Source organism: Leptodactylus fuscus, unplaced genomic scaffold, assembly GCF_031893055.1.
Source record: "Leptodactylus fuscus isolate aLepFus1 unplaced genomic scaffold, aLepFus1.hap2 HAP2_SCAFFOLD_104, whole genome shotgun sequence".
Classification (NCBI taxonomy): Eukaryota; Metazoa; Chordata; class Amphibia; order Anura; family Leptodactylidae; genus Leptodactylus; species Leptodactylus fuscus.
This window is the reverse complement of record NW_027439858.1, coordinates 59,908-163,770: the sequence shown is the minus strand read 5'-3', so window position 1 is coordinate 163,770 and position 103,863 is coordinate 59,908. Positions and strand designations below refer to the sequence as shown.

Sequence of the window (103,863 nt, the reverse complement as noted above, 5' to 3'; positions counted from 1 at the left end):
AATACTGCCCCAAGGTAATACTGCCACACTGCTCCATGGTAATACCGCCACGCCGCCCCAAGGTAATACTGCCACACTGCCCCAAGGTAATACCGCAATACTGACACAAGGTAATACTGCCACACCACTCCATGGTAATACCGCCACGCCGCCCCAAGGTAATACCGCAATACTGTCCTAAAGTAATACCGCCACACCACTCCATGGTAATATGGGCACGCCGCCCCATTGTAATATGGCCACACCGCCCCATGGTAATACGGCCACACCACCCCATGGTAATACGGCCACACCGCCCCATGGTAATACGGCCACACCGCCCCATGGTAATACGGCCACACCGCCCCATGGTAATACGGCCACACTGCTCCATGGTAATACCGCCACACTGCCCCAAAGGTAATACCGCAATACTGACCCAAGGTAATACTGCCACGCCGCCCCAAGGTAATACCGCCACACTGCTCCATGGTAATACCGCCACACCGCTCCATGGTAATACCGAAACACTGCTCCATGGTAATACCGCCACACTGCTTCATGGTAATACCGCAATACTGCCCCAAGGTAATACCGCCACACCGCTCCATGGTAATACCGCCACACCGCTCCATGGTAATACCGCAATACTGCCCCAAGGTAATACTGCCACACTGCTCCATGGTAATACCGCCACGCCGCCCCAAGGTAATACTGCCACACTGCCCCAAGGTAATACCGCAATACTGACACAAGGTAATACTGCCACACCACTCCATGGTAATACCGCCACGCCGCCCCAAGGTAATACCGCAATACTGTCCTAAAGTAATACCGCCACACCACTCCATGGTAATATGGGCACGCCGCCCCATTGTAATATGGCCACACCGCCCCATGGTAATACGGCCACACCGCCCCATGGTAATACGGCCACACCGCCCCATGGTAATACGGCCACACCGCCCCATGGTAATACGGCCACACTGCTCCATGGTAATACCGCCACACTGCCCCAAAGGTAATACCGCAATACTGACCCAAGGTAATACTGCCACGCCGCCCCAAGGTAATACCGCCACACTGCTCCATGGTAATACCGCCACACCGCTCCATGGTAATACCGAAACACTGCTCCATGGTAATACCGCCACGCCGCCCCAAGGTAATACCGCCACACTGCTCCATGGTAATACCGCCACACTGCTCCATGGTTATACCGCCACACCGCCCCAAGGTAATACCGCCACACTGCTCCATGGTAGTACCGCCACACTGCTCCATGGTAATACCGCCACACTTCCCCAAGGTAATACCACAATACTGCCCCAAGGTAATACCGCCACACTGCTCCATGGTAATACCGCCACACTGCTCCATGGTTATACCGCCACACCGCCCCAAGGTAATACCGCCACACTGCTCCATGGTAGTACCGCCACACTGCTCCATGGTAATACCGCCACACTTCCCCAAGGTAATACCGCAATACTGCCCCAAGGTAATACCGCCACGCCGCCCCAAGGTAATACGGCCACACCGCCCCAAGGTAATACCGCCACACCGCCCCAAGACAATACCGCCACACCGCCCCAAGGTAATGCCACCACACCGCCCCATAGTAATTCTACCACACTGCTTCATGGTAATACCGTAACACCACCCCAAGGTAATGCTGCCAAATGACTACAAGGTAATATCACAACACTGGCCGAAGGTAATACTGCCACAACGCCCCAAAGTAATACTGCCACACCGCTCCAAGGTAATACCACAACACTGCTCTAAGGTAATACTGCAACACCACCCCAAGGTAATATCACCACACTGTTATGAGCAAATACAGCCACACCACTACAGTACAAAGTAATTTCGCCACACCATTCTGAGGTAATACCACAAGACTGTTCTCAGGTAATACTGCAATACCGCTCTATGGTAATACAGCAACACTTCTCTAAACAACACCATTACACTATTCAAGACAATACCGCAACACTGCTACAAAATAATATGACTGAAACGAGTCCAGAAGGGGTAGTCTGCTGGGGAACGGGTGGAGCAGCCAGGGAAGGTATACAAGGTCAATATGGAGCTGAGCTACTTACTACATGAGTCACAGGTATCTGTATTTATTATATGGCACATATACTCTCTTACTATATACTATATATACTCTCTTTTCTCACTCTGGACCAACACAAACAACAGAGAAAAAAAGACAAAGTGGACAGAACTTCACAGAAAACTGGAAAAAATTGGCTGGACAAAATTGTTGGGACCTTTTCACAATTGTGGGTAAATAACTTTGTTTATAGCCTGTGGTGCTGGTTCAGACTCCCCTGTGGCAAATAACAGGTGTGGACAATATAAGAATCCCCCTGACACCATATATATATAAAGGATACAAGTAACAGGTGTGGGAGATATAAGAATCCCCCCCTGACACCAGATATAAATAATACAAGTAACAGGTGTGGGCAGTATAAGAATCCCCCTTACACCAGATACAAAGGATACAAGTAACAGGTGTGGGCAATATAAGAATCCCCCCTGACACCAGCTAGAAAGGATACAAGTATCGGGTGTGGGCAGTATAAGAATCCCACTGACATCAGATACATAGGATACAAGTAACATATGTGGGCAGTATAAGAATCCCCCTGACACCAGATACAAAGGATACAAGTAACAGGTGTGGGCAGTATAAGAATCCCCCTGAAACCAGATATAAAGGATACAGGTAACAGGTGTGGGCAGTATAAGAATCCCCCTGAAACCAGATACAAAGGATACAAGTAACAGGTGTGAGCAGTATAAGAATCCCCCTGACACCAGATACATAGGATACAAGTAACAGGTGTAGACAGTATAAGAATCCCCCTGACACCAAATACAAAAGATACAAGTAACAGGTGTGGTCAGTATAAGAATCTCCCCTGACACCAGATACAAAGGATACATGTAACATATGTGGGCAGTATAAGAATCCCCCTGTTACCAGATACAAAGGATACAAGTAACAGGTGTGAGCAGTATAAGAATCCCCCTGACACCAGATACATAGGATACAAGTAACAGGTGTAGACAGTATAAGAATCCCCCTGACACCAGATACAAAAGATGCAAGTAACAGGTGTGGGCAGTATAAGAATCTCCCCTGACACCAGATTCAAAGCATACAAGTAACAGGTGTGGGCTGTATAACAATAACCCCTGACACCAGATACAAGTAACAGGTGTGAGCAGAATAAGAATCCCCCCGACACCAATTACAAAAGATACAAGTAACAGGTTTAGACAGTATAAGAATCCCCTGACACCAGATACAAAGGATACAGGTAACAGGTGTGGGCAGTATAAGAATCCCCCCTGACACCAGATACAAGTAACAGGTGTAGAAAGTAAAATAATCCCCTGACACCATATATAAAGGATACAAGTAACAGCTGTGGGCAGTATAAGAATCCCCCTGAAACCAGATATAAAGGATACAGGTAACAGGTGTGGGCAGTATAAGAATCCCCCTGTTACCAGATACAAGTAACAGGTGTGGGCAGTATAAGAATCCCCCTGACACCAGATACATAGGATACAAGTAACAGGTGTAGACAGTATAAGAATCCCCCTGACACCAAATACAAAAGATACAAGTAACAGGTTTAGACAGTATAAGAATCCCCTGACACCAGATACAAAAGATACAAGTAACAGGTGTGGTCAGTATAAGAATCTCCCCTGACACCAGATACAAAGGATGCAAGTAACAGGTGTGGGCAGTATAAGAATCTCCCCTGACACCAGATTCAAAGCATACAAGTAACAGGTGTGGGCTGTATAACAATAACCCCTGACACCAGATACAAGTAACAGGTGTGAGCAGAATAAGAATCCCCCCGACACCAATTACAAAAGATACAAGTAACAGGTTTAGACAGTATAAGAATCCCCTGACACCAGATACAAAGGATACAGGTAACAGGTGTGGGCAGTATAAGAATCCCCCCTGACACCAGATACAAGTAACAGGTGTAGAAAGTAAAATAATCCCCTGACACCATATATAAAGGATACAAGTAACAGCTGTGGGCAGTATAAGAATCCCCCTGAAACCAGATATAAAGGATACAGGTAACAGGTGTGGGCAGTATAAGAATCCCCCCCTGACACCAGATACAAAGGATATAAGTAACAGGTGTGAGCAGTATAAGAATCCCGCCTGACACCAGATACATAGGATACAAGTAACAGGTATGGGCAGTATAAGAATTCCCCTGACACCAGATACATAGGATACAAGTAACAGGTGTGGGCAGTATAAGAATCCCCGCTAATAGCAGATACAAAGGATAGAGGTAACAGGTGTGAGCAGTATACAAATCCCCCTGACACCAGATACAAAACATACAAGTAACAAGTGTGGGCAGTATAAGAATACCACTGACACCAGATACAAAGGATACAAGTAACAGGTGTGGGCAGTATAAGAATCCCACTGACACCAGATACAAAGGATACAAGTAACAGGTGTGGGCAGTATAAGAATCCCACTGACACCAGATACAAAGGATACAAGTAACAGGTGTGGGCAGTATAAGAATACCACTGACACCAGATACAAAGGATAGAGGTAACAGGTGTGGGCAGTTTAAGAATCCCACTGACACCAGATACAAAGGATACAAGTAACAGGTGTGGGCAGTATAAGAATCCCCCTGACACCAGATACCAAAGATACAACTAACAGGTGTGGGTAGTATAAGCACTAAGCATGGAAGACAAAAAGAGGAGAATTTTACACCCCATGATCCTGTAACGAATCGCACTAGATGTGGTCGGAAAAGAAGAGCTGATAAGAGGTGAAGGATAGTCCGGATGGTGGAGGAGCAGCCCCAACCAAGTGCCAGAGACATGCAAGTGTCCTGTAGGCTCAGGGGGCATCAGTGTCAGGAGACCCCACTCCGGGCAGACAGAAAAAAGGCAAATTCCATCTGGGACAACGTCTTGTGGACAGAGGAGACCAAGACAGAGTGTTTTACCAAAGACCATCAATCTAGTGATTACTGAGACCAACAATAAGAAGAGCGCCGGATCAGCAGTAACATATAGGGGAGGGAGTATCTCACACTGTATATACTGTATATATCACATAGGGGGTATATTCCCCCTCACACTGTATATACTCCCTCTATATACTGTATATACTCCCTCTATATACTGTATATATTACATAGGGTATAAATTCCCTCTCACACTGTATATACTCCCTCTATATACTGTATATATTCCCTCTCACACTGTATATACTGTATATATCACATAGGGGGTATATTCCCTCTCACACTGTATATACTCCCTCTATATACTGTATATATTCCCTCTCACAAAGTATATACTCCCTCTATATAATGTATATATTCCCCTTCACATTGTATATACTGTATATATCACATAGGGGGTATATTCCCTCTCACACTGTATATACTCCCTCTATATACTGTATATATTCCCTCTCACACTGTATATACTCCCTCTATATACTCTTAATATTCCCACTCACACTGTATATACTCCCTCTATATAATGTATATATCCCCCTTCACACTGTATATACTGTATATATCACATAGGGGGTATATTCCCTCTCACACTGTATATACTCCCTCTATATAATGTATATATTCCCTCTCACACTGTATATACTCCCTCTATATAATGTATATATTCCCACTCACACTGTATATACTCCCTCTATATAATGTATATATTCCCCTTCACACTGTATATACTGTATATATCACATAGGGGGTATATTCCCTCTCACACTGTATATACTCCCTCTATATACTGTATATATTCCCTCTCACACTGTATATACTCCCTCTATATAATGTATATATTCCCTCTCACACTGTATATACTGTATATATCACATAGGGGGTATATTCCCCCTCACACTGTATATACTCCCTCTATATACTGTATATATTCCCTCTCACACTGTATATACTGTATATATTCCCCCTCACACTGTATATACTCCCCCTCACACTGTATATACTGTATATACTCCCTCTCACACTGTATATATTCTCTCTATACTCCGCCTCACACTGTATATACTCCCTCTATATACTGTATATACTCCCCCTCACACTGTATATATTCCCTCTCACACTGTATATACTCCCCCTCACACTGTATATACTCCCCCTCACACTGTATATACTCCCTCTATATACTGTATATATTCCCTCTCACACTGTATATACTCCCCCTATATACTGTATATATTCCCCCTCACACTGTATATACTCCCTCTCACACTGTATATATTCTCTCTATACTCTGCCTCACACTGTATATACTCCCTCTATATACTGTATATACTCCCCCTCAAACTGTATATACTCCCTCTATATACTGTATATATTCCCTCTCACACTGTATATACTGTATATATTCCCCCTCACACTGTATATACTCCCCCTCACACTGTATATACTGTATATACTCCCTCTCACACTGTATATATTCTCTCTATACTCCGCCTCACACTGTATATACTCCCTCTATATACTGTATATATTCCCTCTCACACTGTATATACTCCCTCTATATACTGTATATACTCCCCCTCACACTGTATATACTCCCCCTCACACTGTATATACTCCGCCTCACACTGTATATACTCCCTCTATATACTGTATATACTCCGCCTCACACTGTATATACTCCCCCTCACACTGTATATACTCCCTCTCACACTGTATATACTCCCTCTCACACTGTATATATTCTCTCTATATACTGTATATACTCCCTCTCACACTGTATATATTCTCTCTATATACTGTATATACTCCGCCTCACACTGTATATACTGTATATACTCCCTCTCACACTGTATATACTCCCTCTCACACTGTATATACTCCCTCTCACACTGTATATATTCTCTCTATATACTGTATATACTCCCTCTCACACTGTATATATTCTCTCTATATACTGTATATACTCCGCCTCACACTGTATATACTGTATATACTCCCTCTCACACTGTATATACTCCCCCTCACACTGTATATACTCCCTCTATATACTGTATATACTCCCCCTCACACTGTATATATTCCCTCTCACACTGTATATATTCCCCCTCACACTGTATATACTCCCTCTCACACTGTATATATTCTCTCTATATACTGTATATATTCCCTCTCACACTGTATATACTCCCCCTCACACTGTATATACTCCCTCTATATACTGTATATATTCCCTCTCACACTGTATATACTGTATATATTCCCCCTCACACTGTATATACTCCCCCTCACACTGTATATACTGTATATACTCCCTCTCACACTGTATATATTCTCTCTATACTCCGCCTCACACTGTATATATTCCCTCTCACACTGTATATACTCCCTCTATATACTGTATATACTCCCCCTCACACTGTATATACTCCCTCTATATACTGTATATACTCCCTCTCACACTGTATATATTCTCTCTATACTCCGCCTCACACTGTATATACTCCCTCTATATACTGTATATATTCCCTCTCACACTGTATATACTCCCTCTATATACTGTATATACTCCCCCTCACACTGTATATACTCCCCCTCACACTGTATATACTCCGCCTCACACTGTATATACTCCCTCTATATACTGTATATACTCCCCCTCACACTGTATATACTCCCCCTCACACTGTATATACTCCCTCTCACACTGTATATACTCCCTCTCACACTGTATATATTCTCTCTATATACTGTATATACTCCCTCTCACACTGTATATATTCTCTCTATATACTGTATATACTCCGCCTCACACTGTATATACTGTATATACTCCCTCTCACACTGTATATACTCCCCCTCACACTGTATATACTCCCTCTATATACTGTATATACTCCCCCTCACACTGTATATATTCCCTCTCACACTGTATATATTCCCCCTCACACTGTATATACTCCCTCTCACACTGTATATATTCTCTCTATATACTGTATATATTCCCTCTCACACTGTATATACTCCCCCTCACACTGTATATACTCCCTCTATATACTGTATATATTCCCTCTCACACTGTATATACTGTATATATTCCCCCTCACACTGTATATACTCCCCCTCACACTGTATATACTGTATATACTCCCTCTCACACTGTATATATTCTCTCTATACTCCGCCTCACACTGTATATATTCCCTCTCACACTGTATATACTCCCTCTATATACTGTATATACTCCCCCTCACACTGTATATACTCCCCCTCACACTGTATATACTCCGCCACACACTGTATATACTCCCTCTATATACTGTATATACTCCCCCTCACACTGTATATACTCCCCCTCACACTGTATATACTCCCTCTCACACTGTATATACTCCCCCTCACACTGTATATATTCCCTCTCACACTGTATATATTCCGCCTCACACTGTATATACTCCCCCTCACACTGTATATACTCCCTCTCACACTGTATATATTCTCTCTATATACTGTATATACTCCCCCTCACACTGTATATACTCCCTCTATATACTGTATATATTCCCTCTCACACTGTATATACTGTATATACTCCCCCTCACACTGTATATACTCCCCCTCACACTGTATATACTCCCTCTCACACTGTATATATTCTCTCTATACTCCGCCTCACACTGTATATACTCCCTCTATATACTGTATATATTCCCCCTCACACTGTATATACTCCGCCTCACACTGTATATACTCCCCCTCACACTGTATATACTCCGCCTCACACTGTATATACTCCCCCTCACACTGTATATACTCCGCCTCACACTGTATATACTCCCCCTCACACTGTATATACTCCCCCTATATACTGTATATACTCCCCCTCACACTGTATATACTCCCCCTCACACTGTATATACTCCCCCTATATACTGTATATACTCCCCCTCACACTGTATATACTCCCCCTCACACTGTATATACTCCCCCTATATACTGTATATACTCCCCCTCACACTGTATATACTCCCTCTATATACTGTATATATTCCCCCTCACACTGTATATACTCCGCCTCACACTGTATATACTCCCCTCACAATGTATATACTCCCCCTATATACTGTATATACTCCCCCTCACACTGTATATATTCCCCCTCACACTGTATATACTCCCCCTATATACTGTATATACTCCCCCTCACACTGTATATACTCCCCCTCACACTGTATATACTCCCCCTCACACTGTATATACTGTATATACTCCCCCTCACACTGTATATACTCCCCCTCACACTGTATATACTGTATATACTCCCTCTCACACTGTATATATTCTCTCTATACTCCGCCTCACACTGTATATACTCCCTCTATATACTGTATATATTCCCCCTCACACTGTATATACTCCCCCTCACACTGTATATACTCCGCCTCACACTGTATATACTCCCTCTCACACTGTATATACTCCCCCTCACACTGTATATACTCCCCCTCACACTGTATATACTCCCCCTCACACTGTATATACTCCCTCTATATACTGTATATACTCCCCCTCACACTGTATATACTCCCTCTATTTACTGTATATACTCCGCCTCACACTGTATATACTCCCCCTCACACTGTATATACTCCCCCTCACACTGTATATACTCCCCCTCACACTGTATATACTCCCCCTCACACTGTAAATACTCCCTCTATATACTGTATATACTCCCCCTCACACTGTATATACTGTATATATTCCCCCTCACACTGTATATACTGTATATACTCCCCCTCACACTGTATATACTGTATATACTCCGCCTCACACTGTATATACTCCCCCTCACACTGTATATACTCCCCCTCACACTGTATATACTCCCTCTATATACTCCCCCTCACACTGTAAATACTCCCTCTATATACTGTATATACTCCCCCTCACACTGTATATACTGTATATATTCCCCCTCACACTGTATATACTGTATATACTCCCCCTCACACTGTATATACTGTATATACTCCCCCTCACACTGTATATACTCCCCCTCACACTGTATATACTGTATATACTCCCTCTCACACTGTATATACTCCCCCTCACACTGTATATACTCCCTCTCACACTGTATATACTCCCCCTCACACTGTATATACTCCCCCTCACACTGTATATATTCCCCCTCACACTGTATATACTCCCCCTATATACTGTATATACTCCCTCTCACACTGTATATACTCCCCCTCACACTGTATATATTCCCCCTCACACTGTATATACTCCCCCTCACACTGTATATACTCCCTCTCACACTGTATATATTCCCTCTCACACTGTATATACTCCCCCTCACACTGTATATATTCCCCCTCACACTGTATATACTCCCCCTCACACTGTATATATTCTCTCTATACTCCGCCTCACACTGTATATACTCCCCCTATATACTGTATATACTCCCTCTCACACTGTATATACTCCCCCTCACACTGTATATATTCCCCCTCACACTGTATATACTCCCCCTCACACTGTATATACTCCCCCTATATACTGTATATATTCCCCCTCACACTGTATATACTCCCCCTCACACTGTATATACTCGCCCTATATACTGTATATATTCCCCCTCACACTGTATATACTCCCCCTATATACTGTATATATTCCCCCTCACACTGTATATACTCCCCCTCACACTGTATATACTCCCCCTATATACTGTATATATTCCCCCTCACACTGTATATACTCCCCCTCACACTGTATATACTCCCCCTCACACTGTATATACTGTATATACTCCCCCTCACACTGTATATACTCCCTCTCACACTGTATATACTCCCCCTCACACTGTATATACTCCCCCTCACACTGTATATACTGTATATACTCCCCCTCACACTGTATATACTCCCCCTCACACTGTATATACTCCCCCTCACACTGTATATACTCCCCCTCACACTGTATATACTCCCCCTCACACTGTATATACTCCCCCTCACACTGTATATACTCCCCCTCACACTGTATATATTCTCTCTCTGTCGCCTCACACTGGTCCCGCCCCCACAATCCTTTGCGCGCAGTAGTCAGTCACGTGGTGCCGGAAGTGAGGTGACCTTGTCCTGCTGACAACATGACGGCTGTCTTACCGGTTTCCGTGTCCCGGGGAATTCTTCGTTGTATATCCCGGGGGTAAGTTACTTGTAGATGTATACATAGCCATATATAGGGGGGGGGGGGGGGGGGGAGCGTCGTGTCCCAGAATTATTTTTAAAACTTGCATTGGTAATTGCATTGGTACAGCCATATCAACCTGTCTGTCGGCACAATGGTTCAGTCCGGATAGTGTTTATTATATGAAGTGGACTGATCCATTGTTGTCTGAGGGAGGATGAAGTGAATGAGAGGAAAGTTACACGTTACTGTATAAGGGGGAAGGGGGGAGAGCGTCTATATAGGAGCGAGGAAAGCTATAGGTGTGTGCGCAAATATGTGTATATATATATATAATGTGTGTGTGAATAGTCAGGTGGTTAGAGGAGGGGTCTCGCTGTTACTGGCTCTGTCCCTATAGCTGTGGTTAGAGGGGGGGTCTCGCTGTTACTGGTCCTGTCCCTATAGCTGCGGTTAGAGGAGGGGTCTCGCTGTTACTGGTCCTGTCCCTATAGCTGTGGTTAGAGGAGGGGTCTCGCTGTTACTGGTCCTGTCCCTATAGCTGTGGTTAGAGGAGGGGTCTCGCTGTTACTGGTCCTGTCCCTATAGCTGTGGTTAGAGGGGGGGGTCTCGCTGTTACTGGTCCTGTCCCTATAGCTGTGGTTAGAGGAGGGGTCTCGCTGTTACTGGTCCTGTCCCTATAGCTGTGGTTAGAGGAGGGGTCTCGCTGTTACTGGTCCTGTCCCTATAGCTGTGGTTAGAGGAGGGGTCTCGCTGTTACTGGTCCTGTCCCTATAGCTGTGGTTAGAGGAGGGGTCTCGCTGTTACTGGTCATGTCCCTATAGCTGTGGTTAGAGGAGGGGTCTCGCTGTTACTGGTCATGTCCCTATAGCTGTGGTTAGAGGAGGGGTCTCGCTGTTACTGGTCCTGTCCCTATAGCTGTGGTTAGAGGAGGGGTCTCGCTGTTACTGGTCCTGTCCCTATAGCTGTGGTTAGAGGAGGGGTCTCGCTGTTACTGGTCCTGTCCCTATAGCTGTGGTTAGAGGAGGGGTCTCGCTGTTACTGGTCCTGTCCCTATAGCTGTGGTTAGAGGAGGGGTCCCGCTGTTACTGGTCCTGTCCCTATAGCTGTGGTTAGAGGAGGGGTCTCGCTGTTACTGGTCATGTCCCTATAGCTGGGGTTAGAGGGGGGGTCTCGCTGTTACTGGTCCTGTCCCTATAGCTGTGGTTAGAGGAGGGGTCTCGCTGTTACTGGTCCTGTCCCTATAGCTGTGGTTAGAGGAGGGGTCTCGCTGTTACTGGTCCTGTCCCTATAGCTGCGGTTAGAGGGGGGGTCTCGCTGTTACTGGTCCTGTCCCTATAGCTGTGGTTAGAGGAGGGGTCTCGCTGTTACTGGTCCTGTCCCTATAGCTGTGGTTAGAGGAGGGGTCTCGCTGTTACTGGTCCTGTCCCTATAGCTGTGGTTAGAGGAGGGGTCTCGCTGTTACTGGCTCTGTCCCTATAGCTGTGGTTAGAGGAGGGGTCTCGCTGTTACTGGCTCTGTCCCTATAGCTGCGGTTAGAGGAGGGGTCTCGCTGTTACTGGTCCTGTCCCTATAGCTGCGGTTAGAGGAGGGGTCTCGCTGTTACTGGTCCTGTCCCTATAGCTGTGGTTAGAGGAGGGGTCTCGCTGTTACTGGTCCTGTCCCTATAGCTGTGGTTAGAGGAGGGGTCTCGCTGTTACTGGTCCTGTCCCTATAGCTGCGGTTAGAGGAGGGGTCTCGCTGTTACTGGTCCTGTCCCTATAGCTGCGGTTAGAGGAGGGGTCTCGCTGTTACTGGTCCTGTCTCTATAGCTGTGGTTAGAGGGGGGGTCTCGCTGTTACTGGTCCTGTCCCTATAGCTGTGGTTAGAGGAGGGGTCTCGCTGTTACTGGTCCTGTCCCTATAGCTGTGGTTAGAGGAGGGGTCTCGCTGTTACTGGTCCTGTCCCTATAGCTGTGGTTAGAGGAGGGGTCTCGCTGTTACTGGTCCTGTCCCTATAGCTGTGGTTAGAGGAGGGGTCTCGCTGTTACTGGTCATGTCCCTATAGCTGTGGTTAGAGGAGGGGTCTCGCTGTTACTGGTCCTGTCCCTATAGCTGTGGTTAGAGGAGGGGTCTCGCTGTTACTGGTCCTGTCCCTATAGCTGCGGATAGAGGAGGGGTCTCGCTGTTACTGGTCCTGTCCCTATAGCTGTGGTTAGAGGAGGGGTCTCGCTGTTACTGGTCCTGTCCCTATAGCTGTGGTTAGAGGAGGGGTCTCGCTGTTACTGGTCCTGTCCCTATAGCTGCGGATAGAGGAGGGGTCTCGCTGTTTCTGGTCCTGTCCCTATAGCTGTGGTTAGAGGAGGGGTCTCGCTGTTACTGGTCCTGTCCCTATAGCTGCGGTTAGAGGAGGGGTCTCGCTGTTACTGGTCCTGTCCCTATAGCTGCGGTTAGAGGAGGGGTCTCGCTGTTACTGGTCCTGTCCCTATAGCTGTGGTTAGAGGAGGGGTCTCGCTGTTACTGGTCATGTCCCTATAGCTGGGGTTAGAGGGGGGGGTCTCGCTGTTACTGGTCCTGTCCCTATAGCTGCGGTTAGAGGAGGGGTCTCGCTGTTACTGGTCCTGTCCCTATAGCTGTGGTTAGAGGAGGGGTCTCGCTGTTACTGGTCCTGTCCCTATAGCTGCGGATAGAGGAGGGGTCTCGCTGTTACTGGTCATGTCCCTATAGCTGTGGTTAGAGGAGGGGTCTCGCTGTTACTGGTCCTGTCCCTATAGCTGCGGTTAGAGGAGGGGTCTCGCTGTTACTGGTCATGTCCCTATAGCTGTGGTTAGAGGAGGGGTCTCGCTGTTACTGGTCCTGTCCCTATAGCTGTGGTTAGAGGAGGGGTCTCGCTGTTACTGGTCCTGTCCCTATAGCTGCGGTTAGAGGAGGGGTCTCGCTGTTACTGGTCATGTCCCTATAGCTGTGGTTAGAGGAGGGGTCTCGCTGTTACTGGTCCTGTCCCTATAGCTGCGGTTAGAGGAGGGGTCTCGCTGTTACTGGTCCTGTCCCTATAGCTGCGGTTAGAGGAGGGGTCTCGCTGTTACTGGTCATGTCCCTATAGCTGGGGTTAGAGGAGGGGTCTCGCTGTTACTGGTCCTGTCCCTATAGCTGTGGTTAGAGGAGGGGTCTCGCTGTTACTGGTCCTGTCCCTATAGCTGTGGTTAGAGGAGGGGTCTCGCTGTTACTGGTCCTGTCCCTATAGCTGTGGTTAGAGGAGGGGTCTCGCTGTTACTGGCTCTGTCCCTATAGCTGTGGTTAGAGGAGGGGTCTCGCTGTCCCTATAGCTGCGGTTAGAGGAGGGGTCTCGCTGTTACTGGTCATGTCCCTATAGCTGTGGTTAGAGGAGGGGTCTCGCTGTTACTGGTCCTGTCCCTATAGCTGTGGTTAGAGGAGGGGTCTCGCTGTTACTGGTCCTGTCCCTATAGCTGTGGTTAGAGGAGGGGTCTCGCTGTTACTGGTCCTGTCCCTATAGCTGTGGTTAGAGGAGGGGTCTCGCTGTTACTGGTCCTGTCCCTATAGCTGCGGTTAGAGGAGGGGTCTCGCTGTTACTGGTCCTGTCCCTATAGCTGTGGTTAGAGGAGGGGTCTCGCTGTTACTGGTCCTGTCCCTATAGCTGTGGTTAGAGGAGGGGTCTCGCTGTTACTGGTCCTGTCCCTATAGCTGTGGTTAGAGGAGGGGTCTCGCTGTTACTGGTCCTGTCCCTATAGCTGCGGTTAGAGGAGGGGTCTCGCTGTTACTGGTCCTGTCCCTATAGCTGTGGTTAGAGGAGGGGTCTCGCTGTTACTGGTCCTGTCCCTATAGCTGCGGTTAGAGGAGGGGTCTCGCTGTTACTGGTCCTGTCCCTATAGCTGTGGTTAGAGGGGGGGTCTCGCTGTTACTGGTCCTGTCCCTATAGCTGCGGTTAGAGGAGGGGTCTCGCTGTTACTGGTCCTGTCCCTATAGCTGTGGTTAGAGGAGGGGTCTCGCTGTTACTGGTCCTGTCCCTATAGCTGTGGTTAGAGGAGGGGTCTCGCTGTTACTGGTCCTGTCCCTATAGCTGTGGTTAGAGGAGGGGTCTCGCTGTCCCTATAGCTGTGGTTAGAGGAGGGGTCTCGCTGTTACTGGTCCTGTCCCTATAGCTGTGGTTAGAGGGGGGGGTCTCGCTGTTACTGGTCCTGTCCCTATAGCTGGGGTTAGAGGAGGGGTCTCGCTATTACTGGTCCTGTCCCTATAGCTGTGGTTAGAGGAGGGGTCTCGCTGTTACTGGTCCTGTCCCTATAGCTGTGGTTAGAGGAGGGGTCTCGCTGTTACTGGTCCTGTCCCTATAGCTGTGGTTAGAGGAGGGGTCTCGCTGTTACTGGTCCTGTCCCTATAGCTGTGGTTAGAGGAGGGGTCTCGCTGTTACTGGCTCTGTCCCTATAGCTGTGGTTAGAGGAGGGGTCTCGCTGTTACTGGCTCTGTCCCTATAGCTGTGGTTAGAGGAGGGGTCTCGCTGTTACTGGTCCTGTCCCTATAGCTGCGGTTAGAGGAGGGGTCTCGCTGTTACTGGTCCTGTCCCTATAGCTGTGGTTAGAGGAGGGGTCTCGCTGTTACTGGTCCTGTCCCTATAGCTGTGGTTAGAGGAGGGGTCTCGCTGTTACTGGTCCTGTCCCTATAGCTGTGGTTAGAGGAGGGGTCTCGCTGTTACTGGTCCTGTCCCTATAGCTGCGGTTAGAGGAGGGGTCTCGCTGTTACTGGTCCTGTCCCTATAGCTGTGGTTAGAGGAGGGGTCTCGCTGTTACTGGTCCTGTCCCTATAGCTGCGGTTAGAGGAGGGGTCTCGCTGTTACTGGTCCTGTCCCTATAGCTGTGGTTAGAGGGGGGGTCTCGCTGTTACTGGTCCTGTCCCTATAGCTGCGGTTAGAGGAGGGGTCTCGCTGTTACTGGTCCTGTCCCTATAGCTGTGGTTAGAGGAGGGGTCTCGCTGTTACTGGTCCTGTCCCTATAGCTGTGGTTAGAGGAGGGGTCTCGCTGTTACTGGTCCTGTCCCTATAGCTGTGGTTAGAGGAGGGGTCTCGCTGTCCCTATAGCTGTGGTTAGAGGAGGGGTCTCGCTGTTACTGGTCCTGTCCCTATAGCTGTGGTTAGAGGGGGGGGTCTCGCTGTTACTGGTCCTGTCCCTATAGCTGGGGTTAGAGGAGGGGTCTCGCTATTACTGGTCCTGTCCCTATAGCTGTGGTTAGAGGAGGGGTCTCGCTGTTACTGGTCCTGTCCCTATAGCTGTGGTTAGAGAAGGGGTCTCGCTGTTACTGGTCATGTCCCTATAGCTGGGGTTAGAGGGGGGTCTCGCTGTTACTGGTCCTGTCCCTATAGCTGTGGTTAGAGGAGGGGTCTCGCTGTTACTGGTCATGTCCCTATAGCTGCGGATAGAGGAGGGGTCTCGCTGTTACTGGTCCTGTCCCTATAGCTGCGGATAGAGGAGGGGTCTCGCTGTTACTGGTCCTGTCCCTATAGCTGTGGTTAGAGGAGGGGTCTCGCTGTTACTGGTCCTGTCCCTATAGCTGTGGTTAGAGGAGGGGTCTCGCTGTTACTGGTCCTGTCCCTATAGCTGTGGTTAGAGGAGGGGTCTCGCTGTTACTGGTCCTGTCCCTATAGCTGTGGTTAGAGGAGGGGTCTCGCTGTTACTGGTCCTGTCCCTATAGCTGTGGTTAGAGGAGGGGTCTCGCTGTTACTGGTCATGTCCCTATAGCTGTGGTTAGAGGAGGGGTCTCGCTGTTACTGGTCCTGTCCCTATAGCTGTGGTTAGAGGAGGGGTCTCGCTGTTACTGGTCCTGTCCCTATAGCTGCGGATAGAGGAGGGGTCTCGCTGTTACTGGTCCTGTCCCTATAGCTGTGGTTAGAGGAGGGGTCTCGCTGTTACTGGTCCTGTCCCTATAGCTGTGGTTAGAGGAGGGGTCTCGCTGTTACTGGTCCTGTCCCTATAGCTGCGGTTAGAGGAGGGGTCTCGCTGTTACTGGTCCTGTCCCTATAGCTGTGGTTAGAGGAGGGGTCTCGCTGTTACTGGTCCTGTCCCTATAGCTGCGGTTAGAGGAGGGGTCTCGCTGTTACTGGTCCTGTCCCTATAGCTGCGGTTAGAGGAGGGGTCTCGCTGTTACTGGTCCTGTCCCTATAGCTGTGGTTAGAGGAGGGGTCTCGCTGTTACTGGTCCTGTCCCTATAGCTGTGGTTAGAGGAGGGGTCTCGCTGTTACTGGTCATGTCCCTATAGCTGTGGTTAGAGGAGGGGTCTCGCTGTTACTGGTCCTGTCCCTATAGCTGTGGTTAGAGGAGGGGTCTCGCTGTTACTGGTCCTGTCCCTATAGCTGCGGTTAGAGGAGGGGTCTCGCTGTTACTGGTCCTGTCCCTATAGCTGTGGTTAGAGGAGGGGTCTCGCTGTTACTGGTCCTGTCCCTATAGCTGTGGTTAGAGGAGGGGTCTCGCTGTTACTGGTCATGTCCCTATAGCTGTGGTTAGAGGAGGGGGTCTCGCTGTTACTGACCATGTCCCTATAGCTGTGGTTAGAGGAGGGGTCTCGCTGTTACTGGTCCTGTCCCTATAGCTGTGGTTAGAGGAGGGGTCTCGCTGTTACTGGTCCTGTCCCTATAGCTGTGGTTAGAGGAGGGGTCTCGCTGTTACTGGTCCTGTCCCTATAGCTGCGGTTAGAGGGGGGGTCTCGCTGTTACTGGTCCTGTCCCTATAGCTGCGGTTAGAGGAGGGGTCTCGCTGTTACTGGTCCTGTCCCTATAGCTGTGGTTAGAGGAGGGGTCTCGCTGTTACTGGTCCTGTCCCTATAGCTGTGGTTAGAGGAGGGGTCTCGCTGTTACTGGTCATGTCCCTATAGCTGTGGTTAGAGGAGGGGTCTCGCTGTTACTGGTCCTGTCCCTATAGCTGTGGTTAGAGGGGGGGTCTCGCTGTTACTGGTCATGTCCCTATAGCTGCGGTTAGAGGAGGGGTCTCGCTGTTACTGGTCCTGTCCCTATAGCTGCGGTTAGAGGAGGGGTCTCGCTGTTACTGGTCCTGTCCCTATAGCTGTGGTTAGAGGAGGGGTCTCGCTGTTACTGGCTCTGTCCCTATAGCTGTGGTTAGAGGAGGGGTCTCGCTGTTACTGGTCCTGTCCCTATAGCTGTGGTTAGAGGGGGGGGTCTCGCTGTTACTGGTCCTGTCCCTATAGCTGGGGTTAGAGGAGGGGTCTCGCTATTACTGGTCCTGTCCCTATAGCTGTGGTTAGAGGAGGGGTCTCGCTGTTACTGGTCCTGTCCCTATAGCTGTGGTTAGAGGAGGGGTCTCGCTGTTACTGGTCCTGTCCCTATAGCTGTGGTTAGAGGAGGGGTCTCGCTGTTACTGGTCATGTCCCTATAGCTGTGGTTAGAGGAGGGGTCTCGCTGTTACTGGTCCTGTCCCTATAGCTGTGGTTAGAGGGGGGGGTCTCGCTGTTACTGGTCCTGTCCCTATAGCTGTGGTTAGAGGAGGGGTCTCGCTGTTACTGGTCCTGTCCCTATAGCTGTGGTTAGAGGGGGGGGTCTCGCTGTTACTGGTCCTGTCCCTATAGCTGTGGTTAGAGGAGGGGTCTCGCTGTTACTGGTCCTGTCCCTATAGCTGCGGTTAGAGGAGGGGTCTCGCTGTTACTGGTCATGTCCCTATAGCTGTGGTTAGAGGAGGGGTCTCGCTGTTACTGGTCCTGTCCCTATAGCTGTGGTTAGAGGAGGGGTCTCGCTGTTACTGGTCCTGTCCCTATAGCTGCGGATAGAGGAGGGGTCTCGCTGTTACTGGTCATGTCCCTATAGCTGTGGTTAGAGGAGGGGTCTCGCTGTTACTGGTCATGTCCCTATAGCTGTGGTTAGAGGAGGGGTCTCGCTGTTACTGGTCCTGTCCCTATAGCTGCGGTTAGAGGAGGGGTCTCGCTGTTACTGGTCATGTCCCTATAGCTGTGGTTAGAGGAGGGGTCTCGCTGTTACTGGTCATGTCCCTATAGCTGTGGTTAGAGGAGGGGTCTCGCTGTTACTGGTCCTGTCCCTATAGCTGCGGTTAGAGGAGGGGTCTCGCTGTTACTGACCATGTCCCTATAGCTGTGGTTAGAGGAGGGGTCTCGCTGTTACTGGTCCTGTCCCTATAGCTGTGGTTAGAGGAGGGGTCTCGCTGTTACTGGTCATGTCCCTATAGCTGTGGTTAGAGGAGGGGTCTCGCTGTTACTGGTCCTGTCCCTATAGCTGTGGTTAGAGGAGGGGTCTCGCTGTTACTGGTCCTGTCCCTATAGCTGTGGTTAGAGGAGGGGTCTCGCTGTTACTGGTCATGTCCCTATAGCTGCGGTTAGAGGAGGGGTCTCGCTGTTACTGGTCCTGTCCCTATAGCTGTGGTTAGAGGAGGGGTCTCGCTGTTACTGGTCCTGTCCCTATAGCTGCGGTTAGAGGAGGGGTCTCGCTGTTACTGACCATGTCCCTATAGCTGTGGTTAGAGGAGGGGTCTCGCTGTTACTGGTCCTGTCCCTATAGCTGTGGTTAGAGGGGGGGTCTCGCTGTTACTGGTCCTGTCCCTATAGCTGGGGTTAGAGGAGGGGTCTCGCTATTACTGGTCCTGTCCCTATAGCTGTGGTTAGAGGAGGGGTCTCGCTGTTACTGGTCCTGTCCCTATAGCTGTGGTTAGAGAAGGGGTCTCGCTGTTACTGGTCATGTCCCTATAGCTGGGGTTAGAGGGGGGGTCTCGCTGTTACTGGTCCTGTCCCTATAGCTGTGGTTAGAGGAGGGGTCTCGCTGTTACTGGTCATGTCCCTATAGCTGCGGATAGAGGAGGGGTCTCGCTGTTACTGGTCCTGTCCCTATAGCTGCGGATAGAGGAGGGGTCTCGCTGTTACTGGTCCTGTCCCTATAGCTGTGGTTAGAGGAGGGGTCTCGCTGTTACTGGTCCTGTCCCTATAGCTGTGGTTAGAGGAGGGGTCTCGCTGTTACTGGTCCTGTCCCTATAGCTGTGGTTAGAGGAGGGGTCTCGCTGTTACTGGTCCTGTCCCTATAGCTGTGGTTAGAGGAGGGGTCTCGCTGTTACTGGTCCTGTCCCTATAGCTGTGGTTAGAGGAGGGGTCTCGCTGTTACTGGTCATGTCCCTATAGCTGTGGTTAGAGGAGGGGTCTCGCTGTTACTGGTCCTGTCCCTATAGCTGTGGTTAGAGGAGGGGTCTCGCTGTTACTGGTCCTGTCCCTATAGCTGCGGATAGAGGAGGGGTCTCGCTGTTACTGGTCCTGTCCCTATAGCTGTGGTTAGAGGAGGGGTCTCGCTGTTACTGGTCCTGTCCCTATAGCTGTGGTTAGAGGAGGGGTCTCGCTGTTACTGGTCCTGTCCCTATAGCTGCGGTTAGAGGAGGGGTCTCGCTGTTACTGGTCCTGTCCCTATAGCTGTGGTTAGAGGAGGGGTCTCGCTGTTACTGGTCCTGTCCCTATAGCTGCGGTTAGAGGAGGGGTCTCGCTGTTACTGGTCCTGTCCCTATAGCTGCGGTTAGAGGAGGGGTCTCGCTGTTACTGGTCCTGTCCCTATAGCTGTGGTTAGAGGAGGGGTCTCGCTGTTACTGGTCCTGTCCCTATAGCTGTGGTTAGAGGAGGGGTCTCGCTGTTACTGGTCATGTCCCTATAGCTGTGGTTAGAGGAGGGGTCTCGCTGTTACTGGTCCTGTCCCTATAGCTGTGGTTAGAGGAGGGGTCTCGCTGTTACTGGTCATGTCCCTATAGCTGTGGTTAGAGGAGGGGTCTCGCTGTTACTGGTCCTGTCCCTATAGCTGTGGTTAGAGGAGGGGTCTCGCTGTTACTGGTCCTGTCCCTATAGCTGTGGTTAGAGGAGGGGTCTCGCTGTTACTGGTCCTGTCCCTATAGCTGCGGTTAGAGGGGGGGTCTCGCTGTTACTGGTCCTGTCCCTATAGCTGCGGTTAGAGGAGGGGTCTCGCTGTTACTGGTCCTGTCCCTATAGCTGTGGTTAGAGGAGGGGTCTCGCTGTTACTGGTCCTGTCCCTATAGCTGTGGTTAGAGGAGGGGTCTCGCTGTTACTGGTCATGTCCCTATAGCTGTGGTTAGAGGAGGGGTCTCGCTGTTACTGGTCCTGTCCCTATAGCTGTGGTTAGAGGGGGGGTCTCGCTGTTACTGGTCATGTCCCTATAGCTGCGGTTAGAGGAGGGGTCTCGCTGTTACTGGTCCTGTCCCTATAGCTGCGGTTAGAGGAGGGGTCTCGCTGTTTCTGGTCCTGTCCCTATAGCTGTGGTTAGAGGAGGGGTCTCGCTGTTACTGGTCCTGTCCCTATAGCTGTGGTTAGAGGGGGGGGTCTCGCTGTTACTGGTCCTGTCCCTATAGCTGTGGTTAGAGGAGGGGTCTCGCTGTTACTGGTCCTGTCCCTATAGCTGTGGTTAGAGGAGGGGTCTCGCTGTTACTGGTCCTGTCCCTATAGCTGTGGTTAGAGGAGGGGTCTCGCTGTTACTGGTCCTGTCCCTATAGCTGCGGATAGAGGAGGGGTCTCGCTGTTACTGGTCATGTCCCTATAGCTGTGGTTAGAGGAGGGGTCTCGCTGTTACTGGTCCTGTCCCTATAGCTGTGGTTAGAGGAGGGGTCTCGCTGTTACTGGTCCTGTCCCTATAGCTGTGGTTAGAGGAGGGGTCTCGCTGTTACTGGTCCTGTCCCTATAGCTGTGGTTAGAGGAGGGGTCTCGCTGTTACTGGTCCTGTCCCTATAGCTGTGGTTAGAGGAGGGGTCTCGCTGTTACTGGTCCTGTCCCTATAGCTGTGGTTAGAGGAGGGGTCTCGCTGTTACTGGTCCTGTCCCTATAGCTGTGGTTAGAGGGGGGGGTCTCGCTGTTACTGGTCCTGTCCCTATAGCTGTGGTTAGAGGAGGGGTCTCGCTGTTACTGGTCCTGTCCCTATAGCTGTGGTTAGAGGGGGGGGTCTCGCTGTTACTGGTCCTGTCCCTATAGCTGCGGTTAGAGGAGGGGTCTCGCTGTTACTGGTCCTGTCCCTATAGCTGCGGTTAGAGGAGGGGTCTCGCTGTTACTGGTCATGTCCCTATAGCTGTGGTTAGAGGAGGGGTCTCGCTGTTACTGGTCCTGTCCCTATAGCTGTGGTTAGAGGAGGGGTCTCGCTGTTACTGGTCCTGTCCCTATAGCTGCGGATAGAGGAGGGGTCTCGCTGTTACTGGTCATGTCCCTATAGCTGTGGTTAGAGGAGGGGTCTCGCTGTTACTGGTCATGTCCCTATAGCTGTGGTTAGAGGAGGGGTCTCGCTGTTACTGGTCCTGTCCCTATAGCTGCGGTTAGAGGAGGGGTCTCGCTGTTACTGGTCATGTCCCTATAGCTGTGGTTAGAGGAGGGGTCTCGCTGTTACTGGTCATGTCCCTATAGCTGTGGTTAGAGGAGGGGTCTCGCTGTTACTGGTCCTGTCCCTATAGCTGCGGTTAGAGGAGGGGTCTCGCTGTTACTGACCATGTCCCTATAGCTGTGGTTAGAGGAGGGGTCTCGCTGTTACTGGTCCTGTCCCTATAGCTGTGGTTAGAGGAGGGGTCTCGCTGTTACTGGTCATGTCCCTATAGCTGCGGTTAGAGGAGGGGTCTCGCTGTTACTGGTCATGTCCCTATAGCTGCGGTTAGAGGAGGGGTCTCGCTGTTACTGGTCATGTCCCTATAGCTGTGGTTAGAGGAGGGGTCTCGCTGTTACTGGTCATGTCCCTATAGCTGTGGTTAGAGGAGGGGTCTCGCTGTTACTGGTCCTGTCCCTATAGCTGTGGTTAGAGGGGGGGTCTCGCTGTTACTGGTCCTGTCCCTATAGCTGTGGTTAGAGGAGGGGTCTCGCTGTTACTGGTCCTGTCCCTATAGCTGTGGTTAGAGGAGGGGTCTCGCTGTTACTGGTCCTGTCCCTATAGCTGTGGTTAGAGGAGGGGTCTCGCTGTTACTGACCATGTCCCTATAGCTGTGGTTAGAGGGGGGGGTCTCGCTGTTACTGGTCCTGTCCCTATAGCTGCGGTTAGAGGAGGGGTCTCGCTGTTACTGGTCCTGTCCCTATAGCTGTGGTTAGAGGAGGGGTCTCGCTGTTACTGGCTCTGTCCCTATAGCTGTGGTTAGAGGAGGGGTCTCGCTGTCCCTATAGCTGCGGTTAGAGGAGGGGTCTCGCTGTTACTGGTCATGTCCCTATAGCTGTGGTTAGAGGAGGGGTCTCGCTGTTACTGGTCCTGTCCCTATAGCTGTGGTTAGAGGAGGGGTCTCGCTGTTACTGGTCCTGTCCCTATAGCTGTGGTTAGAGGAGGGGTCTCGCTGTTACTGGTCCTGTCCCTATAGCTGTGGTTAGAGGAGGGGTCTCGCTGTTACTGGTCCTGTCCCTATAGCTGTGGTTAGAGGAGGGGTCTCGCTGTTACTGGTCCTGTCCCTATAGCTGTGGTTAGAGGAGGGGTCTCGCTGTTACTGGTCCTGTCCCTATAGCTGTGGTTAGAGGAGGGGTCTCGCTGTTACTGGTCATGTCCCTATAGCTGCGGTTAGAGGGGGGGTCTCGCTGTTACTGGCTCTGTCCCTATAGCTGTGGTTAGAGGAGGGGTCTCGCTGTTACTGGTCCTGTCCCTATAGCTGCGGTTAGAGGAGGGGTCTCGCTGTTACTGGTCCTGTCCCTATAGCTGTGGTTAGAGGAGGGGTCTCGCTGTTACTGGTCCTGTCCCTATAGCTGCGGTTAGAGGAGGGGTCTCGCTGTTACTGGTCCTGTCCCTATAGCTGTGGTTAGAGGGGGGGTCTCGCTGTTACTGGTCCTGTCCCTATAGCTGCGGTTAGAGGAGGGGTCTCGCTGTTACTGGTCCTGTCCCTATAGCTGTGGTTAGAGGAGGGGTCTCGCTGTTACTGGTCCTGTCCCTATAGCTGTGGTTAGAGGAGGGGTCTCGCTGTTACTGGTCCTGTCCCTATAGCTGTGGTTAGAGGAGGGGTCTCGCTGTTACTGGTCCTGTCCCTATAGCTGTGGTTAGAGGAGGGGTCTCGCTGTTACTGGTCCTGTCCCTATAGCTGTGGTTAGAGGGGGGGTCTCGCTGTTACTGGTCCTGTCCCTATAGCTGGGGTTAGAGGAGGGGTCTCGCTATTACTGGTCCTGTCCCTATAGCTGTGGTTAGAGGAGGGGTCTCGCTGTTACTGGTCCTGTCCCTATAGCTGGGGTTAGAGGGGGGGTCTCGCTGTTACTGGTCCTGTCCCTATAGCTGTGGTTAGAGGAGGGGTCTCGCTGTTACTGGTCATGTCCCTATAGCTGTGGTTAGAGGAGGGGTCTCGCTGTTACTGGTCCTGTCCCTATAGCTGTGGTTAGAGAAGGGGTCTCGCTGTTACTGGTCATGTCCCTATAGCTGGGGTTAGAGGGGGGGGTCTCGCTGTTACTGGTCCTGTCCCTATAGCTGTGGTTAGAGGAGGGGTCTCGCTGTTACTGGTCATGTCCCTATAGCTGCGGATAGAGGAGGGGTCTCGCTGTTACTGGTCCTGTCCCTATAGCTGCGGATAGAGGAGGGGTCTCGCTGTTACTGGTCCTGTCCCTATAGCTGCGGTTAGAGGAGGGGTCTCGCTGTTACTGGTCATGTCCCTATAGCTGCGGATAGAGGAGGGGTCTCGCTGTTACTGGTCATGTCCCTATAGCTGCGGTTAGAGGAGGGGTCTCGCTGTTACTGGTCCTGTCCCTATAGCTGTGGTTAGAGGAGGGGTCTCGCTGTTACTGGTCCTGTCCCTATAGCTGTGGTTAGAGGAGGGGTCTCGCTGTTACTGGTCCTGTCCCTATAGCTGTGGTTAGAGGAGGGGTCTCGCTGTTACTGGTCCTGTCCCTATAGCTGTGGTTAGAGGGGGGGTCTCGCTGTTACTGGTCCTGTCCCTATAGCTGTGGTTAGAGGAGGGGTCTCGCTGTTACTGGTCATGTCCCTATAGCTGTGGTTAGAGGAGGGGTCTCGCTGTTACTGGTCCTGTCCCTATAGCTGTGGTTAGAGGAGGGGTCTCGCTGTTACTGGTCCTGTCCCTATAGCTGTGGTTAGAGGAGGGGTCTCGCTGTTACTGGTCCTGTCCCTATAGCTGTGGTTAGAGGAGGGGTCTCGCTGTTACTGGTCCTGTCCCTATAGCTGTGGTTAGAGGAGGGGTCTCGCTGTTACTGGTCCTGTCCCTATAGCTGTGGTTAGAGGAGGGGTCTCGCTGTTACTGGTCCTGTCCCTATAGCTGTGGTTAGAGGAGGGGTCTCGCTGTTACTGGTCATGTCCCTATAGCTGTGGTTAGAGGAGGGGTCTCGCTGTTACTGGTCCTGTCCCTATAGCTGTGGTTAGAGGAGGGGTCTCGCTGTTACTGGTCCTGTCCCTATAGCTGTGGTTAGAGGAGGGGTCTCGCTGTTACTGGTCCTGTCCCTATAGCTGTGGTTAGAGGAGGGGTCTCGCTGTTACTGGTCCTGTCCCTATAGCTGTGGTTAGAGGAGGGGTCTCGCTGTTACTGGTCCTGTCCCTATAGCTGTGGTTAGAGGAGGGGTCTCGCTGTTACTGGTCCTGTCCCTATAGCTGTGGTTAGAGGAGGGGTCTCGCTGTCCCTATAGCTGTGGTTAGAGGAGGGGTCTCGCTGTTACTGGTCATGTCCCTATAGCTGTGGTTAGAGGAGGGGGTCTCGCTGTTACTGACCATGTCCCTATAGCTGTGGTTAGAGGAGGGGTCTCGCTGTTACTGGTCCTGTCCCTATAGCTGTGGTTAGAGGAGGGGTCTCGCTGTTACTGGTCCTGTCCCTATAGCTGCGGTTAGAGGAGGGGTCTCGCTGTTACTGGTCCTGTCCCTATAGCTGTGGTTAGAGGAGGGGTCTCGCTGTTACTGGTCATGTCCCTATAGCTGTGGTTAGAGGGGGGGTCTCGCTGTTACTGACCATGTCCCTATAGCTGTGGTTAGAGGAGGGGGTCTCGCTGTTACTGGTCCTGTCCCTATAGCTGTGGTTAGAGGAGGGGTCTCGCTGTTACTGGTCCTGTCCCTATAGCTGTGGTTAGAGGGGGGGTCTCGCTGTTACTGGTCCTGTCCCTATAGCTGCGGTTAGAGGGGGGGTCTCGCTGTTACTGGTCATGTCCCTATAGCTGTGGTTAGAGGAGGGGTCTCGCTGTTACTGGTCATGTCCCTATAGCTGTGGTTAGAGGAGGGGTCTCGCTGTTACTGGTCCTGTCCCTATAGCTGTGGTTAGAGGAGGGGTCTCGCTGTTACTGGTCCTGTCCCTATAGCTGTGGTTAGAGGGGGGGTCTCGCTGTTACTGGTTCTGTCCCTATAGCTGCGGTTAGAGGGGGGGTCTCGCTGTTACTGGTCATGTCCCTATAGCTGTGGTTAGAGGAGGGGTCTCGCTGTTACTGGTCCTGTCCCTATAGCTGTGGTTAGAGGAGGGGTCTCGCTGTTACTGGTCCTGTCCCTATAGCTGCGGTTAGAGGAGGGGTCTCGCTGTTACTGGTCCTGTCCCTATAGCTGTGGTTAGAGGGGGGGTCTCGCTGTTACTGGTCCTGTCCCTATAGCTGCGTTTAGAGGGGGGGTCTCGCTGTTACTGGTCATGTCCCTATAGCTGTGGTTAGAGGAGGGGTCTCGCTGTTACTGGTCCTGTCCCTATAGCTGTGGTTAGAGGAGGGGTCTCGCTGTTACTGGTCCTGTCCCTATAGCTGTGGTTAGAGGAGGGGTCTCGCTGTTACTGGTCCTGTCCCTATAGCTGCGGTTAGAGGGGGGGTCTCGCTGTTACTGGTCCTGTCCCTATAGCTGTGGTTAGAGGGGGGGTCTCGCTGTTACTGGTCCTGTCCCTATAGCTGTGGTTAGAGGAGGGGTCTCGCTGTTACTGGTCCTGTCCCTATAGCTGTGGTTAGAGGAGGGGTCTCGCTGTTACTGGTCCTGTCCCTATAGCTGTGGTTAGAGGAGGGGTCTCGCTGTTACTGGTCCTGTCCCTATAGCTGTGGTTAGAGGAGGGGTCTCGCTGTTACTGGTCCTGTCCCTATAGCTGTGGTTAGAGGAGGGGTCTCGCTGTTACTGGTCCTGTCCCTATAGCTGTGGTTAGAGGAGGGGTCTCGCTGTTACTGGTCCTGTCCCTATAGCTGTGGTTAGAGGAGGGGTCTCGCTGTTACTGGTCCTGTCCCTATAGCTGCGGTTAGAGGAGGGGTCTCGCTGTTACTGGTCATGTCCCTATAGCTGTGGTTAGAGGAGGGGTCTCGCTGTTACTGGTCCTGTCCCTATAGCTGCGGATAGAGGAGGGGTCTCGCTGTTACTGGTCCTGTCCCTATAGCTGCGGATAGAGGAGGGGTCTCGCTGTTACTGGTCCTGTCCCTATAGCTGTGGTTAGAGGAGGGGTCTCGCTGTTACTGGTCATGTCCCTATAGCTGTGGTTAGAGGAGGGGTCTCGCTGTTACTGGTCATGTCCCTATAGCTGTGGTTAGAGGAGGGGTCTCGCTGTTACTGGTCCTGTCCCTATAGCTGTGGTTAGAGGAGGGGTCTCGCTGTTACTGGTCCTGTCCCTATAGCTGTGGTTAGAGGAGGGGTCTCGCTGTTACTGGTCCTGTCCCTATAGCTGCGGTTAGAGGAGGGGTCTCGCTGTTACTGGTCCTGTCCCTATAGCTGTGGTTAGAGGAGGGGTCTCGCTGTTACTGGTCCTGTCCCTATAGCTGCGGTTAGAGGAGGGGTCTCGCTGTTACTGGTCCTGTCCCTATAGCTGTGGTTAGAGGAGGGGTCTCGCTGTTACTGGTCCTGTCCCTATAGCTGTGGTTAGAGGAGGGGTCTCGCTGTTACTGGTCCTGTCCCTATAGCTGTGGTTAGAGGGGGGGTCTCGCTGTTACTGGTTCTGTCCCTATAGCTGTGGTTAGAGGAGGGGTCTCGCTGTTACTGGTCATGTCCCTATAGCTGTGGTTAGAGGAGGGGTCTCGCTGTTACTGACCATGTCCCTATAGCTGCGGATAGAGGAGGGGTCTCGCTGTTACTGGTCCTGTCCCTATAGCTGTGGTTAGAGGAGGGGTCTCGCTGTTACTGGCTCTGTCCCTATAGCTGTGGTTAGAGGAGGGGTCTCGCTGTTACTGGCTCTGTCCCTATAGCTGTGGTTAGAGGGGGGGTCTCGCTGTTACTGGTCCTGTCCCTATAGCTGTGGTTAGAGGAGGGGTCTCGCTGTTACTGGTCATGTCCCTATAGCTGTGGTTAGAGGAGGGGTCTCGCTGTTACTGACCATGTCCCTATAGCTGCGGATAGAGGAGGGGTCTCGCTGTTACTGGTCCTGTCCCTATAGCTGTGGTTAGAGGAGGGGTCTCGCTGTTACTGGTCATGTCCCTATAGCTGTGGTTAGAGGAGGGGTCTCGCTGTTACTGGTCATGTCCCTATAGCTGCGGATAGAGGAGGGGTCTCGCTGTTACTGGTCCTGTCCCTATAGCTGTGGTTAGAGGAGGGGTCTCGCTGTTACTGGTTCTGTCCCTATAGCTGTGGTTAGAGGAGGGGTCTCGCTGTTACTGGTCCTGTCCCTATAGCTGCGGTTAGAGGAGGGGTCTCGCTGTTACTGGTCATGTCCCTATAGCTGTGGTTAGAGGAGGGGTCTCGCTGTTACTGGTCCTGTCCCTATAGCTGTGGTTAGAGGAGGGGTCTCGCTGTTACTGGTCATGTCCCTATAGCTGTGGTTAGAGGAGGGGTCTCGCTGTTACTGACCATGTCCCTATAGCTGTGGTTAGAGGAGGGGTCTCGCTGTTACTGGTCCTGTCCCTATAGCTGTGGTTAGAGGGGGGGGGTCTCGCTGTTACTGGTCCTGTCCCTATAGCTGTGGTTAGAGGAGGGGTCTCGCTGTTACTGGTCCTGTCCCTATAGCTGTGGTTAGAGGGGGGGGTCTCGCTGTTACTGGTCCTGTCCCTATAGCTGTGGTTAGAGGAGGGGTCTCGCTGTTACTGGTCCTGTCCCTATAGCTGTGGTTAGAGGAGGGGTCTCGCTGTTACTGGTCATGTCCCTATAGCTGTGGTTAGAGGAGGGGTCTCGCTGTTACTGGTCCTGTCCCTATAGCTGTGGTTAGAGGAGGGGTCTCGCTGTTACTGGTCCTGTCCCTATAGCTGTGGTTAGAGGAGGGGTCTCGCTGTTACTGGTCCTGTCCCTATAGCTGTGGTTAGAGGAGGGGTCTCGCTGTTACTGGTCATGTCCCTATAGCTGTGGTTAGAGGAGGGGTCTCGCTGTTACTGGTCCTGTCCCTATAGCTTTGGTTAGAGGAGGGGTCTCGCTGTTACTGGTCCTGTCCCTATAGCTGCGGATAGAGGAGGGGTCTCGCTGTTACTGGTCATGTCCCTATAGCTGTGGTTAGAGGAGGGGTCTCGCTGTTACTGGTCCTGTCCCTATAGCTGTGGTTAGAGGAGGGGTCTCGCTGTTACTGGTCCTGTCCCTATAGCTGCGGTTAGAGGGGGGGTCTCGCTGTTACTGGTCCTGTCCCTATAGCTGTGGTTAGAGGAGGGGTCTCGCTGTTACTGGTCCTGTCCCTATAGCTGTGGTTAGAGGAGGGGTCTCGCTGTTACTGGTCCTGTCCCTATAGCTGTGGTTAGAGGAGGGGTCTCGCTGTTACTGGTCATGTCCCTATAGCTGCGGTTAGAGGAGGGGTCTCGCTGTTACTGGTCCTGTCCCTATAGCTGTGGTTAGAGAGGGGGTCTCGCTGTTACTGGTCATGTCCCTATAGCTGCGGTTAGAGGAGGGGTCTCGCTGTTACTGGTCCTGTCCCTATAGCTGTGGTTAGAGGAGGGGTCTCGCTGTTACTGGTCCTGTCCCTATAGCTGTGGTTAGAGGAGGGGTCTCGCTGTTACTGGTCCTGTCCCTATAGCTGTGGTTAGAGGAGGGGTCTCGCTGTTACTGGTCCTGTCCCTATAGCTGTGGTTAGAGGGGGGGTCTCGCTGTTACTGGTCATGTCCCTATAGCTGTGGTTAGAGGAGGGGTCTCGCTGTTACTGGTCCTGTCCCTATAGCTGTGGTTAGAGGAGGGGTCTCGCTGTTACTGGTCCTGTCCCTATAGCTGTGGTTAGAGGGGGGGTCTCGCTGTTACTGGTCATGTCCCTATAGCTGTGGTTAGAGGAGGGGGTCTCGCTGTTACTGGTCCTGTCCCTATAGCTGTGGTTAGAGGAGGGGTCTCGCTGTTACTGGTCCTGTCCCTATAGCTGTGGTTAGAGGGGGGGGTCTCGCTGTTACTGGTCCTGTCCCTATAGCTGTGGTTAGAGGAGGGGTCTCGCTGTTACTGGTCCTGTCCCTATAGCTGTGGTTAGAGGAGGGGTCTCGCTGTTACTGGTCATGTCCCTATAGCTGTGGTTAGAGGAGGGGTCTCGCTGTTACTGGTCCTGTCCCTATAGCTGTGGTTAGAGGAGGGGTCTCGCTGTTACTGGTCATGTCCCTATAGCTGTGGTTTAGAGGAGGGGTCTCGCTGTAACTGGTCCTGTCCCTATAGCTGTGGTTAGAGGGGGGGTCTCGCTGTTACTGGTCATGTCCCTATAGCTGTGGTTAGAGGAGGGGTCTCGCTGTTACTGGTCCTGTCCCTATAGCTGTGGTTAGAGGAGGGGTCTCGCTGTTACTGGTCATGTCCCTATAGCTGTGGTTAGAGGAGGGGTCTCGCTGTTACTGGTCATGTCCCTATAGCTGCGGTTAGAGGAGGGGTCTCGCTGTTACTGGTCCTGTCCCTATAGCTGTGGTTAGAGGAGGGGTCTCGCTGTTACTGGTCCTGTCCCTATAGCTGTGGTTAGAGGGGGGGGTCTCGCTGTTACTGGCTCTGTCCCTATAGCTGTGGTTAGAGGAGGGGTCTCGCTGTTACTGGTCCTGTCCCTATAGCTGCGGTTAGAGGAGGGGTCTCGCTGTTACTGGTCCTGTCCCTATAGCTGTGGTTAGAGGAGGGGTCTCGCTGTTACTGGTCATGTCCCTATAGCTGCGGTTAGAGGAGGGGTCTCGCTGTTACTGGTCCTGTCCCTATAGCTGCGGTTAGAGGGGGGGTCTCGCTGTTACTGGTCCTGTCCCTATAGCTGCGGTTAGAGGAGGGGTCTCGCTGTTACTGGTCCTGTCCCTATAGCTGCGGTTAGAGGAGGGGTCTCGCTGTTACTGGTCATGTCCCTATAGCTGTGGTTAGAGGAGGGGTCTCGCTGTTACTGGTCCTGTCCCTATAGCTGTGGTTAGAGGAGGGGTCTCGCTGTTACTGGTCATGTCCCTATAGCTGGGGTTAGAGGAGGGGTCTCGCTGTTACTGGTCCTGTCCCTATAGCTGTGGTTAGAGGGGGGGTCTCGCTGTTACTGGTCCTGTCCCTATAGCTGTGGTTAGAGGAGGGGTCTCGCTGTTACTGGTCATGTCCCTATAGCTGTGGTTAGAGGAGGGGTCTCGCTGTTACTGACCATTTCCCTATAGCTGTGGTTAGAGGAGGGGTCTCGCTGTTACTGGTGATGTCCCTATAGCTGTGGTTAGAGGAGGGGTCTCGCTGTTACTGGTCCTGTCCCTATAGCTGTGGTTAGAGGAGGGGTCTCGCTGTTACTGGTCCTGTCCCTATAGCTGTGGTTAGAGGAGGGGTCTCGCTGTTACTGGTCCTGTCCCTATAGCTGTGGTTAGAGGAGGGGTCTCGCTGTTACTGGTCCTGTCCCTATAGCTTTGGTTAGAGGAGGGGTCTCGCTGTTACTGGTCCTGTCCCTATAGCTGTGGTTAGAGGAGGGGTCTCGCTGTTACTGGTCCTGTCCCTATAGCTGCGGATAGAGGAGGGGTCTCGCTGTTACTGGTCATGTCCCTATAGCTGTGGTTAGAGGAGGGGTCTCGCTGTTACTGGTCCTGTCCCTATAGCTGCGGTTAGAGGAGGGGTCTCGCTGTTACTGGTCCTGTCCCTATAGCTGCGGTTAGAGGGGGGGTCTCGCTGTTACTGGTCCTGTCCCTATAGCTGTGGTTAGAGGAGGGGTCTCGCTGTTACTGGTCCTGTCCCTATAGCTGTGGTTAGAGGAGGGGTCTCGCTGTTACTGGTCCTGTCCCTATAGCTGCGGTTAGAGGAGGGGTCTCGCTGTTACTGGTCCTGTCCCTATAGCTGCGGTTAGAGGAGGGGTCTCGCTGTTACTGGTCATGTCCCTATAGCTGCGGTTAGAGGAGGGGTCTCGCTGTTACTGGTCCTGTCCCTATAGCTGCGGTTAGAGGGGGGGTCTCGCTGTTACTGGTCATGTCCCTATAGCTGCGGTTAGAGGAGGGGTCTCGCTGTTACTGGTCCTGTCCCTATAGCTGTGGTTAGAGGAGGGGTCTCGCTGTTACTGGTCCTGTCCCTATAGCTGTGGTTAGAGGAGGGGTCTCGCTGTTACTGGTCCTGTCCCTATAGCTGTGGTTAGAGGGGGGGTCTCGCTGTTACTGGTCCTGTCCCTATAGCTGTGGTTAGAGGAGGGGTCTCGCTGTTACTGGTCCTGTCCCTATAGCTGTGGTTAGAGGGGGGGTCTCGCTGTTACTGGCTCTGTCCCTATAGCTGTGGTTAGAGGAGGGGTCTCGCTGTTACTGGTCCTGTCCCTATAGCTGTGGTTAGAGGGGGGGTCTCGCTGTTACTGGTCATGTCCCTATAGCTGCGGTTAGAGGAGGGGTCTCGCTGTTACTGGTCCTGTCCCTATAGCTGTGGTTAGAGGAGGGGTCTCGCTGTTACTGGTCATGTCCCTATAGCTGTGGTTTAGAGGAGGGGTCTCGCTGTAACTGGTCCTGTCCGTATAGCTGTGGTTAGAGGAGGGGTCTCGCTGTAACTGGTCCTGTCCGTATAGCTGTGGTTAGAGGAGGGGTCTCGCTGTAACTGGTCCTGTCCGTATAGCTGTGGTTAGAGGAGGGGTCTCGCTGTAACTGGTCCTGTCCGTATAGCTGTGGTTAGAGGGGGGGTCTCGCTGTTACTGGTCCTGTCCCTATAGCTGTGGTTAGAGGAGGGGTCTCGCTGTTACTGGTCATGTCCCTATAGCTGTGGTTTAGAGGAGGGGTCTCGCTGTTACTGGTCCTGTCCCTATAGCTGGGGTTAGAGGAGGGGTCTCGCTGTTACTGGTCCTGTCCCTATAGCTGTGGTTAGAGGGGGGGTCTCGCTGTTACTGACCATTTCCCTATAGCTGTGGTTAGAGGAGGGGTCTCGCTGTTACTGGTCATGTCCCTATAGCTGGGGTTAGAGGAGGGGTCTCGCTGTTACTGGTCCTGTCCCTATAGCTGTGGTTAGAGGGGGGGTCTCGCTGTTACTGACCATTTCCCTATAGCTGTGGTTAGAGGAGGGGTCTCGCTGTCCCTATAGCTGTGGTTAGAGGAGGGGTCTCGCTGTTACTGGTCCTGTCCCTATAGCTGTGGTTAGAGGAGGGGTCTCGCTGTTACTGGTCCTGTCCCTATAGCTGTGGTTAGAGGAGGGGTCTCGCTGTTACTGGTCCTGTCCCTATAGCTGTGGTTAGAGGAGGGGTCTCGCTGTTACTGGTCCTGTCCCTATAGCTTTGGTTAGAGGAGGGGTCTCGCTGTTACTGGTCCTGTCCCTATAGCTGTGGTTAGAGGAGGGGTCTCGCTGTTACTGGTCCTGTCCCTATAGCTGCGGATAGAGGAGGGGTCTCGCTGTTACTGGTCATGTCCCTATAGCTGTGGTTAGAGGAGGGGTCTCGCTGTTACTGGTCCTGTCCCTATAGCTGTGGTTAGAGGAGGGGTCTCGCTGTTACTGGTCCTGTCCCTATAGCTGCGGTTAGAGGGGGGGTCTCGCTGTTACTGGTCCTGTCCCTATAGCTGTGGTTAGAGGAGGGGTCTCGCTGTTACTGGTCCTGTCCCTATAGCTGCGGTTAGAGGAGGGGTCTCGCTGTTACTGGTCCTGTCCCTATAGCTGCGGTTAGAGGAGGGGTCTCGCTGTTACTGGTCATGTCCCTATAGCTGCGGATAGAGGAGGGGTCTCGCTGTTACTGGTCCTGTCCCTATAGCTGCGGATAGAGGAGGGGTCTCGCTGTTACTGGTCCTGTCCCTATAGCTGCGGTTAGAGGAGGGGTCTCGCTGTTACTGGTCATGTCCCTATAGCTGCGGTTAGAGGAGGGGTCTCGCTGTTACTGGTCCTGTCCCTATAGCTGTGGTTAGAGGAGGGGTCTCGCTGTTACTGGTCCTGTCCCTATAGCTGTGGTTAGAGGAGGGGTCTCGCTGTTACTGGTCCTGTCCCTATAGCTGTGGTTAGAGGAGGGGTCTCGCTGTTACTGGTCCTGTCCCTATAGCTGTGGTTAGAGGGGGGGTCTCGCTGTTACTGGTCCTGTCCCTATAGCTGTGGTTAGAGGAGGGGTCTCGCTGTTACTGGTCATGTCCCTATAGCTGTGGTTAGAGGAGGGGTCTCGCTGTTACTGGTCCTGTCCCTATAGCTGTGGTTAGAGGAGGGGTCTCGCTGTTACTGGTCCTGTCCCTATAGCTGTGGTTAGAGGAGGGGTCTCGCTGTTACTGGTCATGTCCCTATAGCTGTGGTTAGAGGAGGGGTCTCGCTGTTACTGGTCCTGTCCCTATAGCTGTGGTTAGAGGAGGGGTCTCGCTGTTACTGGTCCTGTCCCTATAGCTGTGGTTAGAGGAGGGGTCTCGCTGTTACTGGTCCTGTCCCTATAGCTGCGGATAGAGGAGGGGTCTCGCTGTTACTGGTCCTGTCCCTATAGCTGCGGTTAGAGGAGGGGTCTCGCTGTTACTGGTCATGTCCCTATAGCTGTGGTTAGAGGAGGGGTCTCGCTGTTACTGGTCCTGTCCCTATAGCTGTGGTTAGAGGAGGGGTCTCGCTGTTACTGGTCCTGTCCCTATAGCTGTGGTTAGAGGAGGGGTCTCGCTGTTACTGGTCCTGTCCCTATAGCTGTGGTTAGAGGAGGGGTCTCGCTGTTACTGGTCCTGTCCCTATAGCTGTGGTTAGAGGAGGGGTCTCGCTGTTACTGGTCCTGTCCCTATAGCTGTGGTTAGAGGAGGGGTCTCGCTGTTACTGGTCCTGTCCCTATAGCTGTGGTTAGAGGAGGGGTCTCGCTGTTACTGGTCCTGTCCCTATAGCTGTGGTTAGAGGAGGGGTCTCGCTGGTCCCTATAGCTGTGGTTAGAGGAGGGGTCTCGCTGTTACTGGTCATGTCCCTATAGCTGTGGTTAGAGGAGGGGGTCTCGCTGTTACTGACCATGTCCCTATAGCTGTGGTTAGAGGAGGGGTCTCGCTGTTACTGGTCCTGTCCCTATAGCTGTGGTTAGAGGAGGGGTCTCGCTGTTACTGGTCCTGTCCCTATAGCTGCGGTTAGAGGAGGGGTCTCGCTGTTACTGGTCCTGTCCCTATAGCTGTGGTTAGAGGAGGGGTCTCGCTGTTACTGGTCATGTCCCTATAGCTGTGGTTAGAGGAGGGGGTCTCGCTGTTACTGGTCCTGTCCCTATAGCTGTGGTTAGAGGAGGGGTCTCGCTGTTACTGGTCCTGTCCCTATAGCTGTGGTTAGAGGGGGGGTCTCGCTGTTACTGGTCCTGTCCCTATAGCTGCGGTTAGAGGGGGGGTCTCGCTGTTACTGGTCATGTCCCTATAGCTGTGGTTAGAGGAGGGGTCTCGCTGTTACTGGTCATGTCCCTATAGCTGTGGTTAGAGGAGGGGTCTCGCTGTTACTGGTCCTGTCCCTATAGCTGTGGTTAGAGGAGGGGTCTCGCTGTTACTGGTCCTGTCCCTATAGCTGTGGTTAGAGGGGGGGTCTCGCTGTTACTGGTCCTGTCCCTATAGCTGCGGTTAGAGGGGGGGTCTCGCTGTTACTGGTCATGTCCCTATAGCTGCGGATAGAGGAGGGGTCTCGCTGTTACTGGTCCTGTCCCTATAGCTGCGGTTAGAGGGGGGGTCTCGCTGTTACTGGTCATGTCCCTATAGCTGTGGTTAGAGGAGGGGTCTCGCTGTTACTGGTCCTGTCCCTATAGCTGTGGTTAGAGGGGGGGTCTCGCTGTTACTGGTCCTGTCCCTATAGCTGTGGTTAGAGGAGGGGTCTCGCTGTTACTGGTCCTGTCCCTATAGCTGTGGTTAGAGGAGGGGTCTCGCTGTTACTGGTCCTGTCCCTATAGCTGTGGTTAGAGGGGGGGTCTCGCTGTTACTGGTCCTGTCCCTATAGCTGCGGTTAGAGGGGGGGTCTCGCTGTTACTGGTCCTGTCCCTATAGCTGTGGTTAGAGGAGGGGTCTCGCTGTTACTGGTCCTGTCCCTATAGCTGTGGTTAGAGGAGGGGTCTCGCTGTTACTGGTCCTGTCCCTATAGCTGTGGTTAGAGGAGGGGTCTCGCTGTTACTGGTCCTGTCCCTATAGCTGTGGTTAGAGGAGGGGTCTCGCTGTTACTGGTCCTGTCCCTATAGCTGTGGTTAGAGGAGGGGTCTCGCTGTTACTGGTCATGTCCCTATAGCTGTGGTTAGAGGAGGGGTCTCGCTGTTACTGGTCCTGTCCCTATAGCTGCGGATAGAGGAGGGGTCTCGCTGTTACTGGTCCTGTCCCTATAGCTGCGGATAGAGGAGGGGTCTCGCTGTTACTGGTCCTGTCCCTATAGCTGTGGTTAGAGGAGGGGTCTCGCTGTTACTGGTCATGTCCCTATAGCTGTGGTTAGAGGAGGGGTCTCGCTGTTACTGGTCATGTCCCTATAGCTGTGGTTAGAGGAGGGGTCTCGCTGTTACTGGTCCTGTCCCTATAGCTGCGGTTAGAGGAGGGGTCTCGCTGTTACTGGTCCTGTCCCTATAGCTGTGGTTAGAGGAGGGGTCTCGCTGTTACTGGTCCTGTCCCTATAGCTGCGGTTAGAGGAGGGGTCTCGCTGTTACTGGTCCTGTCCCTATAGCTGTGGTTAGAGGAGGGGTCTCGCTGTTACTGGTCCTGTCCCTATAGCTGTGGTTAGAGGAGGGGTCTCGCTGTTACTGGTCCTGTCCCTATAGCTGTGGTTAGAGGGGGGGTCTCGCTGTTACTGGTTCTGTCCCTATAGCTGTGGTTAGAGGAGGGGTCTCGCTGTTACTGACCATGTCCCTATAGCTGCGGATAGAGGAGGGGTCTCGCTGTTACTGGTCCTGTCCCTATAGCTGTGGTTAGAGGAGGGGTCTCGCTGTTACTGGCTCTGTCCCTATAGCTGTGGTTAGAGGAGGGGTCTCGCTGTTACTGGCTCTGTCCCTATAGCTGTGGTTAGAGGGGGGGTCTCGCTGTTACTGGTCCTGTCCCTATAGCTGTGGTTAGAGGAGGGGTCTCGCTGTTACTGGTCATGTCCCTATAGCTGTGGTTAGAGGAGGGGTCTCGCTGTTACTGACCATGTCCCTATAGCTGCGGATAGAGGAGGGGTCTCGCTGTTACTGGTCCTGTCCCTATAGCTGTGGTTAGAGGAGGGGTCTCGCTGTTACTGGTCATGTCCCTATAGCTGTGGTTAGAGGAGGGGTCTCGCTGTTACTGGTCCTGTCCCTATAGCTGTGGTTAGAGGAGGGGTCTCGCTGTTACTGGTCCTGTCCCTATAGCTGCGGTTAGAGGAGGGGTCTCGCTGTTACTGGTCCTGTCCCTATAGCTGTGGTTAGAGGAGGGGTCTCGCTGTTACTGGTTCTGTCCCTATAGCTGTGGTTAGAGGAGGGGTCTCGCTGTTACTGGTCCTGTCCCTATAGCTGCGGTTAGAGGAGGGGTCTCGCTGTTACTGGTCATGTCCCTATAGCTGTGGTTAGAGGAGGGGTCTCGCTGTTACTGGTCCTGTCCCTATAGCTGTGGTTAGAGGAGGGGTCTCGCTGTTACTGGTCATGTCCCTATAGCTGTGGTTAGAGGAGGGGTCTCGCTGTTACTGACCATGTCCCTATAGCTGTGGTTAGAGGAGGGGTCTCGCTGTTACTGGTCCTGTCCCTATAGCTGTGGTTAGAGGGGGGGGGTCTCGCTGTTACTGGTCCTGTCCCTATAGCTGTGGTTAGAGGAGGGGTCTCGCTGTTACTGGTCCTGTCCCTATAGCTGTGGTTAGAGGAGGGGTCTCGCTGTTACTGGTCCTGTCCCTATAGCTGTGGTTAGAGGAGGGGTCTCGCTGTTACTGGTCCTGTCCCTATAGCTGCGGTTAGAGGGGGGGTCTCGCTGTTACTGGTCCTGTCCCTATAGCTGTGGTTAGAGGAGGGGTCTCGCTGTTACTGGTCATGTCCCTATAGCTGTGGTTTAGAGGAGGGGTCTCGCTGTAACTGGTCCTGTCCCTATAGCTGTGGTTAGAGGGGGGGTCTCGCTGTTACTGGTCCTGTCCCTATAGCTGCGGTTAGAGGAGGGGTCTCGCTGTTACTGGTCCTGTCCCTATAGCTGCGGTTAGAGGAGGGGTCTCGCTGTTACTGGTCATGTCCCTATAGCTGGGGTTAGAGGAGGGGTCTCGCTGTTACTGGTCCTGTCCCTATAGCTGTGGTTAGAGGGGGGGTCTCGCTGTTACTGACCATGTCCCTATAGCTGTGGTTAGAGGAGGGGTCTCGCTGTTACTGGTGATGTCCCTATAGCTGTGGTTAGAGGAGGGGTCTCGCTGTTACTGGTCCTGTCCCTATAGCTGTGGTTAGAGGAGGGGTCTCGCTGTTACTGGTCCTGTCCCTATAGCTTTGGTTAGAGGAGGGGTCTCGCTGTTACTGGTCCTGTCCCTATAGCTGCGGATAGAGGAGGGGTCTCGCTGTTACTGGTCATGTCCCTATAGCTGTGGTTAGAGGAGGGGTCTCGCTGTTACTGGTCCTGTCCCTATAGCTGTGGTTAGAGGAGGGGTCTCGCTGTTACTGGTCCTGTCCCTATAGCTGTGGTTAGAGGAGGGGTCTCGCTGTTACTGGTCCTGTCCCTATAGCTGTGGTTAGAGGGGGGGTCTCGCTGTTACTGGTCCTGTCCCTATAGCTGCGGTTAGAGGGGGGGTCTCGCTGTTACTGGTCCTGTCCCTATAGCTGTGGTTAGAGGAGGGGTCTCGCTGTTACTGGTCCTGTCCCTATAGCTGTGGTTAGAGGAGGGGTCTCGCTGTTACTGGTCCTGTCCCTATAGCTGTGGTTAGAGGAGGGGTCTCGCTGTTACTGGTCATGTCCCTATAGCTGCGGTTAGAGGAGGGGTCTCGCTGTTACTGGTCCTGTCCCTATAGCTGTGGTTAGAGGAGGGGTCTCGCTGTTACTGGTCATGTCCCTATAGCTGTGGTTAGAGGAGGGGTCTCGCTGTTACTGGTCATGTCCCTATAGCTGCGGTTAGAGGAGGGGTCTCGCTGTTACTGGTCCTGTCCCTATAGCTGTGGTTAGAGGAGGGGTCTCGCTGTTACTGGTCCTGTCCCTATAGCTGTGGTTAGAGGAGGGGTCTCGCTGTTACTGGTCCTGTCCCTATAGCTGTGGTTAGAGGAGGGGTCTCGCTGTTACTGGTCCTGTCCCTATAGCTGTGGTTAGAGGGGGGGTCTCGCTGTTACTGGTCCTGTCCCTATAGCTGTGGTTAGAGGAGGGGTCTCGCTGTTACTGGTCCTGTCCTTATAGCTGTGGTTAGAGGGGGGGTCTCGCTGTTACTGGCTCTGTCCCTATAGCTGTGGTTAGAGGAGGGGTCTCGCTGTTACTGGTCATGTCCCTATAGCTGTGGTTTAGAGGAGGGGTCTCGCTGTAACTGGTCCTGTCCCTATAGCTGTGGTTAGAGGGGGGGTCTCGCTGTTACTGGTCCTGTCCCTATAGCTGCGGTTAGAGGAGGGGTCTCGCTGTTACTGGTCCTGTCCCTATAGCTGCGGTTAGAGGAGGGGTCTCGCTGTTACTGGTCATGTCCCTATAGCTGGGGTTAGAGGAGGGGTCTCGCTGTTACTGGTCCTGTCCCTATAGCTGTGGTTAGAGGGGGGGTCTCGCTGTTACTGACCATTTCCCTATAGCTGTGGTTAGAGGAGGGGTCTCGCTGTTACTGGTGATGTCCCTATAGCTGTGGTTAGAGGAGGGGTCTCGCTGTTACTGGTCCTGTCCCTATAGCTGTGGTTAGAGGAGGGGTCTCGCTGTTACTGGTCCTGTCCCTATAGCTGTGGTTAGAGGAGGGGTCTCGCTGTTACTGGTCCTGTCCCTATAGCTGTGGTTAGAGGAGGGGTCTCGCTGTTACTGGTCCTGTCCCTATAGCTTTGGTTAGAGGAGGGGTCTCGCTGTTACTGGTCCTGTCCCTATAGCTGTGGTTAGAGGAGGGGTCTCGCTGTTACTGGTCCTGTCCCTATAGCTGCGGATAGAGGAGGGGTCTCGCTGTTACTGGTCATGTCCCTATAGCTGTGGTTAGAGGAGGGGTCTCGCTGTTACTGGTCCTGTCCCTATAGCTGTGGTTAGAGGAGGGGTCTCGCTGTTACTGGTCCTGTCCCTATAGCTGCGGTTAGAGGGGGGGTCTCGCTGTTACTGGTCCTGTCCCTATAGCTGTGGTTAGAGGAGGGGTCTCGCTGTTACTGGTCCTGTCCCTATAGCTGCGGTTAGAGGAGGGGTCTCGCTGTTACTGGTCCTGTCCCTATAGCTGTGGTTAGAGGAGGGGTCTCGCTGTTACTGGTCATGTCCCTATAGCTGCGGTTAGAGGAGGGGTCTCGCTGTTACTGGTCCTGTCCCTATAGCTGTGGTTAGAGGGGGGGTCTCGCTGTTACTGGTCATGTCCCTATAGCTGCGGTTAGAGGAGGGGTCTCGCTGTTACTGGTCCTGTCCCTATAGCTGTGGTTAGAGGAGGGGTCTCGCTGTTACTGGTCCTGTCCCTATAGCTGTGGTTAGAGGAGGGGTCTCGCTGTTACTGGTCCTGTCCCTATAGCTGTGGTTAGAGGGGGGGTCTCGCTGTTACTGGTCATGTCCCTATAGCTGTGGTTAGAGGAGGGGGTCTCGCTGTTACTGGTCCTGTCCCTATAGCTGTGGTTAGAGGAGGGGTCTCGCTGTTACTGGTCCTGTCCCTATAGCTGTGGTTAGAGGGGGGGTCTCGCTGTTACTGGCTCTGTCCCTATAGCTGTGGTTAGAGGAGGGGTCTCGCTGTTACTGGTCCTGTCCCTATAGCTGTGGTTAGAGGAGGGGTCTCGCTGTTACTGGTCATGTCCCTATAGCTGTGGTTAGAGGAGGGGTCTCGCTGTTACTGGTCATGTCCCTATAGCTGTGGTTAGAGGAGGGGTCTCGCTGTTACTGGTCCTGTCCCTATAGCTGTGGTTAGAGGAGGGGTCTCGCTGTTACTGGTCATGTCCCTATAGCTGTGGTTAGAGGAGGGGTCTCGCTGTTACTGGTCCTGTCCCTATAGCTGTGGTTAGAGGGGGGGTTCGCTGTTACTGGTCATGTCCCTATAGCTGTGGTTAGAGGAGGGGTCTCGCTGTTACTGGTCCTGTCCCTATAGCTGCGGTTAGAGGAGGGGTCTCGCTGTTACTGGTCCTGTCCCTATAGCTGTGGTTAGAGGAGGGGTCTCGCTGTTACTGGTCCTGTCCCTATAGCTGTGGTTAGAGGAGGGGTCTCGCTGTTACTGGTCCTGTCCCTATAGCTGTGGTTAGAGGAGGGGTCTCGCTGTTACTGGTCCTGTCCCTATAGCTGTGGTTAGAGGAGGGGTCTCGCTGTTACTGGTCCTGTCCCTATAGCTGCGGTTAGAGGAGGGGTCTCGCTGTTACTGGTTCTGTCCCTATAGCTGTGGTTAGAGGAGGGGTCTCGCTGTTACTGACCATGTCCCTATAGCTGTGGTTAGAGGAGGGGTCTCGCTGTTACTGGTCCTGTCCCTATAGCTGTGGTTAGAGGAGGGGTCTCGCTGTTACTGGTCCTGTCCCTATAGCTGTGGTTAGAGGGGGGGTCTCGCTGTTACTGGTCATGTCCCTATAGCTGCGGTTAGAGGAGGGGTCTCGCTGTTACTGGTCATGTCCCTATAGCTGTGGTTAGAGGAGGGGTCTCGCTGTTACTGGTTCTGTCCCTATAGCTGTGGTTAGAGGGGTGGTCTCGCTGTTACTGGTCATGTCCCTATAGCTGGGGTTAGAGGGGGGTCTCGCTGTTACTGGTCATGTCCCTATAGCTGTGGTTAGAGGAGGGGTCTCGCTGTTACTGGTCCTGTCCCTATAGCTGTGGTTAGAGGAGGGGTCTCGCTGTTACTGGTCATGTCCCTATAGCTGCGGTTAGAGGAGGGGTCTCGCTGTTACTGGTCCTGTCCCTATAGCTGTGGTTAGAGGAGGGGTCTCGCTGTTACTGGTCCTGTCCCTATAGCTGTGGTTAGAGGAGGGGTCTCGCTGTTACTGGTCATGTCCCTATAGCTGTGGTTAGAGGGGGGGTCTCGCTGTTACTGGTCATGTCCCTATAGCTGGGGTTAGAGGAGGGGTCTCGCTGTTACTGGTCCTGTCCCTATAGCTGTGGTTAGAGGAGGGGTCTCGCTGTTACTGGTCATGTCCCTATAGCTGTGGTTAGAGGGGGGGTCTCGCTGTTACTGGTCATGTCCCTATAGCTGTGGTTAGAGGAGGGGTCTCGCTGTTACTGGTCCTGTCCCTATAGCTGTGGTTAGAGGAGGGGTCTCGCTGTTACTGGTCCTGTCCCTATAGCTGTGGTTAGAGGAGGGGTCTCGCTGTTACTGGTCCTGTCCCTATAGCTGTGGTTAGAGGAGGGGTCTCGCTGTTACTGGTCCTGTCCCTATAGCTGCGGTTAGAGGAGGGGTCTCGCTGTTACTGGTCCTGTCCCTATAGCTGTGGTTAGAGGAGGGGTCTCGCTGTTACTGGTCCTGTCCCTATAGCTGTGGTTAGAGGAGGGGTCTCGCTGTTACTGGTCATGTCCCTATAGCTGGGGTTAGAGGGGGGGTCTCGCTGTTACTGGTCATGTCCCTATAGCTGTGGTTAGAGGAGGGGTCTCGCTGTTACTGGTCATGTCCCTATAGCTGCGGTTAGAGGAGGGGTCTCGCTGTTACTGGTCCTGTCCCTATAGCTGTGGTTAGAGGAGGGGTCTCGCTGTTACTGGTCCTGTCCCTATAGCTGCGGTTAGAGGAGGGGTCTCGCTGTTACTGGTCCTGTCCCTATAGCTGTGGTTAGAGGAGGGGTCTCGCTGTTACTGGTCCTGTCCCTATAGCTGTGGTTAGAGGAGGGGTCTCGCTGTTACTGGTCCTGTCCCTATAGCTGTGGTTAGAGGAGGGGTCTCGCTGTTACTGGTCCTGTCCCTATAGCTGTGGTTAGAGGAGGGGTCTCGCTGTTACTGGTCCTGTCCCTATAGCTGTGGTTAGAGGAGGGGTCTCGCTGTTACTGGTCCTGTCCCTATAGCTGTGGTTAGAGGAGGGGTCTCGCTGTTACTGGTCCTGTCCCTATAGCTGCGGTTAGAGGAGGGGTCTCGCTGTTACTGGTCATGTCCCTATAGCTGCGGTTAGAGGAGGGGTCTCGCTGTTACTGGTCCTGTCCCTATAGCTGTGGTTAGAGGAGGGGTCTCGCTGTTACTGGTCCTGTCCCTATAGCTGTGGTTAGAGGAGGGGTCTCGCTGTTACTGGCTCTGTCCCTATAGCTGTGGTTAGAGGAGGGGTCTCGCTGTTACTGGTCCTGTCCCTATAGCTGCGGTTAGAGGAGGGGTCTCGCTGTTACTGGTCCTGTCCCTATAGCTGTGGTTAGAGGAGGGGTCTCGCTGTTACTGGTCCTGTCCCTATAGCTGTGGTTAGAGGAGGGGTCTCGCTGTTACTGGTCCTGTCCCTATAGCTGTGGTTAGAGGAGGGGTCTCGCTGTTACTGGTCCTGTCCCTATAGCTGTGGTTAGAGGAGGGGTCTCGCTGTTACTGGTCCTGTCCCTATAGCTGTGGTTAGAGGAGGGGTCTCGCTGTTACTGGTCATGTCCCTATAGCTGTGGTTAGAGGAGGGGTCTCGCTCTTACTGGTCCTGTCCCTATAGCTGTGGTTAGAGGAGGGGTCTCGCTGTTACTGGTCATGTCCCTATAGCTGTGGTTAGAGGAGGGGTCTCGCTGTTACTGGTCATGTCCCTATAGCTGTGGTTAGAGGAGGGGTCTCGCTGTTACTGACCATGTCCCTATAGCTGTGGTTAGAGGGGGGGGGTCTCGCTGTTACTGGTCCTGTCCCTATAGCTGCGGTTAGAGGAGGGGTCTCGCTGTTACTGGTCCTGTCCCTATAGCTGTGGTTAGAGGAGGGGTCTCGCTGTTACTGGTCATGTCCCTATAGCTGGGGTTAGAGGGGGGGTCTCGCTGTTACTGGTCATGTCCCTATAGCTGTGGTTAGAGGGGGGGTCTCGCTGTTACTGGTCATGTCCCTATAGCTGTGGTTAGAGGGGGGGTCTCGCTGTTACTGGTCATGTCCCTATAGCTGTGGTTAGAGGGGGGGTCTCGCTGTTACTGGTCATGTCCCTATAGCTGTGGTTAGAGGAGGGGTCTCGCTGTTACTGGTCCTGTCCCTATAGCTGTGGTTAGAGGAGGGGTCTCGCTGTTACTGGTCCTGTCCCTATAGCTGCGGTTAGAGGAGGGGTCTCGCTGTTACTGGTCCTGTCCCTATAGCTGCGGTTAGAGGAGGGGTCTCGCTGTTACTGGTCCTGTCCCTATAGCTGCGGTTAGAGGAGGGGTCTCGCTGTTACTGGTCCTGTCCCTATAGCTGCGGTTAGAGGAGGGGTCTCGCTGTTACTGGTCCTGTCCCTATAGCTGTGGTTAGAGGAGGGGTCTCGCTGTTACTGGTCATGTCCCTATAGCTGTGGTTAGAGGAGGGGTCTCGCTGTTACTGGTCCTGTCCCTATAGCTGTGGTTAGAGGAGGGGTCTCGCTGTTACTGGTCATGTCCCTATAGCTGTGGTTAGAGGAGGGGTCTCGCTGTTACTGGTCATGTCCCTATAGCTGCGGTTAGAGGGGGGTCTCGCTGTTACTGGTCATGTCCCTATAGCTGCGGTTAGAGGAGGGGTCTCGCTGTTACTGGTCCTGTCTCTATAGCTGCGGTTAGAGGAGGGGTCTCGCTGTTACTGGTCCTGTCCCTATAGCTGTGGTTAGAGGAGGGGTCTCGCTGTTACTGGTCCTGTCCCTATAGCTGTGGTTAGAGGAGGGGTCTCGCTGTTACTGGTCCTGTCCCTATAGCTGTGGTTAGAGGAGGGGTCTCGCTGTTACTGGTCCTGTCCCTATAGCTGTGGTTAGAGGAGGGGTCTCGCTGTTACTGGTCCTGTCCCTATAGCTGTGGTTAGAGGAGGGGTCTCGCTGTTACTGGTCCTGTCCCTATAGCTGTGGTTAGAGGAGGGGTCTCGCTGTTACTGGTCCTGTCCCTATAGCTGTGGTTAGAGGAGGGGTCTCGCTGTCCCTATAGCTGTGGTTAGAGGAGGGGTCTCGCTGTTACTGGTCCTGTCCCTATAGCTGTGGTTAGAGGAGGGGTCTCGCTGTTACTGGTCATGTCCCTATAGCTGTGGTTAGAGGAGGGGTCTCGCTGTTACTGGTCCTGTCCCTATAGCTGTGGTTAGAGGAGGGGTCTCGCTGTTACTGGTCCTGTCCCTATAGCTGTGGTTAGAGGAGGGGTCTCGCTGTTACTGGTCATGTCCCTATAGCTGCGGTTAGAGGAGGGGTCTCGCTGTTACTGGTCCTGTCCCTATAGCTGCGGTTAGAGGAGGGGTCTCGCTGTTACTGGTCCTGTCCCTATAGCTGTGGTTAGAGGAGGGGTCTCGCTGTTACTGGTCCTGTCCGTATAGCTGCGGTTAGAGGAGGGGTCTCGCTGTTACTGGTCCTGTCCCTATAGCTGTGGTTAGAGGAGGGGTCTCGCTGTTACTGGTCCTGTCCCTATAGCTGTGGTTAGAGGAGGGGTCTCGCTGTTACTGGTCCTGTCCCTATAGCTGTGGTTAGAGGAGGGGTCTCGCTGTTACTGGTCCTGTCCCTATAGCTGTGGTTAGAGGAGGGGTCTCGCTGTTACTGGCTCTGTCCCTATAGCTGTGGTTAGAGGAGGGGTCTCGCTGTTACTGGTCCTGTCCCTATAGCTGTGGTTAGAGGGGGGGTCTCGCTGTTACTGGTCCTGTCCCTATAGCTGTGGTTAGAGGAGGGGTCTCGCTGTTACTGGTCCTGTCCCTATAGCTGTGGTTAGAGGAGGGGTCTCGCTGTTACTGGTCCTGTCCCTATAGCTGCGGTTAGAGGAGGGGTCTCGCTGTTACTGGTCATGTCCCTATAGCTGTGGTTAGAGGAGGGGTCTCGCTGTTACTGGTCCTGTCCCTATAGCTGCGGATAGAGGAGGGGTCTCGCTGTTACTGGTCATGTCCCTATAGCTGTGGTTAGAGGAGGGGTCTCGCTGTTACTGGTCCTGTCCCTATAGCTGTGGTTAGAGGAGGGGTCTCGCTGTTACTGGTCATGTCCCTATAGCTGCGGTTAGAGGAGGGGTCTCGCTGTTACTGGTCATGTCCCTATAGCTGCGGTTAGAGGAGGGGTCTCGCTGTTACTGGTCATGTCCCTATAGCTGTGGTTAGAGGAGGGGTCTCGCTGTTACTGGTCCTGTCCCTATAGCTGTGGTTAGAGGAGGGGTCTCGCTGTTACTGGTCCTGTCCCTATAGCTGCGGTTAGAGGGGGGTCTCGCTGTTACTGGTCCTGTCCCTATAGCTGTGGTTAGAGGAGGGGTCTCGCTGTTACTGGCTCTGTCCCTATAGCTGTGGTTAGAGGAGGGGTCTCGCTGTTACTGGTCCTGTCCCTATAGCTGTGGTTAGAGAGGGGGTCTCGCTGTTACTGGTCCTGTCCCTATAGCTGTGGTTAGAGGAGGGGTCTCGCTGTTACTGGTCCTGTCCCTATAGCTGCGGTTAGAGGAGGGGTCTCGCTGTTACTGGTCCTGTCCCTATAGCTGTGGTTAGAGGAGGGGTCTCGCTGTTACTGGTCCTGTCCCTATAGCTGTGGTTAGAGGAGGGGTCTCGCTGTTACTGGTCCTGTCCCTATAGCTGTGGTTAGAGGAGAGGTCTCGCTGTTACTGGTCCTGTCCCTATAGCTGTGGTTAGAGGAGGGGTCTCGCTGTTACTGGTCCTGTCCCTATAGCTGCGGTTAGAGGAGGGGTCTCGCTGTTACTGGTCCTGTCCCTATAGCTGTGGTTAGAGGAGGGGTCTCGCTGTTACTGGTCCTGTCCCTATAGCTGTGGTTAGAGGAGGGGTCTCGCTGTTACTGGTCCTGTCCCTATAGCTGTGGTTAGAGGAGGGGTCTCGCTGTTACTGGTCCTGTCCCTATAGCTGCGGTTAGAGGAGGGGTCTCGCTGTTACTGGTCCTGTCCCTATAGCTGCGGTTAGAGGAGGGGTCTCGCTGTTACTGGTCCTGTCCCTATAGCTGTGGTTAGAGGAGGGGTCTCGCTGTTACTGGTCCTGTCCCTATAGCTGTGGTTAGAGGAGGGGTCTCGCTGTTACTGGTCCTGTCCCTATAGCTGTGGTTAGAGGAGGGGTCTCGCTGTTACTGGTCCTGTCCCTATAGCTGCGGTTAGAGGAGGGGTCTCGCTGTTACTGGCTCTGTCCCTATAGCTGCGGTTAGAGGAGGGGTCTCGCTGTTACTGACCATGTCCCTATAGCTGCGGTTAGAGGAGGGGTCTCGCTGTTACTGGTCCTGTCCCTATAGCTGCGGTTAGAGGAGGGGTCTCGCTGTTACTGGTCCTGTCCCTATAGCTGCGGTTAGAGGAGGGGTCTCGCTGTTACTGGTCCTGTCCCTATAGCTGCGGTTAGAGGAGGGGTCTCGCTGTTACTGGTCCTGTCCCTATAGCTGCGGTTAGAGGAGGGGTCTCGCTGTTACTGGTCCTGTCCCTATAGCTGTGGTTAGAGGGGGGGTCTCGCTGTTACTGACCATGTCCCTATAGCTGTGGTTAGAGGAGGGGTCTCGCTCTTACTGGTCCTGTCCCTATAGCTGTGGTTAGAGGGGGGGTCTCGCTGTTACTGGTCATGTCCCTATAGCTGTGGTTAGAGGAGGGGTCTCGCTGTTACTGGTCCTGTCCCTATAGCTGTGGTTAGAGGAGGGGTCTCGCTGTTACTGGTCATGTCCCTATAGCTGCGGTTAGAGGAGGGGTCTCGCTGTTACTGGTCATGTCCCTATAGCTGCGGTTAGAGGAGGGGTCTCGCTGTTACTGGTCATGTCCCTATAGCTGCGGTTAGAGGAGGGGTCTCGCTGTTACTGGTCCTGTCCCTATAGCTGCGGTTAGAGGAGGGGTCTCGCTGTTACTGGTCCTGTCCCTATAGCTGTGGTTAGAGGAGGGGTCTCGCTGTTACTGGTCCTGTCCCTATAGCTGTGGTTAGAGGAGGGGTCTCGCTGTTACTGGTCCTGTCCCTATAGCTGTGGTTAGAGGAGGGGTCTCGCTGTTACTGGTCCTGTCCCTATAGCTGTGGTTAGAGGAGGGGTCTCGCTGTTACTGGCTCTGTCCCTATAGCTGTGGTTAGAGGAGGGGTCTCGCTGTTACTGGTCCTGTCCCTATAGCTGTGGTTAGAGGAGGGGTCTCGCTGTTACTGGTCATGTCCCTATAGCTGTGGTTAGAGGAGGGGTCTCGCTGTTACTGGTCCTGTCCCTATAGCTGTGGTTAGAGGAGGGGTCTCGCTGTTACTGGTCCTGTCCCTATAGCTGTGGTTAGAGGAGGGGTCTCGCTGTTACTGGTCCTGTCCCTATAGCTGTGGTTAGAGGAGGGGTCTCGCTGTTACTGGTCCTGTCCCTATAGCTGTGGTTAGAGGAGGGGTCTCGCTGTTACTGGTCCTGTCCCTATAGCTGCGGTTAGAGGAGGGGTCTCGCTGTTACTGGTCCTGTCCCTATAGCTGCGGTTAGAGGAGGGGTCTCGCTGTTACTGGTCCTGTCCCTATAGCTGCGGTTAGAGGAGGGGTCTCGCTGTTACTGGTCCTGTCCCTATAGCTGTGGTTAGAGGGGGGGTCTCGCTGTTACTGACCATGTCCCTATAGCTGTGGTTAGAGGAGGGGTCTCGCTCTTACTGGTCCTGTCCCTATAGCTGTGGTTAGAGGGGGGGTCTCGCTGTTACTGGTCATGTCCCTATAGCTGTGGTTAGAGGAGGGGTCTCGCTGTTACTGGTCCTGTCCCTATAGCTGTGGTTAGAGGAGGGGTCTCGCTGTTACTGGTCATGTCCCTATAGCTGTGGTTAGAGGAGGGGTCTCGCTGTTACTGGTCATGTCCCTATAGCTGCGGTTAGAGGAGGGGTCTCGCTGTTACTGGTCATGTCCCTATAGCTGCGGTTAGAGGAGGGGTCTCGCTGTTACTGGTCCTGTCCCTATAGCTGCGGTTAGAGGAGGGGTCTCGCTGTTACTGGTCCTGTCCCTATAGCTGTGGTTAGAGGAGGGGTCTCGCTGTTACTGGTCCTGTCCCTATAGCTGTGGTTAGAGGAGGGGTCTCGCTGTTACTGGTCCTGTCCCTATAGCTGTGGTTAGAGGAGGGGTCTCGCTGTTACTGGCTCTGTCCCTATAGCTGTGGTTAGAGGAGGGGTCTCGCTGTTACTGGTCCTGTCCCTATAGCTATGGTTAGAGGAGGGGTCTCGCTGTTACTGGTCATGTCCCTATAGCTGTGGTTAGAGGAGGGGTCTCGCTGTTACTGGTCCTGTCCCTATAGCTGTGGTTAGAGGAGGGGTCTCGCTGTTACTGGTCCTGTCCCTATAGCTGTGGTTAGAGGAGGGGTCTCGCTGTTACTGGTCCTGTCCCTATAGCTGTGGTTAGAGGAGGGGTCTCGCTGTTACTGGTCCTGTCCCTATAGCTGTGGTTAGAGGAGGGGTCTCGCTGTTACTGGTCCTGTCCCTATAGCTGTGGTTAGAGGAGGGGTCTCGCTGTTACTGGCTCTGTCCCTATAGCTGTGGTTAGAGGAGGGGTCTCGCTGTTACTGGTCCTGTCCCTATAGCTGCGGTTAGAGGAGGGGTCTCGCTGTTACTGGTCATGTCCCTATAGCTGCGGTTAGAGGAGGGGTCTCGCTGTTACTGGTCCTGTCCCTATAGCTGCGGTTAGAGGAGGGGTCTCGCTGTTACTGGTCCTGTCCCTATAGCTGCGGTTAGAGGAGGGGTCTCGCTGTTACTGGTCATGTCCCTATAGCTGTGGTTAGAGGAGGGGTCTCGCTGTTACTGGTCCTGTCCCTATAGCTGCGGTTAGAGGAGGGGTCTCGCTGTTACTGGTCCTGTCCCTATAGCTGCGGTTAGAGGAGGGGTCTCGCTGTTACTGGTCCTGTCCCTATAGCTGTGGTTAGAGGAGGGGTCTCGCTGTTACTGGTCCTGTCCCTATAGCTGTGGTTAGAGGAGGGGTCTCGCTGTTACTGGTCATGTCCCTATAGCTGTGGTTAGAGGAGGGGTCTCGCTGTTACTGACCATGTCCCTATAGCTGTGGTTAGAGGGGGGGGTCTCGCTGTTACTGGTCCTGTCCCTATAGCTGCGGTTAGAGGAGGGGTCTCGCTGTTACTGGTCCTGTCCCTATAGCTGTGGTTAGAGGAGGGGTCTCGCTGTTACTGGTCATGTCCCTATAGCTGGGGTTAGAGGGGGGGTCTCGCTGTTACTGGTCATGTCCCTATAGCTGTGGTTAGAGGGGGGGTCTCGCTGTTACTGGTCCTGTCCCTATAGCTGTGGTTAGAGGAGGGGTCTCGCTGTTACTGGTCATGTCCCTATAGCTGGGGTTAGAGGGGGGGTCTCGCTGTTACTGGTCATGTCCCTATAGCTGTGGTTAGAGGGGGGGTCTCGCTGTTACTGGTCATGTCCCTATAGCTGTGGTTAGAGGAGGGGTCTCGCTGTTACTGGTCCTGTCCCTATAGCTGTGGTTAGAGGGGGGGTCTCGCTGTTACTGGTCATGTCCCTATAGCTGTGGTTAGAGGAGGGGTCTCGCTGTTACTGGTCCTGTCCCTATAGCTGCGGTTAGAGGAGGGGTCTCGCTGTTACTGGTCATGTCCCTATAGCTGTGGTTAGAGGAGGGGTCTCGCTGTTACTGGTCCTGTCCCTATAGCTGTGGTTAGAGGAGGGGTCTCGCTGTTACTGGTCCTGTCCCTATAGCTGCGGTTAGAGGAGGGGTCTCGCTGTTACTGGTCCTGTCCCTATAGCTGTGGTTAGAGGAGGGGTCTCGCTGTTACTGGTCCTGTCCCTATAGCTGTGGTTAGAGGAGGGGTCTCGCTGTTACTGGTCATGTCCCTATAGCTGTGGTTAGAGGAGGGGTCTCGCTGTTACTGGTCCTGTCCCTATAGCTGTGGTTAGAGGAGGGGTCTCGCTGTTACTGGTCCTGTCCCTATAGCTGTGGTTAGAGGAGGGGTCTCGCTGTTACTGGTCCTGTCCCTATAGCTGTGGTTAGAGGGGGGGTCTCGCTGTTACTGGTCATGTCCCTATAGCTGTGGTTAGAGGAGGGGTCTCGCTGTTACTGGTCCTGTCCCTATAGCTGGGGTTAGAGGGGGGGTCTCGCTGTTACTGGTCATGTCCCTATAGCTGTGGTTAGAGGAGGGGGTCTCGCTGTTACTGGCTCTGTCCCTATAGCTGTGGTTAGAGGAGGGGTCTCGCTGTTACTGGTCCTGTCCCTATAGCTGTGGTTAGAGGAGGGGTCTCGCTGTTACTGGTCCTGTCCCTATAGCTGTGGTTAGAGGAGGGGTCTCGCTGTTACTGGTCATGTCCCTATAGCTGCGGTTAGAGGAGGGGTCTCGCTGTTACTGGTCCTGTCCCTATAGCTGCGGTTAGAGGAGGGGTCTCGCTGTTACTGGTCCTGTCCCTATAGCTGTGGTTAGAGGAGGGGTCTCGCTGTTACTGCTCCTGTCCCTATAGCTGTGGTTAGAGGGGGGGGTCTCGCTGTTACTGGTCCTGTCCCTATAGCTGCGGTTAGAGGGGGGGTCTCGCTGTTACTGGTCCTGTCCCTATAGCTGCGGTTAGAGGGGGGGTCTCGCTGTTACTGGCTCTGTCCCTATAGCTGCGGATAGAGGAGGGGTCTCGCTGTTACTGGTCATGTCCCTATAGCTGTGGTTAGAGGAGGGGTCTCGCTGTTACTGGTCCTGTCCCTATAGCTGTGGTTAGAGGGGGGGTCTCGCTGTTACTGGTCATGTCCCTATAGCTGCGGTTAGAGGGGGGGTCTCGCTGTTACTGGTCCTGTCCCTATAGCTGTGGTTAGAGGGGGGGTCTCGCTGTTACTGGTCATGTCCCTATAGCTGTGGTTAGAGGAGGGGTCTCGCTGTTACTGGTCCTGTCCCTATAGCTGCGGTTAGAGGAGGGGTCTCGCTGTTACTGGTCCTGTCCCTATAGCTGTGGTTAGAGGGGGGGTCTCGCTGTTACTGGTCATGTCCCTATAGCTGTGGTTAGAGGAGGGGTCTCGCTGTTACTGGTCCTGTCCCTATAGCTGTGGTTAGAGGAGGGGTCTCGCTGTTACTGGCTCTGTCCCTATAGCTGTGGTTAGAGGAGGGGTCTCGCTGTTACTGGTCCTGTCCCTATAGCTGTGGTTAGAGGAGGGGTCTCGCTGTTACTGGTCCTGTCCCTATAGCTGTGGTTAGAGGAGGGGTCTCGCTGTTACTGGTCATGTCCCTATAGCTGCGGTTAGAGGAGGGGTCTCGCTGTTACTGGTCATGTCCCTATAGCTGCGGTTAGAGGAGGGGTCTCGCTGTTACTGGTCCTGTCCCTATAGCTGTGGTTAGAGGAGGGGTCTCGCTGTTACTGGTCCTGTCCCTATAGCTGTGGTTAGAGGAGGGGTCTCGCTGTTACTGGTCCTGTCACTATAGCTGCGGATAGAGGAGGGGTCTCGCTGTTACTGGTCCTGTCCCTATAGCTGCGGTTAGAGGAGGGGTCTCGCTGTTACTGACCATGTCCCTATAGCTGTGGTTAGAGGAGGGGTCTCGCTGTTACTGGTCCTGTCCCTATAGCTGTGGTTAGAGGGGGGGTCTCGCTGTTACTGGTCATGTCCCTATAGCTGTGGTTAGAGGAGGGGGTCTCGCTGTTACTGGTCCTGTCCCTATAGCTGTGGTTAGAGGAGGGGTCTCGCTGTTACTGGTCCTGTCCCTATAGCTGTGGTTAGAGGAGGGGTCTCGCTGTTACTGGCTCTGTCCCTATAGCTGTGGTTAGAGGAGGGGTCTCGCTGTTACTGGTCCTGTCCCTATAGCTGTGGTTAGAGGAGGGGTCTCGCTGTTACTGGTCATGTCCCTATAGCTGTGGTTAGAGGAGGGGGTCTCGCTGTTACTGGTCCTGTCCCTATAGCTGTGGTTAGAGGAGGGGTCTCGCTGTTACTGGTCCTGTCCCTATAGCTGTGGTTAGAGGAGGGGTCTCGCTGTTACTGGTCCTGTCCCTATAGCTGTGGTTAGAGGAGGGGTCTCGCTGTTACTGGTCATGTCCCTATAGCTGTGGTTAGAGGAGGGGTCTCGCTGTTACTGGTCCTGTCCCTATAGCTGCGGTTAGAGGAGGGGTCTCGCTGTTACTGGTCCTGTCCCTATAGCTGTGGTTAGAGGGGGGGTCTCGCTGTTACTGGTCATGTCCCTATAGCTGTGGTTAGAGGAGGGGTCTCGCTGTTACTGGTCCTGTCCCTATAGCTGTGGTTAGAGGAGGGGGTCTCGCTGTTACTGGTCCTGTCCCTATAGCTGTGGTTAGAGGAGGGGTCTCGCTGTTACTGGTCCTGTCCCTATAGCTGTGGTTAGAGGAGGGGTCTCGCTGTTACTGGTCCTGTCCCTATAGCTGTGGTTAGAGGGGGGGTCTCGCTGTTACTGGCTCTGTCCCTATAGCTGTGGTTAGAGGGGGGGTCTCGCTGTTACTGGTCCTGTCCCTATAGCTGTGGTTAGAGGAGGGGTCTCGCTGTTACTGGCTCTGTCCCTATAGCTGTGGTTAGAGGAGGGGTCTCGCTGTTACTGGTCCTGTCCCTATAGCTGTGGTTAGAGGAGGGGTCTCGCTGTTACTGGCTCTGTCCCTATAGCTGTGGTTAGAGGAGGGGTCTCGCTGTTACTGGTCCTGTCCCTATAGCTGTGGTTAGAGGAGGGGTCTCGCTGTTACTGGTCCTGTCCCTATAGCTGCGGTTAGAGGGGGGGTCTCGCTGTTACTGACCATGTCCCTATAGCTGTGGTTAGAGGAGGGGTCTCGCTGTTACTGGTCCTGTCCCTATAGCTGTGGTTAGAGGAGGGGTCTCGCTGTTACTGGTCCTGTCCCTATAGCTGCGGTTAGAGGAGGGGTCTCGCTGTTACTGGTTCTGTCCCTATAGCTGTGGTTAGAGGAGGGGTCTCGCTGTTACTGGTCCTGTCCCTATAGCTGTGGTTAGAGGGGGGGTCTCGCTGTTACTGGTCATGTCCCTATAGCTGTGGTTAGAGGGGGGGTCTCGCTGTTACTGCTCCTGTCCCTATAGCTGTGGTTAGAGGAGGGGTCTCGCTGTTACTGGTCATGTCCCTATAGCTGTGGTTAGAGGAGGGGTCTCGCTGTTACTGGTCCTGTCCCTATAGCTGTGGTTAGAGGAGGGGTCTCGCTGTTACTGGTCCTGTCCCTATAGCTGCGGTTAGAGGGGGGGTCTCGCTGTTACTGACCATGTCCCTATAGCTGTGGTTAGAGGAGGGGTCTCGCTGTTACTGGTCCTGTCCCTATAGCTGCGGTTAGAGGAGGGGTCTCGCTGTTACTGGTTCTGTCCCTATAGCTGTGGTTAGAGGAGGGGTCTCGCTGTTACTGGTCATGTCCCTATAGCTGTGGTTAGAGGAGGGGTCTCGCTGTTACTGGTCCTGTCCCTATAGCTGTGGTTAGAGGGGGGGTCTCGCTGTTACTGGTCCTGTCCCTATAGCTGTGGTTAGAGGAGGGGTCTCGCTGTTACTGGTCCTGTCCCTATAGCTGCGGATAGAGGAGGGGTCTCGCTGTTACTGGTCATGTCCCTATAGCTGTGGTTAGAGGAGGGGGTCTCGCTGTTACTGGTCATGTCCCTATAGCTGTGGTTAGAGGAGGGGTCTCGCTGTTACTGGTCCTGTCCCTATAGCTGCGGTTAGAGGAGGGGTCTCGCTGTTACTGGTCATGTCCCTATAGCTGTGGTTAGAGGAGGGGTCTCGCTGTTACTGGTCCTGTCCCTATAGCTGTGGTTAGAGGAGGGGTCTCGCTGTTACTGGTCATGTCCCTATAGCTGTGGTTAGAGGAGGGGTCTCGCTGTTACTGGTCCTGTCCCTATAGCTGTGGTTAGAGGAGGGGTCTCGCTGTTACTGGTCATGTCCCTATAGCTGTGGTTAGAGGAGGGGTCTCGCTGTTACTGGTCCTGTCCCTATAGCTGTGGTTAGAGGAGGGGTCTCGCTGTTACTGGTCATGTCCCTATAGCTGTGGTTAGAGGAGGGGTCTCGCTGTTACTGGTCCTGTCCCTATAGCTGTGGTTAGAGGAGGGGTCTCGCTGTTACTGGTCATGTCCCTATAGCTGTGGTTAGAGGAGGGGTCTCGCTGTTACTGGTCCTGTCCCTATAGGTTCTGTTAGAGGAGGGGTCTCGCTGTTACTGGTCCTGTCCCTATAGCTGTGGTTAGAGGAGGGGTCTCGCTGTTACTGGTCCTGTCCCTATAGGTTCTGTTAGAGGAGGGGTCTCGCTGTCCCTATAGGTTCTGTTAGAGGGGGGGTCTCGCTGTCCCTATAGGTTCTGTTAGAGGAGGGGTCTCGCTGTCCCTATAGGTTCTGTTAGAGGAGGGGTCTCGCTGTCCCTATAGGTTCTGTTAGAGGGGGAGTCTCGCTGTCCCTATAAGTTCTGTTAGAGGAGGGGTCTCGCTGTCCCTATAGGTTCTGTTAGCGGGGGGGTCTCGCTGTCCCTATAGGTTCTGTTAGAGGGGGGGTCTCGCTGTCCCTATAGGTTCTGTTAGAGGAGGGGTCTCGCTGTCACTATAGGTTCTGTTAGAGGAGGGGTCTCGCTGTCCCTATAGGTTCTGTTAGAGGAGGGGTTTCGCTGTCACTATAGGTTCTGTTAGAGGAGGGGTCTCGCTGTTACGGACCATGTCCCTATAGGTTCTGTTAGAGGAGGGGTCTCGCTGTCCCTATAGGTTCTGTTAGAAGAGGGGTCTCGCTGTCACTATAGGTTCTGTTAGAGGAGGGGTCTCGCTGTCTCTATAGGTTCTGTTGGAGGGGGGGTCTCGCTGTCCCTATAGGTTCTGTTAGAGGGGGAGTCTCGCTGTCCCTATAGGTTCTGTTAGAGGAGGGGTCTCGCTGTCTTTATAGGTTCTGTTAGAGGAGGGGTCTCGCTGTCTCTATAGGTTCTGTTAGAGGGGCGGTCTCGCTGTCCCTATAGGTTCTGTTGGAGGGGGAGTCTCGCTGTTCCTATAGGTTCTGTTAGAGGGGGAGTCTCGCTGTCCCTATAGGTTCTGTTAGAGGAGGGATCTCGCTGTCACTATAGGTTCTGTTAGAGGAGGGGTCTCGCTGTCCTTATAGGTTCTCTTAGAGGAGGGGTCTCGCGCTCTGTGCATGCTGATGTCCCTATAGGTTCTGTTAGAGAAGGGGTCTTGCTGTCAGTATAGGTTCTGTTAGAGGAGGGGTCTCGCTGTCCCTATAGGTTCTCTTAGAGGAGGGGTCTCGCTGTCCCTATAGGTTCTGTTAGAGGGGGGGGTCTTGCTGTCCCTATAGGTTCTGTTAGAGGAGGGGTCTCGCTGTCCCTATAGGTTCTGTTAGAGGAGGGGTCTCGCTGTCACTATAGGTTCTGTTAGAGGAGGGGTCTCGCTGTCCCTATAGGTTCTGTTAGAGGAGGGGTCTCGCTGTCCCTTTAGGTTGTGTTAGAAGAGGGGTCTCGCTGTCCCTATAGGTTGTGTTAGAAGAGGGGTCTCGCTGTCACTATAGGTTCTGTTAGAGGAGGGGTCTCGCTGTCCCTCTAGGTTCTGTTAGAGGGGGGGTCTTGCTGTCCCTATAGGTTCTGTTAGAGGAGGGGTCTTGCTGTCCCTATAGGTTCTGTTAGAGGGGGGGTCTTGCTGTCCCTATAGGTTCTGTTAGAGGGGGGGTCTCGCTGTCCCTATAGGTTCTGTTAGAGGGGGGGTCTCGCTGTCCCTATAGGTTCTGTTAGAGGGGGGTTCTCGCTGTCCCTATAGGTTCTGTTAGAGGAGGGGTCTCGCTGTCCCTATAGGTTCTGTTAGAGGAGGGGTCTCGCTGTCCCTATAGGTTCTGTTAGAGGAGGGGTCTCGCTGTCCCTATAGGTTCTGTTAGCGGGGGGGTCTCGCTGTCCCTATAGGTTCTGTTAGAGGGGGGGTCTCGCTGTCCCTATAGGTTCTGTTAGAGGGGGGGTCTCGCTGTCCCTATAGGTTCTGTTAGAGGGGGGTTCTCGCTGTCCCTATAGGTTCTGTTAGAGGAGGGGTCTCGCTGTCCCTATAGGTTCTGTTAGAGGAGGGGTCTCGCTGTCCCTATAGGTTCTGTTAGAGGGGGGTTCTCGCTGTCCCTCTAGGTTCTGTTAGAGGGGGGGTCTTGCTGTCCCTATAGGTTCTGTTAGAGGAGGGGTCTCGCTGTCCCTATAGGTTCTGTTAGAGGGGGGGTCTCGCTGTCCCTATAGGTTCTGTTAGAGGAGGGGTCTCGCTGTCCCTATAGGTTCTGTTAGAGGGGGGGTCTCGCTGTCCCTATAGGTTCTGTTAGAGGAGGGGTCTCGCTGTCCCTATAGGTTCTGTTAGAGGGGGGGTCTCGCTGTCCCTATAGGTTCTGTTAGAGGAGGGGTCTCGCTGTCCCTATAGGTTCTGTTAGAGGAGGGGTCTCGCTGTCCCTATAGGTTCTGTTAGAGGGGGAGTCTCGCTGTCCCTATAAGTTCTGTTAGAGGAGGGGTCTCGCTGTCCCTATAGGTTCTGTTAGCGGGGGGGTCTCGCTGTCCCTATAGGTTCTGTTAGAGGGGGGGTCTCGCTGTCCCTATAGGTTCTGTTAGAGGAGGGGTCTCGCTGTCCCTATAGGTTCTGTTAGAGGAGGGGTCTCGCTGTCCCTATAGGTTCTGTTAGAGGAGGGGTCTCGCTGTCGCTATAGGTTCTGTTAGAGGGGGGGGTCTCGCTGTCCCTATAGGTTCTGTTAGAGGAGGGATCTCGCTGTCCCTATAGGTTCTGTTAGAGGAGGGGTCTCGCTGTCACTATAGGTTCTGTTAGAGGAGGGGTCTCGCTGTCCCTATAGGTTCTGTTAGAGGGGGGGTCTGGCGCTCTGTGCATGCTGATGTATACTGTGTATCTGATACTTGTGTATCCTCCAGGTCTCCCGCCGGCTGTATCCGCCATTTCGCGCAGGCCGCAGAGGTAACGCCCCCTTCCTCTTGTCTTCGTTCCGTTCCCGTTTTCCTCTCTTTCTCCTCACTCTCTGTATTTCATCCTTTCTGCAGACTGTTGTGGATAAAGATGGCGTCTCAGCGGCGGCCGCTGCGGATGGAGTCCCTGCAGCACAGAAGAGCTCTGCGGTAGGGTCCACTCCAGGGATTTCGGGCAGGGGGGGGTCTGATACTTTGTGTCTGAGGGGTCGCGGTGGGCGGAGCTTAGCTACAGTCTAGTATGATTAGATGGGATCATCCTCCATGAGGGGTCACACAGTGGACTGACCATTGGGGAGCTGCAGGATGTTAAGGGTTAATATCGGAGCCCATGTGATCTGCATATATGAGCAGGTATGTATCCTGTGACGCCGCTCGCTGACTGCCCCGCCTCCTCTATCTTTAGGAATCTTTGTCTTTTGCGGTGGGGACGTTCAGCGGACTTCTCCATACACAGCAGGTCTTCCCATATCCATCAGGTAAGACCCCAGGAGGACCGTGCGTGTGGCGGTCACTCCTCCCCCTACACATTGGGCACGTGGCGGTCACTCCTCCCCCTACACATTGGGCACGTGGCGGTCACTCCTCCCCCTACACATTGGGCACGTGGCGGTCATTCCTCCCCCTACACATTGGGCACGTGGCGGTCACTCCTCCCCCTACACATTGGGCACGTGGCGGTCACTCCTCCCCCTACACATTGGGCACGTGGCGGTCACTCCTCCCCCTACACATTGGGCACGTGGCGGTCACTCCTCCCCCTACACATTGGGCACGTGGCGGTCATTCCTCCCCCTACACATTGGGCACGTGGCGGTCACTCCTCCCCCTACACATTGGGCACGTGGCGGTCACTCCTCCCCCTACACATTGGGCACGTGGCGGTCACTCCTCCCCCTACACATTGGGCACGTGGCGGTCACTCCTCCCCCTACACATTGGGCACGTGGCGGTCACTCCTCCCCCTACACATTGGGCACGTGGCGGTCACTCCTCCCCCTACACATTGGGCACGTGGCGGTCACTCCTCCCCCTTCCCACTTGGGCACGTGGCGGTCACTCCTCCCCCTTCCCACTTGGGCACGTGGCGGTCACTCCTCCCCCTACACATTGGGCACGTGGCGGTCACTCCTCCCCCTACACACTTGGGCAAGTGGCGGTCACTCCTCCCCCTACACACTTGGGCACGTGGCGGTCACTCCTCCCCCTACACACTTGGGCACGTGGCGGTCACTCCTCCCCCTACACACTTGGGCACGTGGCGGTCACTCCTCCCCCTACACACTTGGGCACGTGGCGGTCACTCCTCCCCCTACACACTTGGGCACGTGGCGGTCACTCCTCCCCCTACACACTTGGGCACGTGGCGGTCACTCCTCCCCCTTCCCACTTGGGCACGTGGCGGTCACTCCTCCCCCTTCCCACTTGGGCACGTGGCGGTCACTCCTCCCCCTACACACTTGGGCACGTGGCGGTCACTCCTCCCCCTACACATTGGGCACGTGACGGCACTCCTCCCCCTACACACTTGGGCACGTGGCGGTCACTCCTCCCTCTACACACTTGGGCACGTGGCGGTCACTCCTCCCCCTACACACTTGGGCACGTGGCGGTCACTCCTCCCCCTACACATTGGGCACGTGGCGGTCACTCCTCCCCCTACACACTTGGGCACGTGGCGGTCACTCCTCCCTCTACACACTTGGGCACGTGGCGGTGCGTGTCTTCCAGAGTCTCATGTCACCTTCCCTCTCTACAGTGTTGAGTGAGGAGCAGTCTCAGTTCCTCAGCGAGTTGGTCGGCCCCGTGTCGCGCTTCTTCCAAGTGAGTAAAACTCAAGATTTGAAAATTTAGAGGAAATTATAAAGAGAATGGAAGGAATCAAAGCTGCTCATCCACTGAAAACCACTGGTCAGACGTGGCTAGTGCAGGGGGGGTATAAGACTCTCAGTCATAGATCCTGTCCCTCCTTCTTCAGTCTGACACATGGGGTGGGGCTGAGCAGACGCCTGGTGTATTGCCTCATTCTGTGTATTATTTGTGTCTTATCTACAACTTAGTAGTGTTAGAAAAGCAAGGAACAGCAGAGAGCAACAGCAGCAATTATCTGAGAGTCTTTTCTCTCCCCTCCTCTTCATAGACTAGTATGGAGAAAGTCACTGGTAGAGAAGACGTTTCTGTCATAAGACCTATCACAGAGCACGTCATATTCACCTGAACTATTCCTTTACTAAAGGTCGTTTATCACAGGGGGTACATGGGTGATGTCTAGAGAAGACCTAGGACAAGTGAAGTAGTGGGTGTAGGTCAGAAAGGGAGTAGGACGTTAGCGGAACAGGGCGAAAAGACAGGAGAAGATGTAGGACATTGGAGGAGGAGAAGATGTAGGACATTGGAGGAGGAGAAGATGTAGGACATTGGAGGAGGAGAAGATGTAGGACATTGGAGGAGGAGAAGATGTAGGACATTGGAGGAGGAGAAGATGTAGGACATTGGAGGAGGAGAAGATGTAGGACATTGGAGGAGGAGAAGATGTAGGACATTGGAGGAGGAGAAGATGTAGGACATTGGAGGAGGAGAAGATGTAGGACATTGGAGGAGGAGAAGATGTAGGACATTGGAGGAGGAGAAGATGTAGGACATTGGAGGAGGAGAAGATGTAGGACATTGGAGGAGGAGAAGATGTAGGACATTGGAGGAGGAGAAGATGTAGGACATTGGAGGAGGAGAAGATGTAGGACATTGGAGGAGGAGAAGATGTAGGACATTGGAGGAGGAGAAGATGTAGGACATTGGAGGAGGAGAAGATGTAGGACATTGGAGGAGGAGAAGATGTAGGACATTGGAGGAGGAGAAGATGTAGGACATTGGAGGAGGAGAAGATGTAGGACATTGGAGGAGGAGAAGATGTAGGACATTGGAGGAGGAGAAGATGTAGGACATTGGAGGAGGAGAAGATGTAGGACATTGGAGGAGGAGAAGACAGGAGAAGATGTAGGACATTAAAGGAGGAGTAGACATGAGAAGATGTAGGACATTAGAGGAGGAGAAGATGTAGGACATTGGAGGAGGAGAAGACAGGAGAAGATGTAGGACATTAAAGGAGGAGTAGACAGGAGAAGATGTAGGACATTAGAGGAGGAGAAGATGTAGGACATTAAAGGAGGAGAAGACGGGAGAAGATGTAGGACATTAGAGGAGGAGAAGACGGGAGAAGATGTAGGACATTAAAGGAGGAGTAGACATGAGAAGATGTAGGACATTAGAGGAGGAGAAGATGTAGGACATTAAAGGAGGAGAAGACGGGAGAAGATGTAGGACATTAGAGGAGGAGTAGACATGAGAAGATGTAGGACATTAGAGGAGGAGAAGACGGGAGAAGATGTAGGACATTAGAGGAGGAGAAGACGGGAGAAGATGTAGGACATTAAAGGAGGAGTAGACATGAGAAGATGTAGGACATTAAAGGAGGAGTAGACATGAGAAGATGTAGGACATTAGAGGAGGAGAAGATGTAGGACATTAAAGGAGGAGAAGACGGGAGAAGATGTAGGACATTAAAGGAGGAGTAGACATGAGAAGATGTAGGACATTAAAGGAGGAGTAGACATGAGAAGATGTAGGACATTAGAGGAGGAGAAGATGTAGGACATTAAAGGAGGAGAAGACGGGAGAAGATGTAGGACATTAGAGGAGGAGAAGACGGGAGAAGATGTAGGACATTAAAGGAGGAGTAGACATGAGAAGATGTAGGACATTAGAGGAGGAGAAGATGTAGGACATTAAAGGAGGAGAAGACGGGAGAAGATGTAGGACATTAGAGGAGGAGAAGACGGGAGAAGATGTAGGACATTAAAGGAGGAGTAGACATGAGAAGATGTAGGACATTAGAGGAGGAGAAGACGGGAGAAGATGTAGGACATTAAAGGAGGAGAAGACGGGAGAAGATGTAGGACATTAGAGGAGGAGAAGACGGGAGAAGATGTAGGACATTAGAGGAGGAGAAGACGGGAGAAGATGTAGGACATTAGAGGAGGAGTAGACATGAGAAGATGTAGGACATTAGAGGAGGAGAAGACGGGAGAAGATGTAGGACATTAGAGGAGGAGAAGACGGGAGAAGATGTAGGACATTAGAGGAGGAGAAGACGGGAGAAGATGTAGGACATTAAAGGAGGAGAAGACGGGAGAAGATGTAGGACATTAGAGGAGGAGAAGACGGGAGAAGATGTAGGACATTAAAGGAGGAGTAGACATGAGAAGATGTAGGATATTAGAGGAGGAGAAGACAGGAGAAGATGTAGGACATTAAAGGAGGAGAAGACAGGAGAAGATGTAGGACATTAGAGGAGGAGAAGATGTAGGACATTAGAGGGTGAGAAGACAGGAGAAGATGTAGGACATTAAAGGAGGAGTAGACATGAGAAGATGTAGGACATTAAAGGAGGAGTAGACATGAGAAGATGTAGGACATTAAAGGAGGAGTAGACATGAGAAGATGTAGGACATTAAAGGAGGAGAAGACAGGAGAAGATGTAGGACATTAAAGGAGGAGAAGACATGAGAAGATGTAGGACATTAAAGGAGGAGAAGACAGGAGAAGATGTAGGACATTAAAGGAGGAGAAGACATGAGAAGATGTAGGACATTAAAGGAGGAGAAGACATGAGAAGATGTAGGACATTAGAGGAGGAGAAGACAGGAGAAGATGTAGGACATTAGAGGAGGAGAAGACAGGAGAAGATGTAGGACATAAATATGGTGAGATAAATGAAAGTCTTAGGACCTGGGATTTCAATTCTTCTTGTAGAACCACTAAGCTCTTGATGAATAGTGTGAACAGGTCCATGTATAAGATGTCTGCTCATATATTACTTTTTAGGAGGTGAATGATCCTGCCCTTAATGACGACCTTCAGAGGGTGGAGGACAAGGCCATGTCTGGACTGAAGGAGCTGGGGGCATTTGGTCTCCAAGTACCTGCTGAGCTGGGTGGGTTAGGACTAAATAACACCCAGGTAGGTGGTCACATATATTGTGGGGGTGGCCGGGGGTTTCTGGGACTTGTCTTTGTATTGTAGTCTGGTCCTGTGACCACCATTTTGCTTTTCCTCACCAGTATGCCAGGTTGGTGGAGGTTGTAGGACAGCACGATCTAGGTGTTGGCATTACTTTGGGCGCCCATCAGTCTATTGGCTTTAAGGGGATCCTTCTGTATGGTACAGAGGAGCAGAAGAAGAAGTATCTGCCACGTCTGGCCTCAGGTGAGCCCCGACAACCTCCAGTAAGGTTGTGTTTGCAGCTGAAGTTGTAACTCTGATTTCTTACCCAATGATCCAGGGGAAGTTATTGCAGCGTACTGCCTGACCGAGCCGACCAGTGGATCCGACGCCGCCTCAATCAGATCTACTGCCAAGAAGAGCCCCTGTGGGAAGTATTACACCCTGTCCGGGGGCAAGTTGTGGATCAGGTGAGGAGTCTAAGGACGTGGCCTAAGGATGCACATAGATAACGCTCCTCCCTCTTGCCAATGTTCTCACTCTATGTGCTGCTCCCAGCCAGAGGACCCCCATGTGCCGCTCATATAGACTCCTCCCTCATGGTCCTCGGAGTTGTTCCTTAGTAGTTCCTTGTCTCTTGCAGCAATGGTGGCATTGCCGACTTATTCACCGTCTTTGCCAGAACTCAAGTCCCAGACGCAAGCACAGGGGAGATGAAGGATAAGATCACAGCCTTTATAGTGGAGCGAGGAGAGGGGGTGACAAGGTGAGTATTGGGGTGCACGGCTGGACTCTTCTCACTAGCAGTACTGCCTATCTCCATCTGACATTGCTTCCTCCGCAGCGGACCCCCGGACAAGAAGCTGGGCATACGGGCCAGTAACACGGCCGCTGTATACTTTGACGAGGTTCGTGTCCCAGCAGAGAATGTCCTCGGGGGTGAAGGCAATGGCTTCAAGGTGGCCATGAACATCCTCAACAATGGGCGGTTTGGGATGGCGGCAGCCATGTCTGGCACCATGAAGGGCTTGATTCAGAAAGCGGTAAGTCCCCAGCTCCAGCTAGTGGGTATATACTGTGATAGGAGGAGGAGTTATAGCAACCAGTAGGAGGAGCTATGACGGCTACATCAGAGAAGGACTGATGGGAGGAGCTATACAGACTGGAGGGAGGGGCTATAATGAGGGTTACATAGGAGAACAGGGCTGTGGGTGGAGTACTCGCACGTCACACTTTACGGCACTGCCGTTCTTCCCGCCAGGTGGAGCACGCCACAAATCGCTCCCAGTTTGGTAATAAAATCCATAACTTTGGAGTCATCCAGGAGAAGTTGGCTCGCATGGCCGTCCTGCAGTATGTGACCGAGGTAACCTGGGGGTCTGAGGAGTACGATGGTGAACATGGGGAGGGGCCTAGACTACGGAATGTAACTGACTCCACCCTTTGTCATCTAGTCGATGGCATACATGATCAGTGCAAACATGGACTCTGGGGCAAAGGACTTCCAGGTGGAGGCCGCCATCAGCAAGGTCTTTGGCTCGGTGAGTTGGGTGTGGACATCTTATTGGTGGTCCTGGTGATGGTCAGACAGGCTCATGTCCCTCTTATGTCCTCTGCAGGAGGCGGCCTGGTCGGTGGCCGATGAGTGTATCCAGATCCTGGGAGGAAATGGCTTTATGAAGGTAAGTGCAGCGGGGGGCTACGTATGACCAGTCTGACCCACCAGCCACTAACAAAGTCTCTTCTCGTGAGCAGGACACCGGCGTGGAGCGTGTTCTCAGGGACCTGCGCATCTTCAGGATCTTTGAAGGAGCCAATGATATTCTCAGACTTTTTGTGGCCCTGTATGGACTGCAGGTACTGAGTGGAGAGGGGGCTGTAACCCAGGGCTGGTGCATTGTGGGTGGTGGTTTCACCGGATCTTTCCATTGTCCTGGAGCGGCCAGTGACCGATGATGTTTCTTCCTTACTGTAGAATGCCGGGAAGGAGTTGAAATCCCTACAGAAAGCTTTGAGTAACCCCTTGAGCAACACCCCATTACTGGTGAGGGAAGGTCTGCGGAGGGCAAGGAGGTGAGTGGGGAAGGTGAATGGGAAGGGGCAGGGGGGGTCCAGGGTGAGTGGGAAGGGGGTTCCAGGGTGGGAAGGGGCAGGAGGGTCCAAGGTGGGAAGGGGGGTCCAGACAGCAGGATGGAGATGTATTTAGAGGCTGTAAGCTATTGGGAAGAGCGGGGAGGAGCTATGGTGAAAGGTGGGTGGAGTCTTGTGAGAGGCAGAACAGGTTAAAGCTGAACCTGATACAGGTTAGACTACCATGTGATATTTTCCTCTCCGTTCTGCAGGAAGGCAGGACTTGGCACGGGACTCACCCTAAAAGGGCAGGTGCACCCAGAGGTAGAGAAGAGCGCAGAGCTGGTGAGTGGTATCCACAAGGTGCCGACCACTCCAACAAGTAGTGGCCAGCGTTCACATTCTGCTTCTGTTCCAGGCCGTTGGTGCTATTGAAGATTTCGGAAGTGCAGTAGAGGAGATGCTCTTTAAGTATGGCAAGAGAATTGTGGGTAAGATGGCTCCTGCGCCCTGTCGTGCCGCTCTGGGCCCTGCTCTGTGTGACTATGTCGTCTTCTCCTTCCAGATGAGCAGTATGTCCTGCAGAGAGTGGCGGATTGTGCCATCGACATCTACGCCATGGTGGTAGTGCTGTCCAGGTGAGTTGTAGGACCTGCTCCACCCTACGGCCATGCCCTGTCCTCTCTGGGGTTCTCCATTACGTGTGTGCGTGTTCTTTTCCCCCGGCAGGTCTTCCAATGCTCTGGCTCAGGGACTCTCCACCGCGGCCCACGAGAAGGTTCTGTGTGACATCTGGTGCTCAGAGGTGAGGACATTGGGCTGTCACTGCTCTTGTGCGGGGACTGGAAGGATCTGATCTCATTGATGGTCTCTCTTGATTCCAGGCAGCGACCCGGGTACACGACAGACTGAGGAGCCTGCGGAGTGGAGGAAGTGGACCTGCTCTATTTAGGAACCTACGGTCCGCTTCTGTGGCCTTGGTGGAGAATGGCGGGGTGGTGGCCTCACCTCCATTAGGTTTTTAGGCTTGTTCATGCCTGTGTATAACAGCAGTGATGTCACAGCTGGTTGTAATCCATACAGATCAGTGGGGTGAATGTAAAAACGCAAGCGCTTCTTGTCCACTGTTCACACATGGAGATTGGGTCCGTTTTGTTTGTGTTTCTTATACAAAAACCTCCAAAAATTGTAAGTTTAACAAACACGGGTGAAAGGAGAACATAAAACAATTGGTGACAATCCCTTACACGAGGTGTCACTGACTGTAGAGGATCCGTCCAGGCCCACACCACATGCCTTATACCAATGGTGCCGAAAATAAATTGTATGTAACCCAGGTGTGTGGTGTGCTCATTACCAGAGGGGGTGCTGAACTGGCCTCCGGCTATGGTCCTTTACAGAGCTTTAAGATGAGGGTCCTATAATTAATGAATACTGAGTGAGGACAACCCCCATGGGGCTGAGAGACGGCCCTCTAAAACTCAGAGTGAAGACAACCCCTGAGCAACGTCTCCCTAAAACTTGCCGAGCAAGGACAACCCACGCGGGGTTGAGGGACAGCCCTCTAAAGCTCACCGAGCGAGGACCTCTCCTGAGCGACGTCCCCCTAAAACTCACCGAGCGAGGACCTCTCCTGAGCGACGTCCCCCTAAAACTCACCGAGCGAGGACCTCCCCTGAGCGACGTCCCCCTAAAACTCACCGAGCGAGGACCTCCCCTGAGCGACGTCCCCCTAAAACTCGCCGTGCAAGGACAACCCACGCGGGGTTGAGGGACAGCCCTCTAAAGCTCACTGAGCGAGGACCTCCCGAGCGACATCCCCCTAAAACTTACCGAGCGAGGACCTCCCCTGAGCGACGTCCCCCTAAAACTCGCCGAGCGAGGACCTCCCCTGAGCGACGTCCCCCTAAAACTCGCCGAGCGAGGACCTCCCCTGAGCGACGTCCCCCTAAAACTCGCCGAGCGAGGACCTCCCCTGAGCGACGTCCCCCTAAAACTCGCCGAGCGAGGACCTCCCCTGAGCGACGTCCCCCTAAAACTCGCCGAGCGAGGACCTCCCCTGAGCAACGTCCCCCTAAAACTCGCCGTGCAAGGACAAGCCCTGAGCGTCGTCCCCCTAAAACTCACCGAGCGAGGACAACCCCCGTGGGGCTGAGGGATGCCCTCACCTCACCCCCTCCCCCCCCCCCCAAACTGAGTGAGGAGAACCCCCTGCAGGGCTGCGTGACGATGTCTTCCACCCACCAAGATAGAGTCCTCAAAGTGTGGAAGGGACGAGAGGTACAAGGGTTCCTCTGACTGCTCAGAACTTCATTGCCAGGTCTGTCTCCTCCTTGAGATGGAGGCCTTAGCCTTCCTCATAATGAGGATAGCCCAACCTCCAGCATCATGGCCGATGAGTCTTCCCTCTTTAGATAGATATTGGGGTGTGAGGGTTGTCAGATGGAGACTGCTTGTAAGCCACGTATTCCCTGGAAGACGACCATTCCTTCACCTCAGCATCTCCAGGTCCTGGTGACCCCAGAATATCTTCATCTCCTCGTCTTCTTACAACACAAACAAAAGGCTTTGAAGTTGTCGGTGATGTCTCCAGTCCCTGCGCTCTTCTTACCCCTCCCCACTTCTTCTATAATCGGACTATGGACCTCCAGAGTTCACACCTGCCAGACAACTACATTCAGATTCTCCGTCCCCAAATTTGCTTGAAAAACACCAGGACCAAGGACTGGATTATATGGGCAGGTCTCCTTATAGCTGGTGGGGTCCGCAGGTGCCCCCTTTAGAACCAGATTACACTTCCAAGCTTCAGGTCCCCAAGCAGATGCTGATGGGAACTAAGCGTCAGCTCCTTACATATGGAGGACGTCTCAAAGCCCGGACACCTGTGACCGAAGGGGGTACGCGGGGTCAATGCACCAAACATGAAGACTCCATAGCATAATACCAGGGGTAGGTCAGGAGACCAACGTCAGGCTATGCTATCATCTGAGACAGAAACTCTTGTCATGGGTTGTCACAGCCCCGCCCCCTTACTGACATCACTGATATGACTTGTGATCTGAGATGAGATCCGTCCCCTAATACTACAGTACAGCTATTCATCTACTACTGACAACCAGCCGTACAGTCATGGCCAAAAGTTCTGAGAATGCTACAAATAGTAATTGTTACAAAGTCTACGGCTTCAGTTTTCCTAATGGTAATTTGCATATACTCCAGAATGTTATACAGAGTGATCAGCTTAACAGCAATTACTTGCAAAGTCAATATTTGCCTAGAAAATGAACTTTATCCCCAAAACACATTTCAACATCATTGCAGCCCTGCCTTAAAAGGAGCAGCTAACATGGTTTCAGTGATTGCTCCAGTAACACAGGTGTGGGTGTTGATGAGGACAGGGCTGGAGATCAATCTGTCATGATTAAGTAAGAATGACACCACTGGACACTGTAAAAGGAGGCTGGTGCTTGGCATCATTGTTTCTCTTCTGTTACCCATGGTTATCTCTAAAGAAACACGTGCAGTCATCATTGCACTGCACAAAAATGGCCTAACAGGGAAGAGTATCGCAGCTAGAAAGATTGCACCTCAGTCACCAATCTATCGCATCATCAAGAACTTCAAGGAGAGAGGTTCCATTGTTGGCAAAAAGGCTCCAGGGCGCCCAAGAAAGACCAGCAAGCGCCAGGACCGTCTCTTAAAAGTGTTTCAGCTGCGGGATCGGGCTACCAGCAGTGCAGAGCTTGCTCAGGAATGGCAGCAGGCAGGTGTGAGAGCATCTGTACGCACTGTGAGGCGGAGACTCTTGGAGCAAGGCCTGGTCTCAAGGAGGGCAGCAAAGAAGCCACTTCTCTCCAGAAAAACCATCAGGGACAGACTGATATTCTGCAGAAGGTCCAGGGAGTGACTGCTGAGGACTGGGGGAAAGTCATTTTCTCTGATGAATCCCCTTTTCCATTGTTTGGGACATCTGGAGAACAGCTTATTGGGAGAAGAGGAGGTGAGCGCTACCACCAGTCTTGTCTCATGCCAACTGTAAAGCATCCTGAAACCATTCATGTGTGGGGTGGCTTCTCCGCCAAGGGAATCGGCTCTCTCACAGTCTGACCTAAAAACACAGCCATGAATAAAGAATGGGACCAGAATGTCCTCCAAGAGCAACTTCTCCCAACCGTCCAAGAGCAGTTTGGCCACCAACAATGCCTTCTCCAGCATGATGGAGCACCTTGCCATAAAGCAAAGGGGAGAACTAAATGGCTCAGGGAACAAAACAGAGAGATTTTGGGTCCATGGCCTGGAAACTCCCCAGATCTTAATCCCATTGAGAACTTGTGGTCAATCATCAAGAGACGGGGGGACAAACAAAAACCTACAAATTCTGACAAAATGCAAGCATTGATTGTGCAAGAATGGACGGCTATCAGTCAGGATTTGGTCCAGAAGGTGATTGAGAGCTGCCAGGGAGAATTGCAGAGGTCCTGAAGAAGAAGAAGGGGCAACACTGCAAATATTACACCGCTGCAGTAACTCCTTCTAACTGTCACTATAAGCTTTTATTACTCAGAATATGAGGTACTATTCCGTTATCGGGCCAGCAGCAGCGCATTTCAGCACCAGCTTTCGGGACAGCAGTTCAGTTCAGCAGCGGGAATTACAATGACATCCGAGGACTGCTGGCCCGATGCTTGTGCCCAGTAGCCAGTACATCAACGACCCCCCCTCCATCTCCTCCTCCTTCCAGTGCTGCCCCCCAGCTCTCCTTACATCTACCCCGTACCCTCTCCCCGCCACATGACTAAGCCGATGCTGGCCCGATGATAGAGGCCGTGCTTGTGTGTAGTAGGCAGTACATCGATCGATGCCCTCATCCTCCTCTTCCTTCCAGTGCTGCCCCCCAGCTCTTCTTACATCTGCCCCGTACCCTCTCCCTGTAATAGGCCTCACCGTAAATCTTGAGCAATGAATGCTACTAGATAGCCGCCGGACGCTGCAGAAAGTTTGTCCCTCCGGCTCGCTGTAGCTCACCGTTCCTATAGTCGGCGTGTTTCTTGTCAGGGCCTGGATTGAGCCCCGGTGTCTTTCCTTTCGGTCTCGGTACTAGCGCTGAGGTGAGGCCTAGTCGTGTGGCGGGGAGAGGGTACGGGGAAGATGTAAGGAGAGCTGGGGGGCAGCACTGGCAGGAGGAGAAGGATGGGGGAGGGGGGTCATCGATGTACTGGTTACTGGGCACAAGCATCGGGCCAGCAGTCCTCGGATGTCATTGTAATTCCCGCTGCTGAACTGCTGTCCCGAAAGCTGCTGCTGAACTGCGCTGCTGCTGGCCCGATAACGGAATAGTACCCCAGCCTGTATATATCATGTCTGAGAGGTAGTCACAGCCCCTCCCCCTGTATATATCATGTCTGAGAAGTTGTCACAGCCCCACCCCCTGTTACTGACAACCAGCTGTATATACCATGCCTGAGAGGTAGTCACAGCCCCTCCCCCTGTATATATCATGTCTGAGAAGTTGTCACAGCCCCACCCCCTGTTACGATGCAGTGGTGTCCTCCGGGGGGCGCTCTACACTCAGACAGGCGACTCCTCCACACTTTGGTTATAAAATACTTGGTTTGGATCTTTTATTGGAGTTTATACACTAGAAAAGTAATAAATACGGTATAAAGCAAATAATTGAGGCACTTTAACCCCGCGCAGGCAGCGGCCCACAGCCCGGGGGGACTTAAAAGGCACAGGCACCCCCGGCCCAGCAGCTTCACAGCCTTACATAGGTATAAGATAAGCTTGGTACAGGAGGCCCCTCCCCCGCTCCGGGTGGGAGGAGACTAGAAGAACACTGCTAATATGGAGGAACAATAATACTTCATAATATTGGCGGTGGCGTCGCCCGTACCGTCCGCCCTACGTCATACATGTGCGTGTATACTAATAGTGTCGGAGGGCTGACACGTACCGTATTACAGGAGGAGGCGGCGGCGTCACCACGGACGCCATTTCCTCAGGATTCTAGCTTTGGTCATCCAGTAGAAGGCGGCGAGCATTAGCGGCGTGAAGTGGACGCCGTCGGCCTCTGCGCTCCTCTACCAGATGACTGAAATGTATTAGTGTTATCGACAACTCCGCCCCCACATCACATGACATCCACAAAGAATTCGCTGGGGTTGCCCATGGCCATGTGGAAGGACTGGCGGCTAGCTGTCAGCTCAGGAGGCACGGACGCCAGGTCTCGCACTAGAGGTGGAGCGCCAGGAGGAACAGAAGAGGATGGAGGACATGATGACTGCGGTGGCAGAGGCGGCGGCATCATCATTAGCATCATGGGGTTGTAGGAGAGCGGGACTCCAGGCGCAGGATACGAGTGCACTGAGGGCGGGTGGTGAGAGCGGCTGGAGGCGGAGCGTTCACTGGGGGGGCCGGCTTCCCCGCTTCTCCTCAGGCTGCTACGGGTGGAGTACTCAGACTCGCTGCCAGAGCCGGACTTGGAGTCTCCTCCTCCACCTGCGGAGCGATCCTCCTTCTGGACTCCACGACCACCATCACTACGGGTAGAGCCGCTGCTCCTACTCCCTGTGGAGAGAAGAGCAGAGGATTGTGGGTAAGACTTCTCCAAGAGCCTGAAGAGCAGCCCTGGTAGCCACGGTGCCACTCACCTTCACTGTGCTGGCTCCCGGCACTGCCTAGGCCATAACTGTAGGAGGACAGCTCGTGGTAGGCGGGTGGTTGGGCACTGTATGGGTGGGGGGCTGGATACTGGTAAGAGAAGGTGGGGAGCAGAGGCCACGGTGACGCCCCAGGAAGAGGCAGAGGAGCCAGGGTGTCCTGGTCAGAAGCTCCACTCGATCCATCATTGTCATTGAGGGACAGATTGGCCATATCTGCAACAGAGCAAGAGGACAGCACCATGAGTAGAGCGCCCCCGCAGGCGGCACCACCCCCACCATCACACAGTGGACACTCACAGTTCTCGCAGCTGCTCAGGTCACCGAAGATGTAGTAACACTGCTCCGAGAAGGTGATCTTATTAACCGTGTGACGGATGAATCCCGCCTTCAGCAAATTACTAGCAAATTTACGAGCCTCGCGCCGGTCCTGGAAGCCTTCCACATGGTGATACAACCAATCCACCACGTCCGAACCTAAGCAAAAACAGAAGACACTGCTTACCAGAGGTGACGGAGCCACGGGAGCCCCACCGGCCCTCCATCGTGTGGACACTCACCTAGGAAAGCGTTGGGGATCGTGATCTTCAACCACATGCGATCTCGAACTTCAAGGCCGGATTCTGGTGAGGCCATGACCTTGACCACGGAGGCCAAATCTGTATGTATGGAGAGACTGAAGAGAGACACTGGAGGGAGCGCATGAGAGACTGCAAAAAGAGAGACCGTTAGTGGGTAGGACGGGTACTGACACACACAAGAGCTATGTAGCGGCCACACTTACGCTCAGTCTCAGTCACGGATGTGCTGGAGGTCATACTACTCATGGACGCACTGCCTGGGTACACGGGGAAGGAGCCGCTCATAGCCGCAGAGTGAGACACCCAAGCTGCAGGGTCAATCGGCTGAATGGGCTCATCTACAAAGAGACCAACCATCATATAACAGAGTGACGGACTAATGGAGGAGGAACAGACTACGACAACAAGGACTGGGGGAGAGGGAGGAAGAGACTACGACAACAAGGAGGGGGGGAGAGAGGAGGAACAGACTACAACAACAAGGAGGGGGGGAGAGAGGAAGAGACTACAACAACAAGGAGGGGGGAGAGAGGAAGAACAGACTACGACAACAAGGAGGGGGGGGAGAGAGGAAGAGACTACGACAACAAGGAGGGGGGGGAGAGAGGAAGAGACTACGACAACAAGGAGGGGGGGGAGAGAGGAAGAGACTACGACAACAAGGAGGGGGTGAGGGAGGAAGAGACTACGACAACAAGGAGAGGGTGAGAGAGGAAGAGACTACGACAACAAGGACGGGGGTGAGAGAGGAGAACAGACTACGACAACACCGAGGGGGTGAGAGGAAGAGACTACGACAACAAGGACGGGGGTGAGAGAGGAGAACAGACTACGACAACAAGGAGGGGGGGGAGAGAGGAGAACAGACTACGACAACACCGAGGGGGTGAGAGGAACAGACTACGACAACAAGGAGGGGGGGAGAGAGGAGGAACAGACTACAACAACAAGGAGGGGGGGAGAGAGGAAGAAACTACGACAACAAGGACGGGGGTGAGAGAGGAGAACAGACTACGACAACACCGAGGGGGTGAGAGAGGAGGAACAGACTACAACAACAAGGACGGGGGTGAGAGAGGAAGAGACTACGACAACAAGGAGAGGGTGAGAGAGGAAGAGACTACGACAACAAGGACGGGGGTGAGAGAGGAGAACAGACTACGACAACAAGGAGGGGGGGGAGAGAGGAAGAGACTACGACAACAAGGAGGGGGGTGAGAGGAACAGACTACGACAACAAGGATGGGGGGAGAGAGGAAGAGACTACGGCAACAAGGAGGGGGTGAGAGAGGAGGAACAGACTACAACAACAAGGACGGGGGGGAGAGGAAGAGACTACGACAACAAGGAGGGGGGGAGAGAGGAAGAGACTACGGCAACAAGGAGGGGGTGAGAGAGGAGGAACAGACTACAACAACAAGGACGGGGGTGAGAGAGGAGAACAGACTACGACAACAAGGAGGGGGGGGAGAGAGGAAGAGACTACGACAACAAGGATGGGGGGAGAGAGGAAGAGACTACGACAACAAGGATGGGGGGAGAGAGGAAGAGACTACGACAACAAGGAGAGGGTGAGAGAGGAGGAACAGACTACAACAACAAGGACGGGGGTGAGAGAGGAGAACAGACTACGACAACAAGGATGGGGGGAGAGAGGAAGAGACTACGACAACAAGGAGGGGGGGAGAGAGGAACAGACTACGACAACAAGGATGGGGGGAGAGAGGAAGAGACTACGACAACAAGGAGGGGGGGAGAGAGGAACAGACTACGACAACACCGAGGGGGTGAGAGAGGAGGAACAGACTACGACAACAAGGAGAGGGTGAGAGAGGAAGAGACTACGACAACAAGGAGGGGGTGAGGGAGGAAGAGACTACGACAACAAGGAGGGGGGGGGGAGGAACAGACTACGACAACAAGGAGGGGGGTGAGAGGAACAGACTACGACAACAAGGAGGGGGTGAGAGAGGAAGAGACTATGACAACAAGGAGAGGGTGAGAGAGGAGGAACAGACTACGACAACAAGGAGGGGGTGAGAGAGGAGGAGACTATGACAACAAGGAGGGGGTGAGAGGAAGAACAGACTACGACAACAAGGAGGGGGGGGAGAGAGGAAGAACAGACTACGACAACAAGGATGGGGGTGAGAGGAACAGACTACGACAACAAGGAGGGGGTGAGAGGAAGAACAGACTACGACAACAAGGAGGGGGGGGAGAGAGGAAGAACAGACTACGACAACAAGGATGGGGGTGAGAGGAACAGACTACGACAACAAGGAGGGGGGGAGAGAGGAACAGACTACGACAACAAGGAGGGGGGTGAGAGGAAGAGACTACGACAACAAGAAGGGGGGGAGAGAGGAACAGACTACGACAACAAGGAGGGGGGGAGAGAGGAACAGACTACGACAACAAGGAGGGGGGTGAGAGGAAGAGACTACGACAACAAGAAGGGGGGGAGAGAGGAACAGACTACGACAACAAGGAGGGGGGGAGAGAGGAACAGACTACGACAACAAGGAGGGGGGTGAGAGGAAGAGACTACGACAACAAGGAGGGGGGGAGAGGAAGAACAGACTACGACAACAAGGAGGGGGGGAGAGAGGAGGAACAGACTACGACAACAAGGAGGGAGGTGAGAGAGGAAGAGACTACGACAACAAGGAGGGGGGTGAGAGAGGAGGAACAGACTACGACAACAAGGAGGGGGGTGAGAGAGGAAGAGACTACGACAACAAGGAGGGGGGGGAGAGGAAGAGACTACGACAACAACGAGGGGGGGAGAGAGGAACAGACTACGACAACAAGGAGGGGGGTGAGAGGAAGAGACTACGACAACAAGGAGGGGGGTGAGAGAGGAAGAGACTACGACAACAAGGAGGGGGGGAGAGAGGAAGAGACTACGACAACAAGGAGGGGGGGAGAGAGGAACAGACTACGACAACAAGGAGGGGGGGAGAGAGGAGGAACAGACTACGACAACAAGGAGGGGGTTGAGAGAGGAAGAGACTACGACAACAAGGAGGGGGGTGAGAGAGGAGGAACAGACTACGACAACAAGGAGGGGGGGAGAGAGGAGGAACAGACTACGACAACAAGGAGGGGGTTGAGAGAGGAAGAGACTACGACAACAAGGAGGGGGTTGAGAGAGGAAGAGACTACGACAACAAGGAGGGGGGTGAGAGAGGAAGAGACTACGACAACAAGGAGGGGGGTGAGAGGAGGAAGAGACTACGACAACAAGGAGGGGGGTGAGAGGAAGAGACTATGACAACAAGGAGGGGGGTGAGAGGAAGAGACTACGACAACAAGGAGGGGGGTGAGAGGAAGAGACTACGACAACAAGGAGGGGGGTGAGAGAGGAAGAGACTACGACAACAAGGAGGGGGGTGAGAGGAAGAGACTACGACAACAAGGAGGGGGGTGAGAGGAAGAGACTACGACAACAAGGAGGGGGGTGAGAGGAAGAGACTACGACAACAAGGAGGGGGGTGAGAGAGGAACAGTCTACGACAACAAGGAGGGGGGTGAGAAAGGAAGAGACTATGACAACAAGGAGGGGGGTGAGAGGAAGAGACTACGACAACAAGGAGGGGGGGAGAGAGGAGGAAGAGACTACGACAACAAGGAGGGGGGGAGAGAGGAAGAGACTACGACAACAAGGAGGGGGGGGAGAGAGGAAGAGACTACGACAACAAGGAGGGGGGTGAGAGGAAGAGACTACGACAACAAGGAGGGGGGTGAGAGAGGAAGAGACTACGACAACAAGGAGGGGGGTGAGAGAGGAAGAGACTACGACAACAAGGAGGGGGGGAGAGAGGAAGAGACTACGACAACAAGGAGGGGGGTGAGAGAGGAAGAGACTACGACAACAAGGAGGGGGGGAGAGAGGAAGAGACTACGACAACAAGGAGGGGGGTGAGAGGAAGAGACTACGACAATAAGGAGGGGGGGTGAGAGAGGAAGAGACTACGACAATAAGGGAGACAATAATGAGGGGGCCCCGATAGGAGGAGAAAGAGCTGAGGGGGGGGGGGAGGACAAAAGAACTAAAGAGGGAGGAGCAGACCAGTGAGTTGAGGGAAAAAAATGAAAACAAGGGGAAGCCAAGATTGGGGGGGGGGGGGGGCACTTACTGCGCGGCAGGGTGAAGTACCCCTGGGGAGACGGATCCCAGCACTTCGCCACAGTCAGCACAATCGGCCTGAGAGACAGGAAATGACTTCAGAAATAAATCCGGCGATGAGGAGGCTCCGCCCCTGCCCCCCACATATTGCTGTGTACCCCGCTCACCCAGGCTTGTGGACGATGTCTCGCAGGACTCGCACCGCGTCATCGTTACTCATGTTCTCAAAGTTTATATCATTCACCTACAAAATAAACAGGACTCAGCACCAAAGAACAAAGTGACGAAAGAGCAGCGAGGAGGAGGAGGAGACTCACCTGCAGCAGCATATCCCCAGGCTCAATCCTGCCATCAGCCGCCACCGCTCCCCCCTTCATTATGGATCCAATGTAGATCCCTCCATCACCGCGCTCGTTACTCTGCCCCACAATGGAGATGCCAAGGAAATTGTACTTCTCTGGAGACACAAAACCAACACTGAATAGGAAGCCCGGCACTGCCAGGAGGAGGAGGAGAACAATACAGAGGGGGGCCCGGCACTGCCAGGAGGAGGAGGAGAACAATACAGAGTGGGGCCCGGCACTGCCAGGAGGAGGAGGAGAACAATACAGAGTGGGGCCCGGCACTGCCAGGAGGAGGAGGAGAACAATACAGAGGGGGGCCCGGCACTGCCAGGAGGAGGAGGAGAACAATACAGAGGGGGGCCCGGCACTGCCAGGAGGAGGAGGAGAAGAACAATACAGAGGGGGGCCCGGCACTGCCAGGAGGAGGAGGAGAACAATACAGAGGGGGGCCCGGCACTGCCAGGAGGAGGAGGAGAACAATACAGAGGGGGGCCCGGCACTGCCAGGAGGAGGAGGAGGAGAACAATACAGAGGGGGGGCCCGGCACTGCCAGGAGGAGGAGGAGGAGAACAATACAGAGGGGGGCCCGGCACTGCCAGGAGGAGGAGGAGGAGAACAATACAGAGGGGGGCCCGGCACTGCCAGGAGGAGGAGGAGAACAATACAGAGGGGGGCCCGGCACTGCCAGGAGGAGGAGGAGGAGAACAATACAGAGGGGGGCCCGGCACTGCCAGGAGGAGGAGGAGGAGAACAATACAGAGGGGGGCCCGGCACTGCCAGGAGGAGGAGGAGAACAATACAGAGGGGGGCCCGGCACTGCCAGGAGGAGGAGGAGAACAATACAGAGGGGGGCCCAGCACTGCCAGGAGGAGGAGGAGAACAATACAGAGGGGGGCCCAGCACTACCAGGAGGAGGAGAACAATACAGAGGGGGGGCCCGGCACTGCCAGGAGGAGAACAATACAGAGGGGGGCCCGGCACTGTCATGAGGAGGAGAACAATACAGAGGGGGGCCCAGCACAACCAGGAGGAGGAGGAGAACAATACAGAGGGGGCCCGACACTGCCAGGAGGAGGAGGAGAACAATACAGAGGGGGGCCCAGCACTGCCAGGAGGAGGAGGAGAACAATACAGAGGGGGGGCCCGGCACTGCCAGGAGGAGAACAATACAGAGGGGGGCCCGGCACTGTCAGGAGGAGGAGGAGAACAATACAGAGGGGGGCCCGGCACTGCCAGGAGGAGAACAATACAGAGGGGGGCCCGGCACTGCCAGGAGGAGAAGGAGAACAATACAGAGGGGGGCCCGGCACTGCCAGGAGAACAATACAGAGGGTGGCCCGGCACTGCCAGGAGGAGGAGGAGAACAATACAGAGGGGGGCCCGGCACTGCCAGGAGGAGGAGGAGGACAATACAGAGGGGGGCCCGACACTGCCAGGAGGAGGAGGAGAACAATACAGAGGGGGGGCCCGGCACTGCCAGGAGGAGAACAATACAGAGGGGGGCCCGGCACTGCCAGGAGGAGGAGGAGAACAATACAGAGGGGGGCCCGGCACTGCCAGGAGGAGAAGGAGAACAATACAGAGTGGGGCCCGGCACTGCCAGGAGGAGGAGGAGAACAATACAGAGGGGGGGCCCGGCACTGCCAGGAGGAGGAGGAGGACAATACAGAGGGGGCCCGACACTGCCAGGAGGAGGAGGAGAACAATACAGAGGGGGGCCCGGCACTGCCAGGAGGAGGAGGAGAACAATACAGAGGGGGGCCCGGCACTGCCAGGAGGAGGAGAACAATACAGAGGGGGCCCGGCACTGCCAGGAGGAGGAGAACAATACAGAGGGGGCCCCGACACTGCCAGGAGGAGGACAATACAGAGGGGGCCCGACACTGCCAGGAGGAGGAGGAGAACAATACAGAGGGGGGCCCGGCACTGCCAGGAGGAGGAGAACAATACAGAGGGGGGCCCGGCACTGCCAGGAGGAGGAGAACAATACAGAGGGGGCCCAACACTGCCAGGAGGAGGAGGAGAACAATACAGAGGGGGCCCGGCACTGCCAGGAGGAGGAGGAGGAGAACAATACAGAGTGGGGCCCGGCACTGCCAGGAGGAGGAGAACAATACAGAGGGGGGAACAATACAGAGGGGGGCCCGGCACTGCCAGGAGGAGAACAATACAGAGGGGGGCCCGGCACTGCCAGGAGGAGAAGGAGAACAATACAGAGGGGGGCCCGGCACTGCCAGGAGGAGAACAATACAGAGGGGGCCCGGCACTGCCAGGAGGAGGAGGAGAACAATACAGAGGGGGGCCCGGCACTGCCAGGAGGAGAACAATACAGAGGGGGCCCGGCACTGCCAGGAGGAGGAGGAGAACAATACAGAGGGGGGCCCGGCACTGCCAGGAGGAGGAGGAGAACAATACAGAGGGGGGCCCAGGACTATGAAGAGGATCTTCCAGATGATACATGACACACAACACTCACCCATGTTTAACGTGACGGTGATGATGTTCAGGGACATGGTGGAGTCTGTGACGCTGCTGAGTGATGATGCCTAAAAGACACAGGACAGCAGCTATAGGGACATGGGGGCAGGGGGCACCTACAAAACTCTACCCTCTACTCACCCTCTCCATGCGAGGAGGACGCTGCTTACGCCTCCGGCGGTGACGTTTCAGAAGGCGAGATGCACTGCTCTGCTCTGTAGAGCTACTAAACCTAAACATGGAGAGGAACAGCAGAATCACCAACCATAGTACAATCGCTCCCTATATATATATATAGTACAAGCCGCTCCATATATATATATATATATATATATATATATATATATATATATATATATATATATATATATATATATATATATATAGTACAGCCGCTCCCTATATATGTATAGTACAATCGCTCCCTATATGTATAGTACAGCCGCTCCCTATATATATATATATATAATGTATAGTACAATCACTCCCGATCCCCTACACAGAAGACTGCACGGACATGTACAATATATACTATCAGAACGCAGTGCACACCAGCTGTACAGACAGGAACGTAATGTGAGGACGTACCCCAAATGTGGAGGGTCCTGTAAAAGTCTTCATACTCCTGTATACACTAATATAATAGTGTATACTAGGTGTATATACATGGGCAGTAGGGTGTATATCAGTACTAGGTGTATATACATGGGCAGTAGGGTGTATATTAGTACTAAGGGCTAGTTCACACGTGGGCAAAGGGGAGTTTTTTGACAGCGGATTTCCCTTTACAATGGAGCCCTATGTGAACAGATTGAAAAAAGAAGCGACATGACCTTTCTTGCAATAGAAGTGAATGGGAGGCAAAAACAGCGCGTTTTTTTTTCCGCGCAGCTTTTTGCAAAAATAAGCGACGCGGTTTTTTCAGCCCATTCACTTTATGGAAGGGGAAAACAGCCTGGCTTTTTTTTGGAAGCGGTTTTTTTCAGGACCAAAATAAGCCAGGAGGTTTTTACGTGTGAACTAGCCCTAAGTGTATATACAGGGCAGTATATCAGTACTAGGTATATATACAGGGCAGTATATCAGTACTAGGTGTATATACAGGGCAGTATATCAGTACTAGGTGTATATACAGGGCAGTATATCAGTACTAAGTGTATATACAGGGCAGTATATCAGTACTAGGTGCATATACAGGGCAGTATATCAGTACTAGGTATATATACAGGGCAGTATATCAGTACTAGGTGTATATACAGAGCAGTATATCAGTACTAGGTGCATATACAGGGCAGTATATCAGTACTAGGTATATATACAGGGCAGTATATCAGTACTAGGTGTATATACAGGGCAGTATATCAGTACTAGGTGTATATACAGGGCAGTATATCAGTACTAGGTGTATATACAGGGCAGTATATCAGTACTAGGTGTATATACAGGGCAGTATATCAGTACTAGGTGCATATACAGGGCAGTATATCAGTACTAGGTATATATACAGGGCAGTATATCAGTACTAGGTGTATATACAGGGCAGTATATCAGTACTAGGTGTATATACAGGGCAGTATATCAGTACTAGGTGTATATACAGGGCAGTATATCAGTACTAGGTGTATATACAGGGCAGTATATCAGTACTAGGTGTATATACGGAGCAGTATATCAGTACTAGGTGTATATACAGGGCAGTATATCAGTACTAGGTGTATATACAGGGCAGTATATTAGTACTAGGTGTATATACAGGGCGGTATATCAGTACTAGGTGTATATACAGGGCGGTATATCAGTACTAGGTGTATATACAGGGCGGTATATCAGTACTAGGTATATATACAGGGCGGTATATCAGTACTAGGTGTATATAGAGGGCAGTATATCAGTACTAGGTATATATACAGGGCAGTATATCAGTACTAGGTGTATATACAGTGCAGTATATCAGTACTAGGTGTATATACAGAGCAGTATATCAGTACTAGGTATATATACAGGGCAGTATATCAGTAATAGGTGTATATACAGGGCGGTATATCAGTACTAGGTATATATACAGGGCGGTATATCAGTACTAGGTGTATATAGAGGGCAGTATATCAGTACTAGGTATATATACAGGGCAGTATATCAGTACTAGGTGTATATACAGTGCAGTATATCAGTACTAGGTGTATATACGGAGCAGTATATCAGTACTAGGTGTATATACAGGGCAGTATATCAGTACTAGGTGTATATACAGGGCAGTATATTAGTACTAGGTGTATATACAGGGCGGTATATCAGTACTAGGTGTATATACAGGGCGGTATATCAGTACTAGGTGTATATACAGGGCGGTATATCAGTACTAGGTATATATACAGGGCGGTATATCAGTACTAGGTGTATATACAGGGCAGTATATCAGTACTAGGTGTATATACAGGGCAGTATATCAGTACTAGGTATATATACAGGGCAGTATATCAGTACTAGGTGTATATACAGTGCAGTATATCAATACTAGGTGTATATACAGGGCAGTATATTAGTACTAGGTGTATATACAGGGCAGTATATCAGTACTAGGTGTATATACAGGGCAGTATATCAGTACTAGGTGTATATACAGGGCAGTATATCAGTACTAGGTGTATATACAGGGCAGTATATCAGTACTAGGTGTATATACAGGGCGGTATATCAGTACTAGGTGTATATACAGGGCGGTATATCAGTACTAGGTGTATATACAGGGCGGTATATCAGTACTAGGTGTATATACAGGGCAGTATATCAGTACTAGGTGTATATACAGGGCAGTATATCAGTACTAGGTGTATATACAGAGCAGTATATCAGTACTAGGTATATATACAGGGCAGTATATCAGTACTAGGTGTATATACAGGGCAGTATATCAGTACTAGGTGTATATACAGGGCAGTATATCAGTACTAGGTGTATATACAGGGCAGTATATCTGTACTAGGTGTATATACAGAGCAGTATATCAGTACTAGGTATATATACAGGGCAGTATATCAGTACTAGGTGTATATAGAGGGCAGTATATAAGTACTAGGTGTATATACAGGGCAGTATATCAGTACTAGGTATATATACAGGGCAGTATATCAGTACTAGGTGTATATACAGGGCAGTATATCAGTACTAGGTGTATATACAGGGCAGTATATCAGTACTAGGTGTATATACAGAGCAGTATATCAGTACTAAGTGTATATACAGGGCAGTATATCAGTACTAGGTATATATACAGGGCAGTATATCAGTAATAGGTATATATACAGGGCAGTATATCAGTACTAGGTGTATATACAGGGCAGTATATCAGTACTAGGTGTATATACAGGGCAGTATATCAGTACTAAGTGTATATACAGGGCAGTATATCAGTACTAGGTATATATACAGGGCAGTATATCAGTACTAGGTGTATATACAGGGCAGTATATCAGTACTAGGTGTATATACAGAGCAGTATATCAGTACTAGGTATATATACAGGGCAGTATATCAGTACTAGGTGTATATACAGGGCAGTATATCAGTACTAGGTGTATATACAGGGCAGTATATCAGTACTAGGTATATATACAGGGCAGTATATCAGTACTAGGTGTATATACAGGGCGGTATATCAGTACTAGGTATATATACAGGGCAGTATATCAGTACTAGGTATATATACAGGGCAGTATATCAGTACTAGGTGTATATACAGGGCAGTATATCAGTACTAGGTGTATATACAGGGCAGTATATCAGTACTAGGTGTATATACGGAGCAGTGCATGCTGGGATTACGGCCGTTACCTGCTCATGGCGTCGTCCTCTTCGGAGTCGCAGATACTGGTCTCGATCTCGCTGGTCAGGAGGGTGGAGGATGATTCGTAGCCGGACAGGTGACGGTCACTGCGGCCATTCACAGCCCGGCCACCGGCTGCAACATAAGCAACAGTGATGAGAAGATGGACGCAGCCACTGGAGACCCCCGCAGGGCCCCCCACCTCCCCTCCACTGGAAGCCTCAATACTCCACCCCCTCCGGCCCCTCACTGACCAGGGTCTCCGCTCTCTCTCCTCCGCGGACGCTCTCGCCGTACAGACACCACAGATTCGGTCTCGGTCTCCTGGTCCAGGTTCTCGGCGCTGTCGGACACCAGTGGACTGAAACATGAGAAAGGATCACATCATATACAAGCGCCACATATATAACATGGGGGGGGGGGGCAGCGTATACTCACTGGAAGGAGGGTGGGCGAGAGTCCCCAATACCACTGGTCCTCTCTGCGGGGGGCGGGGGCAGCGGAGGAGGCAGTGGGGAGGGCTCCGGTCTGACATCAGGAGGGGGTGGAGCCTGTTCAGGGGGCGTGTTCTCTGCAGACACCAGCTGTTGTGGTTACACAAGTGTTAATGAGAAGGTAACAATGAGATTGGGGGCAATATGTGGGGGGCAGTTGTACCCAAGACTCACCCAGGACACCACACGGCCATTGAAACAAGGTAACTTAGCGTTGTCGTCTGAAATCTCCTCCTTCACCACCCTGCAGGGAAGACACAACATCATCAGGAGGGGTCCGGGGGGGCATATAGAGCGTTTGCCAAAAGTATCGCCCCCTGCAGTCCTGTCAGATAATCCTCGCTGTCCCCAGATAATGATTACACAGCACAGACTCTTATATAGTATATAAGTGACACAGGGTATATACAGTATAAGTATCGCCCCCTGCAGTCCTGTCAGATAATCCTCGCTGTCCCCAGATAATGATTACACAGCACAGACTCTTATATAGTATATAAGTGACACAGGGTATATACAGTATAAGTATCGCCCCCTGCAGTCCTGTCAGATAATCCTCGCTGTCCCCCAGATAATGATTACACAGCACAGACTCTTATATAGTATATAAGTGACACAGGGTATATACAGTATAAGTATCGCCCCCTGCAGTCCTGTCAGATAATCCTCGCTGTCCCCAGATAATGATTACACAGCACAGACTCTTATATAGTATATAAGTGACACAGGGTATATACAGTATAAGTATCGCCCCCTGCAGTCCTGTCAGATAATCCTCGCTGTCCCCAGATAATGATTACACAGCACAGACTCTTATATAGTATATAAGTGACACAGGGTATATACAGTATAAGTATCGCCCCCCTGCAGTCCTGTCAGATAATCCTCAGTGTCCCCCAGATAATGATTACACAGCACAGACTCTTATATAGTATATAAGTGACACAGGGTATATACAGTATAAGTATCGCCCCCCTGCAGTCCTGTCAGATAATCCTCAGTGTCCCCCAGATAATGATTACACAGCACAGACTCTTATATAGTATATAAGTGACACAGGGTATATACAGTATAAGTATCGCCCCCTGCAGTCCTGTCAGATAATCCTCGGTGTCTCCAGATAATGATTACACAGCACAGACTCTTATATAGTATATAAGTGACACAGGGTATATACAGTATAAGTATCGCCCCCTGCAGTCCTGTCAGATAATCCTCGCTGTCCCCCAGATAATGATTACACAGCACAGACTCTTATATAGTATATAAGTGACACAGGGTATATACAGTATAAGTATCGCCCCCTGCAGTCCTGTCAGATAATCCTCGGTGTCCCCCAGATAATGATTACACAGCACAGACTCTTTTATAGTATATAAGTGACACAGGGTATATACAGTATAAGTATCGCCCCCTGCAGTCCTGTCAGATAATCCTCGCTGTCCCCAGATAATGATTACACAGCACAGACTCTTATATAGTATATAAGTGACACAGGGTATATACAGTATAAGTATTGTCCCCTGCAGTCCTGTCAGATAATCCTCGCTGTCTCCCAGATAATGATTACACAGCACAGGCTCTTATATAGTATATAAGTGACACAGGGTATATACAGTATAAGTATCGACCCCTGCAGTCCTGTCAGATAATCCTCGCTGTCCCCCAGATAATGATTACACAGCACAGACTCTTATATAGTATATAAGTGACACAGGGTATATACAGTATAAGTATCGCCCCCTGCAGTCCTGTCAGATAATCCTCGCTGTCTCCCAGATAATGATTACACAGCACAAACTCTTTGGTAATATCTTCAGTTATTTTGTTTGCAATGAAAAAAACACAAGAGAGAATGAAAAAAAAGTCACATCATTGATCATTTTACACAAAACTCCAGAACTGGTGCGGACAGAAGTATTGGCGCCCTCAGCCTAATACTTGGTCGCACAACCTTTAGACACAATTACTGCGCACAACCGCTTCCGCTAACCAGCAATGAGTTTCTTACAAGGCTCTGCTGGAATCTTAGACCCTTCTTCTTTGGCAAACTGCTCGCGGTCCCCCCTGAGATGTGAAGGGGCCTTCTCCAAACTGCCACCAAGAGATCTCTCCCCCTCCCCCACAGGTGTTCTATGGGATTCAGGGCTGGACTCATTGCTGCCACTTTACAAGTCTCCAGGGCTTTCTCTCACCACCATTTTCTAGTGCTGACCTGAAGTGTGTTTTGGGTCCTTGTCCTGCTGGAAGAGCCCTGACCTCTGAGAGGGGAGACCCCGCTTTCTCACACTGGGCCCTACATGATGCTGCACAATGTGTTGGTCGTCTTCAGACTTCATAATGCCATGCACACAATCAAGCAGTCCAGTGCCAGAGGCAGCAAAGCAACCCCAAACCATCAGGGACCTCCGCCATGTCTGACTGTAGGGGGCGTCTTCTTCTCTTTTTTCCTGTAATCTCTATGTTGAGGCCTTCTCCTACTTTTGTCTCCTCTGACCAGAGAACATTCTTCCAGAACGGTTTTGGCTTTCTCAGGTAAGTTTTGGCAAACTCCAGCCTGGCTTCTGTCTGTGGGTAAGAAGTGGGGTCTTCCTGGGTCTCCTACCATACAGTCCCTTCTCATTCAGACGCTGACGCTGGATAGTACGGGGTGACACTGTTGTACCCTCGGACTGCAGGGCAGCTTGGACTTGTTTGGATGTTAGTCGAGGTTCTTTATCCGCCATCCGCACAATCTTGCGGTGAAATCTCTGGTCAATGTTTCTTCTCCGTCCACATCTAGGGAGGTTAGCCACAGGGCCATGGGCTTTACACTTCTGGATGACACTGCGCACGGTAGACACAGGAACATTCAGGGCTTTGGAGATGGATTTGTAGCCTTGAGATTGCTCAGGCTTCCTCACAATTTTGCTTCTCAAGTCCTCAGACAGTTCTTTGGTCTTCTTTCTTTTCTCCATGCTCAATGTGGTCACACAAGGACACAGGACAGAGGTGGAGTCAACTTTAATCCATTTCAACTGGCTGCAAGTGTGATTTAGTTATTGCCACCACCTGTTAGGTGCCTCAGGTAAGTAACAGGTGCTGGTAATTACACAAATTACAGAAGCATCACATGATTTCTCAAACAGTGCCAATACTTTTGTCCACCCCCTTTTTATGTTTGCTGTGGAATTATATCCAATTTGGCTTTTTGACAATTCTTTTTGTGGTTTTCCATTGAAGACAAATTAAATGAAGATAATACCAAAGAATTTGTGACTGCAATCATTATCTGGAAGAACACGAGGATTATCTGACAGAACTGCGGGGGGCGATACTTATACTGTATATACCCTGTGTCACTTATATACTATATAAGAGTCTGTGCTGTGTAATCATTATCTGGAAGAACACGGGGATTATCTGACAGGACTGCAGGGGGCGATACTTATACTGTATATACCCTGTGTCACTTATATACTATATAAGGGGTTGTGCTGTGTAATCATTATCTGGGGGACAGCGAGGATTATCTGACAGAACTGCAGGGGGCCAATACTTTTGGTCAACACTGTAGGGGATGCCAGGGGGGGAGAGGCATATAGGGGAAGTGGGGGGGGGGGGGACATACAGGAGATGATGATGATGGGGGGGACATACAGGGGATGATGATGATGATGATGATGGGGGGACATACAGGGGATGATGATGATGATGGGGGGACATACAGGGGATGATGATGATGATGGGGGGACATACAGGGGATGATGAATATTGGGGGGACATACAGGGGATGATGATGATGATGGGGGGGACATACAGGGGATGATGATGATGATGGGGGGACATACAGGGGAAGATGAATATTGGGGGGACATACAGGGGATGATGATGATGATGGGGGGGGACATACAGGGGATGATGATGATGATGGGGGGACATACAGGGGATGATGATGATGGGGGGACATACAGGGGATGATGATGATGGGGGGGACATACAGGGGATGATGATGATGGGGGGACATACAGGGGATGATGATGATGGGGGGACATACAGGGGATGATGATGATGGGGGGACATACAGGGGATGATGATGATGGGGGGGACATACAGGGGATGATGATGAGTATTGGGGGGACATACAGGGGATGATGATGGGGGGACATACAGGGGATGATGATGGGGGACATACAGGGGATGATGATGGGGGACATACAGGGGATGATGATGATGGGGGGACATACAGGGGATGATGATGATGGGGGGACATACAGGGGATGATGATGAGGGGACATACAGAGGATGATGATGGGGGGACATACAGGGGATGATGAATATTGGGGGACATACAGGGGATGATGATGATGGGGGGACATACAGGGGATGATGATGATGGGGGGACATACAGGGGATGATGATGGGGGGACATACAGGGGATGATGATGATGATGGGGGACATACAGGGGATGATGATGATGGGGGGACACAGGGGATGATGATGATGGGGGGGACACAGGGGATGATGATGATGGGGGGACACACAGGGGATGATGATGATGGGGGGACACACAGGGGATGATGATGATGGGGGGGACATACAGGGGATGATGATGATGGGGGGACACAGGGGATGATGATGATGGGGGGACACACAGGGGATGATGATGATGGGGGGACATACAGGGGATGATGATGATGGGGGGACATACAGGGGATGATGATGATGGGGGGGGGGACATACAGGGGATGATGATGATGGGGGGGGGGACATACAGGGGATGATGATGATGATGGGGGGACATACAGGGGATGATGATGATGGGGGACATACAGGGGATGATGATGATGGGGGGACACAGGGGATGATGATGATGGGGGGACACACAGGGGATGATGATGATGGGGGGACACACAGGGGATGATGATGATGGGGGGACACACAGGGGATGATGATGATGGGGGGACACACAGGGGATGATGATGATGGGGGGACACACAGGGGATGATGATGATGGGGGGGACACACAGGGGATGATGATGATGGGGGGACACACAGGGGATGATGATGATGGGGGGACACACAGGGGATGATGATGATGGGGGGACACACAGGGGATGATGATGATGGGGGGACACACAGGGGATGATGATGATGGGGGGGACACACAGGGGATGATGATGATGGGGGGGACACACAGGGGATGATGATGATGATGGGGGGGACACACAGGGGATGATGATGATGATGGGGGGGACATACAGGGGATGATGATGATGGGGGGACATACAGGGGATGATGATGATGGGGGGACATACAGGGGATGATGATGATGGGGGGGACATACAGGGGATGATAATGATGGGGGGGACATACAGGGGATGATGATGATGGGGGGACATACAGGGGATGATGATGATGGGGGGACATACAGGGGATGATGATGATGGGGGGACATACAGGGGATGATGATGATGATGATGGGGGGGACATACAGGGGATGATGATGAGTATTGGGGGGGACATACAGGGGATGATGATGAGTATTGGGGGGGACATACAGGGGATGATGATGATGATGGGGGGGACATACAGGGGATGATGATGATGGGGGGACATACAGGGGATGATGATGATGGGGGGACATACAGGGGATGATGATGATGGGGGGACATACAGGGGATGATGATGATGGGGGGGACATACAGGGGATGATAATGATGGGGGGGACATACAGGGGATGATGATGATGGGGGGACATACAGGGGATGATGATGATGGGGGGGACATACAGGGGATGATGATGATGGGGGGACATACAGGGGATGATGATGATGATGATGGGGGGGACATACAGGGGATGATGATGATGGGGGGGACATACAGGGGATGATGATGATGGGGGGGACATACAGGGGATGATGATGATGATGGGGGGGACATACAGGGGATGATGATGATGATGGGGGGGACATACAGGGGATGATGATGATGGGGGGACATACAGGGGATGATGATGATGGGGGGACATACAGGGGATGATGAGTATTGGGGGGACATACAGGGGATGATGATGGGGGGACATACAGGGGATGATGATGATGATGGGGGACATACAGGGGATTATGAGTATTGGGGGGACATACAGGGGATGATGATGATGGGGGGGACATACAGGGGATGATGATGATGGGGGGACATACAGGGGATGATGATGATGGGGGGGGACATACAGGGGATGATGATGATGATGGGGGGACATACAGGGGATGATGATGATGATGGGGGGACATACAGGGGATGATGATGATGATGGGGGGACATACAGGGGATGATGATGATGATGGGGGGACATACAGGGGATGATGATGATGATGGGGGGACATACAGGGGATAATGATGATGATGGGGGGGACATACAGGGGATGATGAGTATTGGGGGGACATACAGGGGATGATGATGATGATGGGGGGACATACAGGGGATGATGAGTATTGGGGGGACATACAGGGGATGATGAGTATTGGGGGGACATACAGGGGATGATGAGTATTGGGGGGACATACAGGGGATGATGAGTATTGGGGGGACATACAGGGGATGATGATGATGGGGGGGACATACAGGGGATGATGATGGGGGGACATACAGGGGATGATGATGATGGGGGGGACATACAGGGGATGATGATGGGGGGGACATACAGGGGATGATGATGGGGGGACATACAGGGGATGATGATGATGGGGGGGACATACAGGGATTATGATGATGAATATTGGGGGGACATACAGGGGATGATGATGATGGGGGAACATACAGGGGATGATGATGATGGGGGGACATACAGGGGATGATGATGATGGGGGGGACATACAGGGGATGATGATGGGGGGGACATACAGGGGATTATGATGATGGGGGGGGACATACAGGGGATGATGATGATGGGGGGGACATACAGGGGATGATGATGATGGGGGGACATACAGGGGATGATGATGATGATGGGGGGGACATACAGGGGATGATGATGATGGGGGGACATACAGGGGATGATGATGATGATGATGGGGGGACATACAGGGGATGATGATGATGGGGGGGGACATACAGGGGATGATGATGATGGGGGGGACATACAGGGGATGATGAGTATTGGGGGGACATACAGGGGATGATGATGATGATGGGGGGGACATACAGAGGATGATGATGATGGGGGGACATACAGGGGATGATGATGATGATGATGGGGGGACATACAGGGGATGATGATGATGATGGGGGGACATACAGGGGATGATGATGATGATGGGGGGGACATACAGGGGATGATGATGATGGGGGGGACATACAGGGGATGATGATGATGGGGGGACATACAGGGGATGATGATGATGATGATGGGGGGGGACATACAGGGGATGATGATGAGTATTGGGGGGACATACAGGGGATGATGATGATGGGGGGGACATACAGGGGATGATGAGTATTGGGGGGACATACAGGGGATGATGATGATGATGATGGGGGAGACATACAGGGGATGATGATGATGGGGGGGACATACAGGGGATGATGAGTATTGGGGGGACATACAGGGGATGATGATGATGATGATGGGGGAGACATACAGGGGATGATGATGATGGGGGGGACATACAGGGGATGATGATGATGGGGGGGACATACAGGGGATGATGATGATGGGGGGGACATACAGGGGATGATGATGATGATGATGGGGGGACATACAGGGGATGATGATGATGGGGGGGACATACAGGGGATGATGATGATGATGATGGGGGGACATACAGGGGATGATGATGATGGGGGGGACATACAGGGGATGATGATGATGATGATGGGGGGACATACAGGGGATGATGATGATGGGGGGACATACAGGGGATGATGAGTATTGGGGGGACATACAGGGGATGATGATGATGATGGGGGAGACATACAGGGGATGATGATGATGGGGGGGACATACAGGGGATGATGATGATGGGGGGACATACAGGGGATGATGATGATGATGGGGGGACATACAGGGGATGATGATGATGGGGGGACATACAGGGGATGATGAGTATTGGGGGGACATACAGGGGATGATGATGGGGGGGACATACAGGGGATGATGATGATGATGGGGGGGACATACAGGGGATGATGATGATGATGGGGGGACATACAGGGGATGATGATGATGGGGGGACATACAGGGGATGATGATGGGGGGGACATACAGGGGATGATGATGATGATGGGGGGGACATACAGGGGATGATGATGATGATGGGGGACATACAGGGGATGATGATGGGGGGACATACAGGGGATGATCAGTATTGGGGGGGACATACAGGGGATGATGATGATGGGGGGGACATACAGGGGATGATGATGATGGGGGGACATACAGGGGATGATGATGATGGGGGGACATACAGGGGATGATGATGATGGGGGGACATACAGGGGATGATCAGTATTGGGGGGGACATACAGGGGATGATGATGATGATGATGGGGGGACATACAGGGGATGATGATGATGATGATGGGGGGACATACAGGGGATGATGATGATGATGGGGGGACATACAGGGGATGATGATGATGATGGGGGGACATACAGGGGATGATGATGATGATGGGGGGACATACAGGGGATGATGATGATGATGGGGGGACATACAGGGGATGATGATGATGATGGGGGACATACAGGGGATGATGATGATGGGGGGACATACAGGGGATGATGATGATGATGGGGGGACATACAGGGGATGATGATGATGGGGGGACATACAGGGGATGATGATGATGGGGGGACATACAGGGGATGATGATGATGGGGGGACATACAGGGGATGATGATGATGATGGGGGGACATACAGGGGATGATGATGATGATGGGGGGACATACAGGGGATGATGATGATGATGGGGGGACATACAGGGGATGATGATGATGGGGGGGACATACAGGGGATGATGATGATGATGGGGGGACATACAGGGGATGATGATGATGATGGGGGGACATACAGGGGATGATGATGATGATGGGGGGGACATACAGGGGATGATGATGATGATGGAGGGACATACAGGGGATGATGATGATGATGGGGGGACATACAGGGGATGATGATGATGATGGGGGGACATACAGGGGATGATGATGATGGGGGGACATACAGGGGATGATGAGTATTGGGGGGACATACAGGGGATGATGATGATGATGGGGGACATACAGGGGATGATGATGATGATGATGGGGGGACATACAGGGGATGATGATGAGTATTGGGGGACATACAGGGGATGATGATGAATATTGGGGGGACATACAGGGGATGATGATGATGGGGGGACATACAGGGGATGATGATGATGATGATGGGGGGGACATACAGGGATGATGATGATGATGAGGGGGAACATACAGGGGATGATGATGATGATGGAGGGACATACAGGGGATGATGATGATGATGGGGGGACATACAGGGGATGATGATGATGATGGGGGGACATACAGGGGATGATGATGATGGGGGGGGACATACAGGGGATGATGATGATGATGATGGGGGGACATACAGGGGATTAGGTAAATGATGATGATGATGGGGGGACATACAGGGGATGATGATGAGTATTGGGGGGACATACAGGGGATGATGATGATGGGGGACATACAGGGGATGATGATGATGATGATGGGGGGGGACATACAGGGGATGATGATGATGATGATGGGGGAACATACAGGGGATGATGATGATGAGTATTGGGGGACATACAGGGGATGATGATGAATATTGGGGGACATACAGGGGATGATGATGATGATGATGATGGGGGGACATACAGGGGATGATGATGATGAGTATTGGGGGGACATACAGGGGATGATGATGATGGGGGGACATACAGGGATGATGATGATGGGGGGACATACAGGGGATGATGATGAATATTGGGGGGACATACAGGGGATAATGATGATGATGGGGGGACATACAGGGGATGATGATGAATATTGGGGGGGACATACAGGGGATGATGATGATGATGATGGGGGGACATACAGGGGATGATGATGAGTATTGGGGGGACATACAGGGGATGATGATGATGATGGGGGGACATACAGGGGATGATGATGATGGGGAACATACAGGGGATGATGATGATGGGGGGGACATACAGGGGATGATGATGATGGGGGGGACATACAGGGGATGATGATGATGGGGGGGACATACAGGGGATGATGATGATGGGGGGACATACAGGGGATGATGATGATGGGGGGGACATACAGGGGATGATGATGATGGGGGGGACATACAGGGATGATGATGATGATGGGGGGGACATACAGGGGATGATGATGATGATGGGGACATACAGGGGATGATGATGATGGGGGGACATACAGGGGATGATGATGATGGGGGGACATACAGGGGATAATGATGGGGGGGGACATACAGGGGATGATGATGATGGGGGGGACATACAGGGGATGATGATGATGGGGGGACATACAGGGGATGATGATGGGGGGGGGACATACAGGGGATGATGATGGGGGGGGACATACAGGGGATGATGATGATGGGGGGACATACAGGGGATGATGATGATGGGGGGACATACAGGGGATGATGATGAGTATTGCGGGGACATACAGGGGATGATGATGATGAATATTGGGGGGACATACAGGGGATGATGATGATGATGGGGGGGACATACAGGGGATGATGATGATGATGGGGGGACATACAGGGGATGATGATGGGGGGGGACATACAGGGGATGATGATGATGAATATTGGGGGGACATACAGGGATGATGATGATGATGGGGGGGACATACAGAGGATGATGATGATGGGGGGGACATACAGGGGATGATGATGATGGGGGGACATACAGGGGATGATGATGGGGGGGACATACAGGGGATGATGATGATGGGGGGACATACAGGGGATGATGAGTATTGGGGGGACATACAGGGGATGATGATGATGAGTATTGGGGGGACATACAGGGGATGATGATGATGATGGGGGGGGGGACATACAGGGGATGATGATGATGATGGGGGGACATACAGGGGATGATGATGATGATGGGGGGACATACAGGGGATGATGATGATGGGGGGACATACAGGGGATGATGATGATGATGGGGGGACATACAGGGGATGATGATGATGGGGGGACATACAGGGGATGATGATGATGAGTATTGGGGGGACATACAGGGGATGATGATGAGTATTGGGGGGACATACAGGGGATGATGATGATGAGTATTGGGGGGACATACAGGGGATGATGATGATGAGTATTGGGGGGACATACAGGGGATGATGATGATGAGTATTGGGGGGACATACAGGGGATGATGATGATGGGGGGACATACAGGGGATGATGATGATGGGGGGACATATGGGGGTAATAGTGAAGGTGATATTTGGGGGGGTCAGGGCAGATTACTTGTCGCCATCCCGCCGGATCACTTACCCGAAGTCTTGGTCCATGGCCTTGAAGAAATACTTAGCATGGCCCCGGCCCAGCGCCGCCTTGAAGTCCCGTAGTCGGATGTCGGAGGCCGGCACAGGCACCTTCACCAGGTAGGGGGTCTCCTCCTCATCCAGGTGGTAAATCACCTTGGTCTCCCCCATGCTGAGGCCTAGCGGAGCCCGGAGCCGCGGCCTCGATTACTACAGACACCGCCGCGTCCCGGGGAGGAGCGTCTGACGTCACCGCGTACACGCCGTAAAGCGAGAGACCACGCCGACAGCCCGCCCACTACCCTCAAGCCACGCCCAAATCAGGAAAATCTCAACTAGCCCCGCCCACTGCTAAATATAAACAACGAGGAACTCCGCCCATTATATCACTAACCACACCTACTGAGCGAAACACGCTCCGCCCACTAACCACACCTACCTCAAATACAGATTTAAAGGGGTCCTGCCATTACAATTCTCATTTATCTAGACAAGACATCGGAGTCGCCTTTACAAAGTCTATTGGTCTCTCAGACTCTAACATTTAGGCGTGGTCTCCGCCGCACCGTTCGGTTTTTACCGGTATGCTAATTATTTCTCTCGCAGTGATGGCAGCGTCCCCCAGCGCTGGAAATGCAATGGAAGCGTCCCCACCGCTGCTCGAATACCGGCCACGGCGCCGCCTCTGTCTTCTGCTGGGTCCTCTCCTTCCTTCTTCTTCTTACTTCAGCTTCACGTTGGACGCCTGCGCACTTGGATCTGCCAGTGGGACACTAATAGAGCTGACTGCGCACACCCACGGCCATAGTGCAGACGACGCAATTGTGCGCATGTGCAGTACCATCCTCAAAGCCTTCGCCGAACAAAGCGTACTGCGCAGGCGAAGAAAGACAAAGAAGGAAGGGGAGGATCCAGCAGAAGATAGAGGCGGAGCCGGAATTCGAGCAGCAGTGGGGACGCGAGAGAACTAATTAGCATACCGGTAAAATCCAAACGGCGCGGCGGAGAACACGTCTAAAGGAAGGAGACCCATAGCCTTTCTAAAGACTACTCCGACATCTTATCCAGAAAAAACAGAGTTTTAATGGTGGAATCCCTTTAATGAGCTTTGTAGGTTTAATAAACCAGGATATATGTGCAGTGTATAATAGAATGAGCGGATATTCCATCCACACTGATGTAGAATACTATTCCTGTGCTAGGTAGACCAGGATATATGTGCAGTGTATAATAGAATGAGCGGATATTCCATACACACTGATGTAGAATACTATTCCTGTGCTAGGTAGACCAGGACTGACCAGGATATATCTGCAGTGTATAATAGAATGAGCGGATATTCCATATATACTGATGTAGAATACTATTCCTGTGCTAGGTAGACCAGGAATGACCAGGATATATGTGCAGTGTATAATAGAATGAGCAGATATTCCATATACACTGATGTAGAATACTATTCCTATGCTAGGTAGACCAGGATATATGTGCAGTGTATAATAGAATGAGCGGATATTCCATATATACTGATGTAGAATACTATTCCTGTGCTAGGTAGACCAGGAGTGACCAGGATATATGTGTAGAGTATAATAGAATGAGCGGATATTCCATATATACTGATGTAGAATACTATTCCTGTGCTAGGTAGACCAGGACTGACCAGGATATATGTGCAGTGTATAATAGAATGAGCGGATATTCCATATATACTGATGTAGAATACTATTCCTGTGCTAGGTAGACCAGGAATGACCAGGATATATGTGCAGTGTATAATAGAATGAGCAGATATTCCATACACACTGATGTAGAATACTATTCCTGTGCTAGGTAGACCAGGACTGACCAGGATATATCTGCAGTGTATAATAGAATGAGCGGATATTCCATATATACTGATGTAGAATACTATTCCTGTGCTAGGTAGACCAGGAGTGACCAGGATATATGTGTAGAGTATAATAGAATGAGCGGATATTCCATATATACTGATGTAGAATACTATTCCTGTGCTAGGTAGACCAGGACTGACCAGGATATATGTGCAGTGTATAATAGAATGAGCGGATATTCCATACACACTGATGTAGAATACTATTCCTGTGCTAGGTAGACCAGGACTGACCAGGATATATCTGCAGAGTATAATAGAATGAGCGGATATTCCATACACACTGATGTAGAATACTATTCCTGTGCTAGGTAGACCAGGACTGACCAAGATATATGTGCAGTGTATAATAGAATGAGCGGATATTCCATACACACTGATGTAGAATACTATTCCTGTGCTAGGTAGACCAGGAGTGACCAGGATATATGTGCAGTGTATAATAGAATGAGCGGATATTCCATACACACTGATGTAGAATACTAGTCCTGTGCTAGGTAGACCAGGATATATGTGCAGTGTATAATAGAATGAGCAGATATTCCATATACACTGATGTAGAATACTATTCCTATGCTAGGTAGACCAGGATATATGTGCAGTGTATAATAGAATGAGCGGATATTCCATCCAAACTGATGTAGAATACTATTCCTGTGCTAGGTAGACCAGGACTGACCAAGATATATGTGCAGTGTATAATAGAATGAGCGGATATTCCATATATACTGATGTAGAATACTATTCCTGTGCTAGGTAGACCAGGAATGACCAGGATATATGTGCAGTGTATAATAGAATGAGCAGATATTCCATATACACTGATGTAGAATACTATTCCTATGCTAGGTAGACCAGGATATATGTGCAGTGTATAATAGAATGAGCGGATATTCCATATATACTGATGTAGAATACTATTCCTGTGCTAGGTAGACCAGGAGTGACCAGGATATATGTGTAGAGTATAATAGAATGAGCGGATATTCCATATATACTGATGTAGAATACTATTCCTGTGCTAGGTAGACCAGGACTGACCAGGATATATGTGCAGTGTATAATAGAATGAGCGGATATTCCATACACACTGATGTAGAATACTATTCCTGTGCTAGGTAGACCAGGACTGACCAGGATATATCTGCAGAGTATAATAGAATGAGCGGATATTCCATACACACTGATGTAGAATACTATTCCTGTGCTAGGTAGACCAGGACTGACCAAGATATATGTGCAGTGTATAATAGAATGAGCGGATATTCCATACACACTGATGTAGAATACTATTCCTGTGCTAGGTAGACCAGGAGTGACCAGGATATATGTGCAGTGTATAATAGAATGAGCGGATATTCCATACACACTGATGTAGAATACTAGTCCTGTGCTAGGTAGACCAGGATATATGTGCAGTGTATAATAGAATGAGCAGATATTCCATATACACTGATGTAGAATACTATTCCTATGCTAGGTAGACCAGGATATATGTGCAGTGTATAATAGAATGAGCGGATATTCCATCCAAACTGATGTAGAATACTATTCCTGTGCTAGGTAGACCAGGACTGACCAAGATATATGTGCAGTGTATAATAGAATGAGCGGATATTCCATACACACTGATGTAGAATACTATTCCTGTGCTAGGTAGACCAGGACTGACCAAGATATATGTGCAGTGTATAATAGAATGAGCGGATATTCCATCCAAACTGATGTAGAATACTATTCCTGTGCTAGGTAGACCAGGAATGACCAGGATATATGTGCAGTGTATAATAGAATGAGCGGATATTCCATACACACTGATGTAGAATACTATTCCTGTGCTAGGTAGACCAGGATATATGTGCAGTGTATAATAGAATGAGCGGATACTCCATACACACTGATGTAGAATACTATTCCTGTGCTAGGTAGACCAGGAATGACCAGGATATATGTGCAGTGTATAATAGAATGAGCGGATATTCCATACACACTGATGTAGAATACTATTCCTGTGCTAGGTAGACCAGGAGTGACCAGGATATATGTGCAGTGTATAATAGAATGAGCGGATATTCCATACACACTGATGTAGAATACTAGTCCTGTGCTAGGTAGACCAGGATATATGTGCAGTGTATAATAGAATGAGCAGATATTCCATATACACTGATGTAGAATACTATTCCTATGCTAGGTAGACCAGGATATATTTGCAGTGTATAATAGAATGAGCGGATATTCCATCCAAACTGATGTAGAATACTATTCCTGTGCTAGGTAGACCAGGACTGACCAGGATATATGTGCAGTGTATAATAGAATGAGCGGATATTCCATACACACTGATGTAGAATACTATTCCTGTGCTAGGTAGACCAGGACTGACCAGGATATATGTGCAGTGTATAATAGAATGAGCGGATATTCCATACACACTGATGTAGAATACTATTCCTGTGCTAGGTAGACCAGGACTGACCAGGATATATCTGCAGTGTATAATAGAATGAGCGGATATTCCATCCACACTGATGTAGAATACTATTCCTGTGCTAGGTAGACCAGGACTGACCAGGATATATCTGCAGTGTATAATAGAATGAGCGGATATTCCATACACACTGATGTAGAATACTATTCCTGTGCTAGGTAGACCAGGACTGACCAAGATATATGTGCAGTGTATAATAGAATGAGCGGATATTCCATACACACTGATGTAGAATACTATTCCTGTGCTAGGTAGACCAGGATATATGTGCAGTGTATAATAGAATGAGCGGATATTCCATACACACTGATGTAGAATACTATTCCTGTGCTAGGTAGACCAGGACTGACCAGGATATATGTGCAGTGTATAATAGAATGAGCGGATATTCCATACACACTGATGTAGAATACTATTCCTGTGCTAGGTAGACCAGGACTGACCAGGATATATGTGCAGTGTATAATAGAATGAGCGGATATTCCATCCACACTGATGTAGAATACTATTCCTGTGCTAGGTAGACCAGGATATATGTGCAGTGTATAATAGAATGAGCGGATATTCCATACACACTGATGTAGAATACTATTCCTGTGCTAGGTAGACCAGGACTGACCAGGATATATGTGCAGTGTATAATAGAATGAGCGGATATTCCATACACACTGATGTAGAATACTATTCCTGTGCTAGGTAGACCAGGACTGACCAGGATATATCTGCAGTGTATAATAGAATGAGCGGATATTCCATCCACACTGATGTAGAATACTATTCCTATGCTAGGTAGACCAGGATATATGTGCAGTGTATAATAGAATGAGCGGATATTCCATCCACACTGATGTAGAATACTATTCCTGTGCTAGGTAGACCAGGACTGACCAGGATATATCTGCAGTGTATAATAGAATGAGCGGATATTCCATACACACTGATGTAGAATACTATTCCTATGCTAGGTAGACCAGGACTGACCAGAATATATGTGCAGTGTATAATACAATGAGCGGATATTCCATACACACTGATGTAGAATACTATTCCTGTGCTAGGTAGACCAGGACTGACCAGGATATATCTGCAGTGTATAATAGAATGAGCGGATATTCCATACACACTGATGTAGAATACTATTCCTATGCTAGGTAGACCAGGAATGACCAGGATATATGTGCAGTGTATAATAGAATGAGCGGATATTCCATACACACTGATGTAGAATACTATTCCTGTGCTAGGTAGACCAGGACTGACCAGGATATATGTGCAGTGTATAATAGAATGAGCAGATATTCCATATACACTGATGTATAATACTATTCCTGTGCTAGGTAGACCAGGACTGACCAGGATATATCTGCAGTGTATAATAGAATGAGCGGATATTCCATACACACTGATGTAGAATACTATTCCTGTGCTAGGTAGACCAGGATATATGTGCAGTGTATAATAGAATGAGTGGATATTCCATCCACATTGATGTAGAATACTATTCCTGTGCTAGGTAGACCAGGACTGACCAGGATATATCTGCAGTGTATAATAGAATGAGCGGATATTCCATATATACTGATGTAGAATACTATTCCTGTGCTAGGTAGACCAGGAGTGACCAGGATATATGTGTAGAGTATAATAGAATGAGCGGATATTCCATATATACTGATGTAGAATACTATTCCTGTGCTAGGTAGACCAGGACTGACCAGGATATATGTGCAGTGTATAATAGAATGAGCGGATATTCCATACACACTGATGTAGAATACTATTCCTGTGCTAGGTAGACCAGGACTGACCAGGATATATCTGCAGAGTATAATAGAATGAGCGGATATTCCATACACACTGATGTAGAATACTATTCCTGTGCTAGGTAGACCAGGATATATGTGCAGTGTATAATAGAATGAGCGGATATTCCATACACACTGATGTAGAATACTATTCCTGTGCTAGGTAGACCAGGACTGACCAGGATATATGTGCAGTGTATAATAGAATGAGTGGATATTCCATACACACTGATGTAGAATACTATTCCTGTGCTAGGTAGACCAGGATATATGTGCAGTGTATAATAGAATGAGCGGATATTCCATACACACTGATGTAGAATACTATTCCTGTGCTAGGTAGACCAGGAATGACCAGGATATATGTGCAGTGTATAATAGAATGAGCGGATATTCCATACACACTGATGTAGAATATAATTCCTGTGCTAGGTAGACCAGGACTGACCAGGATATATGTGCAGTGTATAATAGAATGAGCGGATATTCCATACACACTGATGTAGAATACTAGTCCTGTGATAGGTAGACCAGGATATATGTGCAGTGTATAATAGAATGAGCGGATATTCCATACACACTGATGTAGAATACTATTCCTATGCTAGGTAGACCAGGACTGACCAGGATATATGTGCAGTGTATAATAGAATGAGCGGATATTCCATACACACTGATGTAGAATACTATTCCTGTGCTAGGTAGACCAGGAATGACCAGGATATATGTGCAGTGTATAATAGAATGAGCGGATATTCCATACACACTGATGTAGAATACTATTCCTGTGCTAGGTAGACCAGGACTGACCAGAATATATGTGCAGTGTATAATAGAATGAGCAGATATTCCATACACACTGATGTAGAATACTATTCCTGTGCTAGGTAGACCAGGAGTGACCAGGATATATGTGCAGTGTATAATAGAATGAGCGGATATTCCATACACACTGATGTAGAATACTAGTCCTGTGCTAGGTAGACCAGGATATATGTGCAGTGTATAATAGAATGAGCAGATATTCCATATACACTGATGTAGAATACTATTCCTATGCTAGGTAGACCAGGATATATCTGCAGTGTATAATAGAATGAGCGGATATTCCATCCAAACTGATGTAGAATACTATTCCTGTGCTAGGTAGACCAGGACTGACCAGGATATATGTGCAGTGTATAATAGAATGAGCGGATATTCCATACACACTGATGTAGAATACTATTCCTGTGCTAGGTAGACCAGGACTGACCAGGATATATGTGCAGTTTATAATAGAATGAGCGGATATTCCATACACACTGATGTAGAATACTATTCCTGTGCTAGGTAGACCAGGACTGACCAGGATATATCTGCAGTGTATAATAGAATGAGCGGATATTCCATCCACACTGATGTAGAATACTATTCCTGTGCTAGGTAGACCAGGACTGACCAGGATATATCTGCAGTGTATAATAGAATGAGCGGATATTCCATACACACTGATGTAGAATACTATTCCTGTGCTAGGTAGACCAGGACTGACCAAGATATATGTGCAGTGTATAATAGAATGAGCGGATATTCCATACACACTGATGTAGAATACTATTCCTGTGCTAGGTAGACCAGGATATATGTGCAGTGTATAATAGAATGAGCGGATATTCCATACACACTGATGTAGAATACTATTCCTGTGCTAGGTAGACCAGGACTGACCAGGATATATGTGCAGTGTATAATAGAATGAGCGGATATTCCATACACACTGATGTAGAATACTATTCCTGTGCTAGGTAGACCAGGACTGACCAGGATATATCTGCAGTGTATAATAGAATGAGCGGATATTCCATCCACACTGATGTAGAATACTATTCCTGTGCTAGGTAGACCAGGATATATGTGCAGTGTATAATAGAATGAGCGGATATTCCATACACACTGATGTAGAATACTATTCCTGTGCTAGGTAGACCAGGACTGACCAGGATATATGTGCAGTGTATAATAGAATGAGCGGATATTCCATACACACTGATGTAGAATACTATTCCTGTGCTAGGTAGACCAGGACTGACCAGGATATATCTGCAGTGTATAATAGAATGAGCGGATATTCCATCCACACTGATGTAGAATACTATTCCTATGCTAGGTAGACCAGGACTGACCAGGATATATGTGCAGTGTATAATACAATGAGCGGATATTCCATACACACTGATGTAGAATACTATTCCTGTGCTAGGTAGACCAGGACTGACCAGAATATATGTGCAGTGTATAATAGAATGAGCGGATATTCCATACACACTGATGTAGAATACTATTCCTGTGCTAGGTAGACCAGGACTGACCAGGATATATCTGCAGTGTATAATAGAATGAGCGGATATTCCATATATACTGATGTAGAATACTATTCCTGTGCTAGGT

The 103,863-nt window shown here is 51.7% G+C and overlaps 2 protein-coding genes across 3 annotated transcripts; one reads left to right on the top strand and one right to left on the bottom strand.

Annotated features, from left to right (window-relative positions):
* The first annotated feature begins 11,168 nt into the window (after positions 1 to 11,168).
* Positions 11,169 to 66,515, top strand: ACADVL (acyl-CoA dehydrogenase very long chain). Of its 2 annotated transcripts, XM_075261294.1 has the most exons (20): positions 11,169 to 11,261; positions 58,061 to 58,103; positions 58,187 to 58,261; positions 58,518 to 58,590; positions 59,871 to 59,935; positions 62,993 to 63,127; positions 63,229 to 63,373; positions 63,450 to 63,579; positions 63,753 to 63,875; positions 63,954 to 64,152; positions 64,371 to 64,475; positions 64,564 to 64,650; positions 64,729 to 64,791; positions 64,865 to 64,966; positions 65,085 to 65,182; positions 65,452 to 65,524; positions 65,598 to 65,670; positions 65,745 to 65,817; positions 65,909 to 65,984; positions 66,064 to 66,515. In XM_075261294.1, the coding sequence occupies exons 1-20, from the start codon at positions 11,203 to 11,205 to the stop codon at positions 66,202 to 66,204; spliced, it is 1,938 nt and encodes a 645-aa protein (XP_075117395.1). In that variant the 5' UTR covers positions 11,169 to 11,202; the 3' UTR covers positions 66,205 to 66,515. The 2 variants fall into 2 exon arrangements, with proteins under 2 accessions (XP_075117395.1, XP_075117396.1); XM_075261295.1 differs by lacking the exons at positions 58,518 to 58,590; positions 59,871 to 59,935.
* A 4,278-nt stretch (positions 66,516 to 70,793) lies between these two features.
* On the bottom strand, positions 70,794 to 95,497 carry DVL2 (dishevelled segment polarity protein 2). The gene is made up of 15 exons (XM_075261292.1): positions 95,254 to 95,497; positions 83,865 to 83,934; positions 83,635 to 83,780; positions 83,451 to 83,557; positions 83,205 to 83,331; positions 79,515 to 79,605; positions 79,372 to 79,441; positions 76,869 to 77,008; positions 76,719 to 76,795; positions 76,562 to 76,629; positions 72,623 to 72,757; positions 72,399 to 72,548; positions 72,139 to 72,315; positions 71,830 to 72,054; positions 70,794 to 71,746 (listed from the first exon to the last, which is right to left on the bottom strand). The coding sequence occupies exons 1-15, from the start codon at positions 95,412 to 95,414 to the stop codon at positions 71,310 to 71,312; spliced, it is 2,181 nt and encodes a 726-aa protein (XP_075117393.1). The 5' UTR covers positions 95,415 to 95,497; the 3' UTR covers positions 70,794 to 71,309.
* Positions 95,498 to 103,863: the final 8,366 nt, after the last annotated feature.

Excerpts from the sequence above, each read along its gene's own strand:
- ACADVL (XM_075261294.1), top strand. The coding sequence starts at position 11,203 with ATGACGGCTGTCTTACCGGTTTCCGTGTCCCGGGGAATTCTTCGTTGT. Across the intron at positions 63,876-63,953 it reads CGAGGAGAGGGGGTGACAAG|CGGACCCCCGGACAAGAAGC; the intron begins GTGAGTATTGGG and ends CTTCCTCCGCAG. Across the intron at positions 64,476-64,563 it reads TCCTGCAGTATGTGACCGAG|TCGATGGCATACATGATCAG; the intron begins GTAACCTGGGGG and ends TTTGTCATCTAG.
- DVL2 (XM_075261292.1), bottom strand. The coding sequence starts at position 95,414 with ATGGGGGAGACCAAGGTGATTTACCACCTGGATGAGGAGGAGACCCCC. Across the intron at positions 72,549-72,622 it reads ATCCGTGACTGAGACTGAGC|TCTCTCATGCGCTCCCTCCA; the intron begins GTAAGTGTGGCC and ends CTCTTTTTGCAG. Across the intron at positions 72,316-72,398 it reads GATCCCCAACGCTTTCCTAG|GTTCGGACGTGGTGGATTGG; the intron begins GTGAGTGTCCAC and ends GTTTTTGCTTAG.